Source organism: Cannabis sativa, chromosome 2, assembly GCF_029168945.1.
Source record: "Cannabis sativa cultivar Pink pepper isolate KNU-18-1 chromosome 2, ASM2916894v1, whole genome shotgun sequence".
Taxonomy (NCBI): Eukaryota; Viridiplantae; Streptophyta; class Magnoliopsida; order Rosales; family Cannabaceae; genus Cannabis; species Cannabis sativa.
In genome coordinates this window covers 61,839,519-61,983,697 of record NC_083602.1, presented here as the reverse complement: position 1 = coordinate 61,983,697, position 144,179 = coordinate 61,839,519, and the positions used below count along the sequence as shown (strand labels likewise).

Sequence of the window (144,179 nt, the reverse complement as noted above, 5' to 3'; positions counted from 1 at the left end):
GTATACGTTGTCCTCACCGGGAGAAAGTGAGCAGACTTCGTATATCGATCCACTATCACCCAAATAGAATCATAATACCCTACTGTTCTGGGCAATCCTACCACAAAATCCATGGTGATGTCTTCCCATTTCCATTCAGGAATCTTTAGAGGTTGAAGCAAACCTGCCGGCCTTTGATGTTCTGCTTTAATTTGTTGACAGGTTAAGCATTTTGACACATATTCAACAATATCCCTCTTCATACCCGGCCACCAGTATAAAGCTTTCACATCATGATACATCTTGGTTGTTCCCGGGTGTAAGGAGTACGGTGTAGTATGAGATTCATCAAGAATCTCTTGTCTGATTTCTTTATCAACCTAAGTATTACGTATCTCCCGTTTTTGTATCGCAACAACCCATCAGATAAGCACGAAAAGTCTCTTGCCAATCCAGCCTCTAACTTCTCCTTATGTCCCTGTAGCTCAAGGTCACCTTGTTGGGCTACTCTAATTCTTTCCAATAGATTAGATTGTATGGTGATATTAGCAAGTTTTCCAATTACAAATTCAATTCCCGCTCTCGTCATATCCTCAGCCAACTTTGCTGAGATTTCCTTTAGTTCACAAACTTGCCCTGGTCCTTTCCGACTTAGAGCATCCGCTACCACATTTGCTTTACCAGGGTGGTAGAGAATCTCGCAGTCATAATCTTTGACCGGCTTCTAACCATCGTCGTTGCCTCATATTTAAATCCTTCTGAGTGAAAAAGTACTTGAGGCTTTTGTGATCTGTATAAATTTCACACTTCTCACCGTATAGATAGTGACGCCAAACTTTTAGTGCAAAGACAACCGCTGCTAATTCAATATCATGGGTAGGATATCGTTGTTCATACTCCTTCAATTGCCTGGATGCATAAGCAATCACTTTCCCTGACTGCATAAGAACACAACCTAACCCTTGTTTGGATGCATCACAATAAATCACAAACTTTTCATCACCTTTTGGTAAAGTCATCACAGGGGCGGTAATCAACCTTTGCTTCAATTCCTAGAAACTTCCTTCACACTTGTCAGTCCAAACAAACTTACAATTCTTTCGGGTCAATTCAGTTAAAGGCGTAGAAATCTTTGCAAAGCCCTCAACAAATCTTCGGTAATACTCTGCTAACCCCAGGAAACTTCTAACTTCAGTTGCTGACTTAGGTCGAGGCCAGTCACGAACTGCTTCAATCTTTACTGGATCCACTAAAATACCATTTTTACTCACCACATGCCCCAAGAAACTCACCTGAGGTAACCAGAATTCACATTTCTTAAACTTGGCATACAACTTATGTTCCCTGAGACGTTGTAATACCATTCGAAGATGTCTTTCGTGAGTCTCTTCCGAGTCTGAATAAATTAGAATATCATCGATAAAGACAATAACAAAATCATCCAGAAAATCTTTGAACACTCGGTTCATCAAGTCCATAAATGCTGCCGGGGCATTTGTTAATCCGAAGGACATTACCAGGAATTCATAATGACCATACCGGGTCCGAAAAGCTGTCTTGGGAATATCCTCCTCTCGAATCCTCAGTTGGTGATAACCAGATCGAAGATCAATCTTAGAAAAGACAGTTTTACCCTGCAACTGATCAAATAAATCATCTATTCTTGGTAAAGGGTACTTGTTCTTCACTGTCAATTTGTTTAACTCCCGATAATCTATACACATTCTTAATGTTCAATCTTTCTTTTTCACAAACAAAACTGGTGCACCCCAAGGTGAAGTACTAGGTCTAGTAAATTTTAAATCCATCATCCCCTGTAATTGAACTTTTAACTCTTTCAGCTCTGCAGGTGCCATCCTGTAGGGAGCTTTCGATACAGGCTCAGCTCCTGGTATTAAATCAATCTCAAAATCAATTTCACGTTTTGGTGGCAACCCTGGTAACTCTTCTGGGAACACATCCAGAAATTCTCGAACCACTGGGACATGCTCCGGTCCCGCTAGTGGTTCCCTGGAAATATCCACAACATTTGCCAAGAAACCAATGCACCCCTCACACAACAAATCCCTTGCCTTAAGGGCTGAAATTAAGGGAATCCGAGATCCTTGCATCTTACCCACAAATACAAAGGGGTCCTCGCCCTCAGGCTGAAAAGTTACCATCTTTCTTTTACAATCAATGGTGGCGTTGTATTTAGCAAGCCAATCCATCCCCAAAATAACATCAAAATCCTCCAGATTTAATTCTATCGATCAACCGATAACTCTCTTCCTTCCACAAACACCGGAAGGGATCGAACCCACCCGCCGGAGATAACCAACTCCCCAAGAGGGCAACAAGGTTCCAAAACCTCTAGAAAGCACATCACTAGGTTTATTCAGCTGCTCAATTATTCTACTTGAAATATAAGAATGCGTCGCACCAGAATCAATTAACACAGTCAATAAAGTACCAGCAACAGAAAGCTGACCTGTCACAGTAGAAGGACCAGCATCAGCCTCAGCTTGAGTCAGGGCAAACACTCGGGCAGGAGCGGGTGTATCATCCTTCTTTTGCTCTAGCCGTAGCAATTGTGGACAATTTCTCTTCATATGACCCACCATTCCACAATGGAAACAGGCCCTAGCCTGACACTCGCCTGTGTGATGCCTTTTACACCTCGGACATTCAGGAAAAGTCCGCCAGTTTTCGTTTCCACTACGACGGAAACCTTGGTTACCCTGGAATCTTTTGTTTGGGCCTGCCGCTGATGATTCACTAGGTCTTTTCTTGCGGTCACCAAGATCAGTACCCCTACCCGAACCAGCACCTGCTGTTTGCTTCCATGAATCTCTTCTGGCAATATTTTTCTTTCGTATCTGAGCCTCTGCACCCTCAGAAACTAAGGCCAACTCAACTATTTGAGCATAAGTTCGGGCAACCCCCGGTTGTTTAGAAGCAACAATCACATCCCGGGCGATGTGTTCATCCAGCCCCCGTATAAACTTTGCTTTTCTAGCAGCTTCAGTAGCCACCTCATCTGAGGCAAACTTTGCCAGTCGATCAAACTTAGTAGCATACTCTGTCACAGTCATACTACCCTGAGTTAACCGTATAAACTCTTCTGCCTTTGCTGCCTTAATAGACTCATTATAATACTTCTCATAAAATAAGGCCCGAAAAGTTTCCCAGGTCATGTTATTCAGATCATGGCCCTGAGATACAATCTCCCACCAAATACGGGCATCATCTCGTAGCATATAGGTAGCACACCTGACCCGGTCATTATCTTCAACTCGCATAAAATCAAAAATGGATGTTATCATACTCATCCATTGCTCCGCCTTGAGTGGATCAGCACCACCCTCAAACACTGGCGGATTCTGCTTCCTGAACCGCTCATACAATGGTTCCAAACGATTCCCTGCATCCGGTGGCACTACTAGAGGTGCCGGAGGATCAGGATTAAGATTTAGAGCAGGCTGAGCTCGCTGCTCTCTTAATTCTCTGATTTGCTCACCCTGCTGCCGAATAGTTTCTTGCATAGCAGCATATAACTCTTCCCAATTAGGTGGTGGTAAAGGGTTCTCACCCTCACCGGTAGCCCCGAGCCCAGCTAGCTCGCGGGTACCCCTACCAGTCCGCCTTGGGTGCATAACTATACACCTGCGATCACATTCCAAGTAATAACAATACTGATAAGTATTTCCATATATTATAATTCTTCCCACAACATTCTGATATCAACATAATTCAAATAATCAGGTAATCAGAAAATTAACAAGCTATCTTTTAACTTAAAGCTTACTAAACCATGAGTCGATCAGGTCCTTGCAGCCAATGTACATATCAAACCAGTCTTCAGGATCTAAAAACCTTGGCGCTCTGATACCATGTTGTAACGCCCTGTCCAACAGGGACGCCACGTGTGTGCACTTTATTTAAAATACCAATAATTATATAAGATGTAATTATACTAAAAGTGTGGGTAATTAAATTTTTGATAGTTAAAACTCAACCTTTAAACTGTTTAACAAAAGATAAGTAACATGATTTATGGGGTCCCCCTGTTTTCAAAATATTTACAAACTGGTTTCAAAGTATTTTACAACATAAGCTTTATATTTTCCAAAATACAATCAAAATAGAGCATCCTGTAAACTGGGCTGCCTACGGCTGGTATGTACATTGCTGCTGCGACCATAAACTCATGGTTGCTCGACTTTAGCCTTTCCTTTACCTGCACCATAAAGCACCAGTGAGTCACAGAGACTCAGCAAGAAAGTGATCAAAACAATAATTGAAAGAAAATGATTATCAACTTATTCTCATGCCATTATGTTTACTCACTATTCGATAATAATAAGCATTCCTTTAAACATCACACATTCCTGGTACTTAATGAAGTACCACTTTTTACCACTCGTCACATACGAGCTAAATATGTCACTATCGTTGCCCGATAAAGCAAACGATAAGTAAGAAACCTAACCGCGGTTTCAAGAGTAATTACTCATAACGGTAATAACCGTTTCCAACCCTAGGTCATAACCTAGGCTTAATAAACTTTTAATCAGCATCATGATAATAATTAAGGCCACTCCCATTCATCCATTAATCTTTAACCACATACGGTGCTTACCACTTTTCTTACCTTAATTCAGAAGTCAAAAGTATGGCCGACCTGAGTGGAAGAACAAGCTAAGCAATCCCGGTCCTATGTCACGACAATTGAAACACAATAAATACCTTAACTCAAAGTTCCGGATTAAAACCCTAATTTAGAAATCAAACGTAACCTAACTCCCAGCAACCCCAATTTAGGTAAAGCATCCCATATTTAATTTAAAACAGATAGTACACAACTCCCCGGGTCAAAACTGAACATAAAGCAAACCCGAAAAAATTCTCCCCTGCAGGCAACCGGTCGACCAGGCTCGATACACCAGAACCCATCCGGTCGACCGGTTCTGGCAGACCAGGAACAAAAGTTCCTCTTCACCAAAATCGAACCAAAACCCCTCCAAACCTAACCAAACTTTCCAGAACAGTATATTAACATAAATATGGCATAACCTAAGCTGCAAAACACAGTGGTTCAATCTCTAGCTTAAAATCACACACTCAAGTGAAGAAATCAAATTTCTTTTAGCTTCCTCACTCACCAATCAATCCCAACAACCATGAATTCAATTCAAACATACATTAACAGACCTTATTCAACTTAGATAACAAACCTAAACCTTCACCAAACCTACAGCTTTGAAAACTTTCAAAAAAAGTAACAAACCTAGCTTAGAAACCTAAGAAAACATCAAAACAAAAGGATGAACTTACCTAGGGTGCAAGGTTGACTTGAAGGTGGAGTTTAGCTCTGAAAATTGGAGTTGGCTGAAGCAAAACAATCCCCCTAGTGGCTGGTTTCAGCTGCTCGAAGGAAGAGGAGGAAGAAGGTTGAGAAAAAAATGTTACTTGCCTTGGAAGAAAGCTTCCTCTTCCTTTATAAATGCTTTGTTTTTTTTTTAAAAAAAAATATAGGCAGCTACAAAATAAAACAAAAACCAACACCTAAATTACTAATCTACCCCTCTTAAATATTAAATTCTTAAAAAAAAAACCCTAGGGGCATTTTGGTAATTTTACTAATTCCCCAATCCGACATTCTAATAAAATTCTAACTTAATCCGGGATATTCTCAAAATAATTCTTTCATTTAATGTCGTGACATTGCTAACCACATAGCTAAAATTCCACAATTGCCGGGCCCGAAATAACGTATTTCATTAAATAATTTCTCAACAATTTACCTAAGTAAGATCATAATCCTACTTCATTTTCCAAGTAATTACATATTTAATAAAATATGTCCATTTAAATATTATTTATTTTCTGGGATATTACAGATGGCTCCCTTGGTCAAGATAATAATTTGTAACAGGTATAATTTACAATCTTCTTTCATCTGTGTATGACCTAGCAACATGATAGGACCCATCCAAAGTGTGCCTGTGTGAGCCTATGTGTTTAATTTTATTATAGATGCATATAGGTTAATGTTGCTAAAATAAATTGTCATAGTTATTGATAGAATTTATTTAGGCCCATTTAGTTTTTGGGCCTATTCAATTAATAACAGTTGTTCTTATTAAGGTTAAATTCCTCTCTTTTGGGCCTTGTGTGAGAGTTGGGAGCCATAGAAGTGGGTACGACATACTGAACCCAGCACCCCCTCACATGAACCACCCCAATTGTGAAGGCCCATTTGCCTGATTTGAACAACTGTACTAGGTTAATTAAACTAGTTTAACCTAATAAAATTTATTAGCAACATAATTAATTTCATTTATTTTGAAATTAATTTAAGAAAAATATAGTTTAAAGAATTTTTTATTCTAAGCTAAACTATATGTATTTTCTTGTATTTAATTAAATATAGAATTATAACCATCTAGATTCTTTCTGGAACTTAATTTAAATTTTTCATTAAATATTCCTATTTAAGTTGATATTTAGTTATCTTCAACTAACCAACTTAAATCTGAATATCTTTTGGATTTAAAATTTTAAAATTAAGTTGAGGAATTTTAGGCATTGGTTATTAAGATTCTTTAGATATTTTTTTAAGTTAATATCTTTCCGAATATTAACTTAAAATGGAATATTTTCAAATTAAGTGGTTACAACTTAATTTTTGATATTTAATTAAATTTAAATTTGAAAATATGTAAGTTCTAGATTTTTTCTAATACAACTTAAATTAGATATTTTTCAAATTTTTGTGGAAAAGATACTTAGTCAAATAAGATATTTTCTAGATAGTTATTTCTAGACTACTTATTATTTCTAATATTAAATAGGAAAATACTATAAATTGTGAAATTAATTATTTAAATAATTAATTTTGGTACAATTTATTTTAAGTATATTTTTCCTAGTATTAAACTAGAGATTAATAATTAAGCCTTCTCTACACTTAATTATTTATTTCTTGAATTTAATACATTTAATTAATTTGAAAAATTAAATATCTAAGTTGATTTTCATCATGATACTTAAATATTTCTTTTTCATGACACTTAATTAAATAGAATATTATTTTTTAGTTGAAATTTATTCAACTAAATTTAAATAATTTTCAAAATATATTTTTTCTTTATTTTATTAATCAAATTTCGAAATTGCATTTCTTAAATGCTAGAATTTCGAATTTTATCTTGAAAAATAGATTAAGTTGTGAACTAATTATTTATTTTAATTAATTCTTGGATCAACTTAAATCAATGATTTTTTCATTTATTGATTAATTTAAAATAAATTGAATTAAAGTATATTATTAGAAATTGAATTAATTAGTCAAAGGAAAATCTAGATAGATGATATTTTTGCTTGAAGTATTTTTCTAGTGTATTTAATTAAATAGAAAATTAATATTTAAGTTGATTTTCATCATCATACTTAAATATTTGAAATTTTTCTTATATATTTAATTAAATAGGAAAATTATATTTTTTGTTGTAAATTAATTTTATTAATTAATTTTGGGCCAACATTAAATTAGAATAATTTTTCCAGGATTTATTTTTTATTTTAATATGCATTTTTCGAAAATTGTATTCTTATATACTTTAATTTTTCGAAATGCAATATATATTTATAGAAAATTAAATTTGAGTTGTAAATTAATTTAAATTAATTTTGTAACAACTTAAATTGAATATTTTTCTAAATATTTATTGGAAATTATTACTAAGATGGAAATAATTCATGTTATTTTCATATCCATCTAAGTAAAATTTATAAATATTAAATTAAAATTTATATTTGGAATTTTTCATTCTAAATTGGAAATTTTAATTAAATAAATATATATTTAAAATAAATAGAATAAATAAAGAGAATCAAAGAAAATACAACTCACTTTAAATAATGAGCTTGATTATTATTAAGACATTCGATCTCCATTGTGGGTTTTACACCGCGTTTGTTTTAGTGAGTAATCCTCCATAATGGAGGAACGTTCATTAGCAATTTCGCACCGTTTAACCTCGCATGATAAGTAGTTTGTAAGTGTTTTGTATGGTATGGATCACCCTAATGGTGGCGACCATACTTGACTTGCAAATTATGAAACAATGGTGGAAGCTCATAAGATAGAATTGCCTTGACTCTCGCCTAAACGGGACAACGCTGAATTCCAATCTTGATCGAATAAAAGGTTGCTAGAATGGTTATCATTTTAGATGAGCTGACAACTCTATTCAATGGATGATGCTTTGACTCTCGCCTAAACGGGACACTGTATCAGTTTGTTGAAAAATCTTGGGAATTATTTAGGATTGTAAGTTTTAGTATTTTCACTTGTCATTCCTACTTGCTATATGTTTATAATTTCTGAATTGTGTATGAATTTATATTGAACCATGTTATTTTCTGTTATTAAGTTGTAGTTTAATTTCGAATCTTCATTGTTGGTCTAACATGTTTGTTTTTCTAATGAGATAAATCCCTAATGGATTTTCACCATTAGACATACATAATAGTGTAAGATCTCGAAAGATAAATATTGTATATGAAACATCTAGCTGTTCATCAATTGATGACACCTTAGCCTAGTATTTTTACAATATGAAACAAGAAGATTACATAAATAAGATTACTATGTCTTTCGCTAATCGAAGCATCGTTGGATTCTTATTTATAAACGAAATTATCCTAATTCCTCTTAGCTTATTCATTTCGAATTAGCTTCAAAACATATCATTGGATGAATGGTCTATAAATCATTTCATGTCATTATATTTTCTCTTAAGAAATTAAATGATGCCTATGATTATAATCCCGAAATTATATTCCCAATTGATATAAATCCTCAATCTTAGAAATCTCCTACTTGTATGGGCAAATCTGACTTAGAGTTTGTATTAGTAGTGCTGGTCCAAGATAGAATTACTCATAATATTTGGTATAAATTTAAGTCTTTGACTTTAATTTTAGATTCCAAATAGAAATTTTCTTATATTTCTAATTCCAGAATACAATACAGTTACACTTTCTCAAGTTTTTAATATCCATCTTCTATTAATGGATTAAAACTGTATGGAATATGAGTTAGGTATTCTGTGACCAGGATCCACTTGCAGTATTCTAAGAACTCTTTGATGTAACTAAACCTATGTCATCATAGACACTACCACATTTTTTTTAATCTATGGCATTTGTATCTTGTTCATAGTGGATTTGACAAGATCAATCTCTGCAAAGAGTTAATATGCCTATATCCACTGAAAGTAGTTCATCTCATTCGCAGATGGATGTACATTCAGGGGTGGATATGAGTTTTTCGTTGTATTCTTAAAACGATAACTCTAGATTATACCTTTTAGCAAAGAAATTTGAAATGTTTGAAAAATTTCATTAATTTCTAGCAATGGTTAAAACCATTAAGGTAAGTGGTTAAAGATCTTGCGAACTGATAGGGGTGGAGAAATAGTTAGTAGATATGCAGTTCAAAGATCATTAAATTGATTTTTGAATTATATCCAAACTTACCTCCCCAGAAATTTCGAGTTGCATATTGATGATTAGTTAGTAGTCGTTGCCTAATTCCTTCTATGGTAATACAATTTCAGAATGATGTAATGGTTGTATACTTAATGTAAATCATTACTAGATTCATGGATGACCTAATCAAAATCTTAAGAAAAGCTAGAACCATTAACCATGGTTTGTTAGCTATTCTAAGTGATTAGGGGTGGACCATCCCATTGTCAATAGATAAGAAAGTGTTTGTTCAAACAAATACTACTTTTCCAAGATAATGACTAAGTCTGAAAACAAGTAGAAAATAAAGGAGATATTTTTCTTGATTCCAAAAGTGTTCTATCATCTTATATAACATATGATGATCCCACTGCCTCTGTTGTCTTGTCACAACCGAAGAGATTAATACCATTTAGTTTTCTTAGACATAATTCACGGTACCTTGTCGTAGTGGGAGAGTTTCTAGAAACTCACCTTCTCATGACTTGGGAGACACTAGTGATTAAAATCCATTGTGAGTTTAAACAAGTAATGGATTGTCAAGATAAGAAAATAAGAAGAAAGCCAATGGAACTATGGTTTAATCCATTCACATGGAATAACCTAAAGCTTTCTATTACAAGGACATAAAAGGAAATTTCGTTTATAAGTCCATTCAATGGACTTAACAAACTTCCTGTTCCTAGTATTATAGGTTTGAGTTTATCTAAACCTATGGCTTATGGTATACCTGGTAATTACTTACTCTAATGCAAGCAACTTACTTTAGTAAGATGCTGAAGCATTTTCTTTCTAATGGAAATCTATAGAAGCTTCACAACTTCTAAGGCATAGATTTTATTTATCTAAGGAAAAGTCTCAACTATTCCAGAAAAGATAAAGCCATGAAAGAATTTCTTATTTCAACAGTGAGAGGTCTTAGATATGCTTTTGTATGCCTTAGACCAGACACCTGCTGTTGAGTGGGAGTAATGAGTAGGTATCAAATTAATCCAGGAGAAGAACATTGGAAGACAATCAAGTAAATCCTAAGATTAAGAAGAGGAACTATATGTTAGTCTATAAGGGAGTGTTTAAAACTCTTAGACTACACCATATCAGATTTCAAAAATTTGCCTTTGTGCTAGTAAATATTTCTGATAAGATGGTGGTTACTCTGGGGGTGGAATAGTGATTTTGGAGAAGTGTAAAAACCTATCTGAAGTCTCTAGGTCTACCAGAGAGGGACTGAATGTTAAGGTTGCAGGAAAGGTACTTATTCAGTCTAAGGAAAGTTCTATACATTTTGGCATCATTCCAAACTGCCTTAAACTACTAGTGTTAATTTCCTGATTAACCAAATGTAGTTGCCAAAGATATAGAATCCAGTATCCCAAGAGAGTAGACATATAGAGAGGAATTTCACATTATCAATGATTTTGTGATTAAAGGAAGAGTAATGGTGGAGAAAAGGTTGTGGTTAATTCAACCTTTCAGATCCTATTACGAGGAGTTTACTACTACTACACTTGATTTGTATATCAAGGTGTTGAGATTATTTGAAACGCACTTTTTGTTTTATATTAGTGCAAGTGGGAGTTTGTTGGGTTTTATGCCCTAAATAAAACTCATTTCAATATAATCAGATTTACTTATTAATATAGATTAGAAATAACATTTAATGTTGCATGGTTCACACACTACTACAAAAGGCCAAATTCGCGACGGTCCCAAAAACGCTTTTTTTGGGGATCCGTCGCTAAAAAAATTATCTGAGTGTTTAAAACCGTCGCCTATATTGTACTATAGGCGACAGTTTTGAACACTCGTAAACAATAGGCGACAGTTAATAAATGTAGAGAAAAAATTAAAAAAAAAAAATTGATGCACTATTCGCCACGGTTTAGAACCGTCGGGGAAAGTATTCGCCACAGTTTTAAAACGTGGCTCATTCTTTGCCCGACGGTTCAAAACCGTCGGGTATAAGGTTAAAGTAAAATTTTTCCCCCCATTTTGCCTTATTATTCCCTCCATTTATTTCCATCTCTCACCCACTCACTCACTCCATCTCACTCTCTCGATCTCACTCACTCTATCTCCCTCTCTTGATCTCACTCACTCTATCTCCCTCTCTCGATAATCTCCCTCTCTCGATCTCACTCATCTATCTCCCTCTCTCTCTCTCTCTAACGGTGACGGAAATCACACCACCGGCGACGCAGCTCCGCCACCCCTCCACTGCCGAGAGCCCCTCCTTCAACCTCAGATCCGATCATCGATTCTGCTTCAGCTCTTGATACTCTGGTATGCTCTCTCTCTCTCTCTCTCTCTCTCTCTCTCTCTCTCTCTCTCTCTCTCTCTCTCTCTCTCTCTCTCTTTCCTTTTTCAAATTTTTACAGAATTAGTTTTCTATTTTTTGGCTAAGTTGATATATGGCTATGACCTATGAATCTAGGCTTGAAATCTTCCAAACTCACCATTTAGTTCCATGTCTTTAGTGGTTTTTCTAAGAACACCATTGACAATCGTAGCTAATCTCGAGGTTTCAAAAATCACCTGCAATTAAAAAAATTAAAGCAAAAAGATGTTAATGCTTTAAATTCTTAAGTGTCTGAATAAACCCAGATAGAGCATCTTTAAAAAGGCATTGAAATCTCTTACCGCACGAGTAAACCTCATTGATTTGAGGTCATTTAAGTCAATGGGGTCCTCTGGTTTTTTCTTTTCTCTAATTGCCAAGTGTTCTTTCTGCAGATTGTAACAAAACAAATTAGAACAACAATGATGAGCAATAAAACATTAATGCTTTTTTTTTTTTCAAAATATATATATTATTATTAAACTTTACTCATGACTTAGTCCATTATTTAAACTTACTCTGAGTTCTTCAAGAACTTTAGGGTGATCATGGAGATACTTAACAGCCATCATGGAAGTGGTGGAGACAGTTTCATAACCAGAATATAAAATTGTGATTATTTGATCAATGATTTCATCATCAGAGAGTTTATATTCTGGTCGACGGAACTGTTCCCACAGGTGCTTTCAAAATGAATTTTATGTCCTGTAGTTGGTTTTTGTGTAGGGGATAAAAACAAATTCTTAATATTATGAGTTTATGTTTCATATAGGATCTGGGTTATCAAGCTCTGCAGCATTTGTTTGCTCTTCCACTATTGCTATTATGGCTGCTTTTGATGTGAACTTTCCAAAGGTATGGTCTTTCCACTAATTTTCACATTAATAGTGAGTGCACCAAATAGTGAGTGCACAAATATTCCAATATTTGGGTAAGTTTACATTTGGGTAAGTTTACATTTGATGTAATCTTTAAATTTCTTTCAGTTGTTCACTAGAATGGTGGTAGAAAATTGTTTGTTTAGTTTGTTTTATTCTCTGATTCTAAATGGGTTGCCCTTATAATTATAGAAAAGCTTATTTTGAAGGAGAAGGTTTTCGGCAATTAATTTCTTAAGCTTCAGAAATTATATATTATATGGTAGAATTTGTGGTGTAATTTATATATCTATTCTATATAAAGTGTGCCTATATAACTGAAATTCTTGGTTTATGAGAAATTTATGGGTAACTTTTTATTTTTATTTGATAAAATAATAAAATATTATTTATATATAATAAAATAAAAATAAAACAATCCTATTAATATTTGAATTGATATTTAGCATATTTTAACTCTATATATAATCACAACTATAACTCTAGAAATTAAAAATATATATATATAAAATAATCGTCCATTTTATTTATATTATTTAGAATACTTCATTGTGGTTCAAGATCACAATGAACAGAAAAAGTGGCAAAAACACAAATGTAGTTCAAAATCATAGTAAACTAAGAAATAATGAGAAGAGATTATTAATCATTAAATATTCTCAGTAAACACACTCAAAGAATCGCATTGAGAGAGGAAAAAAAAATACCAATTGTGATATATATAAATAAATAAAAGCGAAGAATATTATATAATTATTTATATTCTATATAAAGTGTGCCTATATAATAGGAGAAATTGATGGGTGACTTTTTATTTATATTAAAAATAAAATGATTTATTAATAAAAATAAAATAGTTTATTAATTTTGAAAATACAATTTTAAAAATTAAAAAGTAAAAACCAAACCAAACAGATTTTTTAAAATTACCAACCAATCAAAAAATTTCGTGTGGACTCATCTTTTAAATTTTCAGAAACATAAAACTTTTTTGAATTTTAAACTAATCAAGCCTTTGTGTACATTTTGATAATAGATATATATGGGGTGGATTTTTAAATAAATTTAATTTTGTAGGTGAAAAAAATGACAAAATTGGTTGTAAATCACAAAGAGATAATTGAGGTTGAAAGGATGAGTAGGGAACCGAATATAGTTTATGATCGTAGATGTATATTTATATTAAAAATAAAATGATTTATTAATAAAAATAAAATGGTTTATGAGAAATTCATGGTTTAAAATATTTAATTTGATATCTTAATTATTAATAAACAATACCATAAATATACATCTACGAACATATAAGAATTTTATTCTAAAACTATACGATCATAGATTAAGTGGTCAAGGTCCAAAGAAAAATAATAATTTCTTAAAATCTGAAATCAAGACACGAAAAACAGAAACTAATTGAATAGGACTCTATTCAATTGAGGTGTCGACCATGCATGGTAAGTAAAAAGCTATATATTAAATTTTATGCCATGATACAATTAAATATTAAATAAGAATTTACTACTATTTATATATTATATATATATTGCTAAAGATGCAAAAATATTACATTTATATATCCCACGATGTTTCAAAAATACTTATTTTGGCTTCTTTAACCAGCTGCCACACACAACTTACTTACTCTGAATTTATAACCATTTACAATTTTTTAACACTCAAAAAGTTACTGAGTTTGTTTTTAATAGCTCTACTTATTAAGGTAGAAAAATATTTTTAGATTGACTCCATTCTGTTTATTAAATGAATTATTTTCAAGTTGACACATTAACTTAAAAATGACACAATAATGACCTACTACAAAGTATACACTTATATTCATTCTATTTATTGAGAATCAAAACTTCAATCTTCTTCACTAGATTAGCCAGAGACACATAATATTTAGACATAAACACAGGACACAATATTATAACTCAAACTCAGAAACACTTAGTCGAAACTTGAATGAATAATGCCACTCTTTTAAGTTTTAAGACTGTATATGACTAGGCAATTATGGTTATTGTATTATTATTCTTGCTACATAGTTGATCATTTTTAAATTTTTGATGTAAAATTTCGTATTGTGAGCTTTTTAGAGTTTCTTATAGACTTCAATGAGTAATAGATTTATATAATTATACCTGGAATAAATTTTCATAATGTTGTTTGGTGGATTCCTATTTTGTTATTAGGTAACATAATATTATTATTCGTTAGGTCTGTCACAATTATTATTAAGTGAGAATGAATCAATTTAAAAATCTTTTACTATATTGAAATGTGAGATTGATTTTAATATGAGCTTAGTTATATTTAATTTTATTTTGTATATCTATTGTTTTATTTGAAAACAGGTGAATAAATGACTACACTATATACAACAATTAAGGACATCACTCCAACTACAGAAAGTTGGAAGAATAAAATGAGAGTGTTAAAAAAATTTGAAAAGCGGACAAATAAGAGTTCACCACTCAAATATCAAAAGCTTAATGTTAGCAGACAAAAAAGTATACAATCAGTTAATTTACTGTTGAAATTGTCAATACTCTACTAATAAATGCTATATTTTCTGAATTTTGCCTGTACTCGCGTTGCAACAAATTATTATTTCATAAATATTTTTTTTCCTTAAAAATGAACACAGGGTAATGATGTTGAACCTAATAACTAATAATATTTTTTTTAATTTTTAATTGTATCACTTTTTAATAACGTAGAAAAAAAACTAGCATAAAATTTAGTATACGTGCCTCGCACGTAACTTTTTACTAGTATATATATATATATATAAAAACTTATATAAGATTTTTATGAAAGAGAATGGAAGAAGATGAGATTGAGAAATCGACAATGAATTTTTTCTTCTTAACGTATGGACTTATTACATTCCATCATATAACATATATCTAGAGAGAGCTACACAATGCCATTATCTATACATACTTTTTTTTTTTTGAAGATTACATCTCATTTAGACTAAGTTATACCGCTATGTATGCCATTTGTATACTTTTCTTTTTAATAGTATATATATTGTGTATGATTCATGCTCTATTATTTTTCAAGTCTACATTAATAGTTGGTGTTATTTTGTCATAAGCATACATATATCAATTTTTACATTGGAATATTTGTGTTTACAGTTATTTTCACAGTATTTGAATATAATTTTTTTTTTAGATCCTTTCATAAGCATACATATATCAATTTTTCAGATAATAGTTCTTTTTTCTTTTTCTTTCTTTTTTCCTTTCCTTTTTTCAGCATTAGAAAATAGTATTTGAATTTCTGAACTTCTGATTTTTTTTACATCATTCATAATATTTACATTATGCTTTTTTTTTTTTAAAAAAAAAAAACCATTTACATTCTTATATAACACTTTTTTTCAACAAATAAAATTATCTATGAAATAAACCTAAAATTAAAAAAAAAATAAAAATTAAAAAAAAATATATTTTAAACCAAAATTTTATTGAATTATAAAAATTTATTGGTAGACTTCATACCTATCTCCGTAGCCAGAAAAAGATTTTTAATAAATTTTTAGAAAATTTTAAATAATTTATAATATCAAAAATAAAATTTATACAGAAAAAAATAATTGTACTCACAATAAAATATTGCGCAAACGTATTCTTGAAATTGATAATCCGGCTAAATGGATTATTGCCCCCTATAACAATTAGTAAGTAAATTTAAAATTTATAGTTTCATAATTTATAACTCTACATAATTTATGGTTAATCTAACATGTTTGTTTGTGTAGTAATATGTATCATTGGATGGTTGTACTTATCCAACCAAGTACACATACAGTAGCGTACTTGGATTCCAACAATGGATATGTACCAGAAGATTTAAAATACATTGTTAACACGTAAGTTCTATACATGCCTAAAATCTTAAGCAATCTGCTAACTTTATCCTTTTCTTTTGTTGTTGATTAGGACATAGTAACTGCATGTAGACATAGTAAATTTATCAACCAAGTGTTAAGAACCAATGCATATTTATTGTACTTAATATATGTGAAGATTGAATATGAAAAGTTTTGGAAAGAGAGAGTAAGAATGTTTGATTTCTTTTGTGGCTGTTTAATTATATATTGATTCCTCTAGTTATGAATGTGAGACTCATACAATACTCTATTTTTAAATTTGTAAGTAAAGACACATTAAATACCACCAAATTTGTTTTTTTTTTCTTTCTTTTCCTTATATACATATTAAATACAATTATAGGTGTTCTGAATAAGTGTGTGATATTTTATATGCTAATTTCACTTTTTGTGTAGGTCGCTCAACATAGTTAATAAAAGCTTAACTAACCGCAATGATCGTCCCATTGAGTGGATAACTCCGATATGTCCACAACAACCAGACGGGAAGCAATGTGGATATTATGTCATGAAATTTATTGAGAGTTTCATGAACGAAGAAGATCCAATACGCCGAGTGAGAGAAATGGTAAAATTTATCTTCTCGTAGTCATTATATATTACACAATAATACGTAAACATAGTAATTATAGTCTATTGTAAGCTTCTCTTTCACTAATTTCGTGGTAGTTAGCTAGGACTTAGTATAATGTATAAGGTCTTTTACTAATTAATATGTAATTTCTTTCATTTTTTTTTGCAGGGTAAGAGCGATCCGTACTCAAATGACGAGATGAATATTTTGCGTGATCAGTGGATTGAATATGTTCGAGCACAAGCAGTGCGACAAGGGCTTTTACAATGATCAATTTCTATTTTTGTTTATACTTTATCCTAACTAATTAGTGACAATATACAGTAAAAATTAATTAATGTAGGGAAAATTTTACTATGTAAAACAGGATCTGTTTAACTTTCACTAATGACAATATATATACTTTATCCTAATTATTTTTTTTTTTTTTTTACAATCCAATGACTGGCAAAACCCGTCGTTGAAAAATACGAAATTTATAATAGATTGAAAACATTATATGCCACGGTTTAAATCTGTGCTTAAAACATTATATGCCATGGTTAAAAACAGTGGCCTATAGTATAGGCTATGATTTAAAACTGTGGCTTATACTAAAGGCCACGGTTTTTACCTGTGCCTACAACATTATAGACCACGGTTTTAAACTGTGGCCTATACTATAGGCCACGGTTAAAAACCGTGGCCTATAGTATAGGCCACAGCTTAAAACCGTCGCCTATAGTGTTTACTATAGGCGACGGTTTTAAACCGTGGCCCATACTATTTTCCCGACAGTTTTCAACCGTCGTTAATTTTACTCAGTTTTCGCGACGCTCGTATAGGCGACGGTTTTATGAACTGTCGGGAATTCTTTGGCCGACAGTGTAAAACCGACGGGAATTTGGGATTTTTTAGTAGTGACATGATTTATTTCATGATTATAAGTACATAATGTATAAATTCATCTGAAACCCTTTTCACATACTTGATCTTGTTTATTGTGCTGTCAACACATTGGAAAGTAAACATGACTATGTGAATAAAGTTTCCTAGATTTATCAGACACAGGGTTTTACTGATATGATAATCTACAACAAGAGTTTACTTGCATTTGGAGAAGTGCTATGTTCTTTCCAGAGCATTGGTTAAAGTAAAGCTCAGGTTGGATGCATGGAGTATGCATCGGAAGGGACCGATATTGAACTTTGACTTAGATTTAATTAAACTTACCGTAAAATCTATTCAAGTCAATATCGCCTAGTTGATCCTAGAATCAAATGATCTTAATCCTGCTATGATTAGGCTCAATCTTGAAAGGCTATTCGTGTTCCTTGAATTGTTAGTTAAGCCTACCTTTTGGTCAGGGTGATACGTACTTTTTGGGAACACGGTAGCGCAATTGAGTGGGAGCGCTATCATAAACATGGAATCTATAGCTTCTATCTGGCGAATAGTAAGCAAAGGATGATCTCCTTCGAGCTTGACCAAACGAACATAAATGGTGGATACTCATTTCACATAAGCTGAAATATCATTTATAAGGGGTCAAGTGTTTTAAGGAATAAATACATTGTAGGGTGTAACGGTAATTTAATCCCTTTACAGTGTAGATCATTCATATAGAGGATCATTGATCACATTAGGATTATAACAATGGATAACTAATGATGTGTCTATATGGTGGAACATATAGAGCATTCTATATACTGAGAGTGCAATTCTAAGTTCTATGCGTGGATTCAACGAAGAATTAATAAGTTAGTGAATTTTAGTGCTAAATTCTTGATCTACTTATTGGAAGCTCGGTTATATAGACCCATGGTCCCCCCACTAGTTGAGATAATATTGCTTGTAAGACTCATGTAATTGGTTTTGATTAATCAATTATAATTCTCAAATTAGACTATGTCTATTTGTGAAATTTTCACTAAGTAAGGGCGAAATTGTAAAGAAAGAGTTTATAGGGGCATATTTGTTAATTATGATACTTTGCATGGTTCAATTAATAAATATGATAAATGACAATATTATTTAATAATTATTTATAGTTATTAAATAGTTAGAATTGGCATTTAAATGGTTGAATTAGAAAATTGGCGTTTTTGAGAAAATCAGATGCAGAAAAGGTAAAACTGCAAAATTGCAAAAAGTGAGGCCCAAATCCACTAGTATAGGGCCAGCCACTTTTGTAGGAAATTTAAACTGGTATTTTCATTATTTTAATGCCAAATAATTCAAACCTAACCCTAGTGGAATGCTATAAATAGATAGTGAAGGCTTCAGGAAAATTACACTTAAATTTTCTATTTTTCCTTCAGAGAAAAACCTGAGCCTTTCTCTCTCCCTATCTTTAGCTGCCACTTCTTCTTTCTCTTCCCTCTTGAATTTCAAAATCCTTAGTGTATGAGTAGTGCCCACACACAGCAAGTGATACCTCAATCATAGTGAGGAAGATCGTGAAGAAAGACATTCAACAAAAGGAGTTTCAGCATCAAAGATTCAGAGAAAGAGATCCAGGTTCAGATATTGATAATGCTCTGCTACAGAAAGGAATCAAGGGCTAGATATCTGAACGAAAGGAGTCATTTAATTCCGCTGCACCCAATGTAAGGTTTCTTAAACTTTATATGTGTTTATTTCATCGTTTTAGAAAGTTCATATTTAGGGTGTTAATAAACATACTTGTGAGTAGATCTAAGATCCTAGTAAAATAATTTCCAACAATAATATGCTCTATCTAAGTCTGAGAGTGCAATTCCAAGTTCTAAGAGTGGATTCAACAAGGAATTAATAAGTTAGGGATTTACTTGGTAAATCGGTTCAACTTATTGGAAGCTCAGCATATAGATCCATGGTCCCCATTCTAGTTGAGACTATACTGTTTGTAAGACTCTATAATTGATTTATGATTAATCAATTATAATTCTAAAAGTTAGACTATGTCTAATTTGTGAATTGTCAGAGTTTAAGGATGAAATTGTAAATAAAAGGGTTTCTAGGTTTAATTATTAATTAAGAGACTTTGCATGTCTAATTAATAATTATTTTAAATGACAATATTATTTAATAATCTATTTTAGTTATTAAATAATTAGTTTTGGCATTTAAATGATTAGAATTGGAAAAATGGTATTTTTGGAGAAATAGAAATAAAATTGAGGAAACTGCAAAATCCATGTGAGGCCCATAAACACACCATGGCCGGCCACATGTTTGCTTGTTTCCCAATTATTATTTTCAATTTTAACTGCCAGGTAATTGCTAATCAAAGCCTAGCAATAATAGGAAAGTGGTGGATGACACTAAATAAGGCAGTTAATCAATTACACAGTAAAAGAGGAAACTGATTATTTGGAAAGTTGTGATCTTCCCTTTTCCTATATAAAGCTGCCCCTCTCTTCTCTTGATGGATGTCTTTGTGTGCAATCATAACCCACGAAAATAAGAGAGAAAAGAAGAGAGAATTTCGAAAATCCTTGTGAGAGAGAAGTGCCCACACACATCACTCAGTACCTCAATCATAGTTTGGAAGACTGTGAAGGATCACATCCAACTGAAGGAGAATCGGGCTCAGATCTTGATTATACTCTGCTACAGACAGGAATCAAGGGTTAGAGATCTGAGTGGAAGGAGACACTTAATTCCGCTGCCATCACTGTAAGTTATTCTTAACTTTTATGTGTTTTGTTTATCGTTTTAGAAGTTCATATTTAGGTTGTTAAATCAACATACTTGTGAGTAGATCTAAGATCCTGGTAAAATTAATTCCAACAAGATCTTGGTGATACTCTACGACGGAAAGGATACAAGGGTTAGAGATCTGAGTGGAAGGAGACATCATATTCCGCTGCAACCACTGTAAGGTTTCTCATACTTTATATGTATTTATTCATAATCGTTTTAGAAGTTCATATTTAGGATGTTAAACAACATACTTGTTAATAAATCTAAGATCCTGGTAAAATAATTCCAACATCTAAGTCAATATCAATGGTTATGCTTAGGTCTATGGATCTTAATCCTAATATGGTTAGGTTCAACTTAGTTGTATTATTTATGTTCTTAGAGTGGTTCGTGGAAGCTAACTTTTGGTTTTGGCAGATACTTACATCTTGGGAACATGGTAGTTCAATTGAGTAGGAACGCTAATCATAAATATGAAATCTATATCTTCTATAGGTATTTAGAAGTGAAATGATGATTTCCTTTGAGCTTGGCTTGATAGAGATAAATGATTGAGATCTCATTTCAGTAATTATATTAGTTTATTGTAATATCATTTATAGGTAGCTAAGTGTTTTAAGGATTAAATACATTGAAGGGTAAAATGGTAAATTTGTCCCTATTCAGTGTAGATCATCTATAAAGGATCCTTGACTATTAGGATTGCATCAATGGATAATCATAACGTATCTATATCGTGGTAAATATAGAGTGTTCTATATAACTGCGAGTGCTATTCAATTCCAAATCTATAGTGGCGCAAGGCGGAATTAATAAGTTGAGAATTTACTTGGTGAATTCTAGTTCTACTTATTGAAAGCTCGGTTAAATAGGCACATGGTCCTCTCACTAGTTGAGATAATATGACTTGCACACTCAGTTAATTGATTTTAATTAATCAATTATAATTCTAAAATTAGACTACGTCTTGTTTATGAATTATCACTAAGCAAGGGCTTAATTGTGAAGCAAAAAAGTTTTGGAGTCAATTTGTTAATTAAGAGATTTTGTATGGTCTAATTAATAACTTACATAAATGAAAATTTAATTTACTAATTAATTATATTATTAAATAAATACTTTTGACATTTATAGGATTGAATTGGAAAATATGGTATTATTGAAAAGAAGAATAAGTGGTTGAAATAAAGTAGTAAAAATCTAACCAGAAATTGGTCCTTTAATATGTACGTCCTTAAGTTGATTTTTGCCCAATATTTTATTCTTTTTTAATTCATATAATTCAACCCTAAGCCCTAGTTGAAACACTATAAAAGGAGCATGATACTCTCACTCATCTAATTAATGTCAAACTTGACTATTCAACCAACCTAGATGAGAGAGTTCCTTCTATAGAGATTTTACCTCCTTCATTGTTCTCCATATTCAAAACCTTGAGTGAATGAGTAACGTCCCCACACATAGCAAGTCAAGTACTCAATCATAGTGAGTAAGACGGTGGTAACCAAACCCAAAGGAGAGAAAGAGTTCCAGGTTTAGATCTTGAAAATGCTCTGCTACAGAAAGGAATCAAGGGCTAGAGATCTTGAACGGAAGGAGTCATTATATTCCGCTGCAATCAATGTAAGGTTTTCTTAAACCCTTATGTGTTTATTTCATTGTTTTAGAGAATTCATATTTAGGATGTTAATTCAACATACTTGTTAGTAAATCTAGATCTTGGTAAAATATTTCCAACAATATGTTCATTTTTCCTATGTTAAATTCCACTATTGTTTTTAAATTTTTCTGTTTATTTTTTTTTTATTTTTGATGCCTTCTCCTGTATGTTCTCTTGTTGTGTCACAGCTCCCCACATTTGCTACTTTGTTATGTTTTTTTTTCTAGCTAGCTTCCATGCTCTTTTTTTTTGTTCTTCCAGATTTTACAATTTCAATGGGAGGTAAGATTATATTACTGTCCATGATTCTTTTATTTTGGTTACCTCAAATAAATATTCAGTGTTTGGTTTAACTTGTGTAATTTGAAACCAACATTTGTTAAACATACGAAACAATAGTTGAACAATCCAAAAACAACATTAGAAAAATCATAACATCCTAAGTATTAGTGGTTTTAATGTTTCTACTTCAAACTACAAGAAATGTCACTTTTACAAGCACAGTTTGCTAATGCGTTGGTAAAAGTAATTTTACCAGTTTACCAGCACATTTTGCAAACTGCGTTGGGAAAAGGTCAAAGTTTTATCAGCGCACATTTGCAGTGGCTAAAATCTAACTTTTACCAGCGTATTTACGCGTTGGGAAAAATCATTTTTGCCAGCGCTTTTCATTTTGTGCTGGCAAAAGTTCTAATACCAATGTTGATTTGTCAACCCCTTTTACTAACACATCAGAAGTAAATTTCATTCTACCAGCGCAATACCAAACTTTTGCTAACACAAAAATGTACTGGCAAAAGTGACATTTCTTGTAGTGTCATCTCGCCGAAATTAATAGTTGTTTTCCAGCTGTTCTGGTATTGCTGTGATGGTTCTGTTCGTGGGTGTGGAAGATGGAGACCTCGTTTTTTTATTATTATGTTTATAGTATAAAAAAAGAAAAAAAAAAAGCGAGAGCTATAAAAATGTAATTTTTGTCATGTGCAGTATAAATGTAAACCTTCACCCAAAATTTAATATTTTTGTAAAAACTCCAATCAAATCCTATAATAAAAGTAAAAAGTAATAAATTACCATAAAAATATACAAACTTAAAAATACCATATTTATCAAACAAAATTTTAAAATCCCATTTATATAATATAATTTTCACTATTATTATTTGGAGTGACTAAAAATTAAAATGTACTAGATACTAAACTAGCAAATGTAACAGAATAAAATTCTCTGCTTCTCTCTATATTATTATTATTTTTAAAAATGAGGTGGCAGGAAAATACTCTCAGTATCAACTATATATGTAAATAAATGAGGCTAATTTTAGAAGCTATCTGGTCTGATTAATTACCTTGAACACATATAACTAGATAATGTAGTCACTCTTCACGCAGTTAATTTAATTTTTTTTAGTAATATAAGAAATATTCTAATATATAGTAAAATTATAAATATATTATCTTATTTTATATTATTATTAATAATTTATTTATTGAAAACTAAATGCACAATTTTATTAATTATTATTTAGTAAGATGTTTAAAATTTATTATATCTAGTATTTTAAATTACTTTGTTAAAAGAAATTATTTTTATAAAAATAAGTAAATAAGGTGGTGTAGAAAAAAATTACGGTATTTTTCGTAATATATTATTTTCATATTTCGATCATTCAAAATTATTCTTACTATACTATCTCACTTGTTGTCTCATTGTATCTCACTTATTTTCATCACCGTATCTCACCCGTTGTCATCTATCACATCCCTTGTCATTACCGTAGTTCACTTGTAGTTATCACTATTGTATTTCCAAAATCTATATCTTAATCTTAGATTTCATCTCAAATTTTAAATAATTTTTTAATATTTTTAAGACATTAGAAAAAATTCATTAGTTTGTTCTATTATTATTAATTAATTTGGTTTTAAAAATTGATTATTATTTTTTAAATATCTTAATTAACAAAGAAAAAAAGTACGAAAAATGTGATATTTTAGTTCTGAGAAATGCTAAAAGGTGACCAATCGTACTCTACTCTATATAAATAGATATAGAATTATATATATTCATTGATATTTTATGTATGTATATAAATAAAATTTACGATTAATTATATTTGATTTAAGTTTTAATATTTTTTTGGAATTTATTTTTTATTTTCTAACTTTTTTTTAAAATATTTTATATTTTTTTATAGAAAATTGAAATAATAGCAAAATATCAATTTATACATTTATGCTTTTTTTATAGAAAAATTATTAAAATAATAATAAAATATCAATTAGTAGATTTATGCTTTAATAAATATTAAAATTGAAAGAATTAAGAAGAGAAGAGAAAAACAGTTTTAAAGTAATTTTAGAATCCCATGTTAACGCCTCATACTTCTATATCTTTATATATTAAAAGTGCTTATCTAACGGCATTTCTTGGTTTAACAGAATATACTTAAAAATAAAAGAATATTCTGTTAAATTTAACGATGTTAATAGGTTTATCTCCCATGAACAAATAAACCCAATAATTAAATCCAAAAAATTAAACAATCTTTAATAATCTCTTTTTAAATTAAAAAAATTATTTCTAACAAACCTATCTTGGGAGAATATCACTAAACATTGAAAAAACTGGAAACATTAAAACAAAAACGAATGACAGTGAAGTAGTAAGAACAGAACTTGAAGAAAAGGGAAAAGAAGAAAATGAAAGGAGAGCATTTCCAACTCTAACAAGTCCTGTGCAAGGGTCTTTCAAAAGCAGTAAAATTGTGAGTGGCAATAATTTGTCACTTCCCATCAATAATAAAGGTAATATATTGACCTCATGCTTTCTCGGCATAAAATCTTAAATGGATAGTTCTTTGTAACCGCGAACCTGCTTCACTAATAGGCTCCACACCTACAAATTTATTTGGGGGAAAGAATGGAGAGCATTTGAAGGATCGTAGTGTAAATCAAGGTTTCTCCTTCCATCTTTTTCTCTCTTTATTATTACTTTATTTTTTATGTTGTTGTTCCCACTTTATTTATCAAGAGAATCTACAAAAATCTTTTTTTCCAGGATCCTCGTCATAGCCGGAACAAGTATTATTAATTTCATATCATATGTTGTTAAATTATTGAAGCTTACGTGTTTGTTAATCTATATTTCTTCTTATTGTTAGGTGGATTTAATTAATTTCGATTTTTTTTGATGAATTACTCTTTTTAAAAGTAAATATGTTTATATAAATTTATATTTAAACTCTATATAAAATAATACTTTTTTTTCCTAGAAACATAAAGCTACAGACTAATTTCATTAACAATCATCAATATAAAATTTAAACTCTATATTAAAAAATACATTTTCTTTTTTTTCTACAAACATAAAGCTACAGACTAATTTCATTAACAATCATCAATATAAATATTCAAGTATGAATAAATCAAAACAATTCAAAATCAACAAATAAATATTCAAGTATTTTAATAAATTCATAAACAAGTAAATCAGAACAATTCAAAATCTCAAATCAAGAAAATTAAAAGTTTAGATTTATAATCTTTACAAATATGAAAAACTTAAATAGATCTATCTACCATTGTTGTTGTCGTTGCTTAGTTACTGAATTCTTAAACAAAAACCACTAGAACTTATATAAAACTAAAATTTACGTGGCTCGCAACGTAACTCTCATCTAGTATATCTTTATATATTAAAAGTGTCTATCTAACGGCAATTCTTGGTTTAACGATTCTTTTTGGGTTATCTGTTTATTTTAACAGAATATACCATTCTTTAACAGAATATCCATAATTAATTTTTTATTCCGTTAAAGTTAACTCACGTTAATGTATAGACAAAATAACAAATTGATTCTGTTAAAGTTAACTCACGTTAATCTATCAACAAAATAACCAATTAAATAAAAATATTTAATAAAATTAAAATAAACGATGACCCATTCCTTCAAAAAATAAATAAATAAATAAACGATGACCCCTAAAATCTTTCCTAAAAAAACTCTAACCACAATCCACCCCAAACTCTCTTTATCGAAACCAACTCCACCAATATTCATATATTCAAATTTTATTCCGATGTTTTCAACATCTTAACTTTATTCTTCCAATTTTCTTTCTTTTGTATACGTTTAGGGTTTTGAACACTATATATTTTGACACGATCATAGAAATTCAGGTTTGGATTTTCTCCGGCCAGCCTCAATTTTCGACTTTGCTGATATTATTTAGAATTACTTGGTTAGGCTTGAAGACTCTATCACAAGAAACCGAAAAGGTTGAACCTTGATTTTCTTTTTCTTTTCTCCGATATCGATTGAAAATTTAGGTTTTTCTTTTTCGGATAAGTTTTGGGTATTGATCAAAAGTCTTGCCCTAGAAAAATAAATATATGAATATATGAACATCGGAAATAGGTAGGCGAAGAAAAAGAAGATGATTTATTCGGGAGAAAGAAGTGGAAGACAAAAAGGATTATTAATATAATAGAAGACTTACGAGTTTAGGTGGAGCTAGGCTGAGACTGAAAAATGGGAGGAGTTGATAAAATGTGTTTCTATAGGTTATAGCGTGGGTGTGGCCTCCATCTCCACTGGATGGTACAAGAGCAGAGGGGTTAGTGGACTAGCGGTAGCAAGCCTCGTACCAGTAAGTATTTATTGTTTTTGATATTCTAAAATGAAACGATGGAGCTATTTTTCTTTCTTTTTTTTTATTACTGGGTTGATGTTACGTATTCTTATACCTTTATTTATAAAAATATTTTTAGTGGACAATATTTATAATTTTTATCTAATTTTAATTATTAAAATAAGAGCTATTTATACACATCTACTCATATATAATCTTTAATACATATAAAGTAGAGAGATAAATACTTAAAATATAGAATAAAATTTGTTGACGGAGAAAATTATCACCCATCACCTATCAAATTTTTTCCTCATAATTATAGTTCCAATCTGTGAACATCATAGTTCCTTACAGTTTGGGAGATATGCGTGTGCGAGATTGTATATATGATGATATCTATTTTTATTTGTCCTTTAGGTTCCTTGCGTTATGGCAATAGTGCTATGCTCAAGGCTGTTTTTTTTTCAAATGATAAGAGTCAATTAGATTTATTATTTTTTAAAAACTAATTTATATTCAAACTGTTTTTTTAAGTTGTTTTTGTTAAAAAAATAATTTATTTATTAAATAATTTCGTATCCATTATTTTGTTGAATTTAATCTGATATATCAAAAGATCTAATCTTTTATGCAGGTTTGTATGTACTTGCAAACTCTTTCTCATATTTCTGAAATTATCTACAGATAATTAATTTTTCGTTTGATATGCAACCATGCTAACTAAACAACATTTTTAATTACTTTATTGCTATTTGGTATTGTTTTTTTTTTTTATTTATTTTTTTTTTTTTAATGTAATGGATTTGTGGTCTGTATTGGGGTGAGCTGGGATTATGTATATAGGATCGGACACTTGTTTAAAAAAAAAAAAATAACCATTTAAATAGCCAAGTCGATGGAAGATTGGCTTTGTTTAATTTTTCATACAGTATTCTATTTTAAGACTTTATTTAATAATTTTTTACCCTATTTTAAGATGCCACTTTTTTAAAAAAAAAAAAAAAAAAATTTGCTACATAATGTTTCCTTTAAATTTTGCAAAACACATATATTATTCCTTTAAATTATAATAAATATTAAAGTCATATATTGTTATGACTTATCATAAATTATTTTTTTCACATTACAGATAATTATAATATTATTATTTAAATATTACGATTAACGTACTTTTATTATTAATAACAATTTACTTATCATAAATTTGCAGAAACAACTATATTTTACTAATCAAATACACTACACAAATTTAACTTTTATAAAAACAAATCATTCCTTTAATTACAGAAATCAAAATAAAACAAAAAAACCATAAAAACCAACCCTTAAATAAAACTAACATTTACGTGCCTCGGCACGTAACTTCTACCTAGTATATAAATATATAGATAGATTATTAAAATAATAGTAAAATTTTAATTTGTAGATTTATATTTTAATAAAATATTAAAATTGGGAGAATTAGGTAGAGAATAGAAAAATAGTATTGGAATAATTTTAGAATAGAAAAATAGTATTGGAAAAATAGAAAAATACTTCATACTTCGCCTATTATATGATTGGTTAGAAGGGCAGAGGCATTGGGGCATAACTTTTTAGAACTAGTCTTGCTTTAGTGGATATATGCCTTTCAGGTTAATTACCTTCTTTCTTTCTTTTTGGACTACCTGGTCATTATATATTTGACGCCCAAATAATAGGACACGAAAAAAACTAAAAAGCCACCAAATTTGGAGTCAAATATATTTTTCTTAATTAATTAATTATTTATTTTTAAACCCATCAAATAGTTCTTGACGGAGATCTCTCTATAAATACTACCTTCTCCATATACTTATCAACTCCATTTCCCATCCTCCAACATCATCACATCTTTATGTATTATTTATAATTATAATTTTTTTTTTTATAAACACATCGGTGGGGTAGGTTCATATATATAAAGAATAACTATTTGAGCCGTTTTTGCTGGCTTTACCTATTCTTTTTCTGACTCTCCTCTACTTTTTGCTTCGTGGGATGTTTTCTTTTTTATCAACTATCATAATTAGGGTTTTCTCTTCTAATTTTATTTTTATCTCTGCACACCAGCTTATTCGCATATACATCCATATATATATTTACATATATTGAATTAGAGAGAGATTTTAAATATATATAAATATGTGCATGGGGAAGATCTCATGTTCATCAGCATCTTCAAGATCAGGATGAGGGTCATCACTGTTATCAGTCAATATTTGCGGATGCGGCATCTTCAAGATTCACAAAATTTTATAAAGGGATTCATATATATATACATGGAGACTCGAAAGTTAAACCCCTTTTAAATGGATTTATGGGAATCTTGATGATGCTGCATCAGCAAATATATGGCTATTGATCAAATCTGAGTTCGATCGATGAAGACACAACCATATATTTACTTGATTAAGGTAACACTAGTTTGTGCAAGATATATAATTTTACCTGTGTATTATTTTTGTTTTTTTTTCTTGATTGATATTGTTACTCTTATATATGTATTGTATTTCCAAGAATCTCGATTGATGTTGTTACTCTTATATATATATATATATATATATATATATATATATGTGTGTGTGTGTTTCCAAGAATTAAACTTATACTATTAATTATTTATACATTGATATATCTTAACTAATATGTTTCTTGGGTAATTTAAAGCTCTTTAATTTTAGCTTATTTTCATCCAGTTCAGTTATAAAGTTATTTTAGTTCGTAGATTAATTCTTTTTATTATTAGTGCGCTGAAGAATATTATTGTATAGTTAATTAGTTTTGTAGAGATGTTAAAGTAGATATACATGGATCTATGGTCATCTACTGGTGTGTACTTTAAATTGCAAAAAGAGGAATATATAAACATGACGCAGTACGGATGAGGTCAGTCAAGACTGTTTTTTAAATATTTGTAGCTAGTGCTCTCATTAACCATTTTGATTACATATATTAGTATCATCATCACTTAATTCACTAAATCTAACCATTTTGATCTACTTTTTATTCGTACATATCATGTGCTTTGCCTACTTTTTAATTCTATATACATATAATTAAACAATATTTCATGGGCTAGTTAGCTTTTTGATAATATGTAAATATATATATGACCTCGATTTAAATTATTAAATATTTAAGAATACTATATATATATACAGTCAGTACTATGTTTAATAATTAAGTATCAAATATAATTTTGTAATTTTGGTATTTATTATAATATTTTGCAGGAATCTGAGAATTGTTGTTTGTTTCATATTTTAACTTTTTTGTATCTGAATATATGTATATATCTACTTAATAGCTCTGCACACTTTTGAAGATCGATGAGATCAATGTTTGCCACATATGATAATGTATTATGCATTACTACACTATTGTTATGTAAAATTCCATTAGATTCAAAATTTAAATTAAATACGCACACAAATATATATAGCTCTATTCCATGGTGGGAGATTTTGGTCCCGCTAGCATATTATGAGCTATATATACACATTAGTAGTTAATTAGGTTGTTTTGATATTAATCATGGTAGTATGAAATTAAAAGAGAAATCGTAAAGGGCTATTGGTGCCTACTATACTCTCTTACGTATCAATATCGCTATTGGTACAATTAAGTATTGAGTCCTATATAGTTTAATATAATAATTTTTATAGATCATCGCTAACTAATCGAAAGACAACACGTCTATATAGAAGGTGTTAGACACGATTAGTACCCAATAACAATGATCAAATTAAAAGTATATTATAGTAGAGAGAAGTTTTGAACATTAATTTGTTAGTATGGAGCTGAAATAATAAGATCATGGGAAGAAAACACAATAAAGGGATATGGTGAAAAATATTATGAAAGGGTTGTAATTTGAGTATTTTCCTGGGATATCGAGAGCAGTGGAAAGCTTATAATTAATAAACTAATAATTTGATATGGTGAGAGATGTCCTGGTTGTGATTATATAAATTATATACTTAATTGTGAACTACAACTTATATTCTCTGATAATATAACTTCACTTCCTCTTTGGTTTTTGGTATTGCTGATGATCGTCTTTGGTATATATCTTGGTGGGTTGTAATCCAATCCTTTGAGTCTTGTAACTTTAAGTTTATATTGCTAGGTCTTCTAATGGCCAAGCAGATGTCATTGCTAAGTGGGTCCGTAGGTCCAAAACTGTTGTTTTTAATTTTGGGGAGCTGCCCCGCGATGTGCTTGTATATACTATCTACATTAACAACATAGAGTAAGTCTACATAAGTTTTTGCAAAACAATTCTGTACATATATATAGGTTTTGAATGTAGATGTGTGGTTGTACCGTCCTATATTTTTGTTGTATTAGTCCAAAATGAAGTATTTGCTCAACCTAGTATAATATATATTACAAGTTTAGTTTTTACAAATAACAACTTATATACACTAATTTTATGTTTTACAATGTGAAAATGCAGTTTAGAAAGTAAAATTGCAGTGAAATTTGTTAAAGATTAGAGTCCATCAAAAAAAATTAATTATGTGTGGAGTCCGTAATTTTTAATTTTTATAATTAATTGAATTTTCACTTGCTTCTTTTAAGAATTAGCCCAGAAAAGAGAAAACAAAAGCTATATGGATTAGATGGCTGGCTTTTGGGGTTCTTATTATTGGGTTGGTATGGTGGTTTTTATCTTGGCGCTCGTCACCATGGCTACCTATTATCGTATTTAAATTTGGAAGATTCTCTTTTACATGGTTGTGATTCCTATTGGTCCCATGTTTTGTGGTTTGATATTTGAGGATAGTCCTTTATATGGTTAGTGTGTTCTTTCTTTTTACTCTTGTTTAAATAATAGGTTTGTTATTGCCCACTATTTTTTAGGAAATTTTTGGATTAATAGGTTTGAAATTTAGTATTCTTCACTCTTTTGACATGAAGCTTCAAAGTTGGTGGCTTAGTGATCCTTTCGTTGGAGATGCCGGTGGGTTTCTTTACTTATTATTGTAAATGGCTTGATTAGTCTATTATTGTTAGTCTATACCAACAATATTATCATGTAATGAATTTTGTCTAATTTACCGTTTTAATGAATATTTCCATTTTTCTTTTACGAAAAAAGAATTATGAACTCGTGTATGTGTAATATTTTTATGATTGTGAGTATTTAATTAATAATCTTGTCATAAAATATTCAATTTATCCATGAATACAAATTAAAAAGGGATTTCACATTTGCTCAATTACTATTTAATTATATTGAATATAATTTTATACATTTGACATATTCATATAATTTTTTAACAAGCAATTATGCTATTATTAAATATATATAAATCAATTAAATTAATTATATGCTTAAATGTATAATGTCTTATTAGTATTATGCAATTTCATAGTATTTTTTGTATTTTTGAAAGGGTGATACGTGATATTTCCAAAAGTATGATTGATTTGAAATGTCTTGGATTAAAGCCCATCCGTAAGGGAAGGCCAATCCATACGAAAGATTGGCTCGAGCCCATCTGAAGCCCAGAAGGCTCGTCTCCAAAGACAAGACTCATTCGGAAATGAAATCCTCCAGATGAATGTTGGAATACATCCAGAGACGATATTCTAAGAGGCGCCTCCGGAAGCTCTTTGTAGGACGACATGGCTGCCCTCTGATGCTTGGTCCTACAATGTCATATCTCATCCCCTATGTTAGAACATGATAGTGTGCGCACCATCGAAGGGAAAACATCCCCTTTGTCCAACAATGCCCATCTTACACCTCCACATACTGGAGCAATGCCTGCACGACACTTGTCTCAGACTACATGGTCCCTATTCGTACGGATACCTTCGCCCCACGAGTCAGGATCTTGCCAGTGGGCCTTGATTCATGTATTTCATGTATTTATACCAATATTGGACCTAATATTACACAAAACCCTAGCAGGTCACGGGTATGCCTGGATCCAGATCCTAGCCTATAAATACCCCTTACCTTTATGCAAGGGGGATAATGCACTTCACATCATTTATATTTTCTTCTTCTCTAAGCTAGAAAAACCTAAGTGAGAAAATATAGCAGGAAGCTAGGGTTCTTGAACTTGTAAGATTCCATTATAATACATCAATGTCATTCGGCCTAATACACCCGAACTACGTAAAATTTCTCATCTGCATTCTATATCTACTTATTAAATATTAAGCTCTTATTTATATTGGTTTTCAAAAATATCGGTAAATATTTTGGTACTTTCATTAAAAGTTGTAGAAAGATTTGAAGCTATTTTGCATCTGCAAAAATGGTGGCTACCAAGAAAACTATCATTGTTAAGCCTACTCCTCTAGGCTAGGCTGTTGTCATGGACGATGCTAACTACTCCCTCCAGGGGACGCCCAATTGAGCACTAAAAAGGATAGGGAAGCATCAGAAGTTGGTGACCAATCGACTAATAAAACCCATCAATGGGAATAACATGTTGAGGAAAACCTCCAAGACGATGGAGAAACTAAAGAGGACGATGGTGAAATTAAGGATGGATACTACAAAGATAGATATTATTATAAAAATGACCTTGAAGTGGTTTGGATGTCTAGCGAGCTCGCTAAAGCTCAATAGAAGCTGGCAGCGCAAGAGGCATTTTCACTCCAAATGTAGAAAATGTTGGCAATGCTACAAGCTAAGCTTAGAGATACAGAGGAGAATTTTGAAGAAAATGCTCCAAAAGGGCCTGTCCAGACATGAGCTTCAAGACAGTGACACAAAATGTCTAGAAGAATAGATAGTCGCTTTGACAAAATAGTGCAGAAGAACATTGGAGCAATCTATGAATTGAAAGTTGAAGATCCAAAACCATGTGTCAGGCAGGTAATTGTAGTTGCATTACCTATAAACTTCAAGATGCCACAGATGGAGTTGTATGAAGGCATGATGGACACTAGGGCCCATCTAACCAAGTAAAATTGTTTAATACAAGTGGCTAGAATAAGTGATGATGCCAAATACCTTTGTTTCTTACTAACGTTATCTAAATCTAGTGAGGATTGGTGTAAGAGACTGGCTCCTGGATCCATTCACAACTGGAAGAAGTTACAGTCTACCTTTTAAAAATAGTTTATTGCTGCTAGAGATTACGACATGCAGGTCGGATCCTTAACCAACCTCAAGAAAAACCAGGCAAAAGCCTGAAAAACTTCATCCAATGGATGATGGAAGCAGTCGCCAAAACTAAAGTAACTGATGACATGAAGCTTGTGGCCTTCTAGTTCGGACTAACCGTAGGCTCCTTCTTATGGAGAAAAATGCAAAGAAAGAGGGTCGAGACTTTGTCCGAGTCCATGTCTAGAGCCCAATAAATCCTCAATTTGGAAGATGCTTATGTACAAGCTTTTGGAGTCACTTAACACCAACCCCATCAGTTACAACACCAACCTATACTCTGTAAGTTGTAGTCCCAAAAGCCATACTTTTAGGAACACAGTACACAACACTAGTGTCTACGGACCCGCTACCTCTGGGCACGCACCTATGCAGACCAATTTCTCTAGGTTCAGATTAGCACAAATTGAATGTAGTATCGCTCCTAGACAATCGAAGCAACAAACAAAAAATTTGAAATCGAATGTGTCATTCCCGAAATAAGAAAGGTGGGAAGAGCCAAAACTAGAGCAAATCTCCAAAGAAAGGAAGAAACCAATATGAAGCCAAGTGTACTGACTACACTAGTTTGGTCAATACTCGAAAAAATGTTTACAAGGCTAAATGCATCATGGTCCATTACAGAATGCCCCTTGATGTTCTAGGGAGGAAATGGAAAAAAGGGACACGAGTAAGAAATGTTAGTACCATGTTGATATTGGCCATACCAACAACGAATGTGATTATTTAAAAGATGAGATCGAGTGCAAGTTAGAGCAAGATACCTTGGCCAGTGGGTACGGATCCCCATCATCTATCCCTGACAGGGTATTGCACATAAATAACTCGTCATTCCTAGATAGCAGGGAATTATAAATCCTCCCTTTGGGGTAGGTCTCCCTCAAGTTCCTGAAATATGACCTCTGGCTTTATCTGCTCCACCAACATAGGCTATGATAGTTGTTCTAGCACCAAGGCTAGGGAACCCATATTCGCTAGGAATGCCTTCGTCACCTATGGTTGATTACAAGGCAACTATCTTTGGTGAGGCAGATATCACCTTGACAGAGGAGGACGCGAAGCACGTGCACATTCCTCACAATGACCCATTTGTTATCGAAGTCTAGATCATAAACAAAAGAGTGTTTAGAGTTTTGGTGGACAATGATAGTTTCATCAACATACTGTTAATTAAGTTTGCTTTCAAGCGATTAGGTTAACTAAAGTGTTGTGATATTTTGCACACGCAAGTGTACGTATCGTTACAAGTAGTAAACTCACCAAGAGTGAGGTCGATCCCACAGGGATTGTAGTTAAGTGCGTTGAAATTAAACTTTTACTTCTATTTGGTTATATAAAAATTAAGAAAGAATTAAAAATAAGAAAACTAGTAAGAAGCAATTATTTAAGAAAATTGACAATTAATAAAAACTAGGGCTTCGATTTCAATTGTTTCTATTGATTATGGCCTAATATGATTATTTTCCTAATGTTAATTTCTATGCAATAGCAGGTTTACTAAGGTAATTTATAGTCTTCTCAGATATATAAATCTCAATTACATGCAAACTTTCTACTCTCGTGATAAATTTAACATGCAACAGGCATTAAACACAGAAACCCTATAAGCTATCTAAACCACATAGGTACTCTCGTCCTATATCGAAATTCAGTTCTATTTTACTATGGCATATTTGACACTCACTTCTCAGATCTCGCATTAAAATCATAGACAATTCATTTGTGATCAGGCAAGTTTCCCGTTTTTGGTCAGATCTGCTACGTCAACGTCCGAATCTGATGGAGCAGATCATGTTTTCTTAGGAAAGTTTTTGTACAGCTGCTAATTCGAACTTGTGGTTGCCTCTTTGGTTTCTATGTTCTATAAATAGAGCCTAGAGAGCAGCCATTCGAATTACCTCTTCCATTATTCATTTTTTGCATTTATCTTTTGAGAGAAGAGAGTGTTTCTTTGTTTTGTGAGAGCCTAGTTGTTCATTTAGGTTCTAGTTGTTCTATTTCTGTTCTTACTCTATCCTAGAGGCTGTGAAAAACTACTTAACTGAACAAGAGATTGGTCTTCGGGAGAAGACTTGATAAAGCCTTACTTCGGGAGGAAGTAAGCACTTGGTCTTCGGGAGAAGACTTGTTGAAGCCTTACTTCGGGAGGAAGTAAGCACTCACACTTCAAAGACGAAGGGAGTTCGGGCTTGAAGGTGTTTCAAGAAGTCAGATTCATAAAGTGGATTACAAAGGATTGCGGTAATACTTTAGAGGGAGTCTAAACTTGTTTAAGTCAATTGTCTGTGTAATTTTGATACTTTATTGATTGATTTCATTCTCTGGGTGTGGCCCCGTGGACTAGGAGTGTTCGTGAGAACACTGATACCACGTATAAATCTCTTGTGTCAAGTTATTTATTTTTCTGCAAATATTTTATATTCTGCCTGTTCTGTTTTGCTGTAGCAGAATTACTTTCTGCTGCTGCAAACGATTACAGTTTTTATATTTTCTTATATACAACTGACATTTGTAAAAACACGGTTTTTCAATTGGTATCAGAGCGGGACACTAAACTCTTAGTGTGGTCCTATAACGTTTTTGTGTTAAAATGTCATTTTTTGCAGAAGGAAGTTCAATTTCTAGACCACCGTTGCTTAATGACTCTAACTATCCTTATTGGAAAGTTAGAATGAGGGCCTTCATCAAATCTCAAGATGAGAAAGCTTGGAGAATGGTTCATTCAGGTTGGTCTCTTCCAGTTGAGACAGACTCTTCAGGTAATACTACTATAAAATCTGAACTGGAATGGTCTATTGAAGATGATGAACTTTCTGCCTACAATAGCAAAGCCTTGCATGCTATCTTTAACGGTGTAGGTGAGGGTTACATTAAACTTATATCATCTTGTGTTTCTGCTAAGGAAGCTTGGGAGAACCTTCAAACTCAGTTTGAGGGAACTTTTGATGTGAAAAGATCTAGATTTATCATGCTTCAAACTAAATTTGATGAGCTTAGAATGTCTGATAATGAAACCTTAACTGAATTCTATGAAAAATTATCTGATATTGCTAATGAATATTTTGCTCTTGGTGAAAAGCTTGATGATTCTGTTCTTGTGAGAAAAATTGTTAGAGTACTTCTAGAAAGGTTCAATACTAAACTTTTGGCAATGGAGGAAGCTAAAGATTTTAGCACAATGAAGGTAGAAGAATTGATGGGTTCCTTACGTACTTTTGAATTAAATCAACAGATTAAACAAAAGGACAAACCCAAATCTATTGCTGATAAAGGTAAAAGTATTGCTTTGAAAGTTGCTGATAATGAAAATTCTGATAGTGAATGTGATGATGAGATTGCTTTATTAACTAAGAATTTTCAGAAATATATGAAAAAGATAGGAAATAAAAAGAATAGTTCGAAAGGTTCAAAAGGTAATACTTTTATTAAACCATCTGTCTCTAACAAAAAGGGAATTCAGTGCAGGGAATGTGAAGGTTTTGGGCATATTCAAGCTGAGTGTGCAAACACTTTGAAAAAGAATAAGAAAAGTTTCAATGTCACTTGGAGTGATGATGAAACCGAAAGTGATGAAGATAATTCTGAAAATGTTGCCCTAACCTCTGTTATGACTAATGTGTTGTGTGATTCACAGGTGAAAGCTAAATTGGTATGTCTGAATAATACCACCGATCATGAGGAATCAGATTCAGATATGTCTGAAATTTGTGAAGAGTCTCTTGCTGAATCATACAAAGTCATGTATGAAAAATGGATTCAGGTTGCTTCTGAAAATAAAGAGTTGAATAAATTGAATAAAAAATTGTCTCATCAAATTGAATTGTGTGAATTGAAAATAAAAGAGTATGAGACAAGTGTTTGTGATAAAGATGAAAAAATCAATCTCTTAAAAAAGGAACTTGAAAACTTTAAGAAAAATGTTCAAATGCTTAACCCTGGATCTTCTATTTTTGAAAAAGCTCAGAATGCAGGTCAAAGAGGTTTCGCAGGTCTTGGTTCAAATGGAATGGAAAGTTCTGGAGTCACGAAGTTTGTAAAATCTAGTGTTCCAACGAACCACTCTGAGGCTACAAAGTCTGCTGTAACAGTTTCACAGCCTGTTGCAGCAAGAGCAGTTTCTGATGCTGCAAAATCTCCAGGATTTTCGAAAAGAGTAAGATCTCAGGTAAAAAGATTTGTTCCCACTTGTCATTTTTGTGGTAGAAAAGGACATATCAGACCTAAATGTTTCACGTTGAAAAATCTGTTTAAAACAAATTATTTTGATAATTTGGAAAAATCTCAAAAGAAACATAAAGGTTTGAAACAAATATGGGTGAAAAAGAATTGTCTAGCTGGTTTTTCGATAAAACTGCTGCATCTCAAATGTGGTATTTTGACAGTGGTTGTTCTAGACATATGACAGGTGACAAGGATTTTTTAACTAACATTCGGCCCATGCAATGTGGAGAAGTCACGTTTGGTAATGGCTTATCTGGAAAAGTTGTTGGTATGGGAACTCTAAATTTTGAAGGGTTACCTAGACTGAAAAATGTGATATTAGTTGAAGGACTGAGGGCTAATTTACTTAGCATCAGTCAAATTTGTGACCAAGGGTTTACTGTTTCATTTGATAGTGATCATTGCTATGTTCTGAATGATGATAATGAATGTATCTTGCAAGGATTTCGATCCAATGATAACTGTTACACTCTAACCCCTGTGTTTACTTGTCATTCAGCTATCAACAACACCACAGATCTGTGGCATGCCAAGCTTGGGCATATTAATTTTAAAAACCTGAAAAAATTGTCAAATGCAGGTATTGTTCGAGGACTTCCCAAGCTTGGTAAGGAAAGTGTTGGTAAGTGTGAACCGTGTCAACTTGGGAAGCAATTAAAAATCACTCACAAGCCTGTGTCTGATATCAATACCTCAAAAGTATTGGAATTGCTTCACATGGATCTTATGGGTCCAATCCAAGTTGAAAGTTTGAATGGTAAACGATATATCTTTGTTTGTGTTGATGATTTCTCTCGTTTTACTTGGGTAGATTTCTTAAGAGAAAAATCTGACACTTTTGATGCCTTTAAAACTCTTTGTTTGAGATTAAGAGTTGAGAAAGGTTGTAATATTGGGAAAATTGTTCGAATTCGAAGTGATCATGGTAAGGAGTTTGAAAATTCTGTGTATGATGATTTTTGCAAGTCTACAGGTATAACTCATGAATTTTCAGCTCCCAAAACTCCTCAACAAAATGGAGTTGTTGAGAGGAAGAATCGAACATTGCAGGAAATGGCAAGAGTGATGTTAAATAGCAAGAAGTTGACAAAGCGCTTATGGGCTGAAGCTATTAACACAGCTTGCTACATAATAAACAGAGTGTTTATTCGTCCAGGTACCTCAAAAACATCTTATGAAATCTGGAAAGGTAAGCGCCCCAATGTAAGTCATTTTCATGTTTTTGGATGTGTGTGTTATGTCTATAGAGATCGTGAGCATATTGGTAAATTTGATGCTAAAAGTGATGTTGGTGTGTTTATTGGATATTCCTTAAATAGTAGAGCTTATCGTGTTTATAACATGAGAACTCAAACTGTTTTGGAATCAGCTAATGTGGTTGTTGATGATTTTAAAGATTTTTCAGAGTTTTCCACAGAAGCCAAGATAGATAGTCTCATGGATGCTCCTCCAGAAGCAGCAAAAGCAGATCCTGATGCAGCAGAACCCATTTCTGATGCTGCAAATGACGAATCTGCTGCTGCAACTGAGACTGGAGAACCAGAACCGTCTATCTTGACTCATCCAAACATCATCACTGATTCTATTCAGAAAGAACCAAGCACCAGAGTCAAATTGAATCATCCAAAAGATCTCATTCTTGGAAATCCTGAAGAAAGCATGGTAACTCGCAGAAGGTATGTTAATTTAATCAGCTTTCTTTGTTTTGTTTCTCAATATGAACCGAAAAATGTGAAGGAAGCCATGACCTTTGAGGAATGGCTCAATGCAATGCAAGAGGAACTCAACCAATTTGTTCGCAACAAGGTATGGATTTTGGTCCGAAGACCAAAAGGTATAAATGTAATTGGAACAAAGTGGTTATTTAAAAATAAAAGTGATGAGTTCGGTACAATTGTGAGAAACAAGGCTCGTTTGGTGGCACAAGGATACACACAGGTAGAAGGTATTGATTTTGATGAAACTTTTGCTCCTGTTGCAAGATTAGAATCAATTCGTTTACTTTTGTGTATTGCTTGTATTTTGAATATTAAATTGTTTCAAATGGATGTGAAATCTGCCTTCCTAAATGGTATTTTGAATGAGGAAGTTTATGTTGAGCAACCAAAAGGATTTGAAGATCCTCAATTTCCAGACCATGTGTACAAACTTGAAAAAGCTTTGTATGGTCTAAAACAAGCTCCTCGAGCTTGGTATGAAAGGTTGACTCAATTTTTACTTTCTCATGACTATCAAAGAGGTAGTGTGGATAAAACTCTTTTCATCAAGCATATAAAATCTGATTTTATCATTGCTCAAATTTATGCTGATGATATAGTTTTTGGTTCTACATCTAACCATGAAGTGCAGGTATTTGTTGATCAAATGAAAAGTGAATTTGAAATGAGCATGGTTGGTGAGCTTACTTTCTTTTTGGGTCTTCAAGTGAAACAAATGGAAGGAGGTACATTTGTATCTCAAAGTAAGTATGCTAAGAACCTTGTCAAGAAATTTGGTCTTGAATCGGCTAAGCAGGTAAGTACTCCAATGAGCACCACATTGAAATTGACAAAAGATGAGAATGGAGTAAAGGTAGACACTACACTTTATCGTAGCATGATTGGAAGTCTTTTGTATTTAACTGCTAGTCGTCCTGATATTTGTTACAGTGTGGGAGTTTGTGCTAGATATCAAAGTAATCCTATGGAATCTCATGTATCAGCTGTAAAAAGGATTATTCGATATGTTAATAGCACTCTTGATTATGGAATTTGGTACTCGAAAGATACTAATTCTAATCTTGCTTGTTTTAGTGATGCAGATTGGGCAGGCAATGCTGATGATCGAAAGAGCACAAGTGGAGGGTGTTTCTTTCTTGGGAATAATCTTGTATCTTGGCATAGCAAGAAACAAAATTCCATTTCTTTGTCCACTGCCAAAGCTGAGTACATAGCTGCTGGTAGTTGTTGTACTCAACTCTTATGGTTGAAACAAATGTTGATTGATTATGGATTTGAATTGGGTGTTTTGACTATCTTTTGTGATAACACTAGTGCCATAAATATTTCCAAAAATCCTGTTCAACATTCTAGAACAAAGCACATTGATATAAGGCATCACTTTATCAGGGAACTTGTTGAAAATAAATCTTTGCAATTAGAATATGTTGATACTGAAAAACAATTAGCTGATATTTTCACAAAGGCCCTAGATGCAAGTCGCTTTGACTCCCTCAGAAAGTCTTTGGGAGTTTCCATTGTTTAATTTTCTCTTGTTCATAATTTTTGTACAATAGTGTTTTGTGATTCTTCTCTAGCTTTTAATCTTCTATCATTGTATTTTGACAAATCATGTTTATGCTTTTGGATTATAATTAGTTAGGATCTCATTCTTATCATACTTTGTGATGTTGTGTTAAAAGGTTCATGTTACTTTTTGTTTGTGACTAGGATTAAATAATGTACTTTTACAGAGTTGAGCAATTTTTGTTTCAGTCTTGTCAGACCCCTTGCTGGAATAGAGCTACCCATACTGAGGTGTGAAAGCCATCTTTTGAGTAAGCTGGAACATTGTAATTAGCAACTATGATGAGGATGCACTACCATAGAAAAGGGCTACCTTCAGTATGGTGTGATAGCATCCAGTTGCGGGATCAAATTGAAAAAGGCGAAAATGAAAAATCTTGCCAAGGACAATGATCCTATTTTCACTGCACACACTTATGTCTGACAAGTGTGTTCAAATTTGTAAGTCTCCTCTATTAAATTAAATTGATAATCCTGGTTAACAATTTTTAGTAACATGCATATCCTTTTCCTTAAAATCAATTAAGTATGATTTGTTCTTGAGATACTAACTAGTTATTTTCCTTAAAAGCATAATATGTATTTTATTTTGTCAATTTTCAATGATATTAGAGTATATTGCTTGTTTAGAATCTCATATATTTATTGTACACATTGTATTTTATTTTCTAAAAAAATAAAAAAAATAAGAAAAATAAAAAAAAATAAAGAAAAAGGAGGGAGGCGTGTGACTTGCTTCATGGGTTAAGGAAATCTTGTGCTTAAATGGTAAGTATCAACATTCATTCTTCTTTGATTTATTTTGATATTTTTCCAAGTAAAAATTAATCTTTATATAGTAATGTGCCTTTATTCTTGAAAGATTGATTTATTTTTGAAAATATTGTTGGCAATTCTAGTTTCCTTTTATTTTTATTTTTTTTTTAAAAAAAAAAGGGAAAGGAGTTGAGGAATGGACGGTTTCCTTTTATGGGTTCATGGGCTGGCGGTTACCTTTTAAAATTTTCAAAATTGGTTTCCCTTTCTTGTTTTGCTTCCAAGGTTATATAAACCAATTTTTGTCATTTAACTCACCACCTACCCGAACCTTCTTTCTTGTTTCTTGTGTGTTTCTGTTCATTTTCTTTTTCAGATCCAAAATGGTGAGAACCAAGAATCTAGGGCACTCTAAAAAATTGGAAGAAACCGTTGCAACTCCTTCCAATGCTCCCCCTGCTGCTTCAGTTCATCCTCCTGCTGTTGCAAAGCCTGGAGATTCATCGCTTCCCCAGCGTGAATCTCAAACCGAGAAGCCAAAACGTCCACCCAAGCAAGTTGCTCGCAAATCGGTAAGACCCATTCGCACCTGGACTTCCTCTTCTGAATCTTCAAAGGAATCTCCTCCTCCATTGGCAGTTCCACCTCCTGCTGCATCAATGCCTGGCTCCACTCCAGCAGGCCCTTCTACTCGAACTCGAGCCCAGCAAGCCTCTGCTGAGAAGGAACTTCGAGCCTCTCAATCTCGTGAGAAGACAGTCCCTCTAGCCAAGAAGAAACTCAAGACTAATCCACCCTCGGCCTCATCAAGTTCCAGTTCAGAAGAAGAGGATCCAATGGAAGTTTCTTCAGACAAATCAGTGTCTCTTCACTCTGAGAAGGACAGTGAGGACACAGAACTCGAGCCAGAGCTTCCTCGACCAAAATCTGCTTCTGCAGCAAAGGCCTCTGCTGCTGCCAAAGGCAAGCAGCCCATGGAAGATCCTTCTTCTGGTAATGTCCCTTCCTCTCTCTCTGGCTGTCCTCGATTTTATTATCGTGACAATGAACGTGACTGGAATTTATATGCAAACCGTAAGTTTGAGAGTGAGAGGAACTATGACTTGCATGCTCATCGTGTTTATGGTATTGTAAAGTTTATCCAATTTCATCAATGGGAAAATACTCTTACTGGTTTCATTGGATACATTGCAAACATTGTTAAGGATTTTTATGCTAATCTCACTGATGATTTCCTTGATGAGAATTCTAGACTTTATCGAAGAGTTTATGTTAGGGGTCATTGGTTCTCTTTTTCTGAGAAGGATATTGCTCAAGCTTTGCAATTGCCCGAGAATGTATCCAATGCAGTGATGTCCATGGATCGTGAGTTGATGCACTCTGAACTCACGGGTGCTCGTTCAGAGTTGAAACCAGGGGAGAGTCTTCGAATCACTCACCTCACTTTTGCTCATGCTTCTCTTATGCGGTTTGCCTTAAGCAATTGGGTTCCTAATTCAAACAAGACCGTAGTATCTCAAGATGTGGCTTCTCTCTTATACCGCATCACTTCTGGCACTTCAATTGATTTGGCCTCCCACATTCTGAACCAGATTGTCTCCTTCCGAAGAGGTAAAAAGCCAACCTTTAAACTTGTGTTTCCAAATCTAATTTATAAGGTTTTATCTTCTCAGAAGAATGTGGCCCAATCACATGAAACACTTGAGCCTCCCATCAGTGGACCTACATTCCAGCCCTCTGAATACTTTGATGGTGTGTTTCAAAAACGGCCAAAGGCTGGTCGTCGCTTCATTCGTCGAAGTTCAAGTTCTCCGCTGCAAAGAACTCCTGGAAGTCAAGTCCGAACTTCAGAATGTGCATAATCGCCTTGGAGCAATGGAAGAAGTCCAGCATGAGATGTCCAAGCAACTGTCTTCTTTGATTAAACTCTACCGAGACTAAGTTGTTTCTCCTTTGTTTTTTGATTGAACTTATATCTATTTTTCTTTCTTTGTTTACTTTGGCACTTCGATAAACAAAAAGGGGGAGAGATATTTATTTTTAATTTGTTTGTTGCCCAACTCTGGACCCTTTTTCCAGGGGGAGTTGTGGTTGGTTAGTACATGTGAACATATCTTTTAAAGTTAGCATGTTTTTGATTTCTTTGTGATATTCGTTTGTGTTACTCAGGGGGAGTAGTATCTTTTGCTCTTGCTAACTTTGCCTTGCAGGTACTTTATCTTAAAAATTATTTTGTTCATCTAAAGTGCCAAAGGGGGAGATTGTAAAGTCCTTTTCTGGCAAGTTAGGTGACAAAATAATTTTTCCATTTATGGTAAGATTGTTGGGCATTCATATTCGAATTCTTACCTTATAAATTCGGTTTTTAGTTGCTCTTTTTCTTGATTGGAAAGTTGCACTTTCAGCTGAACTTTCCTTTGTTGAAAACTTCTCAAAAGAGAAGGAATTCTCTTTTGGGAAAGTTGTCTTTTTTCGGGAAACTTTGATTATTGCCCTTTCCTTATTAATTTTGATTGTATCATAATACAATCAGAATATCTAATCTGTTTTTGGCAGGAATCAAGCATTGAAAGAGGATTGGACCTGATTTTAGCAAGTTTCCCGTTTTTGGTCAGATCTGCTACGTCAACGTCCGAATCTGATGGAGCAGATCATGTTTTCTTAGGAAAGTTTTTGTACAGCTGCTAATTCGAACTTGTGGTTGCCTCTTTGGTTTCTATGTTCTATAAATAGAGCCTAGAGAGCAGCCATTCGAATTACCTCTTCCATTATTCATTTTTTGCATTTATCTTTTGAGAGAAGAGAGTGTTTCTTTGTTTTGTGAGAGCCTAGTTGTTCATCTAGGTTCTAGTTGTTCTATTTCTGTTCTTACTCTATCCTAGAGGCTGTGAAGAACTACTTAACTGAACAAGAGATTGGTCTTCGGGAGAAGACTTGATAAAGCCTTACTTCGGGAGGAAGTAAGCACTTGGTCTTCGGGAGAAGACTTGTTGAAGCCTTACTTCGGGAGGAAGTAAGCACTCACACTTCAAAGACGAAGGGAGTTCGGGCTTGAAGGTGTTTCAAGAAGTCAGATTCATAAAGTGGATTACAAAGGATTGCGGCAATACTTTAAAGGGAGTCTAAACTTGTTTAAGTCAATTGTCTTTGTAATTTTGATACTTTATTAATTGATTTCATTCTCTGGGCGTGGCCCCATGGACTAGGAGTGTTCGTGAGAACACTGATACCCCGTATAAATCTCTTGTGTCAAGTTATTTATTTTTCTGCAAATATTTTATATTCTGCCTGTTCTGTTTTGCTGTAGCAGAATTACTTTCTGCTGCTGCAAACGATTACAGTTTTTATATTTTCTTATATACAACTGACATTTGCAAAAACACGGTTTTTCAAATACAATTGCAACACTTTAGTGGAGATTCCCTACTTCTGATGGGGAAAATCCAACTTCCAGTCACTCTAAATGGAGGTGTAGCCAGAAGTTCAAATGCCTCTGCATTCAAACATTGTACGTTCGTGGTAGTAGACTATGCGACTGCCTACAATGCTATCCTATTGCTCCCTATCCTAGTTGATTTCAAAGCAATTACTTCCATCAAGCACTTGTGCATGAAGATCTCGTGTGACAACAAGAGTATCAGAGTAGTTAAAGGTCATCAAAAAAGCCCCATAAAGTGTTACAATGTCTTTGCCCAATCAATATTCATGGTCAGAGAAGAAGTCAAAGATGCTCCCAGAACGACCATCGAGCCAGAAAAAGAGACAGTCTAGGAGAAGTTTCAGAAATCAACATCGTTGAGACAGACCCCACTAAAGTCATCAAAGTGGGAAGAAATTTATCTTCGATGGTGAAAGAGAAAATTGTGTCCACAGTAAAGAAAAACCAAGACATATTGGCGTGGAGACATGCAGATATGATAGGGATCCATCCGAACACCATTTGTATGCCCTAAACATTAACAAAAATGCATTGCCAATTCACCAAAAATGAAGGGCACTAGATCGAGTAAGGGAAAAAGTAGTGAAGGTGGATGTTGGAAAGTTAACTTCCATTGAATTTTACTGACAAGCATTATACTCTTTGTGGTTGGAAAATGTGCATAGACTTCACGAATCTCAACAAGGCTTGCTTGAAGGACTGTTTCCCACTTTTGCGAATGGATTAGATGGTGGAAGCCATGTCCGGATATGAATTGTTAAGATTTATGGATACGTACTCCAACTATAATCAAATCGAAATGCACGTGGCAGACCAAGAGCATACATGTTTCCAAATTGATGAAGGGTTTACTGCTAAGTAGTAATGCCATTTGGATTGAAAAATGTTAGTGCAACTTACCAAAAGCTGGTTAATAAGATGTTCATCTTAAATCAGATGAACCATTTGCACTTAACAACGAACTGTTTAAGATAGCTAAACCTAAAAACCACAAAAAGCAAAAGATCGATAATGAAGACGAAACATATCTATGGCACTTACGTCTTGATCATATAGGCTATGATAGACTTCACAGGTTAACCAAAGGTGGTCCATTGAAAAATATTACCTTAGGTGAATTACTAGTTTGTGAATTTTGCCTAGAAGGCAAAATGACAAAATGTTCTTTCTCTGCAAAAGGGAGAGCGTGCTAAAGAACAACTAGGTATAGTGCATTCAGATCTTTGTGGATCATAAAATATCAAAGCTAGAGGTGGTTATGAGTAATTTGTCACTTTCATAGACGATAACTCTAGATATTTACCTTATGCATAAGAAATCTGAAACTTTTAAGAAGTTTCAGGAATGTCTAGCATTGGCTCAAAACCAATCAGGTAAAACTTTAAAGATCTTACAAACTGAGAGTGGTGGAGAATAAATGGATATGTAGTTCAAAGATCATTTAATTGAACTTGGAATCGAATCCCAACTAACTGCCCCTAACACTCCACAGCAAAATGGAGTTGCAGAAAGAAGAAATCGCACGCTTTTGGAAATGGTTAGGTCCATGCTTAGCTATTCAACTCTACCTACGTCCTTCTGGAGGTATGCTATTAAGATGGCAACTGACATTTTAAATGTTGTTCCATATAAATCAATCCCTAAGACACCTTAAGAGTTACGGAATGGTCGTATACCCAGTATATGCCATTATAGAGTTTGGGGGAGCCCTGCTCATGTCTTAGGAAAGAAAGATGGAAAACTAGAAAAGTGAACTAAAGTTTGCATGTTTGTTGGAAATTCTAAGGAGACTAGGGGTGGACTATAATAGTCGCAAGGGTGATAAAGTGTTCATTTCTACAAGCACCACTTTCCTTGAAGATGACTATATTAAGAATTTCAAGCTGCAAAGCAAAGTAGTATTGGAGGAAATGCTTTCAGATATATCTCCAAACAATGTTCTATCTTCTTCTACTCACTTAGAGGATAATCCCACTCCCTTGGTTGAACAAATGCAAGTTGATACAACTGAGAAATCTACCACTAATGTTCTTATTCAGAAGGTCACGACTCCTCGTCGTAGTAGGAGGGTTTCCACAAAACCAACTTGTTATGGCTTGGATGGTGAAATCAATATGGTCGTTGGTGACAGTATTGATGGCTTACAAAGTTCTTCTCAGGAGCTTGTGTTGTTCTGGGAATGGAAAAACCACTGGTTTTACTTTGTGACAACATTGGTGCAATAACCAACAGTAAAGAGCCTCGAAGCCACAAGAGAAGCAAACACATAGAGAGGAAATACAACATCATTAGGGAATATGTGGCAAGAGGGGACGTACTTGTGGAGAAAGTGGATACTGAAGACAACTTAGCTGATCCATTCACCAAAGTTTTGATTGTAACTATATTTGAAAAATACAGACTGAATCTAGGATTAATTGAAATGTACTGATTGTTTTATGTAAGTGCAAGTGGGAGTTTGTTGGGCTTTGTGCCCTAAATAAAATTCTATTTCAATGTAATCTTTTCTATTCAATTATCAATAAAGCCATAGGTGATTATGAGTAATTTGTCACTTTCATTGACGATTACTCTAGATATTGTCATATTTACCTTCCACATAAGAAATCTAAAACTTTTAAGAAGTTTCAGGAATGTCTAGCATTGGCTCAAAACCAATCAGGTAAAACTTTAAAGATCTTAAGAACTGAGAGTTGTTGAGAATATATGAATATGTAGTTCAAAGATCATTTAATTGAACTAGGAATTGAATCACAACTAACTGCCCCTAGCACTCCATAGCATAATGGAGTTGCAGAAAGAAGAAATCGCACGCTTTTAGAAATGGTTAGGCCCATGCTTAGCTATTCAACTCTACCTACGTCCTTCTAAGGGATATGCTATTAAGATGGCAACTGACATTTTAAATGTCGTTCCATATAAATCAATCCCTAAGACACCTTTAGAGTTACTGAATGGTCGTATACCCAGTATACGCCATTATAGAGTCTGGGGGTGCCCTGCTCATGTCTTAGGAAAGAAAGATGGAAAACTAGAAAAGTGAACTAAAATTTGCATGTTTGTTGGAAATTTTAAGGAGACTAGGGGTGGACTATAATAGTCGCAAGGGTGATAAAGTATTCATTTCTACAAGTGCCATTTTCCTTGAAGATGACTATATTAAGAATTTCAAGCTTCAAAGCAAAGTAGTATTGGAGGAAATGCTTTCAGATATATCTCCAAACAATGTTCCATCTTCTTCTACTCAATTAGAGGATAATCCCACTCCCTTGGTTGAACAAATGCAAGTTGATACAACTGAGAAATCTACCACTAATGTTCTTATTCAGAAGGTCAAGACTCCTCGTCGTAGTGGGAGGGTTTCCACAAAACCAACTCGTTATGGCTTGGATGGTGAAATAAATATGGTCGTTGGTGACAGTATTGATGACAATCCATTAACCTATAAACATGCAATGACAAGTTCAGAACGGAAATAATGGTCAGCCGACATGGATTCAGAAATGGATTCCATGAAAAAGAACAAAGTCTAGGAATATGTAGATGCACTTGATGATTATCATCCAATTGGATGTAAGTGGGTCTACAAGCAGAAAAGAGGTGCTAGTGGAAAAGTCAAAACTTTTACTGCTAGACTGGTCGCTAAGGGTTATATCCAAAGAGAAATTGTGGACTGTGAGGATACTTATATTCCAGTCGCCATGCTCAAATCTATCAAAATTCTTCTCTCCATAGCTGCCACTTTCGACTATGAAATTTGGCAAATGGATGTCAAGACAGCTTTCCTTAACAGAAGTCTTGAAGAAGTCATCTATATGGAGCAACCAGCAGGTTATAAGCTTCCAGGGCAGGAAGAGAAAGTTTACAAACTTAATAGGTCCATTTATTGACTTAAGCAAGCTTCTCGCTCTTGGAATAAAATGTTTGATGAAATAAGAAAAACCTACATCTTTTACCAAAATGATGATGAACCTTGTGTTTACCAACTCAAGTATGATCACGTGGTAGTATTCCTGGTCATTTATGTTGATGACACTTTGATTATTGGAAACAATATCAAGAAATTGACTGACATTAAGGAATGGCTTGACACTCTATTCGAAATGAAATATTTGGGTGAAGCTGCTTATGTTCTTGGTATTAAGATCATTAGAAACTGGAAGAACAGATCCCTTGCTCTCTCTCAAATAGCTTACATTGATAAGGTGCTAGAGAGATTCTCAATGAAAAATACAAAAGGGGCAGTGATGCCTTCTAGACCTGGTATCCGTCTATTTAAGGAACAGTGTCCCATTGATCCTCAAGAGATAGAGAACATGAGAAGGGTTCCTTATGCTTCAACAGTTGGAAGTCTAATGTATGCAATGTTATGCACTAGACCTGACATATACTGTGCAGTTTGAATTGTGAGTATCAGACAAATCCAGGAGAGGAACATTGGACTGCAGTTAAGCATATTCTAAAATATTTGAAAAGTGCTAGGCATTATGTGTTAGTCTACCAGGGTGGTGCTTTAAATCCCGTAGGCTATACCGACTCAGATTTTTAGGCTTGTCTTGATGACAGGAAGTCTACATCTAGGATGGTGTTTACTCTTGGGGTGGAGCAGTTGTTTGGAGAAGTGCTAAGCAAACCGCAACATCAGAGTCTACCATGGAGGTTGAATACATAGTTGCCGTTGAGGCTACTAAGGAACTAATATGGCTTATAAAGTTCTTCTTAAGACCTTGTGTTGTTCTTGGAATGGAAAAACCACTGGTTTTACTTTGTGACAACACTGGTGCAATAACCAACAGTAAAGAGCCTCGAAGCCACTAGAGAAGCAAACACATAAAGAGGAAATACCACATCATTAGGGAATATGTGGCAAGAGGGGACGTACTTGTGGAGAAAGTGGATACTGAAGACAACTTAGCTGATCCATTCACCAAAGTTTTGATTGTAACTATATTTGAAAAATACAATCTAGGATTAATTGAAATGTACTGATTGTTTTATGTAAGTGCAAGTGGGAGTTTATTGGGCTTTGTGCCCTAAATATAACTCTATTTCAATGTAATCTTTTCTATTCAATTATCAATAGAGAAGCAGATTTATTTTATTACTTATTTAATGTGTTATTTGGTTCATGTGATCATTTATTTGTTTATTTGATTTATAAATTCATCCAAATCCTAATCACATTGGTATTCTTGTTTATTGTGTCGTCAACACAGTGGAAAGTAATCAAGATTGTATGATTAAATGTATTCTAACGATTTATCAGTACACATGGCTTAACTGATAGGATAATCTACAATGTAGTTTACTTGCACCTTGGATAAGTGTTATGTCCTTTCCAAGACATTGGTTAAAGTAAGCTTGGGTTGGATGTATGGAGTATGTATCGAAAGGGACGGATATTGAACTTGAATAAGATATAATAAACTTACTTTAATATCTATTCAATTCAACATCAGCTAGTTGATCTTAGCTCAAATGATCTCAATCCTGAGATAGTTAGGTTCTAGTTCAATTGTATTATTTGTGTTCTTCAATCTGTTCGTTAAAGTCGAACAATGGTTCTTCTCGTGACATATTGATTAAGGACATGGTAGTTTAATTGAGTGGGAGCGCTAATCATAGATACGAATATATAGCTTCTATCTGGATATAGAAGTGTAATGATGATTTCCTTCAAGCTTGGGTTAATAGAGATAAATAAAAGAGCACTCATTTTAAGTGATTATATTAGTTCACTGAAATATCATTTATAGGTAACTAAGTGTTTTAAGGATAAAATATATTGAAGGGCATAACGATAAATTTGTCTCTACTCAATGTAAATCATCTATAAAAGATCATTAATTATTAGGATTATAACAAATGGATAACTCATAGCGTATCTATATCGTGGAACATATAGAGCGTTCTATATAATTGAGCGTGCAATTCCAAATCTATAGTGGTGCAAGGAGGAATTAATAAGTTAGAAAATTGACTTAGTAAATTCTAGATCTGCTTATTGGAAGCTCGGTTATATAGGCTCATGGTCCCCATACTAGTTGAGACAAACTGCTTATAAGATTACTCAGTTAATTGATTTTAATTAATCAATTATAATTTTAAAATTAGACTATGTCTAGTTTATGAATTTTTACTAAGATATGGCTTGATTGTGAAGAAATAGAATTTTAGGGTTTATTTGTTAATTCAGAGACTCTGTGGAGTCTAATTAATAAATGATATAAATGAAAATTTTTATTGGATAATTAACTATAATTACTAAATAAATAGTTTTGGCATTTATAGAATCAAAATTAGAAAATAAAGCATTTGTGAAATAATAGATAAATGGTTAAGAAAAATGGCAAAATTGTAACTAATGATGGGCCCACTTCATGGTCGGCTGTGACAGTCAGTAGTCCCGTGATCCGTAAGGAGAAATACCGGGTAAGCTGTGCAATCCCACATCGCCTGGGCAGGGCCGGCCCTAAAACAAAGTGGGCCATAGGGGAAAAAAAATTTTGGGCCCTTATGTTAGAAAAAATGTGGTATTTTTCAAAATCGGTAAAAAAATGTATAATTTTAAAAGAGGAAAAAAAAATTTGGGCCCCTGGGCTGGGTGGGCCCTAGGCACAGGCCTAGCCCGCCTCTGCCCAGGGCCGGGCCTGCGCCTGGGGAAGGTCAAGTGTGATGATTCTTAAACTGTGTAGGTATGGGACTACACAGTTGAAGAGAGCTTAAATGGATTGATTGGTACTACCTATATCAACAAGGTGCATCTTGTTTTATGGTAGCCCATCTCGAAAGAACTCCACAGTTAAGCGTACTTGACCTGGGATAATTTCAGGATGGGTGACCTCCTGGGAAGTTTTCTCAGGAAGCGTGTGAGTGAGGACAAAGCACGCTGGAAACACTCGTGTTGGTTTTTAGGGCCATTCGTCAGTCCATGAAGCAGCCAGAGTGACGTATTCGTGTATAAGAGTCATTCATTTCGTGGGTGTAAGGACCCAATGGAGGCTTGAAGCGGGGATGTTACATCGGCCACTAAGTCTTATTTTGGCTATTATTTTATCATTTTTTATTCCATATAATTCAATCCTAACCCTAAGTGAATTAGTATAAAAAGAAAAGAATGGTCTCATAATCTAACTAATGACTCTAAACCTAATTTTCATCTTGTCAAACAACTAGAGAGTTTGAGACTTCTTCTTCTTTCTTCTTCTTAAATTTTTGAAATCATTAGTGTTCTTCATTAAATAATTTTAAGCCTTAGTGATTGAGTGCATGCCCACCCATAGCAATTAGTCCTCAATCATAGTGTGTAAGACTGTGAAGAATCCAAAAAACTGAAGGTGTTTCGGGCTCAGATCTTGATTATACTCTGCGATAGAAAAGAACAAGGGTTAGAGATCTGAACGGAATGAGTCATTTAATTCCGCTGCAACCAATGTAAGGTTTCTCATACTTTATATGTGTTTAATTTTTATCGTTTTAGAAGTTCATATTTAGGATGTTAAAAATATACTTGTTAGTAAATCTAAATTTTGGTAAAATATATTCCAACAATTATGTGTGGTGAAATAGAATATTATTATCCACCTAAACATATTTTATGCTTTCTTTTATAATATATGTAGATAGATATACATTGAATCTTATGACTAATTTAACAAACAGAAAAGCATTGTAATAAATAAATGAAATAAAATAAAATTGTTCATTTTTTAAGTATTGATTTAAACTTCTTAGTTTTATAACTTTTGTTTTTATAAATAAATTTATTCATTAAAAACTAACTATTATATTTAACTATTTTTATTCTGATACAATTTAATATAAGTCATTATATTTACATCTCAAAAATTTATATATGCACCTTAATAATAATAATAATAATAATAAAAGACTTTAGTTAATTTTTAAAAACTACTTTTAATACTTTTCTTTATATCTTTTTTTTCATTAAATTCAATAAATTATTCTTTTGTTTTTATTTTTTAATATATATATTTATTTTTTTTCTTCTAACATATTTATTTTTTATTTTTACTCTTAAGATTTTTTTCTCTTAATATTTAATATATATTTTACCTTTTTAGAATGTCAGAGAAAGTAAAATAAAATACTAGCAAGTATAAATCAAATATATATTATAATAATAAAAATAATAAAAAAAAATAGTAAATATATATACTAGGTTATTGTTACGTGCAATGCACATATACTTAGTTATATTTTTAGTTTCTATTTTGTTATGTGTATTTTAAAATTTTATAAATTAAAGAAAATCACTCATTTCTTTTTTCATTTTTTTTACAAAATAATATTTAAAGTTTTAAAAATTTAAGAAAAATAAATATAAAATTTAAGAATATTAAAATTGAACATACTCTCAATATTAAAAATAATAATATTATAAATAATATATTATATTTATATATATTTAAATTTATCTAAAATTAGTATAAGTTCAATTAAGCTAAAACAAATAATATTAATATTATATATATTTAAAGTAATCTAAAATAAATAATATTAACATTTATATATATTTATGAGACTAACTTTACTAACACTGTTAAATTTAACGAAATATTCTTATATTCTTAAAGTATTAAGTTAAACTAATAAAAATTGTTTGATAGTCAAATTTTATATATAAAAATATATTATTATATTGTTGCAAATAAAACACCACTTCGATATTGGCATTATTCACACACCTCTTCTCGTTGTATATAGTATCATGAATTAACTTGAATTAATATACAAATAATAGGGATAATTAGACAAGACACCATTTTTTTGTAAAAAAAAAATTATTTTTATGTTTAAAGAATTTTTTTTTTTTACATTTTTACGGTTTTCTATAGAAACAACATGAAAATAAAAAGAAAGCTACATAAAAGTAACATGAAAATAACATTTAAATAACATCAAATTAACAACAAAAAATAATATACAGATAACAAAAAATTAACAAGAGTACAACATAAAAAGACCGTATTTTCTGTCAATAAAATCAAAAAAATCATAAAAATATTTAAAATTCCATAAAATCGTATTTTTGTAATTTTTTTGTTGTTTGTGTATTTGTGAAATTATCCCTAAATAATATTGATTTGGAAGAAGAATTACACTCTATACCCTTTTTATATTGTCCTCTTTTATTCTTGCCCTCTTTTTGAAAGTCTATCATTTTTACCTCTTTTTTTAAACATTGTACCAATTTTGCCCCTATAACTTCAAGATATTCTCCATGTAACTCTCTTACGTTAGGGTATTTTGGGTACAATACATATAAAAAGAGGTATGTTTCAATTAAATATAAAATTAAAGGTAAATTTGATTAATTGATTAATAAAAGTGGTACTTTTCAACTATTGTACAACAATAGTACATGGACCAGGCCCAACTTATTGTACAGCCACTTTGCCAGAGCAAGAACTATACTTTGGGCCCAATGTCAACTTCAGATACATTTATATATGGACAGAACTGGGGCCCTTGCATGTCTAAATTCACATGCATCCTTTCGAAAAATAAACCAAAATCTTTTTTTAATAAAACAAAAGTTCTGATTTTAAACTATTTGCAAAAGTAGCATTCTGCCACCACCTTTAACAACTATAGTAGGAGTGTCATTTTTGTTCCTACTAAGTAGTACGTCTATATTTTCGGTATTTAGAGAAATTATGACAATTTATTTTTTGTATTACGGTTTACATTATAGTTTAGTAGACATTTCACAATTAGTTTTCTTTTTAATAATTTATGATGATTAAATACAAAGTTTAAAATAATCAATTGCGCACTTATTAATAAGCAAGTGAACATTTAAACGTTTTTTTTTCGAATTTTCTAAATTGTATATAATAGGTGAAACACTTACTATTATTACACACAATCATATAAAAGAATATGAAGTGTTCCTATTGATAAAAACAAGGCTCAAAAATAGTGTCTCAACCATAGAATTTTCATACATTTATATGTCTAATTATATTAAGTTATATTTGAAACTTCATTCAAGAAAAGAAAAGGAAGAAGTTATTTTAGAACATTTGGCATCAATTTATAATTTTCATATCTCAATTTCTATAAGTGGCCGTACAACGCTGCATTTTCTAACGTTGCATTTCTTTCTTTGTGGGTTAGGTGTATAATGCATATATTTTAGAAAACGAATAAATAATAATAATGAATGAGTATTCTATTTATTTATACAATAGAATTGAAAACAAAATCCAATAAATGACCAATGTGTAAAGAAACAATATTCAACCAAAGCAACGGAAAAATTACATGTAAGTTACAAAATTGAGATTTAATTCAAACTTCATTCTGACAGTTTTGTCTGAATTAAACCAATTAATATTATATATGGATTATGGACCAAACAATGTGAAACGTGAAGACTGAAAGACTCACTGTCCTTCTCTCGCTCTTTCCGAGCTACCCCAGTCTAAATTAATGGACCAAAAACTATACAAATAATTTATATTATTACAGGTTTGGTACTAGAAATCAAATGAAAACATAACAATCAAAATAGAAATGAAGTAGAGTGCAGTGGAATTAAATTTAAAGTGCATACAAAAATTAATTAAAAAATTATTAATTTTTGTTTCACTTTGTAAAATAATAATATAGAATAATCATTAATATAATTAAAAAACAATTTCATACTTTTAAAATGTAACAAAATAAAAAAATAGAATGAAAATTATTTTATTTCTATTCTATTTTATTTTATTATCTTCAACCCAACATCATTTTAGTAGCTACTAAGTATTGAATATTATCTCACATAAATTAAATATAAAAGTATTAAATTATATACAAGAAACTACATCTTTCTTGACATAGTATGAAAACAATATCCTTAGCGGGCTTGAGTCATATATAAAAGGCTAATTAGTAATTTTTCCCCCTGAACGTTGACATGTACTAAATCATGCCCCCTGAATTTTTTTGGCTATTAAAAATTTCCCATGAACTATTGAGATTGTTAAATTTAAGGACTTTTGTCTAATTTTAGTAAAAAAATTCTAACACGAATGAAAGTTCAAGGGGCATGATTTAGTACATATCAAAGTTTGAGGGGCATGATTTGGTAGATATCAAAGTTTGGAGAGCATGATTTAGTACATAAACAATCACTCAAACAGTAAAATTGAATGAAATTAGACAAAAGTCCTTAAATTAACAATCTCAATAGTTCGGGGAGAATTTTTAACAGCAAAAAAAGCTCAGGGGGCACGATTTACTACATGTCAAAGTTCAGAGAGAAAAATTACTAATTAGCCCACATAAAAATACGAACTATGATACTAGCCTTAACTGATGATAGAATTTTAATAATTAAATAAATTGGTTTGATTTTATGAAAATAAATAAATAAACTATAATATACATTTATATAATTCTAAAATATAGTCACAAATTTTTAAAGAGGAATTTAAGAAAATTGTGTAGTAATGTTTTTGTGGTCGAGTTTGAGTAGAGTACAAGGGTCCACAATTTTATAAAAGGGCCACCCCTAATGTCCTTCTTTAATTTTCACCTCACATGTTTGCATGTGGGGCTCCCCAATGTTTATATTCTCAATCCCCACATCAAACCAATGCAATCAATTTAATTATAAATCTTTCTGCTCAAACATAAAAATTATTATTATTATTATTAAATTATTAATATTATTATTATGGGCATAAAAAAAGAAAAGAAAAATATTAATTATATAAGAAAAAAAAAAGGTGCATGTATATCGTATGTACCGTCTTCAAACATACCATGTGATATTATTTTGACCCATCTCCTAAATCCCTTTGACCAATTAAAATTTGAGGGTTCTAGATCAAATACACAAATTTTGAACTTAGATCGATCCGGGTTATTTATTGAGATTATATATACATTATTCTCAATATCAAGATAGTCATATTTTAGATGAATTTATTTTTTATGTTCTTTTTTTTTTCAACCCCCACCCCTACCCCCACCCAAGAAAAGAAAAGAAAATAAAAGTGGGGTAAATTAAATTAGCAAAGTTATTACAGTTTTTTATGTAATGTTGGTCCAATTATTCTTCTAGGTCAAATATTCCTTCATAACAATAATTATTCAAATGTAATGACGTTGGGTCACACCGCAACTCATAATTATAATTATATATGTCGATAAAAAAAACAGTAGGCTATGAAAATTTGTTCACATATATGAACCACATTTTGATCTTACTATTAGTTATTTAAATTGTTTGCTTAAATTTGTGATTACACTAATACTAATTAATGGCGCATGGCATCTAAAAGTACTACAATATATTGGAAATTTTTGACCAGCTCAGCCAAATATCTTTTTGACAAAATTAGCACACCTAATAATCTAGTTGAAGATTCCTCGTGCTTCTTTAATTTCACTTTTCGTTTTCCTTTTCCCTTTCTTCAATCATTGAAAATTACAAATATTTATATAAATATATACATAATATATGATGATGGATCGAATAATAATAAATTGATTGATACCTGTTTTTAAGTCATGCTTTGGATAAACATTGTTGACTAACTTATGAAAAAAGATCAAACTTTACTTATTAGCTAATGAGTACCCTCAAACCTTTTAATTATGAATCACTATTTTATTTATGTGTATACAAATATATGCAAATCTCAATTTTATTTTATACATGTAATACTATTACAATTAATATTTTCTGTCTGTCCAAACACCCCTATATGAGGCATGATCATACGATTTAATTTGGTCACATGCAGGTTCAATTGCCTCTTAATAAAATTGTTTAAATGAAAGCTATATATATACCTTGATTTGAATAAATAATAGTAATTTAAAACAAAAAACAAAACCTTAATCTGTAACTAATTAGGCTAGCTAATAGCTAGCTGCTGATCCAAATGTTTGCATGTGCAAGAGTATCCAAACCTCTTACACACATTATTATTTAATTCCCTTGATCAAACTGGTTAATTAATGTGTTGTGACCATGGCATGCCAAGCCTTGGCAGTTACTTACTAGCCAGATTAATTGTTAATTAAGTAGTTGCAGCTAAAATGTCAATTAATATAAATATATATAAAGCTATATATATTTCTGTAAGTATATCGTAAATTAATCAAGCTATTTTCGTATCTATTTTTTTTTACTGAGATAGCTTCAAGTAGTAAATGCATGCTTAAATCCCATCACACTGTAGGACCCATTTGACTGAAATCAAATCAGTTGAATTTGTAATATGGAATAAGAAAAGGTAGATAGTATTTTGAATTGGATAAGGACTTAATTAGTGCTAAGAGATCTGAGAGAGAGAGAGAGAGAAAGAGATGAGCAATCATAATGTTTATAAAATTGATGGAATTTCCGAATAAAATAAACTCAATATGGGTTTTGGTTTTACATATAATATATATAGCTAGTTAAAGATTTTAAAAGTGGATCTTCTGAAATCTTAAGTATGAGTGATCCACCATAGCTAGTCCCACAAAAAAACATCATTTTGATTGTTATTATTATTATTACATTTAAATTTGAAGTATAACTCAAAATATCAGACAGAAGCAATATTTGCAGAATTATGGGGTACAACCATTCACATGAGAAGATGAGAACCAGCTAGCCCTTGTCTCTGGACCATGCCACATCCAACTCCCTTCCATCCCTTAATTTTTCTCTTATTTTTTCTTGTTTTGTTTTCTGTTTTTTAGTGGATTTTTTAATTTTATTATTCACCGTAACCGTACAAGGCAGAATTGTATAGTATTTCCCAATTGGAGAATTGTTTTTTTTTTTTTTTTGAAAAAATGTGATAATAAAATACGAATCTTTGAAGAATCACCACTTGATCATTATATTTGATCTGTAACCAATTACATAGTGCCACCTTGGCAGTGAATATCATTTTCCCTAAGTAGTTTCTTGACTTTTTACCTTTGCCCAATAGCAATACCTTATTCTATAATGTAAAGTATTTAAATATAGGGTAAATATTATTTTGGACCCTGTATTTTGCAAAAGTTATAGATTGGACCCTGTGTTTTGTTAAATGACAAAATGGACCCTGTATTTTCTAAAATAGTAAAAATAGGACCCTAAGCTTAATTTTTAACAACTTTTTTTTTTAATACAACCAACTTGAAGACAATGCTTAATACGAACAGATACAAAAAAATGTAAACAGTTTTGTCATAACACTTTTACATCGGATTATAATTAAATTTTATTTTGACAAAAAATCAATTTAGGGTCCTATTTGTACTATTTTAGAAAATACAGGGTCCATTTTGTCATTTAACAAAACACAGGGTCCAATTGGTAACTTTTGTAAAATGGTATTTACCCTTAAATATATTGCTTGTAACTTTTACATTACACTATTACCATAATTTCTTTTTACATCATTTAAATAATTTGAAATATTAAAAATTATAAAATAATAACTAATTTGTGCTATATTTGACTCACTATGATGTAAAAAAAATACAGAAAATTAGAGCATTGTTATTGAGCACCAATGGTGCCTAGCCCTCTAAACATTTCGCCTTGTGATTGGCTAGTGATACTCTCTAAAAATTATTATATTAAACTATATGGGACCTGATAATTAATTGAACTAATAGCATTTCTCGAAAAATTAATTATTATTGATCATTAGTTATTATATTGAAAATATAAAAAAAAAATTATTATTATAATAGTATGTAATACCCGGTAAAAATATACATATATTTTAAATTTTATTTGTTATACAATTTGTGTGAGAATAAATATTCATTTATTTCTACTAATAGTGAATAGAGACTATTGCTTAGAATAGTATTGATAGATTTCTAAACATAGTTGAAATTATAGTAAGTGTCAAGGTAAAATTATGGTGTTTTTACGAATTAGGATAATTACTCAATTAAAGCCCAATATGAAAGTCTATTAGAGTTTTACAGATTATTTAGTGGGTTTAATCTATTGTATGAAGTGCATTAAATAACATTATAATGGAATTAATGTCACAAAAATTCGTAGGTTTTGATAAATTCGCAGGATTAAAAACTGTTTTACTAAAATGATCATATCTAGAGTTTTAGAGCTCCGATTGAGGTGATTCCAGTGGCGTTGGAAAGATAATTCAAAGATCTATAAATTTTGTAGAAATAGTTATGTCATAATTCGGAAGTTTTCTGGGTGAAAACTGAGCCTAAAGTTACGAAATAAAGGGCTTACTTTTAAAATTTAAAAATTTAGATATTTGTTGATTTAATAATATTTTAGCATTTTATTATATATTATTATTTTTAGTTAACCTAAACCTATCAGAATACGATATCTCATAATCTTTTTATCAAACCCTAAACTATCATAGTTTTATTTTTCCTCTCCAAACCAATTAGTCAAAGCCTCATTCTTCTTCATGTTTGCTCCTCTCAAACCTTCCACAATTCTTCTTATTTTCTACCTTCATTCTTAAAGTTTTGGATTTATAATCAAGGCTTGCGGGGTTGAGACATCGAATAGAAATATGTGAAGAGGTATGAAATATTTTCTTGCTCAATAATGCTAAATGTTATCTAGGGTTCGGATCTATTATATTTTTTCGTTTTCAGAAAAACAAGTTTCACTAAAGTGATGATATCTCTCTTGATATTGATCCGTTTTTAGAGATTTTTATATCGTTGGAAAGCTTATTCGATTTCCCATACGTTTTATGAAGAAACTTTTTGTTAATTCGAAGTCATACTATGTCAAAAAGTTAGTTTTATTCAATATCATGTGATACGTTTCTTGAATCTTGTTCTTGCAAAACTGTTTTGGTAAAATTGTAATATCTCTTTGAATATAATTCCAATTTCAAAGATTTTGGTATCATTGGAAAGGGAATTTAATTTCCTAAAACTTTGATGAAGATGTTATCTTCTAGTTCTGAACCATTCAATGTCAAAAGTTTGTATTTTTGCTAAGTTGTGTAATTCGTTACTCCATATTCTTTCTCAGAAATAGTTTCAGTAAAACAATCATAACTCCCTCAGTTTTAATCCATTTTTAATGATCTTTATATCATTGGAAAGATAATGAAATTTTCTATAATTTTTATGAAGACAACTTTCACTGAATTAGTATATTTGTTGGTCAAAAATAGTGATCTTTCTGCTGTACTGTAAGAGTACGAATTTTAATGTTAGGGCCTTGAACCATGTGTTGTTATAGGTAGTAGTGACGAGATAACAAGTCTTAAGCAGTGGGATTTGAGGATCTTGTCCTCAACAAGAAAATTTATTGAGGTGCTTGGAGTAGCAAGAAGGTGTTCTTAACAACTGAGGTAAGAAGAGTGGACATCTGTGCACAGGGTGTATGTTGAAACATACAACTGTATTATGGGTTTGTATTTACATGTTTTATTCTATGGTAGATTGTTGTTTTATGCTAATGTTATTAGTGTGTGTGATAGTGATAAGGCTTTTGACTGTTTGTGTGAGGATAGCACTTATAGGATAGGTTTTCTGCTGCTGGTGTGAGCATAGCACTGCAGGATATATTTTTGGCTGCTTGTATGGGTTTACTTGTAGGTTATCCTATCATGGGTGAGTACAACTTGTGATAAGGGATTGCCCTATTGGATGCCGAGTGTGAGAACAGCACAAGGCAGGGCAAGTTACACTTCATGTCTGATCAACATGAGTGGGAGTAGATTATCGTATGTGAGGACAATGTGCGATAAGATACTATGTGTTATGTGTGTGAGTATAACATGCATTAAGATTACATTGTGATGTGATGTTATATTGTATTTGAGAATAGTATGTGATATGATATGTTGGTATATGTATGCAAGTATGGTATGAATTGATTTGATGTTGTGATATTGTTATACTTATGACTATGTTATCTGGTTGGGGGGGGTTATGTCCTACATAGCTCTTCTTACTGGGCGTTAGCTCACGGGTACTCTGTGTGCAGGTAAAGGCAAAACTATATAGTGAGGGTGGCGAGCTCGAGGCGTGGACTACATGTTAGGGGATTGTCACGATGTTTTGGTTTAAAAATATTTCATTTAAGATTATGATTCAAATAGTTTTTGTAAGGCTTTATATTTTAAAGCTATAAATAAATAAATGTTTTGTTTTAAAAATAATGAGATCTCATGCTTAGTTATTTTTCATTAAAGAAGTCTTTTATTGTCTTTATCTTAAATGGTTTTAAACGGACTAGCTAGTGTGACGTCTCGGGAAATCGGGGCGTTACATAGTATTGATATAATGATGGATTTTTTTTCAATTTTAACCCAAGAAAATAACAATATTACAAAAATACTTCCAGCTGACCAAATAAACAAATATATAACCCAAATAAAAAAAAAATACACAAATACCACTTACACACACCTTCAACCCAGGATCCATGCTTCCTGGGCAACTATCGCGCAACCATTGCGCAACTACACAACAACCTAACGCAACCAAAACAAAAATTTAATCAGAAAGAGAACCACCATTAATTCCGACGACTTCACTCAAGAAGACGACCAGAATCAATGAAAACAGGGGTTGTTTTGAATTCATAAAAAAAAAGTGTGGAAAAACTATTAATTTAACCGGAAATCCAGTTTAATTTGCATAAAACTAATGTCTTGACTTCAATTTTTAGATCCATGAAAGACAGATATCAAAAAGTTGAACTGGAGTTCCCAAACAATCCAACTCAAGTATAATCCGAAAAAAATTACATCGATACTATAGTAAAATATTTATCCTGGTGTACTTTTGTTGTTTCCCAAAGATCTAATGGTGAATTTGTTCATATTAAATCATAAAGAGACATGTAAATAAAGTTATGTACGTGGAAACATTGTTCTGATTTTTAATGTTTCACAACAGTTGCATTATAGTTGCATAAACATTTTGCTAACAGTTATTTCGTCTGAATGAAACCTTCATCTGGCATGTAACCTTCGGTCAACCACCCAGCAACCACTTAAAAACTTTCGTCTGATTGAAACCTTCATCTGATACAACCTTCGGCCAACCACCCTGCAACCATCGTCTGATTGAAACCTTTGTCTGATGCAACTACCGCGCAACTACGCAGCAACCACCCCGCAACTATCGTCTGATTGTGTAAGTGATGATAGTGTAAGTGGTATTTTGGTATTTAAAATCACATAAAATGTATAAATATTATCTTTACCTTATGGAGGTATTTTTGTAAATAAAATGTCAATTTATATTTTCTATGTAATAATTCGTAATGATAATATGGTAAATAAAGATTATATAAAAATCAATGAATCACATTAATTAGTGGCATTATAATAAATAAAAAATGTTATAATTTATTGTAGACTAAATTTAACACAATTTTATATATTGTGCCAAATCTGATACACATTTTACACACTATTAAAATAGGTTTTTTTTTTTAATGTACTAAAATATAGCAATACAAATGCTCTAAAAAGACATTTCTGAGAAGACTTCAACAATCGGTGTTGGGACCTCTTCAAACCATCATAATTCATTGTACAGCCTAAGGGCATATTTAGCCAAACTATGGGCCGCAGTGTTATCTTTGCGGGACACATGAGACAAAACTGCCCTTGGAAATTTAGACAATAAGGCTATGACATCCTCTAACAGCACACCCATCTCATTTGTGAACACCTTCCTGTTATTATAGCCATTACTACTGAGAGAGATTCAAATTTAACCGCTTCTAGGGAAATCCCACAGAGCCCAATTTAGTCCAGTCAGTATGGCAAAAGTTTTAGCTTGAAAAATAATAATACTACCTGAAAAGAACCAAACAACAAACAACAGAACAACATTAATACTAGCTGGAAAACATACTATTCACAAAATTAGAGAAAATAAGAAGAAACTAACAACCAAATCAAAACCCCTCCAACACCAAAACTGAAATTACAATTAAAACAATAAAAGAAAAAAAAAACAAATCAAAACAACCCATACTAACCAAAGTCCAACACTTTGGTTAGTAACTGACAAAATTATTATAATTCGTGTACAAACTCAGCAAGGAGACAAACATAACTCATACTACTCTACTTAAATTCCTTTGATTATACAAGTCCTTAGTGTGGAGTATTTAAATTTTTAAAAATCCTTAAAACTTTTAGATTATACTATTGTCCAATATATGAAAACAATAACCTTGAAAATTAATCTACAATACCAATCTCGTAATGTTTTTCTTAACGCAACCATTACTGTATGATTTGTTGACATAACAATGGCCCCTAAACATCTTAGATTCCTTTAAGACAGTTGCATCCATGAGCAAAGTGGATCTAATGATTGTGAAAGGATCCGTTTAAGAAGGAGAGTAGTTAGAAACTCCCTCCTCACTCATATCTAAACTTTTCTTTACTAGTTCCTTCGCTAAATTAACAGACTCACAGAAACGTGAGATCCAACCAATTATTTGCTTAGGGTGTTTTTGATGTTCACCGTGAGTCATCTTATTTATCTCTGTCCATATTGCCCATGAAATAATAATCAATCTTTCAAAGGAATTTTTCTCCACAATCTCGGATGCATAGATTATTACTTGCTTAAAAGATAAATCTTTCTTCGCCTTGTGAAGGAAAGGGTAATATAATAAAGTCCAAATTTCTTGAGCCTAATTGCATGTGAATTTGAATCACCCCCATAACCCCAAATAGGACAGTTATTATGAGGAACAACCTTACGTCGAAACAAGCCACCCTCGAGGGTAAAATCTCACGGAAACCTTGCCATGAAAAATGAAGAATTTTTAAACCCCAAAATTTCTTCCACCATATTGACAACACCTCACTAGAAGAAGAATGCAATCTCTCATCTCTGGTCATGGCCAGATTATAATCACTTTTTACTGAATAATTACCATGTTCCATGTAATGCCAACACTAGTTATCCTTGTGCTCCAAGGGACTTAATGGGATTGATAGGATGAGTTCGACATCCAGTGAATTAAAAGTGCTATTCACCTTACAATGTCCCAACCTCCTAGAGGATCAATAAGTTTTGAAACTGTGATTACATTAAAGGAGGCTTTTCTACTGGAAAGAAAAGATGGCGGTCGTGGTAACCAAAGATCATCAAATATCCTCGTAAAAGCACCATTACCAATATAGTGCCTTAATCCTTTCAGCAACAAATCTCTTCCCCACACAATCCCTCTCCATGTCATGGATGAATAATAACCCTCACTTGCCTCCAAAATAGAAGAGTCTCTAAAATATCTTGCTTTACACACTTGAACCAATAAAGATGATGGTTTAGTTAAAATTCTCCATGATTGTTTTGCAAGTAAGGCTTGATTATATGGACTGAACCTTCAAAAACCTAATCCACCATCACTCTTAGGTTGACACAATTGATGCCAAGCTCTCCAATAGATACTTAGTCCTGCATCCACTGAACCCCACCAATATCAGGCTATTAAACTTTCAATCTCTTCATTCAGCCCTTCTAGAATTTAAAAACATGACATCAAATATGTTTTAATCGCTTGGACTACTGCTTTTTCTAAAATCTCTTTACCCCCTTGCGAGAACAGTTTTGCTTGATAATCATGTAGTTGATTCCACATTTTATCTTTTATTGATCTAAAGATTTTATTATTATGCCTTCCTCCTTGCATTAGCAATCCTAAATATTTCTCAATGACATCTTTCTTTTGCATGTTTAATACTTGTTCAAACAAGCCACTAACCTCATTCGGCGTATTAGGTGAGAAGTACAAGATGGATTTAGCGAAGTTAATAACCTGCACATAAAGAAAAGCCTAATTACCCATTAAAGAACAAACCTGGCTCAAGTCATTATTATAAAGTCCAAATCAAAATATATATGTTATAATAAAGCTAATACTAAGAACATTTAGCTTAGAAAAATATTACTATTTACACTTTAAGTTAATTAACACCATACTAATATGGCGTTTCATTCTTAATTAACGGGTTGACATTAAAATTTATGAAAACTCAATATTTACTACAATATGCCAATAATAATAATAATAATAAGTTGCATAAAAGTGTTAATTAGAATTCTCTAAAAAATATGGTTAGGTGAAATAGAACAATATGTATACTTTGTGTATTTATTTTTTTTCTCTTTCATATGATTTTAAGTTAAATTTTATAATTTTAATTATCACAGCTTATTTGTTCTGATGGCTTTAACTAATAAATTATGTCCACAAAAGGCATGTTATATTATATTAGGGGGAGAGTAAAATATTCGCATAACTACGAAATTCATATTATCTACACTGTACCGTGTAGCGTGCTAATTAAGATAGCATGATACAAGTTAGGTGATGCTCACAAGGTGGTCAAGTTGTGGTGAAGTGACAGTGCATGTTGGTGACATTATAATGCCTTGTTTGTATAACCGTGGTATTTTTGTAAATATCTTAAATAATGTCGGGATTAAGACGAGACTTGGGATTTGCTATTTATTTGGGTCTAGGAATACAATGATACAATCAAATTCGAGAAACTCTGAGAATCGATATATGTTGATGATCATATGTCTATAGAGTAAAAATTATATATATTTTCGGTAGAAGGCTAAATACATATAATGCTTCTTAAGGGGGAGAACCTGGTGTGAGCTCTCTACCATCTCATGGCCCCTTGGTGCTAAGTGAGCTAATACTAGTCACTAGAACTAGTAGGGTAGACATATAAGGACCACAAGAGGACTCGTATATCTCCATGAGTTAAATGCCAACAAACACTATCAGGCTGACTTGGTAGTACGTCTAAAGATGTTGTTAGAGATTAGTCGGTATGTTTCCTTTGGCTTTCTAGTATGTCACTTAAATGGAACGTGGCCTAAACCTCTGAGAGATGTTATGGTTCACCTTGGCCACGAGTCTTAACACGAGATGACACAAGTAGTCATTTATGGGAAAATTTTCATGCGTGCATGGGATAGATGCACCGTGGTAGAAAAAGTCAGAGATCTAACATATGCTACTAGTTTAGTGGTTTGTCTCGAGGACCACCTGACATGCATGGAGTCATGTATCCTTGAGGATTGGACTGTGGACATATGAGACTCCTTGGTCCATGAGGGAGATTTTTGTTGGAAATTATTTTACCAGGATCTTAGATCTACTCACAAGTATGTTGATTAACACCCTAAATATGAACTTTCTAAAACGATGAAATAAACACATATAAAGTTTAGTAAACCTTACATTGGGTGCAGCGGAATAATATGACTCCTTCCGTTCAGATATCTAGCCCTTGATTCCTTTCTGTAGCAGAGCATTATCAATATCTGAACCTGGATCTCTTTCTCTGAATCTTTGATGCTGAAACTCCTTTTGGCTGAAAGTCTTTTTTCACGATCTTCCTCACTATGGTTGAGGTATCACTTGCTGTGTGTGGGCACTACTCTAACACTAAGTATTTCGAAATCTCAAGGAGGAAGAGAGAGAGGGAGTGGTCGGCCAAAGATAGGGAGAGAGAAAGGCTCGGTTTTTTCTGAATGAAAAGTCAGAAGAAAAGTGTAATTTTCATGAAGCCTTCACTATCTATTTATAGCATTCCACTAGGGTTAGGTTTGAATTATTTGGCATTAAAATAATGAAAATATCAGAGGGAAAACCCTACAAAAGTGGCCGGCCATGCAATGTGGATTTGGGCCTCACCTTTTGCAATTTTGCAGTTTTATCTTTTCTGCATCTGATTTTCTTTAAAACGCCAATTTTCAAATTCAACCATTTAAATGCCAATTCTAACTATTTAATAACTATAAATAATTATTAAATAATATTGTCATTTATCATATTTATTAATTGAACCATACGAAGTATCATAATTAACAAATATGCCCCTAAAACTCTTTCTTTACAATTTCGCCCTTACTTAGTGAAAAATTCACAAATAGACATAGTCTAATTTGAGAATTATAATTGATTAATCAAAACCAATTATATGAGTCTTACAAGCAATATTATCTCAACTAGTGCGGGGACCATGGATCTATATAACCGAGCTTCCAATAAGTAGATCAAGAATTTATTACTAAAATTCACTAACTTATTAATTCTTCGTTGAATCCACGCATAGAACTTAGAATTACACTCTCAGTATATAGAATGCTCTATATGTTCCACCATATAGACACATCATTAGTTATCCATTGTTATAATCCTAATTTGATCAATGATCCTCTATATGAATGATCTACACTGTAAAGGGATTAGATTACCGTTACACCCTACAATGTATTTAATCCTTAAAACACTTAACCCCGTATAAATGATATTTCAGCTTATGTGAAATGAGATCTCCACCATTTATTTTCGTTTGGTCAAGCTCGAAGGAGATCATCCTTTACTTACTATTTTCCAGATAGAAGCTATAGATTCCATGTTTATGTTAGCGCTCCCACTCAATTGCACTACCGTGTTCCCAAAATGTACGTATCACCCTGACCTAAAAGTAGGCTTAACTAACAAATCAAAGAACACGAATAGCCTCTTGAGATTTAGCCTAATCATAACATGATTAAGATCATTTGATCTAGGATCAACTAGGCAATATTGACTTGAATAGATATTACGGTAAGTTTAATAAATCTAAGTCAAAGTTCAATATCGGTCCCTTCAGATGCATACTCCATGCATCCAACCTGAGCTTTACTTTAACCAATGCTCTGGAAAGAACATAGCATTTCTCCAAATGCAAGTAAACTCTGTTGTAGATTATCATATCAGTAAAACCCTGTGTCTAATAAATCTAGGAAACTTTATTCACATAGTCATGTTTAATTTTCAATGTGTTGACGGCACAATAAATCATGCGAACCATGCAACATTAAATGTTATTTCTGATCTATATTAATAAGTAAATCTGATTATATTTAAATGAATTTTATTTAGGGCATAAAACCCAACAATTTTTTGAACAGTATCGAATGGGTCATGACTAGAGGCATTGGCACGTCAGCTTGGTATTTGCATCTGGCCACACATGCTACCTTGGTCATGAGTGACTAGGTGAGCGACGGTGTTAGGATTTCCTTTAACATAATGAGAACATATGGATAGTGCGAGTGTCTTAGCTAGAGAGCCTCAATGCATAGATGACTCAGTCGGAGTTTTTCAAGGAAAAAGAGTGTGCACACGGCACACAGTCACGCAAAAAATGATGCCATTATTACTCGGGTGGTTTGAAGGCTGACCTTGCCAAGAGACGTCAAGGTGTTGCGTGAATATTCTACTCCTAGTGATGTTGTAGGCATAAGGAAGGGTCGAGATGGTTTGAATATTGGACCAAGATGTCGTTCAACTAGTTATTTTCCTAGAGCGCGTGGGTAGGCTGAGTCGAAGTTGAGACTGGGTTGCTCTTCTTCGTGAGAATACTAGACATCCTAGAGAAGGGACAGTGATGGTTGCTTCGAATCAAGTTCAGAGATGCTACAAAGACAACTACCATGTGCAATCGTGGAGAGGCACTACAAAAAGATTAAAAATTGTTAGCATAGGACATCAATTAATTAAAGTATATTGTATTGAATGAAATTGGGGAGAGTTTTAAGCATGAGAGTATGATTGATGAAGATTGGGGGGACTTTCAAGCAAAAGGGTAAACACTATGCTCTTAAGTTTGGCTCTTGAATTAAAGTATATTGTATTGGATGAAATATGTCCATTTGAGTAATGGAAAAAGTTAGAAAAACTTTGTATATCAAAATTCCAAACAAATAGATTATATTTGAGGAAGTAATTATATGAGTTTAAAATTATTGAAGGAGATGATTGTAGGGATCATATAAATAGATTTAGTAAGTGCATAACTCAATTATTAAGTGTAGATATCAAAATTGATGAAGAGGATCAATCTAATCATATGATGAGATATTAGTGACTGCACTTTTAGTTGGAAACACTAGGTGTCAACGGTTCTTTTGGAGATAAATAGTATCAAGCAACCAAGTAGTATGTCTCATACTGATCAAGCTCTTGTGACAAGATCAGAATCAAGTCGTGGTAGGAGTACATCGAAAAGAAGATATGATGACAAAAAAGACAATCGCGCTCATTCACGTTCTTGGAGAGAAGTGAAATGCGACTACTGTCACAAAAAAAAATGACATGTTAATTGGGGGAAATTGTGAAGAGCTGACCAACTTGAACTAATGAGGAATCAAGAATGCAAAGACATGTCATATTCTACCACTATTGTTGGTGAAAGCTTTGATAACAACTCTAATATTCTGTCTGTCATAGTTGGTGAAAATTTTTTGACTCTTGGATTTTGGATTTTAGTTGTTCGTTCTACATGTATCCAAATATAGAGTGTTTTGATACTTACAAGGCATATGATGGTAGTATTGTTTTGATGGGAAATAATTGTAGCTCTAAATTTGTTAGAATATGTACTATTAAGGTGAAGATATTTAATGGTTTTGTGAGTATACTGATGTGAGACACATTACATCATTAAGGAGGAGCTTAATCTCTCTGGGAGCTTTGAATACTCGTTGTTATGACTATTCTACAAAAAATTGTGAAATAACTATCAAGAAAGATGACTTGGTAGTTGTGAAGGGTCAAAAAAAAGTATAATTTGTATAAATTAGTGGGGAAGACTATTTTAGGTGGAGTTGTGAAGGTAGAATTAAGTCACAGAAGGCATTTAGTTAGAATGAAGGAATACAATAAGTTGGAGAGGACTTCAATTTTAGTTAGAGGTTGTTCGAAGAAAGAAGAAATGAGTGAGAGATTGAGGAATATGTGAAAACAAATGCTCAAGTGAAATTCAATGAGCGTATGAGCGTATGAACTTGATATATATACTTTTATTGGTAGTTGGAGTTGTGAGTTTAGAGAATTTGAGTCAAAGTGGAGATTGTTAGAGTTTGACTCAAATAAAATTTGTTTTATATTTTATGAAGTTGTATTTTTTCATTTTAGTAATTATTAATTGTGTAAAAATGAGTCTTAGTGACCAAATTTAAAGTGTCTTGGAGCTTAAGCTTATTTTTTCTTTATAAATATGCGTAAGAGAGAGGTATGTGTGTGTTTGAGAAAGAGAGTTAGTTGTGAAGGAGAAAAGAGTCTCTGAAGGAGAAGTGAGTATGAGAAAGTGATAGAAAAAACAAAAAGTTTATTGAAATTTAAGTGGAGAGATTGAAATAGAGAATATAAGCAAATTGAAATTACAAGTAAAATACAGTATAATTTCCTTACTTTGTTTTTATTATTTTGATGCATTGGAATTTATCATTTTTTCCACACATCATTACCATCATAATTAATATCAAATATGATGATGTAAGCATATCATATCTCCCAATTCTCTTTTAAACTTAAAAGATTACTGCATTGTTCAAATCTCTTCACTCAAAGTTTAAAAAATAAAATAAATAGGAAAGAAAAAAAGTGAGGTAAAAAAAAAAGGTGTTATATATAGAAGATTTGGCCACACAGTACTCTCTCTAAATAGCAAGCACTATTATTCTACCAGGATTATATATTAATATATATAGCAATACCCCACCTCTTACTAATGTCCCATTCTCAATCATATCTTTCCTCTAGCACTATACCTCATTACTCCGTTCTATCTCTTTCACTCTTAAATTAAACACATTGGAGAGGCAGAAATTACACACAGAGGTCCAGAGAAGTAGTACTATCTATCTTAATTAGCCATTACTTCCTACAAAGGAGAAACAAATAATATATATTGAAGATCAAGATATATATAAAAAAATAATAAATGGATGAGAAATGGAAGCCATCTAAAAGAGAAGGGAGTTCTTCAATTGGGTTTGGTAGAAGTAGCTCCACAAGAAGCACTTCTTCAAAGTCACCTCTTCTTCGAAGTTTTTCACAAAAGAGCTCACTTTCTCGAAGTTATTCTCAGAAGCCAAACAGTAATAATAGTAGTAGTAGTAGCGGTAGTAGTTCTACCTCATCATCTTCATCTTCATCTTCAATAGGGCGCAAGTGTAGTAGCCTTGCAAAGGAGCAAAAGGCCAGATTTTACATAATGAGACGGTGTGTTGCTATGCTCGTTTGCTGGCACAAACATGGGAATGATTCTTGATATTATATATATCATCTTATCTTAGTCCTGGTGGGTTGATCTCATTTCGCTTTTTCTTTTCTTTTTTCTTTTTTTGGTGGTTTTAGTTTGTTTCTTTTTGTATTTTTTTGAATATATATGATCAGTATCATCAGAAAATATTAGTTAGTTGTAATTTGTAAGTAGGATTTTTCAAATGAGAACGAGAGAGCTTTTTTTTCTATATTTAAACTTTGTTACACAAACTCCATTATAAGCGAATTATCTTCGTATATTATTTTTTTTTACTTTTTTTTTTAATTTACAGTTTTTCTTCTGTTAGTTGCTCCGATCATTTTTATTTAAGTTGCTATTTTAATTATAATTTAAATTGTTTCATTAGTTATTTTGTAGATTTTTATTAAAAAAACTAATTTAAAGTGTAAAAATATAAAGACTAATTTAAATTGTATCAATGTGTTAAGATCACGATCATTCATGTTATCATGTATGTATTTTTCTTGATATTTGAATTAATTTTCTTCTATGGAATATAAATTTTTCGTTATAAATTTGATGGGTGCGTAGTATATAGTAGAAATAATTGGGTTTTTATTTTTTACTTTTATATACATATGTTTGGTTTAATTAATGAGAGAGTGAAAGAAGAGGAGGAGAGAGATTCGTGTAATTAAGCTGTTGGGGAAAGTGACAATATAATAAGACATTGGGGCAGAAATATGGATCTGCATTGGAAATGGAAGCCACCTTTTCCCATTTGAGAAAAAGAGCTGGACTTCAACGTTAACGTGGCTTCTCTGCCATGTTTTCTCTACCCATTTCCACAAAAACGCATCTTCTTCAAATAAAGCCAATTAAACCCCTGCCCTATTACCTTCTTTAAATTATTATTATCACATATATATAATATATAATATATAATACCACATTATAACATATTTATATTACATTTTATGTCATCAAACATCATCCATGAACTAGATTGTTCAGAGATCATGCATGATCCACTGACAGGTATACTTTTCTTCGACCAATTCTAGCTGGAGTAATTGGTACTGGTACGTAGTAACATGAATGGGGAGCCATATGTTGTAATTTATCTTGTTCTCTTATTTTTATAGGTTTAACTTTAATGTGTATATATATTTTTTACACTCAATTAAATTTGTATGATTATGTATACATATAATTTATGAAGTGAAAAAGAAAATATGAGATAGCTAGAGGAAGAGATAGAAATAAATCAGAAGCATTGCTTCATGAATGTGTTTATTATACTTATTTGAGCAATTACAACAAACAAACAACTAGCTCTGATATTCATGCCGGGTAGAACACAAGCTCTCCTCAATATTATTCTCTTTTATTATTTTATTCAATTTAATATTGGAGGACTCTGGAAAAGGATTTCGCAGTAGAAAATTTCACAAGCACTCTGTTACCAAAAAGAGAATATATAGGAAAACAAAATCATAGAAAAAAAAAGGTTTGTAAGTTAAAAAAAATAAAAAACGGAAGTGGGAAAAGGCTGCCGCGCTCTCATCATATATTAATAGGTCCTCCATTAGTCACCATCCAAATAAAGGTCAACATTTGGGTAGATCCGACGGTGGAGGAAGCAGCTTCTGATTAGGGAGCTTCCCATCTTGGACTATCCACGCTAATCTTAGACCCCAACTCAAATGGACTTCAAAGTGACAATGCATAAACCAAACCCCTGCAATTTATGTCAATTGTCACACAATATCAGATACCAAATAGATATACCCAATCAATAATAACACATGTTGGTTCTATATTTTACCTGGATTATCGGCTAGGAATCGAATGGCAAGTAAACACAGGGGTTAGAGTGTAACAGTTATCATTGGATCGAAATCCTTGCAAGATACATTCATTATCATCATTAAGAACATAGCAATGATCACTATCAAATGAAACAGTATACCCTTGGTCACAAATTTGACTAATGCTAAGTAAATTAGCCCTTAGTCCTTCAACTAACATCACATTTTTCAGTCTAGGTAACCCTTCAAAATTTAGAGTTCCCATACCAACAACTTTACCAGCTAAGCCATTACCAAACGTGACCTCACAATATTGCATTGGTTTGATATTCATTAAAAAATCCTTGTCACCTGTCATATGTCTAGAACAACCACTGTCAAAATACCACATTTGAGAAGCAGCACTTTTATCAGAAAAACCAACTAGACATTTTTCTTTTTCAACCCATTTTTGTTTCAAAGCACTATGTTTCTTTTGAAAAAAATTCAAATTACCAAAATAATTTGTTTTAAACAAATTTTTCAACGTGAAACATTTAGGTCTAATATGTCCTTTTCTACCACAAAAATGACAAGTAGGAACAAATATTTTTACCTGAGATCTTACTCTTTTCGAAAATTCTGGAGATTTTGCGACATCAGAAACAGCTCTTGCTACAACAGTCTGTGAAACTGTGGCAGCAAACTTTGTAGCCTCAGAATGATTCGTTGGAACACTAGATTTTACAAACTTTGTGACTCCAGAATTTTCCATTCCATTTGATCCAATGCCTGCGAAACCTCTTTGACCTGCATTTTGTGCTTTTTCAAAAATAGATGATCCAGGGTTAAGCATTTGAATATTTTTCTTAAAATTTTCAAGTTCCTTCTTTAAGAGAGTGATTTTTTCATCTTTATCACAAACATTTGTCTCATACTCTTTTATTTTCAGTTCACACATTTCAATTTGATGAGACAATTTTTTATTCAATTTATTCAACTCTCTATTTTCAGAAGCAACCTGAATCCATTTTTCATACATGACTTTGTATGATTCAGCAAGATACTCTTCACAGATTTCAGACTCATCTGAATCTGATTCCTCTTGTTCGGTGGTATTATTCAGACATACCAATCTAGCTTTCACCTGTGAATCACACAACACATTAGACATAACAGAGGTTAGGGCAACATTTTCAGAATTATCTTCATCACTTTCGGTTTCATCATCACTCCAAGTGACATTGAAACTTTTCTTATTCTTTTTCAAAGTGTTTGCACACTCAGCTTGAATATGCCCAAAACCTTCACATTCCCTGCACTGAATTCCCTTTTTGTTAGAAACAGATGGTTTAATAAAAGTATTACCTTTTGAACCTTTCGAAATATTCTTTTTATTTCCCATCTTTTTCATATATTTCTGAAAATTCTTAGTTAATACAGCAATCTCATCATCACATTCACTATCAGAATTTTCATTATCAGCAACTTTCAAAGCAATACTTTTACCTTTATCAGCAATGGATTTGGGTTTGTCCTTTTGTTTAATCTGTTGATTTAATTCAAAAGTACGTAAGGAACCCATCAATTCTTCCACCTTCATAGTGCTAAAATCTTTAGCTTCCTCCATTGCCAAAAGTTTAGTATCAAACCTTTCTGGAAGTACTCTAACAATTTTTCTCACAAGAACAGAATCATCAAGCTTTTCTCCAAGAGCAAAATATTCATTAGCAATGTCAGATAATTTTTCATAAAATTCAGTTAAAGTTTCATTATCAGACATTCTAAGCTCATCAAATTTAGTTTGAAGCATGATAAATCTAGATCTTTTCACATCAGAAGTTCCTTCAAACTGAGTTTGAAGGATCTCCCAAGCTTCCTTAGCAGAAACACAAGATGATATAAGTTTAATGTAACCCTCACCTACACCATTAAAGATAGCATGCAAGGCTTTGCTATTGTAGGCAGAAAGTTTATCATCTTCAATAGACCATTCCAGTTCAGATTTTATAGTAGTATTACCTGAAGAATCTGTCTCAACTGGAGGAGACCAACCTGATAGAACCATTCTCCACGCCTTCTCATCTTGAGATTTGATGAAGGCCCTCATTCTAACTTTCCAATAAGGATAGTTAGAGTCATTAAGCAACGGTGGTCTAGAAATAGAACTTCCTTCTGCAAAAAATGACATTCTAACAAAAACGTTATAGGACCACACTAAGAGTTTAGTGTCCCGCTCTGATACCAAATGAAAAACCGTGTTTTTGCAAATGTCAGTTGTATATACGAAAATATAAAAACTGTAAGCGTTTGCAGCAGCAGAAAGTAATTCTGCTACAGCAAAACTGAACAGGCAGAATATAAAATATTTGCAGAAAAATAAATAACTTGACACAAGAGATTTGTACGTGGTATCAGTGTTCTCCCGAACACTCCTAGTCCACGGGGCCACGCCCAGAGAATGAAATCAATTAATAAAGTATCAAAATTACAAAGACAATTGACTTAAACAAGTTTAGACTCCCTCTAAAGTATTGCCGCAATCCTTTGTAATCCACTTTATGAATCTGACTTCTTGAAACACCTTCAAGCCCGAACTCCCTTCGTCTTTGAAGTGTGAGTGCTTACTTCCTCCCGAAGTAAGGCTTCAACAAGTCTTCTCCCGAAGACCAAGTGCTTACTTCCTCCCGAAGTAAGGCTTCAACAAGTCTTCTCCCGAAGACCAAGTGCTTACTTCCTCCCGAAGTAAGGCTTTATCAAGTCTTCTCCCGAAGACCAATCTCTTGTTCAGTCAAGTAGTTCTTCACAACCTCTAGGATAGAGTAAGAACAGAAATAGAACAACTAGAACCTAGATGAACAACTAGGCTCTCACAAAACAAAGAAAGACTCTCTTCTCTCAAAAGATAAATGTAGAAAATGAATAATGGAAGAGGTAATTCGAATGGTTGCTCTCTAGGCTCTATTTATAGATCATAGAAACCAAAGAGGCAACCACAAGTTCGAATTAGCAATTGACAAAAACTTTCCAAAAGAAACACGATCTGCTACATCAGATTCGGATGTCGACGCAGCGAATACGCGAAACTAGAAACTTACTAAAATCGGTCCGATCTTCTTTTAATGTTTGATTCCCGCCAAAAGCAGATTAGATATTCTGATTGTATCAAGATACAATCGAAATCAATAAGGAAAAGGCAATAAACAAAGTTTTCCTAAAAAAGACAACTTTCCAAAAGAGAATTCCTTCTCTTTTGAGAAGTTTTTCAACAAAGGAAAGTTCAGCTGAAAGTGCAACTTTCCAAACAAGGAAAAGGGCAACTACAATCCGAATTTATAAGGTAAGAAATCGAATATGAATGCACACCAATCTTACCATAAATGGAAAAATTATTTTGTCAACTAACTTGCCAAAAAAAGACTTTACAATCTCCCCCTTTGGCACTTTAGATGAACAAAATAATTTTTAACACAAAGTACCTGGAAGTTAAAGTTAGCCATAACAAATAACTACTCCCCCTGAGTAACACAATTGAAAACCAACAATTCCTAAAGAAACATGCTAACTTTTAAACCCAATAAGTTCACAAGTACCAAACACAACTCCCCCTGGAAAAAGGGTCTAGAGTAGATAAAAACAAATTGAATGCTCAATAAAATGCACATTAATTAAGAAATATTTTGACAACTAAATTGCCAAAAAAGGACCTAACAATCTCCCCCTTTGGCACTTTAGATAATCAAAATATTATTAATTAACAACCACCTACAAAACAAAGTTAGCAAAATAAACATAAAAACTCCCCCTGAGAAGCACAACATTAAACCAAAATAAACAGCTAACTTTGACCAAAGATGAACACAAACACAAACCTCAACTCCCCCTAGACAGTTGAGTATACAATTACTCCCCCTTTTTGTTTATCTATAAGGGCCAAAGACAAAAAGCAATGAAAAAATAGAAATATGTCCAACAAAAACCAAAAGAAAGAAAACTTATGCCCCATAAAGCTTGATCAATGAGGACAACTGCTTGAACATCTCTTGCTGAACCTCCTCCATGGTAGCAAGACGATTGGAGCAACAAGAGGAGCATTTGAGGGGGCTTATTCAGATTTCACCATTTTCCTTGGATGCCATAGGTTCTTAGTTGTAGCCATGAATTTCTGAAAGTAAGAATGAGAAACAAAGAACAAGAACACAAACAAATAGGAATCGGGTAGCTAGGCTAGGAAAATAAAAGACAAAAGAGGTTGGTTTATACAATCATGAGAGAGAGGATCAAAAGAGGAAACCAACTTAAAAAGAGAAACTACCAGCCCAAGAACACAAATGGAAACCGCCCCACTATCTTGCAAAAATTTCTCCTTTCCTTTTTTTTTTTAAACTAGAATTACCAACAATATTTCCAAAAATAAGTCAATCTTTCAAGATTAAAGACACATTACCATATAAAAGCTCAATCTTTAAATGAAAACATATCAAAAATAAATCAAGGAAGAATAAATGTTGATACTTACCATTTAAGCACAAAATTTTCTTAGCCCATGAAACAAGTCACACGCCTCCCTCCCTTTTTCTTTTTTTTTTTTTATTATTTAAATTAAAACCGAAAATAAAATATAATGTGTACAATAAGTATATGTGATTCGAATCAAGCAGAGAAATCAAATATCATTGACAATTGACAAAGTAGAATACATGTTATGCTTTTAAGGAAAATAACTAATTAGTATCTCATGAAATAATCATACTTAATTGATGTTGAGGAAAAAGATATGCATGTTACTGAAAATTGTGAACCAGGATTATCAATTTAATTTTAATAGAGGAGACTTACAGATTTGAACACACTTGTCAGACATAAGTGTGTGCAGTGAAAATAGGATCATTGTCCTTGGCAAGATTTTTCATTTTCGCCTTTTTCAATTTGATCCCGCAACTGGATGCTTTCACACCATACTGAAGGTAGCCCTTTTCTATGGTAGTGCATCCTCATCATAGTTGCTAATTACAATGTTCCAGCTTACTCATCAGATGGCTTTCACACCTCAGTATGGGTAGCTCTATTCCAGCAAGGGGCCTGACAAGACTGAAACAAAAATTGCTCAACTCTGTATAAGAACATTATTTAATCCTAGACACACAAAAAGAGTAACATGAACCTTTTAGCACAACATCACAAAGTATGATCAGACTGAGATCCTAACTAATTATAAACCAAAAGCATAAACATGATTTGTCAAAATACAATGATAGAAGATTAAGAGCTAGAGATGAATCACATAACACTATTGTACAAGAATTATGAGCAGATAAAATTAAACAATGCAAACTCCCAACGACTTTCTGAGGGAGTCAAAGCGACTTGCATCTAGGGCCTTTGTGAAAATATCAGCTAATTGTTTTTCAGTATCAACATATTCTAATTGCAATGATTTATTTTCAACAAGTTCCCTGATAAAGTGGTGTCTTATATCAATGTGCTTTGTTCTAGAATGTTGAACAGAATTTTTGAAAATATTTATGGCACTAGTATTGTCACAAAAAATAGTCAAAACACCCAATTCAAGCCCATAATCAATCAACATTTGTTTCAACCACAATAGTTGAGTACAACAACTGCCAGCAGCGATGTACTCAGCTTCGGCAGTGGATAAGGAGATGGAATTCTGTTTCTTGCTATGCCAAGATACTAGATTATTCCCAAGAAAGAAACATCCTCCACTTGTGCTCTTTCGATCATCAGCATTTCCTGCCCAATCTGCATCACTAAAACAAGCAAGATTTGAATTGGTATCTTTCGAGTACCAAATTCCATAATCAGGAGTGCTATTAACATATCTAATAATCCTGTTTATAGCTGATACATGAGATTCCATAGGATTACTTTGATATCTAGCACACACTCCCACACTGTAACAGATATCAGGACGACTAGCAGTTAAATACAAAAGACTTCCACTCATGCTACGATAGAGTGTAGTGTCTACCTTTACTCCATTCTCATCTTTTGTTAATTTCAGTGTGGTGCTCATAGGAGTACTTACCTGCTTAGCCGATTCAAGGCCAAATTTCTTGACCAGGTTCTTAGCATACTTGCTTTGAGATACAAATGTACCTCCTTCAATTTGTCTCACTTGAAGACCCAAAAAGAAATTAAGCTCACCAACCATGCTCATTTCAAATTCACTTTTCATTTGATCAACAAATACCTGCACTTCATGGTTAGATGTAGAACCAAAAACTATATCATCAACAACCACATTAGCTGATTCCAAAACAGTTTGAGTTCTCATGTTATAAACACGATAAGCTCTACTGTTTAAGGAATATCCAATACACACACCAACATCACTTTTAGCATCAAGTTTACCAATATGCTCACGATCTCTATAGACATAACACACACATCCAAAAATATGAAAATGACTTACATTGGGCCGCTTACTTTTCCAGATTTCATAAGATGTTTTTGAGGTACCTGGACGAATAAACAATCTGTTTATTATGTAGCAAGCTGTGTTAATAGCTTCAGCCCATAAGCGCTTTGTCAACTTCTTGCTATTTAACATCACTCTTGCCATTTCCTGCAATGTTCGATTCTTCCTCTCAACAACTCCATTTTGTTGAGGAGTTTTGGGAGCTGAAAATTCATGAGTTATACCTGTAGACTTGCAAAAATCATCATACATAGAATTTTCAAACTCCTTACCATGATCACTTCGAATTCGAACAATTTTCCCAATATTACAACCTTTCTCAACTCTTAATCTCAGACAAAGAGTTTTAAAGGCATCAAAAGTGTCAGATTTTTCTCTTAAGAAATCTACCCAAGTAAAACGAGAGAAATCATCAACACACACAAAGATATATCGTTTACCATTCAAACTTTCAACTTGGATTGGACCCATAAGATCCATGTGAAGCAATTCCAATACTTTTGAGGTATTGATATCAGACACAGGCTTGTGAGTGAGTTTTAATTGCTTCCCAAGTTGACACGGCTCACACTTACCAACACTTTCTTTACCAAGCTTGGGGAGTCCTCGAACAATACCTGCATTTGACAATTTTTTCAGGTTTTTATAATTAATATGCCCAAGCTTGGCATGCCACAAATTTGTGGTGTTGTTGATAGCTGAATGACAAGTAAACACAGGGGTTAGAGTGTAACAGTTATCATTGGATCGAAATCCTTGCAAGATACATTCATTATCATCATTAAGAACATAGCAATGATCACTATCAAATGAAACAGTATACCCTTGGTCACAAATTTGACTAATGCTAAGTAAATTAGCCCTTAGTCCTTCAACTAACATCACATTTTTCAGTCTAGGTAACCCTTCAAAATTTAGAGTTCCCATACCAACAACTTTACCAGCTAAGCCATTACCAAACGTGACCTCACAATATTGCATTGGTTTGATATTCATTAAAAAATCCTTGTCACCTGTCATATGTCTAGAACAACCACTGTCAAAATACCACATTTGAGAAGCAGCACTTTTATCAGAAAAACCAACTAGACATTTTTCTTTTTCAACCCATTTTTGTTTCAAAGCACTATGTTTCTTTTGAAAAAAATTCAAATTACCAAAATAATTTGTTTTAAACAAATTTTTCAACGTGAAACATTTAGGTCTAATATGTCCTTTTCTACCACAAAAATGACAAGTAGGAACAAATATTTTTACCTGAGATCTTACTCTTTTCGAAAATTCTGGAGATTTTGCGACATCAGAAACAGCTCTTGCTACAACAGTCTGTGAAACTGTGGCAGCAAACTTTGTAGCCTCAGAATGATTCGTTGGAACACTAGATTTTACAAACTTTGTGACTCCAGAATTTTCCATTCCATTTGATCCAATGCCTGCGAAACCTCTTTGACCTGCATTTTGTGCTTTTTCAAAAATAGATGATCCAGGGTTAAGCATTTGAATATTTTTCTTAAAATTTTCAAGTTCCTTCTTTAAGAGAGTGATTTTTTCATCTTTATCACAAACATTTGTCTCATACTCTTTTATTTTCAGTTCACACATTTCAATTTGATGAGACAATTTTTTATTCAATTTATTCAACTCTCTATTTTCAGAAGCAACCTGAATCCATTTTTCATACATGACTTTGTATGATTCGGAAGATACTCTTCACAGATTTCAGACTCATCTGAATCTGATTCCTCTTGTTCGGTGGTATTATTCAGACATACCAATCTAGCTTTCACCTGTGAATCACACAACACATTAGACATAACAGAGGTTAGGGCAACATTTTCAGAATTATCTTCATCACTTTCGGTTTCATCATCACTCCAAGTGACATTGAAACTTTTCTTATTCTTTTTCAAAGTGTTTGCACACTCAGCTTGAATATGCCCAAAACCTTCACATTCCCTACACTGAATTCCCTTTTTGTTAGAGACAGATGGTTTAATAAAAGTATTACCTTTTGAACCTTTCGAAGTATTCTTTTTATTTCCCATCTTTTTCATATATTTCTGAAAATTCTTAGTTAATACAGCAATCTCATCATCACATTCACTATCAGAATTTTCATTATCAGCAACTTTCAAAGCAATACTTTTACCTTTATCAGCAATGGATTTGGGTTTGTCCTTTTGTTTAATCTGTTGATTTAATTCAAAAGTACGTAAGGAACCCATCAATTCTTCCACCTTCATAGTGCTAAAATCTTTAGCTTCCTCCATTGCCAAAAGTTTAGTATCAGGCAACCTTTACGGAAGTACTCTAACAATTTTTCTCACAAGAACGAATCATCAAGCTTTTCTCCAAGAGCAAAATATTCATTAGCAATGTCGAGATAATTTTTCATAAAATTCAGTTAAAGTTTCATTATCAGACATTCTAAGCTCATCAAATTTAGTTTGAAGCATGATAAATCTAGATCTTTTCACATCAGAAGTTCCTTCAAACTGAGTTTGAAGGATCTCCCAAGCTTCCTTAGCAGAAACACAAGATGATATAAGTTTAATGTAACCCTCACCTACACCATTAAAGATAGCATGCAAGGCTTTGCTATTGTAGGCAGAAAGTAAAGTTTATCATCTTCAATAGACCATTCCGGTTCGGATTTTATAGTAGTATTACCTGAAGAATCTGTCTCAACTGGAGGAGACCAACCTGATAGAACCATTCTCCACGCCTTCTCATCTTGAGATTTGATGAAGGCCCTCATTCTAACTTTCCAATAAGGATAGTTAGAGTCATTAAGCAACGGTGGTCTAGAAATAGAACTTCCTTCTGCAAAAAATGACATTCTAACAAAAACGTTATAGGACCACACTAAGAGTTTAGTGTCCCGCTCTGATACCAAATGAAAAACCGAGTTTTTGCAAATGTCAGTTGTATATACGAAAATATAAAAGCCGTAAGCGTTTGCGGCGGCGAGAAAGTAATTCTCGCTTACAAAGAAAACCGAACAGGCGAATATAAAATATTTGCGAAAAATAAATAACTTGACACAAGAGATTTGTACGTGGTATCAGTGTTCTCCCGAACACTCCTAGTCCACGGGGCCACGCCCAGAGAATGAAATCAATTAATAAAGTATCAAAATTACAAAGACAATTGACTTAAACAAGTTTAGACTCCCTCTAAAGTATTGCCGCAATCCTTTGTAATCCACTTTATGAATCTGACTTCTTGAAACACCTTCAAGCCCGAACTCCCTTCGTCTTTGAAGTGTGAGTGCTTACTTCCTCCCGAAGTAAGGCTTCAACAAGTCTTCTCCCGAAGACCAAGTGCTTACTTCCTCCCGAAGTAAGGCTTCAACAAGTCTTCTCCCGAAGACCAAGTGCTTACTTCCTCCCGAAGTAAGGCTTTATCAAGTCTTCTCCCGAAGACCAATCTCTTGTTCAGTCAAGTAGTTCTTCACAACCTCTAGGATAGAGTAAGAACAGAAATAGAACAACTAGAACCTAGATGAACAACTAGGCTCTCACAAAACAAAGAAAGACTCTCTTCTCTCAAAAGATAAATGTAGAAAATGAATAATGGAAGAGGTAATTCGAATGGTTGCTCTCTAGGCTCTATTTATAGATCATAGAAACCAAAGAGGCAACCACAAGTTCGAATTAGCAGCTGTACAAAAACTTTCCAAAAGAAACACGATCTGCTACATCAGATTCGGATGCTGACGCAGCGAATCTGCCCAGAAACGGGAAACTTACTAAAATCGGGTCCGATCTTCTTTTAATGTTTGATTCCTGCCAAAAACAGATTAGATATTCTGATTGTATCAAGATACAATCGAAATCAATAAGGAAAAGGCAATAAACAAAGTTTCCCTAAAAAAGACAACTTTCCAAAAGAGAATTCCTTCTCTTTTGAGAAGTTTTCAACAAAGGAAAGTTCAGCTGAAAGTGCAACTTTCCAAACAAGGAAAAGGGCAACTACAATCCGAATTTATAAGGTAAGAAATCGAATATGAATGCACACCAATCTTACCATAAATGGAAAAATTATTTTGTCAACTAACTTGCCAAAAAAAAGACTTTACAATCTCCCCCTTTGGCACTTTAGATGAACAAAATAATTTTTAACACAAAGTACCTGGAAGTTAAAGTTAGCCATAACAAATAACTACTCCCCCTGAGTAACACAATTGAAAACCAACAATTCCTAAAGAAACATGCTAACTTTTAAACCCAATAAGTTCACAAGTACCAAACACAACTCCCCCTGGAAAAAGGGTCTAGAGTAGATAAAAACAAATTGAATGCTCAATAAAATGCACATTAATTAAGAAATATTTTGACAACTAAATTGCCAAAAAAGGACCTAACAATCGGCTAGGAATCGAATGGCAACCCAACCACCGGAGGGTACACCGATAGTGTTTCTCTCGACAGGGTCAACGAGGTTGAAGTTGGCAGGGTCGGTTTTCGAATTGTAATTACCGAAACCTTGGCCAACGACATAGAAATTGAAGCCATGCAAATGAAGAGGATGGCTCTCGGCGCCAAGAAGACTAGTGTCCTGCATAACCAACTCAACACTAGCATTGTAAGGCAGCACAACCACCTTAGTCCCATTACTAACATTAGTAATATTAGTACTGTTGGAAGAAACTCCTGTAAAGTTGAAGAACTTGAGAGGGAAGCTTGGAAAATCCGTAGTGTAAACCCCATTTGATCTCCCAAAGAAATGGGCTTGGAGCAGAGCAGTAGAAGGCAGAGTAAATGACACGTTGTTCACCGAAGCAGCGAACTTTGTTTGGTTAGTTGGTCCCTGACACGTTTGGTTTTTCGGGCATGGATTGGTTCCAAGCCCGACCGTGAAGAAAAACCTCTTGTCTACCGTTTTAGGAACATTTGCAGGGTACTTAGAATTGGCCAAACTCCGGAGTTTGCTGCTGAAGTTTGCAGCAAACGACGTGTCGTTTATTTGTGGTAAAGTTGGTCTGAGAAGCAATAATGTTTGCTTTGTAGTATTTGAATTGTGACTATCTTGATGTTGATGGTGGTGGTGGTGGTGGTGGTGATTGTTGGAGGGGTTTTCGTATTCGAGGATTCCAGCAACGGTGGTGTTGTCGAAAGTTCCTAGGCCCGTGGAGTAAGGTCTGGCTAGCATGAGGAATTTAGTGTGGTTTGGTGGGGAATTTGGTTTTGTTTTGAGGAGAAGGTTTGTGGTTTGGCCAGGCGTGATTAGTATAATGTCAGTCTCAAATGGCTTGACGTATAGGGCATCGGCTTCAACTACGGTTACAGTGTGATTTGCTATGCTGAAAAAGAGTTCATCGTTGAGTGCAGCGTTGATCAAACGGAGGAGATAGGTTTTTCCTGGCTTCACCTTTAATCTAAAAGTGTCTGCAACATGCAAAATCACCATGTAATGTAAATTATTACCAACCAAAACCAGTAAATAAATTATTACCAACCAAAATCATATGTTTATATATAAAAAGAAGCATATATGGTCCACTAAAGGTTTTGGAAGTTCAAATTTGATGCATGTGTGGTTCATTTACCTTTCTGTGAACAATTGTACAATGGGCCAGGAAGCCCATTGATTGTGTAGGCATCAGAGACATTTGGGCCCGCTCCAGTCTGAAGAGCCTGGCTGATAACAGTCTCTGTATCCGCATTCCACCACTCACCTGCATAATATTGTTGTTATTATTAGCTAAGTAATCACTTACGTAATGTAATAATAAATAATTGGTATGAATATGATATGGTAAAAATGTAAAATTAATATTTACCAAAAATGATGGGAACTTCTTTGTGGGGTTTGGGAAAAGGGTAAGAATCATTGTGGGTAGGAAGGATAATAATGGGTCCATAGACAGTTGCTCTCAGCCATGAGATGTGAGCATGCCAAAACAGAGTTCCTCTCTGGCCAGTTATGGTGTAGTTGTACACATAACTTTGGCCACTTTGAATGGGGCATTGGGTTATATATGCTGGCCCATCTGCCCACCCGCTTCGAAGCTGTCTAATACCATGCCTGCATTATCAATTAAACCCCCAAAAAATGAAATTATTATATACAAGAATATACATTTTAATAACTAATAAATAAGTCACCTTTGAGGATACCACTCTATAAATATGATAAGCACAAATTGCATCAATAAAAATGAGTATTATTATTTGATTTATTTATTTAAATATTTATTCAAATTTAAGAGTATTGCTATTTACTATTAAGCACAACAACATCTTCATTTTTTAATACTTAATTACACTAATATTGACAATCATACATATTAATAACATTTGTCCGAAGTGTAATAATTTTGTGTCAATTCAAATATTTCTAGGTTTTAAAAAATGTGAGGCCTGCTTGATTTTTATCTTCATACTATTAGAATATTTCTAATTAAGGAAATAAAATAATATTTTTTATTCTGATAAATGAATATTTTATATTCATTGAATCTGAACAGAATCAATTACGTAATATTCTATATATGGTCAGATTTCTATATTCATTACCTGATTTGATTTCCTGAATTAATTGTCAAAATATTCTGACAATTAATGTGGCACAGATACTGATGGAGTATCTCACCTATAAATATAGGGTTTCGGTCCCCGAGCTCCTCACTCATTCTGTTCATAACAGCAAATTCCATCTAAAGAGAGTTGAGAGAGCGAGGAAGCCCGATTACCCACATCAACGAGTTTCCTTTGCAGATCAAAGTTTTTGGGTTTGAAGCTTAAAGATTCAATGGCTGGAGGTATTTCGATCCTTTATTCATAGTATATATATGTTTGTTTAATTCCGCATTTTATATACACATACATATATTTCAGTTTATACATATAAATTGTCTAACAGTTGGTATCAGAGCGGATTATATATCTCTGCCTTGATTTTAGTTTGAGTTTCATATATATATATATACTCGTATATACAGTGTTTATATATATATATTTAATTCAGTGTTGATATATATATTTATTTTCGTTTGTGTATATATTTATATATTCATATTCATTCAATCTCAATTATATATATGCATATATATTTTCATACATATATACTTGTTTATTCATTCAGTTCATATATATATATATATTCATATACATATATATATATTTTTTCTTCATTTCATTACGTATATATGTTGTATATATATATATATCTAAATGCTATATACAAATATATACATATATACATTTCATGTTTATATATATACATACAGTATTTTTATTTTTCTGTATATATATGTATATATATTTATATATATATATTGTATATGTATTAATACATTCATATATTAATATAGATTGTTCTAAGCATGAAAATCCACTTTGAAAAAACAAAGAAATCTCAAAATTATTTTTCAGAAAATTTTGGTGATTTTTAAAGTCTTTGTTTTATGTATTTTCGATGCATAAAATCTATATGAATGTCTTAATTTTTGCATTTAGATTCATTTGGAATTGATTTCATGATTTTTGGAAGTTTAAGGAAATTTTATCATGTCGTTTATGGCAGTGTATTTTTCAAAAAAAAAAAAAAAAGGGAAAAAATTTCGATTTTTTTTTTTATATATTTTTTATTTATTTGGAAATATAAATTATTCTCCTATTATTAATTTAGTCAATAAATTACATTCATTAATTTCCATTTTTAATTTAATACATATATTTAGAATTAATATGTTATTTAGTATAAACTGAAAATGGAAATTTGTTTTAATATGGTAATTAATTACATGATTTATTTAGGCATGTAATAATTGTGCAATTTGTATAATTGTGCATTTAATTATTTATTACCAAATTTATGTAATTTATTGTTTAAATTAATAAAATTTGAAAAAATACGCCATTAAGTATAGTCTTTAATTTTGCATTTAATTCATTCCATATAATTAATTGTACTAATTTGTATAATTACCTTATTTATACAAATTAATTATTAGTATAAATATTTAAGATATTATATGGTCATAAATGCATAATTAATTATATATTATGGAATTAAGCATTTAATTTATTATCATACAATAATTGTATTAATTTGTATTTATTTGGCAAATTTATGTTTAATGCAATTAATTTAGATTTGTATGATTTAAATGCTATACATAAATTCCTTTTATAGTGCTAGATATATTTAGAAATATTCAAACATTAAGATAGGTTGAATATTTTATATAGCACATTAAGTTTCATAAAACTTCATAAAATATTCATAAAACTTCCTAAAATGAATAAAATGTAAGTAATTTTGTGGTTTGACATAAGAAAACATGAATTTGGGACAAATGCTCATATCTAGAACGGTTTTTAATGATCTTCGGACGACCACACTAGGAGCATTAATCTCAGTGATTGTCTACTATGTTAATAACGAAATTACTTTTAGGTAGAGCCCAATACCTAATGTCAAAGTGAAAATATAATTTTATATAATTAGGGAGTAGCCACAGCATCCTTATTTGTATAAAATTATATATTAATTAAAATTCACCTTAATGGACATAACTTGTAATTAATTATATAGGTATAATAATTTTACCCCACAGGGATTTTATTATATTTGTATAATTAATTAGGATAATATGTTAAATTAAATTCTCTTAATTTACCCCACAGGGAGTTATGATGATTTAATTTAATAGTGTTATCACAAATTTAATAAAGATAGATAATAAACTTCATTTTCCTAAACTAATTGTTTAATTAAATCTATCATAAAGTTCATATAATTTTATTAAATTTAAAATTTAGCCCACAGGCAATTTTGGATTTAATAAAATTTTAATCTTCAGTTTATACTTTGGTGTCAAGTGAACCACATAATTTTAAATAATTAGGGAGTAGCCACAGCATCCTTAATTATATAAAATTATATACATTAAGTGGATTAAGATCACATAATGGACATGAATTATGTAAACATAATAATCTTACCCTACAGGGATTTTATTATATTTACATAATTAATATATTAAATTGAATTCTCTTAATTTATCCCACAGGAAATTATGTAGATTTAATTTAATAATTTTATCATAAAGTATAAAATTTTGAAACATTTATAAATAATTAAGTGTTTCATACCTTTCATTAAGATAGAAATATTAAACTTTAAGTTTTTCATAAATTGTGTAAATCTATCATAATCTACATCTAAATCTAATCTTATTAAATTAAAAATTTAGCCCACAGGCAATTTTTGTTTAATAAGATTTCATATTTAAGCATGTTTATTCATTGGTAAAAACATGATTCATTTAAACCTCAAAACTATATATGTAATTTTATTACATCACTATTCATAAATTTCTTCCATACTAGTAGAAAATTTCTTCCATAACAGTAGAAATTTTCAAAATTTATTCTGATAATTTCATCTAGCATATACAGTTTTTACTGTATAATTAAGAAAAATAAATCACACTTTATTATCACCAATAAATTTTAATTTATTGTGTATGAATTCATTCTAATATAGTTAATGTGATTATTAACACATAGTGGATTATTTTAGATTGTTATTCCACATTCATAATTTCTTGCAAGGTTTACAAATAAACCTAAGAAAGTCAGTAACTGTGAGCAAATCTTATCCACAGACAAGATAAGTTCTCACATTTAGAAGTTTAAGGAACAAGCAATATAGTAGTGGCTTTGTTTTAAAATTGGCAAAGATCTTTATGTTCCAAGATTCTATTGAAACTTGATTTAGACACATTTAGAGGTCTTTACTACAAATGATGTCACTCATAAAGATATGCAAGTTCAATCTGACAATAAGAAATGTGTTATTAATAAGAATTCTTCTACATTATAGCACCAAAAATTATGGAACATATCTCCATAAATAGAATAAATGTTAGTAAATGGTGGGGATCTTCATTACACTTGATTTTACTAACTTTATTTAGAACTTGTGTGAAATTCATTAAGAATATGTATTCCAACAAGTCAAAATCGGTGCATATTAGAATTCTATCATATTAGAAATCATACAAGTCAATTAATTTTGAAGACATGGACTCAAATTTCGCATCTCTTTTTTAATGATTACTCACATAAATTATATTTCTACGAAAGTATAGATTTATATGTTTCAAAGACATTTAAATCTTAAGTAGAGAAATAGTGCATTTTGCATATTAAGATAGTGAGATCAAATATAAAATGGAGAATACTACATTAAAATTCGTGAGTATGGATAAACTCCCAGTCTATTTGCAAAGTTTCTTTAAAAGCATGGGTTCATTGCCCGATACATATGCTTGGTACACCCAAATTATAGTGTGTAACAGATTTAAGAAACTAAGCATTTTTTGTACATAGGGTAGAGCCTACATAGCAAACTCCAATCTTTTCTAAATCTTTGTCTATTGATACTCAACAATGGGGTGTACATATCGAATCGTGTTCTAACCAAAGTTGTTTCTCAAACATATTTTGAGTTGTGATAAGGTTGAAAACCGACTTGATGACATGTACACATTTTATAAATACCCATATATAGTTAGAGTACAATTGTCAAAGAAAAGATCTGGGCCCTAAACCATAAATGAGCATATTTCATTTGAAAAGCTATAAGGTTTAAGGGTTACATATTTTATTATCCATCTCACAACACTAGAATTGTGGAATTAAGAATTGACTTGATCAGTGGGAGTGATCAATCTAGGAACCTAGTTTCCGAGAAAGATCATTCATATTTTCTCAAACTTCCACCTCAAGTGTTAGATTAATTATGATTCACAACATCCCTTAAGATTAATGGTTATTGAGAATTCATAACTAATCATTAATAATATACAAGTCATTGGTAAAATTCTAATAAGTTATGTTATTTAGTAATTGCTTACAATTTCTAAAATAACATGTTATTGAACCATTTGCTCTTTTAAGAGTTTGTTGGTCCATCCTTAAGATGACTTATTAGAACAGTAAGATCAATGTTTTCTAGTGATTACATTTTGTACAATAAGAGTTCAACTACAATATTAATTTGAGACACAAATTAAATTATAGAATGATAAAGAATTGAAGTTGTAGTACAACATGCCATGAATGAAGAAATGAATATCTTAAAGAGCAATAAAGTTTATCTTTAGTAAAGTTGCCTAATGGGGTGGAGAACATTAATTAAGCATAGGTTTTTTCACCAATAATATTCATTAGGCAACATTGAGAAACATAAAGATATAAAAGAATATTCATTGCTAAGAAGTTCATTTTGAACTAAGAATCAATAACAAAGGAGATTTACATTCTCAATTGTTTTTATAAAAGATTCTATTATAGACCTTGGCATTTGTTGCTTGTTTTAATTCATTAATCAATTCCAAATAGTGAACTAGAGGAGAAGGTATATAGACTGCCATAAAGATTTTCCTCTAATAGAGGTGATCATATGCAAGCTTAAAGTGTCTACCTATAGATTAAAACAAACATCTCACAAATTGGTATTATATCATCTTTTCCTTTAGGTTTGAAAAGAGAATTATGGAAATAATTATATACCAGAAAGTTAGTGGGAGTAATATTTGTTTTATACGTCGACAATATGTTACTTGCAAATGATGATAAAAGTTTTCTATATAAGTTGAAATCATTCATATCTTAAATTATTATTTTGAGATAAGGAATATAAATAATATATATAATTTTAATTAATTAGAGAGTAGCCACAGCATCTCTGATTAAATAAAATTATGTATTATTCATCAGATATAACTTTTATCTTTAAGTGTGATAAATTCAACTCGAACCAGTATCTGAAAAATGATCTGAAGTGAGAATAAATTAAGAACATTCATTTGCTTCTATTTTAGAAGCCTAATGTATGCCTAAGAGTCTGAATAAGACTTTGCATTACATTTATTTCAGGATCGTTAAGTAGTATCAGAATAACTAAAGTTAAGACCACTCTATTTTTCATACAAAGTGATGAGGTATCTTTAAGATACTAAAAATTATATTCATACATATTTTAAGATGAATTGACCATCTGGAAATATAGTTAACCAATTAGATTCTAACATACTTCACTGGTTGTATTTATTCACGTAAATCAATATTTTATTACGTCCTTAAGATTACCAGTAAGTTATATTGTAGAGAATCTTGATTGTTATTTCCACTATAGAAGTCAGATTCATTTATTGTTTTGAGGATACATCTCGTATGATGTATTATAGAGTTTCATAGTAGGCCTAGAGTTCAGAATTACAGTTTCATTAGGCCATTAAGAAAATTTTGCGATAAATTCAGCTACAATATTTATGGCTAATAACTCTAAGAGTACTGGTCCAAGCTAGCATATCGACATTAAGTATTTAGCCATAAAAAGCCGTGATAAGTGGTCATTAATCACGCAAACTGAATTGGGTGATCGCATAGATCCTTGACTAAAGGCATGCCGCAACACAAATTCAAGGATCATAAAGTAAATATGGGATTCAGTTAACCCATATGCAGTTTTTTTTTTATTTGTACAACAAAAAAATTATTTAATGAAACTCTAATTTCGATATTTTCTCATATTTATGTGCACCTTAATTTCATCTGAGAAAATTATCGTAAGAGGACCTGAATAAACATAAGAGTTAGGGTTTATTCACTTAAGTACATTGCCACATAAAGTACATTGTTATATAATAAATATATCGTAATACATGGAAGATAATACTCGACTTATAATGAGGACATGTCGCTATGATTCGTATGTTTATTATATAATGAGGAACGTTTGGGTTTGAATGTTTTAGTTTAAATGCTGACCAAGTGGGAGAATATTAGAATATTTCTAATTAAGGAAATAAAATAATATTTTTTATTCTGATAAATGAATATTTTATATTCATTGAATCTGAACAGAATCAATTACGTAATATTCTATATATGGTCAGATTTCTATATTCATTACCTGATTTGATTTCCTGAATTAATTGTCAAAATATTCTGACAATTAATGTGGCACAGATACTGATGGAGTATCTCACCTATAAATATAGGGTTTCGGTCCCCGAGCTCCTCACTCATTCTGTTCATAACAGCAAATTCCATCTAAAGAGAGTTGAGAGAGCGAGGAAGCCCGATTACCCACATCAACGAGTTTCCTTTGCAGATCAAAGTTTTTGGGTTTGAAGCTTAAAGATTCAATGGCTGGAGGTATTTCGATCCTTTATTCATAGTATATATATGTTTGTTTAATTCCGCATTTTATATACACATACATATATTTCAGTTTATACATATAAATTGTCTAACACATACTTGTACATTTGTGTTAAATATATGACTTGGGCCAGAATTTATTTGATAAATTAGTTGGATATGAGAAAAGGACGTAATCAATAATTATTATTAGAGACATGAGGTGGAGGGGAAAAGAGATTTAAGAGATCACTGGATAGTAGGTCAATTAGTTCTTCTTTTATAAAAATAAATAAGAGTATAGTTTATATATAATATGAAGAAAAAAATAAGTGCATTTGATTTAGGAAAATTTAACATTATATACTTAAAAAAAGCATAAATTGTTTTTATATGCTTCTTAAAAAAAATGTAAAAATAATACTCTCCAAACATCTTTAATCCCAACAATACCCTTCTCATTTCAAACCCCCACTCTCCCTCTAACTCTCTCGTTTCTCTCTCTTTCTCTAACTCTCCAAACCCATTCCCAACAAAACCCCACCGGACCATCCACGAGAAGCACCCGACAACCCACGACCACCGCACCACTTCCGGCGAAACCCATTCGCTTGTTTTCTGCATTTTTTTTTTCTGGTTTTTGACGATGTCGCGAAACATCGCTAAATGTCGCGAAATATCGCGAAATCATGAAACATCTCTAAATGTCTTTAATTCACAACATCGCTTGTTTTCTACATTTTTTTTTTTTTTGATTTTTGACGATGTTGCGAAACATCGCTAGATGTTGCGAAAACGTCTCGAAATCGTGAAAACATCTCCAATTCACTATATCGCAAATATCATCGCTAAACATCGCGAAACATCGCGAAATATCGCTAAATATCGCAAATCATCACTAAACTTCATCCCTGACCTCAGGTTTGTTCTATCATTGCAAATACATCGCTAAATATCGCAAAATATCGCAAAAACCTGGTAAACCAGAAGAAAAAAATGCAGAAAACGAGAGAGGCCGTGAGAGAAGATGACGGCGAGGCCTTGCGACTGAAGTTCTGGGTCTGTGTGTTCGACGGTAGGGGTTCTAGGTCGGGGTTAACGCCGGAGAAAGAGAGAGAGACATGGATGTTTGATTTTTATTTGTTTAAGGGTAAAATTGGATAGAAAAATAGTGTGAGTATATTTTGCATGATGCAAAATATGCTAGCATATTTTTAGTGGATAAATTAATTTTAAGCATATAATATCAAATTTCCCTTTGATTTATTAGGGCGATTCATTTGTTGAAATAATTTTTATTTTTTTCTAATAAATTATGTAAATTTATTAATAACAATAAGCTAAAATAATAATATGCAATCTATTTAGAATATTTTTTCCGTTGGAGACAAAAAAAAAAAAAAAAGATGAAAATGATTGCAGCATCATAGTTAAACTTAAGAACACCTGTATTTAGTTTTATCTACCGCTCAGAAGACACAACAGTAGAAACTGTTGCAGCATGTTCATTCAATCTCGTAGCTTGAGCACTCAACTATTGCGCAAGGTAAGTAACTGCACTACTAATAACTCCTTAAGTCGCAAAGAACTTACTATTCTCAACCACTAACAGCAATTTGATGGCGAGCCATCGAACAACAAAGAACAACCAATAACGAAACAAAACAAAACCATGTCACACAGACTAAACTAAAACACTCAATACCATGTCACAGAGACAAGATTAAAACTTTAAAACCATATCATAGAGATAAGACTAATCACAATAACAAAAACTTAATTGCTATAACAAAACACAACCTCGATCAAACCGCACTTATGCCCAAGTAAAGCTAGTGGGTTTGGCCGGAGAAAAAAAATAACCTTCTATAACTATTAATTTATGAACGACAAATTATAATTTTATTTTTAATGGGAACAAATTCATGATATATAGTTTTTAATATGTTCTAAAAATTGACAAGTGTCAAAGCTTATAATGAGCAATAAATTTTTAAATTTAGAGTTGCTTGTAGTTAGTTGTTATTTTTTTTTCGAAGCCTAATAATTTAATACTTAAACATATAATCTTTCAAAAAAATCTATATATAATTAGTATTGTAAAACATCTTATTATTATAGGTGTTAAAAAAAACATGGTATACTATAGTAATATAAATGAATATTATTTCTTAATTGTTAGAATTTGGGGATAGGATAAATGGAATTTCATCTCAAAACTAATTGGCAATGGGAGGAGTTGTCCATTCATGTTATATATCACAATTTATTTCCACACATGAGCAATGTGGGACTAACTCTTAATACACCATCCTCACGTTTGGGCATGAAGTGTAGGTATAGTAAACGGACCTTTAAGAGACCATAGGACCGAACGTGACATTTGAAAGAATCCCACAAGGCCAAATATTGGGAAATTTGTGGGTGTACAGGTCAGGATATTTGTAGATTTTTGAAACAGGTCAAAGACCACAACATTAGAAATTGGCACACATTAGCCGAAAGGTCACAAATGGAGGTTAAAAGGGGAGACAATGAAAGTATCTGTTTGGACTGGCTCACAACGGATCACAAGTGGCTCTGATACCATATTAAAATTTAGGGATAAGATGAACGAGATTCCATCTCAAAACTAATTGGCAATGGGAGGAGTAGCTCATTCATCTTATATATCACAATTTATTTCCACACATTAGCAATATGTGACTAACTCTTAATATTAATTAATGAATAATATATGGATTATTGTTTGCATTTCTTATATCTACATTAATTTGATAATATTATTTTATAAGGATTTTTTTTATTTTTATACTCACAAATTTACATAGCAACTAATAGAGTAATCTAAATTACAATTAAAATCTACATAGCAATCTAAATAGAAATCACCAAAGCAACTATCAGGCAACTTAACCGTAAATTTAAAAAAAAATAAAAAAATTATAAAATAATTTTCCTAGCGCAATAATAATTTTGAAGACCAGTTTCTTTTGTTTAAACAAACATATATATACACATAAATAAATATATTTATATGTCTTCTAAGAAAAAAAATAACAATTATGGTAAGGAACAGGTAAAGCACACTATCAATAATCAGATTTCTTATAAGTTATACTAGGGCTCGTTTTGTACAACATATTGTATTGTGTTAGATTGTATTGTATTGTATTAGTATTATTTAATACAATACTATATTTGGTATTGACTTGTATTAATAGATTGTGTAAAGTTATAATATATTTTTAATATACACTTGACCCTACACTAACTACGGGTCTGGGTCCCAGTCCCAGGTCCAGGTCTCGGTTCTGGTCTGGGTCCGGGACTGGATCCCGGTTCGAGTTCCACTCCGGCTCCGGGTCTGGGTCTCGGGTCTAGGTCTCTGGTCCGAGTCCGGGTCTAGGGTCCCAGGTTTGGGCCCAGGTGGGACCCAGGTCTCGGATTCGGGTTTAGGTCCAAGTCTAGATCCGAGTCCAGGTCCCAGGGTCTGGGGTCCGGTGTCCAGGTCTTGGTCCCAAGTTTGGATTCAGGTTCGGGTTCGGGTCCCGGATCCGTGTCCGGGTCGAAGATCGGTGTTGACCCTGAATCTTTTGTAAATATTATAATACAAGCTAATACGAACCATTTGTTATGTATTAAATAATACACCATATATTGTTTTAAAAAATTTGGTCGTAATAATTAATACAATATATTGTTTTATTCAAACATAATGTTATTTATTATTTAATATAATACAACTCTTGTACGAGGTACCAAACGGGCCCATAATATACAATGATAGTCTATACCAATGTTATAAATATTATTTAAAATATATTTGTATATATATGAACTAATATTATTATTGAGTGACTTGTAAACTAAAATATTACAGAAAGTAACGCTTCACATTTTTTTAAATAAGAATCTTATCTAAGTTAAACATTATTAAAACAAATTATTATTTTATTTTATATATATAATTACTCTTATTACATTTATTTTAGTTGTTAAATTATTATTAACGATTGTGATTAATTTAAAAAATAAATAAAATTGCATTAAAAATAATTAAATAAAATAATTAATAAAATATCTATAATTTAATATTAACCTTGATTTTATTTATTTTCTTATAAATAAAAATAAAAAATATTTATACATATACTTGTGAAGAATATCTTATATATCAAATATTTTAATTAAAAATTAATTTTTTTAAACGAAAAATTAAGTTATTTTAAGTATATAATTAATTATAATTATTTTGAGTATAAAAATAAAATTTTTACCAATTAATAACATGTTATAATAGGTCATAATAATTATCATATAAATATTTTTAATGTAGCCATGAATATTAATTTACTCATATATATAATTTATGAGAAATATTACTACAATGTTATATTTTTATTAATGCAATTAAACATTAAATCTTATATAATTTAATTTAATAATTTTTAAGAAATATCACTAATTAATGAATTAAAGGAGTCACCTATTGGCAATGTTAGGCACTAGTGTCCTAAAACAAACTCTATATATATGTAATATTTTGGTGCAATATGATTTATTTAATATTAATTATTAATTATTACATAGTACATACCAATGAATGGAGACGTTGTTTGGAACTTGGTTGACCACCTTAATCAAAAGCCTATCTCCCTCTCTAGCAATGATGGGAGGGCCTGGGAATTCACCATTCACTGTGATGATGCTCTTCGTGTGGCACAACCGTGTCACATTTTTCAGTGTTATCTGCATATACACAATGCAATGTATATAAATATATATGCTATATATAATTACCTTAATTACTATAGCTATACATTTTTATATGTGTGCATGTAAAAATGAAAAAAAAAATAAAATCAAATATATCATACATTAAAATTGTAATGCCTAGTGATGGCTGCAGCCATCGGAAAGGCCCAAATAGAGCTTATTATTATAACAAATGAAAAAACCACCATATGTGGTGAAGATTGAAGAGGAGAAGGAACACCCATTATTTCTTGACCACTATCAAAATTGGAAAGTAATAAAGAACTAGAATTTGGAAAAAAGGGTGTTTGAGTTATTATTTGCTTTTTGGGGAATTTAATAAGTATGTTTGTTTTGTGTAGTGAACGAGTGTGTGTTGTCATGTGCTTATATATAGGTATATGCTGAGGTTTATGTGGTTTAAGGTTATTGGTTATATATTGGGTAATTCCATGTTGGGGGAGCTTTAGAATGAAGTCAATCATCAATACCTACTTTCCTCGGTCCCATGTTTTACTGTAGAGTGTCATCAAAGAAATTAGTAAATTACTTTATATTATTTGTAACTATCTTTCTTTTCATTCTTTTCTATTTTTTTTTCTTTGCCTTTTCTCGTATGAAAATTTCAAAGTCTTTTCCTAGTCATTCACTAATCAATTTTCACTTTATATATACATTCTGAAATTGTAACCAGCGAATTATTTTCACTTTTATATATATATTTGACAATGTTTGAAAAAGAAAAAATCACAATGTTTGAAACTTTGTCACTAATTATAATGTCCGGGAAACGGTAGTTACTTATTAAAACCGCAAATTAAAGTTTGAAAAGTATGAAAAAGTGGAAACTAATAACATGATTCCTAACTTGTTGAATAATATATCTATAAATATTTTTTTTGTAGTCGTATCTTTTGATACGTAGTTGTCTCTCTATTTTGAGGGTTTGCTGTTCTTGAGTTTGTTTTGTTTGTGTCGATATGGCGTCTAGTAGCATGGGTGGGAATGATGTGTTGACAAGTGGGGACATGGTTCCACTAGAAGAGGAAGAGGGAGAGGTTCTTCGGGCCCCAGTGAACAAAGCAGAAGAAGTAGTAATCGATACTAGATGGTGTTTGGTGGGCAAACTGTTGACGGGTCGAGTCTCGGACTTCAATGTTTTTCAAAATATGATGGCATCTCTTTGGCAACCGGGCATGGGAATGTACGTCAAGGAACTCAATCCGAATCTATTTTTATTTCAATTCTACCACGAGGTGGATATTCAAAGGGTTATAGATGGTAGTCCGTGGACGTATGATCGTAAGCCTTTTATCTTCACAAGGTTGAAAGAAGGGGACAATCCAAGGCTGGTGAACATCAATCATGTCGATATGTGGATACAACTTCACAACCTACAAACTGGAAATATGACCCTTAGTGTGATCACGGCTCTTGGGAATTTCATAGGTACTTTTCTTGAATCGGATCCTAATAACTTCTTGGGCGTTTGGAGGGACTACCTACGCATCCGGGTAAGGATCAATGTAGACAAGCCGATCAAAAGGAGAATGAAGATTAGCATAGACGACTCCTCATGGTACTGGGTTAATTTCAAGTACGAAAGGTTGCCCACTTTCTGTTTCATCTGCGGCATCATTGGACACTCGGAAAGATTTTGTCCTAGACTCTTTTTAAAACCTCTGCATCTCCAGGAAAAGCCATACGGCCTTGAACTGAAAGCTTTACCACAACGACGGCAAACGACTTTCGGGGCACAATGGCTCCGTACAGGGGCGGTGGTTCGCGGGGGAGGTCACCATGATTACTCCGGCAACAATTCGATACAGCATGCTACTGCAATCCCAAGGATCACGGAGGGAATTGGGGGATCGAATGACAATAATCAAGGGGCTGATTTTTCTCCTAATTTGGCAATAAATGTGCACCAAAATAGCAACTTTGAAAATCTGGGAGATAATGGTGATGAGGTGGCATTAAATGTCCACAAAAATGGGGATTTTTTTGACTCTAATCTTAACTCTTTGGTTGATCCAAAAAGGAAAAGGCCTGATAATGGGCTGGGAGATATAGTGGGCCTAGAAGGCAAAGAACGTAATGATGGAATTGATGCCATGGATCATGACACGGTGGGGGTTTCAAAAAATGGCTTTTTGGCGGGCTCTGGTTTCCAGACCCGCCCAGAGTTATGAGTTGTATAAGCTGGAATTGCCGTGGGCTTGGGAACCCGCGGGCCAGACAATTCTTAGCGGACCTTGTGTTCCAAAAGAAGCCCATCTTGTTATTTTTGTGTGAAACAATTTGTAGTAAAGTTAGTATGGAGAAAATTAGAGCCCAATTGGGTTTTGATTGTTGTTTTGTCGTTGAAAATCGGGGTCACAGTGGAGGATTGGCTTTGTTGTGGAAGGTATCGCATGAAGTGGTGATTCAAGGCTTCTCTTTCAACCATATCGACGCCAATATCCATCTTCAAAACTCCTTGCCGTGGCGGTTTACGGGTATCTACGGCGAGCCAAAACGGGACTTGCGGTTCAAGACTTGGACTCTCCTTCGTTCTCTTAAAAATGATAGTACGCTTCCTTGGTGTATCATGGGGGATTTAAACAATTTGGGCTCTCAACTTGAGAAGAAAGGTGGAAGGGCGTATCCGGATAGTCTCATAACCGGTTTTGTGGGGGCGTTGAGTGATTGCAACTTGGTTGACCTTCCCATTGTTGGCTACCCGTTTACTTGGGAGAAGGGAAGAAATAGTGGAGAATGGATAGAGGAAAGGCTTGATAAAGCTTTGGTGAACCCCGAATGGTTGGCTTTGTTTGCTAGGCCGGTTCTATACAATCTTGAATTCTCTACGTCTGATCATTGTCCCATTCAGTTGGTGTTTAAAGGTGTGTTTCCAGCTACTTCCTTTCATTCTTTTCGGTTCGAAAATGCTTGGCTCCGTGAGCCTTTGTGCAAACAACTTGTGGAAGGGTGCTGGGTGGGTTCGGGACATACAAGTATTCAAAGAAAAATTCATGAGTGTGGGGAGGTTTTGGAGAGATGGGGTCGGGACATTACTGGGAGTTTCAAGAGCCGTATAGCTCAGTGTAAGAATCGGATCAAGAGCACTAAATGGGGCAGGGATTCGGCTTCTATTCAGGCTCATCAGGAAGCTAAGGCGCACTTGTCAGAAGTGCTAGCTCAACGTGAAATCTTTTGGAAACAACGCTCTAAGCAGTTTTGGCTAAACTCTGGTGACAAGAATAGTAAATATTTTCACTCCGTGGCAAGCTCTAGAAGAAGAAACAACACCATAAGTCAGCTCCAAGATAATAATGGCACTTGGGTAAACTGGGAATCGGGTTTGGAAAGCGTCATTACTGGCTATTTTCGCGAGTTGTTCCAATCCTCTAGCATCAACATAAGCACGGTGCTTGATGGTGTCCGTCCGTCTGTGTCTCGAGATCAAAACGATGAGCTCTTGTTGCCTATTTCGGAGGAAGAAGTGAGAAGTGCCTTATTTCAGATGCATCCTGACAAATCCCCGGGTCCTGACGGTATGACGCCGGCCTTTTATCAAAAGCATTGGAGTATTGTTGGATCGGACGTGGTTCAATTTGTTCGTGAATTCTTTGATTCCGGTAAGTTCCCGGACTTGATTAATGATACTCACATCGTCCTCATTCCTAAGAAGAAGAACCCAACTCAAATGGGTGACATGCGGCCCATCTCGCTTTGTAATGTTCTCTACAAAATTGCCTCAAAGGTCATAGCCAATCGTATGAAGAGCGTCCTTGATTATGCTATCTCTGAAACTCAAAGTGCGTTTGTTTCCGGGCGGTTGATCTCTGATAATGTTATGGTGGCCTTTGAAGTCATGCACTACTTGAAAAGGAAAACCAAGGGTAGGAAAGGCTATATGGCACTCAAGTTAGATATGAGTAAAGCCTACGACCGCGTGGAATGGAGTTTCTTGGAAGCAGTCCTTCGGGTTATGGGGTTCAGTGAACGATGGATTGGTTTAATGATGGGTTGTGTCAACTCAGTTTGCTACCATGTTGTACACGGGGGAGTGAAGCTGGGGCCAATCATTCCAACTCGAGGCATTCGACAAGGTTGTCCTTTATCTCCTTATCTTTTTATTGTGTGTGCCGAAGGTTTGTCCTCTTTGATTAAACATTATGAAGCCAGTCATCTCCTCACGGGGTGTAAAGTTGCTAGGAGTGCGCCCACTATCTCCCACTTGTTGTTTGCGGACGATAGTTACGTATATTGTCAAGCAACGGAGGAAGAAGCATCTCGTGTCCTCTCTTTATTACATGTCTTTGAAGTTGCCTCGGGTCAAAAGGTCAATCTGCACAAGTCTTCGGCCTTCTTTAGTTCTAACACCTTGATGATCACAAGAAGTAGAATCTGTGACTTGATGCGCATCCATGAAGCAGGGGTAGATAGTATGTACTTGGGGCTCCCAAGTATCGTTGGTCGTAACAAGAATGCAGTGTTGGGGTTCCTAAAGGAGAGAATGAAATCAAGAATTAATAGTTGGGAAGGTAAATTCCTCTCGCGAGCTGGGAAAGAAGTACTTATCAAGTCTGTGGTTCAGTCCCTCCCGTCGTATGCCATGAATGTGTTTCTTTTCCCAATTGGCACTTGTAAGGAACTAGAGAGATTGATGGCGAGCTTCTGGTGGAAATCTAATAACTCTAATGGTAATGGGAGCGGCATTAGTTGGATGAGTTGGGATAGAATGACCAAGCACAAAGCTGAAGGAGGTATGGGGTTCCGTAATCTTAGAGACTTTAATCTTGCTATGTTAGGCAAGCAAGGTTGGAGATTGCTTTTCCGACATGATTCCCTAGCTAGTAAAGTCTTCAAAGCTAGATACTATCCAAATGGTGATTATCTTTCTGCTGAGTTGGGCTCAAACCCGAGCTTTATCTGGAGTAGTATTTATGCGGCTAAGGACACTGTCAAGCTTGGCTTAAGGAAACGAATTGGGGCCGGCCTTACTGTTCAGATTACCTCCGATCCATGGCTCCCTACTTTGGATAAACGCTACCCTTCTCCGACTGTTCCTGGACTGGAAAACTTCACCGTCAACTGTTTATTTCAAGTAGGCCAGCGAAGGTGGGATTCTGAAGTTGTGTGTGATCTGTTTTCTCCCACAGAAGCTGCTATTATCCTGGGTATTCCCATCTCGCAGGCAGGTGGGGAAGATTCTTGGTATTGGCTCGCTGAAAACAATGGTTTCTATTCCGTCCGTAGTGCCTACAAGCTGCTCCAAGCCCAAAAACTTCAGACGGATACGCCCCAGCCCTCTCAATTCTGGAAAAGATTGTGGGAATTGAAAGTCCCTCCGAAGACCAAGGACCTGGTGTGGCGAGCTTCGTCAAACTGCCTCGCCACCAAGGCTAATCTTTGTATCAAAAAAGTCTTGGTCGATAACCTTTGTCCCATGTGTGGTGTCTTCGCGGAAACGGAAGTGCATCTCCTTGTTTCTTGTCCGTTTGCTTGGGCGTGTTGGGAGTTCTCGGGCTTCTCTACTGCTGACAGAGATTTTTCTTCATTGCTGTCATGGATGGAAGCTTCGGCTAACAGAGCAAATAAGGAGGAGCTGGGTAAAATTGTCGTTCTTTGCTGGGCAATTTGGTCCGCAAGGAATGATTTAATTTGGCACCAGCGTGTTCGTACCGTTCGGGATGTGGTTGTGTTCGCCAACTCGAGTCTTAATCAATTTCTCAAAGCTCAAGGTAGGGAGAATATCCCTTCGCTGTCTCCTCTTAAAGCAGGTGACGGGTCGGAGCGTTGGATTAAACCGATCTCAGGCATTAAGCTCAATGTCGACGCAGCTACTTTTGATCGAGATTCTAAGCACGGTTACGGGTGTGTGGTGAGGAACTCGCAGGGGGTCTTGATCTCTGTTTTCGCTGGCTGCTACAATGGCAAAGTTACAGCCGAGCTAGCTGAAATTATGGGGATAAAGGAGGCGTTAAGTTGGTTGAAGCACAACAGCAACACCCAGGCCATCATCGAGTCAGACAGCCTGGTCTGTGTAGAGGCAATTCGGAGTGCTGAAACAATTGCTTCTGGTTTCGGTTTTCTTGTTGATGAGTGCAAAAATATGTTAAGAAGTTTGTCTAATGTTGCTTTATTTTTTGTTAAGCGTTCTGCGAATTGTGCCGCGCATTATGTTGCCCGACACTCTATTTCTCTTGCTGAACGTATGTTCCCTATTAACAGTGTTCCAATGGACTTCACGTCTATTTTAACGAGCGATTGCTCGAGTTAATAAAGAACACTTCTATTCAAAAAAAAAAAAAAAAAAAAATAACATGATTCCTAGTTAAGCAAAAAAAAAATAATGATAATATACATGATTCCTCAAAATTAAATGAGAATTGAAGAGTTTATGAATGCAAATAATTTATAGAACTCTATAGCTTAATTAATTTACCTTTAATTAGCCATATATAGATATATTTTTGGAACAATTTACGCATGGCTTACAGTTATTTATATAATATATTAGCCAATTATTAAATATGTTTTTTTAAAAAATAATAACAGTTCAATACTAATTGATCATGTATTAATAATTTTGGCTGTAATATATAGTAACACAAATTATTAGGACATTGGTAAATGAAATGGTTAAAATCAACTAGTTTACATAGTTTTGTTTAACTTAGGTTTGTGCCTGTTATTAATTAAAGAGCTTTCAAAAGACCCTTCTATTAAGTCAAATTTAAGTTGGTGTAATTAAATATTCATTTAGAAATATTAGAAGGCAGCACTCATTTAGAAATGTTATATTATTATTGATATAATTAAGCATCGAGTTATAGATAATTTAATTTAATAATTATTATTGAGTATTGTTATTCATTTGTAATGTGCTACACCTCTAAGGGGTGCTAAACATTGCTAGTGTCTTATGAGACATTTGGTATGAAGTTTAGACTAGAATGTGAATGTAAAATTTAAATTAAATTTAAATAACAAGGGATTTATATTTCTAAGTAAGCTTCACTTTTTTAATTAGAATAGTGGTAATGTTAATCCCCTCAAACATATAGGTTTCATATTTTCTCCATGTTTATTCCCTCTAATTCAGACTTACATAACAAACAGTAGTGTTTGATTGGAAGGAATAAAAACATAACTAAAATAAAAATAATATTTAAATACTTTAAAATACAACCAAATAAAAAAAATTGATAAAAAAAATTCCTTCTTATTCTATACTATTTTATTCCCTCTAACCAAACACTCTAATATAGCAATCCTCATATTCATTATATCATTTTCATGAAAAGGATTTTGTGGTGATGAAATCCCTTCCGTTCCAACCAATAATACATTGTATAAAATTAATGTTTGTGTCATTGAAAACACCAAAGTTGTAGAAGAGAACGACATTTGACCCAATTACCACTATCTTTTAAGCAAGAAAACAAATTATGATGTTAACTACTACAAGAGATTATTATTATTAGGCTCTTTTTTGTTCGTCCAACGATTTTTTTTAACTATAATAGGCAACCCAAATATATATACTTCTGGTAAGGAAAATAAAGTGAAAATTCGGTTACTTATGTATAAGTAGGGCATTTTACAAAAATATTGGATTTGGGGTAATTGTTTTCAATTTTACTGCCACACGGCAGAATTAACATTTATACCGTCCTTCCTTTTTTTTTTTCTTTTATACTGTCAACAACAAAACAAAAGTATGAGGCCTCCATCTTTGACAATCACAGACATAACCACCACAACAACACCAGAACACCGGAAAATAACCATTAATTCCGACAAGAATAAACAAAAGCAGTAAAATCGACGTCAATAAATAATCATGGCAAAACAACGGTAAAACAACACTAAAACAATCAAACAAAACAAAAGAAAAAAATGATTAAAAAAAACAAACAATCTGCTGCACAACCTCAACACCAGTTGCAAAATCAACTATATTTGCAAGTCTATTCCTAGAAAATTATAAAAAAAAAAAACTACTAAAACAACACTGAAACAACACAAAAACAAATGAAGCAAATATAACTACTTAGAAAAATATAAAAGAAACACACACATCAAAACTCTCTTGTGAGTGAGCTCGTCAAATATATTTATAGGAGAACCAAAAGAAAAAAACCACAAAAATAGCCAAAGAGAACGAAGAAGAAATGTATTTATAGCCTCCATCTTCCACACTCACAGACATAACCATCACAACAACACGAGAACACCCAGAAAATACCTATTAATTCCAGCGAGATGGAGCAAGGGCAGTGAAATCGGCATCAAATAAATAAATCATGAAAAACAACAGTAAAACAATACTAAAACAAAAAAAACAATAAAAGAAAAAAATGATCAAAAATTAACTATGTTGTGCACATCCTCAATACTAAATGCACTATATTTGCAAGAAAAGTTCTAGAAAATTAGAACAAAAAAAACCACACTAACTCTTATATTTTCAAAAAAAAACATAACTAAGAACTTCAAAAAATTAAAAAAAAAAAAAAAAAAAAAAAAAAAAAAGAAGAAGAAAAGAGAAGAAGATGAAGAAGAAGAACTGAACATGAAAAAAAAATAAAAATCATGAAAAACAACAGTAGAACAATACTAAAACAACGGTAAAGATGAAGAAAAAAAAAACTTGAAGAAGAAGATGAATATTAGAACATGGGGGTGAGATTTATTTGAAAAGCTAGAAGATAAAGATGATGAAGAAGATGAATAGTGAGAAATGGGAGTGGGATTTTTAAATCTATTTAAATAAAAAAAAAGAGTGAGACATGGGGTGTGATTTTTAAATTTATTTAAATAAAAGAAAAAGTAAAACATGTCACTTTTATGACACATCCCATCAACCTTTTCAACAAAATAATAATTATTAAATTATCTCAAAAAATAATAATTATTAAATATTAAAAATAATAAATAATAACTTTTATATCCATTAAAATAAAAAATTAAATAAATAATTGAGCCCATGTCCCAATCAATCTAAAAAAAACAAAACAATAACATATAATTGTTGGCAGCCGAAAAAAAAAAAAAAAACAGTATAAAAGTTAATTTAGAAAAAAAAAAAAACAGTACAAAAGTTATTTTGGGAGTGTAACAATATAAAAGAAAGAAAATGGGAAAACACAGTAAACTGTGTAAATTTCCCTATAAGTATAAATTCATATATGAGTTCGTTCTTCGCACAATACATTTTCTTTTTTGGTGTTCCCATACCAAATTTAATTAGTGCAACACCAACTACAGACCTTGTTGGCTACTCTTATTGTAACCCTATAGCTACCTACATGTTTATCGTTTTAAATAAAATATATGCTGTAAAAGTAATCGATCTAATCTAATCCATAAATATTTATAAAAAATTAAAAATTTATATATACAAATAATATTTTAATACAAAGAAAAATAATAATAATTATATTTTAAAACTTAATAGATCAAATGTATATTCTATTTTTATATAATTTTTTTTCTACATACAATTTTAAAAATATTTCTTTATACATACAATTTTTTTTGCTTCTTTTGAATTTGTTATTTTATTTATTTTAATTTGTTGTTGGAGACACAAAATAATAATAATTTGTTTTATTTTGTTGCTAGTTATGCGAATTTTTTTTTCATAAATATTAAATAATTTAATATTAAAAAGTAATCAATCCAAAATAATCGATCCAATCCGCACTTTTGCGGATTGGATTGGATTGAATTTGAGCTATTGTGCGGTGTTGAGAATTATGGGGTTCCATCTCAAAACCAATTTGCAATGAGTGGAGTAGCCCATGTTCTTATATATGGCTCAATTCTCTACCATTTATTCTATGTGGGATAATGTCCACAACATTCTCTCGCAAGATGATGACTATTTTTTGCTCATCAATCTTGAACCGTATCAGAGTGGACATGGTCACTATCTGTATAGGTGCGGATCGGATAGGATTGCTTGCCCGCAAGGGATATGGCTCTGATACCATGTTGAGAATCATGGGGTTCCATCTCAAAATCAATTGGCAATGAGTGGAGTAGCCCATGTTCTTATATATGGCTTAATTCTCTACTATTTATTCTATGTGGGACAATGTCCACAACATGCAGATTGGATTGGATAAAAAAAATAAAATCCGCAGTTAGTGCGAATCGAATGCACTATGAGCAAAATAGTGCGGATTGAATTGAATGGTCATCCCTATTAATTATATATTATAATTCTACTGGTAGAAATTATGTTGTTTTTTATGTTTATGCCACATAAATAAACTCTAAATTTTTTAAATAGCATTATACATGATATCAAATCAAATACTAACAAAATACTAAAAAAAAAATATCATATAAATTGGTTAAACTTGAAACAAGTTAGGAAATTTACTTGGTAAATTTCAAATCTACTTATTAGGAGCTTAATTACATAGGATCATGGTCCCTACACTAAGATAATATTATTTTGTAGTCTTAATTAATTAGTTTTAATTAATTAATTAGAATTCTAAATAAGATTGTGTATTGTTTGTGAATTTCCACCAAGAAATGGCACAATTGAGAAAAAAAGAGAATTCAAGGTTTCTTTATTTATTAAGAGATCTTGGAAGGTTTAGCTAATAAATATATTTAAATAGTAATTTTATTTAATAATTATTTATAATTATTAAATAAATAAAATTAGTATTTAACTAAATAGAGCAGAAAAATAGCACTGCTGAAAAAAGACAAGTTTGTTTCATTAAGGAAACAAAATAATGGCAAAATTCTAACTCATGGGCTTTGTTGCCCCTAATTTTTCCCAATATACGTGGACCAATCAGACAGGGACACGTGGATCAAGCAATTCACAATATTCGCTAAGTCTTTGTGCCATAAGGTAACGTCCCGGACGTAGGTCCCGGAGAAGGCATATGGAAGTCAATATGCTCCCGGAAGCTCATATAACGCTAAGGCGTCTCCGCGAGGTGTCAGGTTTCTCCTGAGCAATCAAGTCGCATTAAATGCCGCATGGGAGGAAGCATGTTGGGACTGCTACACGCAATAAAGTCTGACGGCACAACCTCCAACCAGCAGCGCCACAGTAATGATCATTTAAGTCTAGCGACGGCTACACTGTGAAGAGTCACGTCAATCAAAAGGCAAAAATGACATTCCACATAAAAACCCTACAGCACCTAGGGATTTGACCATGCATTACCCATGGTATATTCATTGGGAATACCCAACTTTATGGATACTTACAGATACACTTGTAAGGACAATTCTAGGGATTACCCCACCAAAAACACTATAAATACCCCCTCAAAGTTCATTAAATGGGATCGAGAATCTTGGGCTGCATATGAGCAAGTAGAGTAAATACTCACCAAGAACATTCTCTGTATTTATAAGGGTGAAATTCTCCCAAGTATATTCTCTGTATTAAATACATCCATAAATAACAAAGACTCGTGGACTAAGGCTCATTAACGCCCTAACCACGTAAAAATCCTTCTCTCACTTTCTTACAGCTCGGTAATTTTATAATATTTTATTAGTTGCCGAAAATCTCGGTCAACATTTTGGTGCTTCCATTGAGAGCTGAAGAAAGTCATTGTAAACAATCACTTGACTTCACAAACATGGTGGAGACTAGAAGTACTCGTCAGCCTCGCCCTCTTGAAGACGCTCAAAACCCGAATGAGGAAGACGTAGCCTCAAGAGCAACAGAGGGGTCCGAGGAAGAGGAAATAATCCCCGATGATGACTACGAGGGAAACCTCGACGAGTATGCCTATGACGAAGGTAGTTACTCAGAACTGGTGCTTCTCAGAAAAAAAGCTATCGATCACGAAGCCGAGATCGAAGCTCAGAAAGCACAAAACCAGAAAATGCAAGAAGTGATGCTGGCCATGCAAAAAGCCATGGAGGCAGCTGGCATTCACGTGCACCCCAAGGCAATGACCGCTGGACTTGACAAGGAGCCAGCGATGTCTTCGCCTAGTTCCCAACAGCAGAAATCTAGGGAGCCTAGCCCTATAAGATACCCTGCTGAAGGGAACCAAACAAAAAACCCTACTTCTACCCAAGGGCGAAAGAAAAAGGCGCAGGATCCGCGAAAGGTCCGCTCAGATTTCCCTAAAGGAAAAGGTCCGCAGAGGGGCAAGCCCCAAAAAGGGAGCTTTGGCCCTCAGGATCGAGGGGACAGAAAAAGCGTTTACGTGCACCAGGAACCCGGGGGTAGAGGAAGAAGAGGACAGAGGTGTCCTCCCGTTGATCTGAGAAATCAAATCAACGGGAACCAAGGTGATCTCCGAGATCACCTTGACCAAAAAAGATACGGACCCGCGGTCTCCACGGGTACGTTAAATGAAGGGATTATGGCGGAACTTGCCATACTTCGAAAAGACATTGCCCGAGTCTCCCGGAGACAGAAAGGAGATGACTCCGACTCGGACAGCTAGGATCGAGAGCCCTGTGCTAAGCACATCTTAGAGGCGGAGCTCCCTAAGAACTTCAAGATGCCCGAAATGGCAGCTTATACCGGGAATTCCGATCCTAGCGATCACTTGTCACGGTTCAACCGTGTCATGACGGTCATGAGGGTCAGCAATGACGCCAAATGTCTGTGCTTCCCACTTACGCTAAGTGGGTCCGCGGAGGAATGGTTCAAAAAACTGGAACCAGGATCCGTAGGCTGTTGGAACAAGCTACAGACCAACTTTCGGAGACAGTTTGTCGCCGCAAGAAAGGTCAATCTGGAGTTCAGTGCCTTGACTAATATCAAGCAACTGCCCACCGAGACCTTGAAGAATTATATAAAGAGGTTCCGAGAGGAAGCCGCGAAAACCAAGAAGATTGACGACGGACAACAGCTTGCACTTCTCCAAGCAGGCATCCGTACTGGGACTCCTTTCTAGAATGAACTGCAGCAAGAAGGAGCTGCCAGCCTTCAGGACTTCCAGAAGAGAGTCCAAAAATATATCAACCTCGAAGAAGCCCAGATCGTGGCTTACGGAGGATACTATCCCACCGGGATAGCAGGATACATGCCCGGAGTATCGCCCTCGGGTACTGCCCCGACCGCCACTCCACAAGCAAGTGGCATACAATTCTCTGCTACCCCCGGGTATAGCCAGGGCCAAGCCTTGGCACCAGCATCATCCCATTTTGGCAACCCATCCGGAGTGAATGGGCAAGCTCCTTCACACTCTGCTCCGGCTGCTAGCCTGGCAGGCCCTTCCCAGGGTTCGAGGAGTAAAAGATCCTCCAAGGGCAGCACCCGGACGGGAGAGAAGCGCCAGAAAAGGGGGTACACCCCCCAGTATACTCAATACACGGAGTTGTCGGACTCCCAAGAGCGTGTGTACTTTGCTACTAGGCAAAATACACACTACCGGAGACCACAACCGTTGTACAGAGATAGCTCCCGGAGGGATCCGAGCAAAAGATGCGAGTACCACAACGACATTGGTCACAACACCAATGAATGTAAAAATCTCAAGGACGAGATTGAAAATCTAATCCGATTAGGCCACCTCTACAAGTGGATCAAAAATAGGTTGCCCCACCTCAATCCGGGCCAGGCGACTGCGGGTATGCCTCAGGGAACACCGGGGGGTACAGCAGGGGCATTGGCTCCAGCTGCTCCCACGGGCGACGCCCAGCATATCCCCGGTCTGCCGCCCCGGCCTAATGGGAGGGTAGCCATGATCTCCGGAGGTCCCCATATCGGAGGAACTACTCGCAAGGAGCTTAAGCGATACGCAGGGGCCGCGAAACACAATGAGGTGTGGGAAGTTACTCAACTCCCAGCTCAAAGGCCCCGGTTGATGGACCAACCCATCACATTCACGGAAGAAGACGCCAAGACGGTGCGCTTCCCTCATCATGACCCATTGGTCATAGAAAGCCCCATCGCGAATAAAGTGGTGGCTAGAGTCTTAATTGACAATGGGAGTTCTGTGAACCTACTCTTCAAAGAAGCCTTCACCGCGATAGGCTTGACGGACCGGGACCTCTCACCCAGTGGGTCTCAGCTCACAGGGTTTAATGGGACGACACTTATCCCAATGGGAAAAGTAAGGCTCCCAGTCACCTTGTGCCCGGACACCCCCCAGAGCACATTTAAATACTGCACTTTCGTAGTGGTGGACTGTCCAACAGCCTACAATGCGATCCTCGGCCGACCGGCCTTGGTAGACTTTGGCGCAGTCACATCGATTCAGCACTTGTGCCTGAAGTTCCTTACCCGGGAGGCCGGAATCGGAACTGTGAGGGGAAACTAGGGGGAAGCGAGACAATGTTACAATGTCGCAACCCACCTGCCCGTGCTAATGGTCCGGGAGTCAGCTGAGCCAGAAGTGGCTGAAGAGGATGAGTTGGACCCCCGTGTGGGGTCCGAAAGAATTGTGGAACCAATGGAGGACGTTGAGGAAGTATCAGTGTGCGACCTCTACTCTGTTGGGTTTTATGCCCTAAATAAAACTCTTTACAATCTGATTAGTTATCAATATAAGAAATTTGAAGTGATTGATGTTTGCATGAATTTTACATGCTAATGGTTTAATATGTTTATTACATTCATACACACAAAATCAGTTAAATCCAGATCATATGTTTATTCACAATTACAGTATCGTCAACACAGTGGAATGTGATTGTGATCATATGAATCAAAAGTTTTTGGTCTCTGTTTCATCAGTGTTATTGGATTTACACTAATGTGATAATCAGCGATGATGTGTACTTACACTTGGAGTAAGTGTTATGTTCTTTCCAGGACATTAGTAAAGTATACTAGTTTCGAATGTATGGAGTATACATTGGACTGGACCGATATTGCAACTAAGTTAAGATATTACAAACTTACTGTTATACATATCTTTCCAAGTCAATATCAGTAGTTGATCTTAAGATTAAAAGAATCTAAATCCTGATATGCTTAGGCTCAACTCAGGAGTGTTATTCATGTTCTTAGATTTATTAGTTAAGCCTACTTTCGGGTCAGGGTGATACGTATATTTTGGGAACATGATAGTATGATTGAGTGGGAGTGCTGAACATAAATATGGAATCTATAACTTCTACTGGTGTATAGAAGTCGAGTAATGATTCCCTTCGAGCTTAGCAAATAGAAGTAAATGGATGAGCTCTTGTTTAACTGACTAATTATTAGATCACTATACACCATTTACAGGTAGCTAAGTGTTTTAAGGGGCAAAATACATTGAGGGGTGAGAACGGTTAAGAAATCCCATCTCGATGTAGATCATCTATATAGAGGATCTTTAAATCACAATAAGATTATAACAATGGTTAAATGAGATAGTATATTGATATCGTGAAACATACAATATGCTCTATATAAGTCTGAGAGTGCAATTCTAAGTTCTAAGAGTGGATTCAACGAAGAATTAATAAGTAGGAATTTACTTGGTAAATTTGGTTCACTTATTGGAAGCTCAGCATATAGATCCATGGTCCCCATTCTAGTTGAGAACATTCTGCTTGTAAGACTCATTAATTGATTCGTGATTGATCAATTATAATTCTAAAGTTAGACTATGTCTAATTTTATGAATTTTCACTAAGCAGGGGTGAAATTGTAAAGAAAAGAGTTTTCTAGGTTTATTTATATATTAATGGACTTTATATGTCTAATTAATAATTAAATTAAATGACAATATTATTTAATAATCTATTTTAGTTATTAAATAATTAGTTTTGGCATTTAAAAGGTTAGAATTGGAAAATTGGCGTTTTTGAGAAAATAGAGATAAAATTTGATAAAACTGCAAAATCAAGTGAGGCCCAATACCTACACCTTGGCCGGCCACTATATGGAGTTTTTCAAATTAATATTTTCATTATTTTAATGCCAAATAAATCTTAACCTAAACCTAGTAGTTGCCTATAAATAGAAAGTGATGCTCAGTCAAAACACAAGTTTTCAACAAGCCTTTCTGACAGAAATTTCTCTCTTCAGAAAACTGAGCCTTCCCCACTTTCTATACCTTGGCCGAAACCCTCTCTCCTCTTTTCTCCTTCATCTTTTTCGACCCTAGTGAAAGAGTAAGTGCCCACACACAGCAAGCAGTAACTCAATCATAGATTGGAAGACTGTGAAGGATCAAACTTGAAGAAGAAGGACATTCGGGTTCAGATATTGATAATGCTCTGCTACAGAAAGGAATCAAGGACTAGATATCTGAACGGAAGGAGTCATTATATTCCGCTGCACCCAATGTAAGGTTTCCTAAACTTTATATGTGTTTATTTCATCGTTTTAGAAAGTTCATATTTAGGGTGTTAATAAACATACTTGTGAGTAGATCTAAGATCTTGGTAAAATAATTTCCAACAGACTCCACCAAAGTACTCCGGCTAGGGAAGAACCTAGATCCGGAGGAAAAAGAAAAAATAATAAAAACACTGAAGGACGCCATCGACATCTTTGCATGGCGCCAAGAAGACATGACTGGCATAAGCCCTCATGTCATCACCCACGTACTCAACGTCAATCCGGACATGCCCCCCGTCCAGCAAAAGCGGCGCCTGCTCGACTCGGTGAAAGCCGAAGCTCTGGAGAAAGAGGTAGACAAGCTTTTGACTAACGGTATGGTCCGCGACGTATACTATCCGGAGTGGCTGGCCAATCCGGTCCTGGTGCCCAAGCCGAACGGAACTTGGCGAGTTTGTATAGATTTCACCGATCTCAACAAAGCCTGTCCGAAGGACTGCTTCCCGCTACCCAGGATCGACCAGATGGTAGATGCCACTTCTGGATTCAAACTGCTATCCTTCATGGACGCCTATGCTGGGTACAATCAAATAAAAATGCATACGGCAGACCAGGAGTGCACTAGCTTCAGGACCGATAAGGGGGTATACTGTTACTTAGTCATGCCCTTCAGACTGAAAAACGCCGGAGCAACCTATCAAATAATGGTTAACCAGATGTTTAAAGGCCTCCTGGGGCGAAACATGGAGGTTTATGTAGACGACATGCTCGTCAAGTCCAAAGCATGCAACAGCCATGCAAGCGACTTAGAAGAATGCTTCGAAGTGGTTCGGAGATACGACATGAAGCTCAACCCAAAGAAATGCACCTTTGGGGTCAAATCAGGAAAGTTCCTGGGCTTCATCGTCAGTCAAAGGGGGATTGAGGCAAATCCGGAAAAAATCCAGGCTCTCCTGAGCATGCCATCCCCCAAAAATCATAAAGATGTGCAGAGCCTGACTGGAAAGGTAGCTGCTTTAAGCCGCTTCATCTCACGGTCCACGGACAAGTGCATACCCTTCTTCAACGTGCTAAAGAAGTGCCAAAAGTTCGAATGGTCGGACGAGTGCGAGGAGGCATTCAAAAAGCTAAAAGAGCACATGGCCAAGCCTCCTATCTTATCAAAGCCCGTCCTTGGAGAAGACCTATTTCTTTATTTGGCTGTCTCCGAACACGCGGTCAGCGCTGCCCTAGTCCGTGAAGAAGAGAAAACTCAGCATCCCGTATACTATGTCAGCAAGCGCATGATAGGGGCCGAAACAAGATACCCAGTCATTGAAAAACTGGTGTTTTGCCTCCTGATGGCATCAAGGAAGTTGAGGCCATACTTCCAAGCACATCCGATCAAAATTCTGACCAATCACCCGCTCCGGCAAGTCCTCCAAAAACCTGAAGCGTCCCGAAGGCTCCTCAAGTGGGCAATGGAGCTAAGTCAATTCGACTTGCACTACATGCCCCGAATTTCTATAAAAGGCCAAGCCTTAGCGGACTTCATTACTGAATGCAACGAAGCCGAGGCAACCGCGAATACGCTGGTACCGCCAATCCCCACATGGAAAGTATTTGTAGACGGAGCCTCCAATGAAAACGGTTCCGGAGCAGGAGTGGCTATGATATCACCAACCGGACTGCGACTCCAGGCGGCCCTACGGTTTGACTTCGCAGCTTCAAACAATGAGGCCGAATACGAAGCCCTAATAGCAGGGCTGAAATTAGCAAAAGCTGTAGGAGCCAAAAGAGTGGAAGTCTATAGTGATTCCCAACTGGTTGTAAACCAGGTATCCGGAGAATACCAAACACGCGGCGAGCGAATGGCCGCGTACGTAACAATAGTCCGGGAGCTGCTCCACGAGTTCACGGACTACAAAATAGAAAGAATCCCTCGGGAAAAGAACGCTCACGCGGACTGTCTGGCTAAGTTAGCCTCGGATAGCGAAATCGAAGAGCTGGGGGTAGTACCAGTGGAACGCTTGGCAGAGCCAAGCATCAAAATAAAAGAGACCACGCTAACGGTTGGGCAAGAACCCAGCTGGATGGTCCCCATCATAAAATACATAACACAAGGTGAGTTGCCCCAAGAAAGGGCACTGTCTCGGAAGATTCAGTATCAGGCTCATCGTTATGTAATGATGGATCAAATTCTCTACCAAAGAGGACTCAGCATGCCTTATTTAAGGTGTATATCGGACCCGGAAGCTAGAAAAATCATGCTAGAGGTCCACGAAGGGTTCTGTGGAGATCATACGGGAGGACCCAGTCTCTCAAAGAAAATATTGAGACAAGGGTACTTCTGGCCAACAATGAAAAAAGATTGCATAGACTATGTCCAAAAGTGTGATTCGTGCCAAAGGTACGCAAACATACCGAGAGCCCCTCCAAATGAAATCACCCTGATGACTAGTCCCTAGCCCTTCGCGGTATGGGGAATAGATCTTATTGGGTCCCTGCCAACAGGAAAAGGAGGAGTAAAGTATGCAATAGTAGCAGTAGACTACTTCACCAAATGGACGGAGGTTGAGCCCATGAAGACAATAACTGCTAAAAAAGCACTGGACTTTGTTATTAAAAACATAGTGTGTCGATATGGCTTGCCTCACAAAATAGTCTCTGACAATGGAAAGCAATTCGATTGTGAGGAATTTACTGACTTCTGCAACCAACACGGAGTAGTGAAAAGCTTCTCCGCGGTGGCCAGACCTCAAACAAACGGTCAAGCGGAAGCAGTCAATAAAATCCTAAAGGTCACCTTGAAGAAAAAGCTCCTGGCCTGCAAAAACAACTGGCCTGAAGAGTTGCCAAGAGTGTTATGGGCCTACCGGACGACCCCCAGAACCACGACCGGTCACTCGCCTTTTTCAATGGCGTACGGTTGTGAAGCGATGGTCCCAGTAGAAACGTTATTCCCATCCCACAGGAGGACGACTTACGATCCAGCCACGAATCAAGCTTTGCTTCAAGAGGCTTTGGATCAGGTCGAAGAACTCCGGGATGAGTCTCAAATACGGATGGCAGCTTATCAGAAGAAGGTGACCAAGTATTTTAACTCTAAGGTTGAAAACAGAAAATTTGCTATTGGGGATAAGGTCCTAAGAAGAGTCTTCCCAGCCACCCAGGAACCCGGAGTGAGGGTACTTGGGCCAAATTGGGAAGGACCATATGAAATCGAGGACGAAATCGGCTCCGGCACTTACAAGCTAAAAAGAATGGATGGAACCATTGTGCCAAGAGCCTGGAATGCTGATCACCTAAGAAAATATTACCAATAGCCAAAAACGTAACTTAGACTTTGTTTAAAGAGTTTGTACCGTCCAAATGTATACCTCCTCCACATGTTGAATAAAACTGTGTGCCTTAAAAACAAAGTTTCTATGCCACTCAGGGGGGTACAAGGGTATACCGCACGGACAGACAGGAAACAAACTAAGTAAAATATCCTGACCCAAAGGGCAGGTCAAAAAAAAAAGTATGCACAAAAATAAAAAGCATAAGTATAAAAATCCTGATCCAAAGGACAGGTCAAAAAAGAGAAATATGTGCGTCAAAAGAGATCGCATATAAACATCCTAGCCCAAAGGGCAGGTCAAAATATATACAAATGGCCCGGGGACAGGCCTTAGAAACTGTCTCCCCTTTAAATAAAAAACAGCTGCATAAATGTATTGTCTCAAAGTAGCTGTATGTAAATAAATATATATAAAAAGAAAAAATATATAAAAGAAGTGGGTGGAATCCTGGTTGTACTGGGTTAATCTCGAGCGGCTCAGTCAATGCGCGGAGGAAGGCGAGGTCCGATGCGCGCCTCTACCATGGCATCAAGCTTCTTCTTCTTCTCCCGAAATTTGGCAATCATTTCCTCAGGTTTGGGGTAGAAGGTAAGCTTGATATTTTGGTCGTTGGTAGACCAAGCCATGAAGACTCCATCATCGAAGCGCTTAGGGCACCGGCCGCAGGAAACGGGAGAAAGAAGCTCAGCTCTTTTTGCCTTATTGGAGGCTTGTTCCTTGAAGTCCTTCAGCTCCGCGGCTAGAGCGGCCCTGGACTCTAAGTCTGGTTGGTGAGTTTCCTCTAAGGATCTCACCTTGGCAACCATCTCGTCCAAGGCTTCCCTGGCCTCCCGGAGCTCCCGCTTGGCCTTTGCAGTGGCCTCACCTTCCGCCCTCAACTCCTCTTGATGCTTGGCCTCCAGCCTGTCTCTCCGCAGGGCCTCATCCCGGATCATGGCCTCCGCCTGGGCTTCCCTCCGCTTGGCCTCCTCCTTATTGGCCTTGGTAGCAGCCTCCCGGCGCTCAGCAGCCTCCTGGTAAAGCTGCCTCTCCGTAGTAAGATCCTGAAGGACCTTCCCGACTTTGTTCATGTCCCCAAAGTCAGACAGAACGAAGCCATGGTTGATTATGTTCTTGGAGAGGCGGCCAGCTTCAACAGCAAGCTAAACAACAACGCAAGTGTAAGAAAGAATCTCTAAAAAGAATAAGGGGAAAAGCAAAATCACGAAGCACTTACCACAGTGAGGGAGTGGCTGAGATCCTGGACCTGGAAGATGGAGTTCAGGGAGGCACAAGTAGCGAACCGCTTAGGCGCGCACCGGGTAAGCTGAGAAGCAAACTCGCCAGTCATCTCCGCAGCGAAGGGAGCCAAGGTGGGCCCAAGGAAGCGACGGAACCAGTCCGATAGGGGGTCCAAATTTAGGTCCCACGGATCATGGTACTCCGGGTTGTTGATGGTGTTTTGCACCTCAACCCGAAGAACACTCCTAAAGGCTTCCACCTCAGCAAACTCCCGGGAGTATTCATCCATGGCATAGTTATGCTTGGCTATCCAGAGCTCCTGCCTCACCTCGTCTCCAGGAACCGGAGTCAGCACAATGTTGGGAGGGGCAGTATGCTCTTCCATGGGAGAGACCCCACCATCAAGACCGTGGGTCGGAGTATCAGCTCTCCGAGGCCGCTTGGGCTCTTCCTGGGCAATCATTTTGCCCTTACGCTTGCGAATCAGAGCAATTTCTTGCTCTTCTTCACTTTTTTCAACTTCCTCAGGAAGAGCCCGGAGCCCTCCTGGACCTTCTTCAACTTCCTCAGAAAAGCCCCATTGCTTTTCTTGACCTTCTCCCGGCAGCACCTCCTCGTCATCCACTAAATCAATAGTGTCGGGGGGAGCGCTGGAAGAAATCTTTAGAGCAGGGGCCATCGGGGAAGAAGTAAAGGCAGGAGGAGCCCCAGGAGTGTGAACCCCAGCAAGCTGATCCAAGATGGCGTCCATGGAGATACCTGCTACAGCAAAAGAAAGCAAGTGTTAGAACATCCGTGTGAAACCACCAACACAAGATATGGCAAACAAGCTAGTCCTACCCTGACTCTCTAATTCGGCCCTAGCAAAGTTCTAAATTTTTATGCTGGCAGCATCATCTCCGAGATAGCTGTCCGAAGGCCGGAACCAGCTGGATGTAATGTAAGCCGAGGGACCTAAGGAAACGGGCTCGGGAGGACCAGAACCCATCCGAGATCGACCTAGGAAATCTCCTAAGTTTGAAAAATAAAATTCCTTCAAGTGATCCCCCCACCGGGTCGAGGGCATCCTAAACCTATGCAGACGCTCGTCGAACCCTACGGGCCTAAGACTGGCATACTCGCCAACAGAAGGAACATAATGAATTACCAAAGGAGACTTACCGCCGGCGCCGGAACTGCTGGCACCAAGAGCCCCAGTGTTCGACTCTGGAACCAAAGGCTGTGGCCTGGGAGCCCTTCTCTCCGTTGAATCCCCAATGTGAAGGGGCTTCCCGGCAATCGCCTGACTCCTTCTCTCCACCGGGCTCCCCACGCGGAGCGTCCTCCCGGAAGCCGCCTGGGCCTTAGAGTATGCCTTCTCCTGGGCCTTCCGGTAGAGATACTCCTGATATTTCTTCTCTGTCGTGGCGATGATCTCGTCCCGGAAGGTCTTCTCCGCGACCGGCGCCCTCACATTGGGGCAGATGACCCGAGAAAGGTTAGAGTCCTCCACGGATTGATGCGGAAGGATGAGTTTTGCCTTCCTACAGTTCTCCGTAGTGACCAGACCCCCGACGTCAAGATCGGCCCGGTCATAAGAGGCAAAGGCCTGGGCTCTCTGAAGAAAGGCCTGAGTAGGTGCAGTTCGCTCATAGGGAGGAATCCTCACCCACTCAGTAAGGAGCTCCGGGCGGTCCACTGCCCAGAACCCTGAGGAGAAGAAAAAGCGATGGCGGTACTCCTTGACGTGAGTCTGCCTGTTATACGGGACTGTTGCTAAATTTATAATCACTACGCAAGTATACGCAATCAAGTAGTAAACTCACACAGGTGAGGTCGAACCACAGGGAATTGGACTAATTACTACTAAATTATACTATTGATTCTATCTGGTAAAAGAATACTTTTTATGAATTAAATAAGACAATTCAGAAAATTAAAACTAACAAAAGGAAGATTAATCAAGATAAGAAAATAAGGAGACGAATCCTGTTGTTAAGTTACCAATGTTAATGTTTAAATGCTATCCTTCTCTTGAAGTGAATGATAGATTATGAATTAACCTAGCTCTTTTCAGATCTTCTAGGTTCTAAATCTCATGCTCTCTAATTAATCTCTTAATTAAACTAACATGAAATCAGCATTAAGCAATAATCTAAATGTCACAAAGGCCATGTAAATACTTTCGTTTCACATCAAAACCTAGACTATCCAATTTTAGCATTCTCAATTCTCACTTTTCAGATTTCGAATTGAGATCATAAAACATGTAAAAGGTGATCAATCTTGCACATGGAAATTAAACACAAATATGAATAGTGTTCACAATCAAGATGGAGGAATGGCAATTAATCATTAACTAGGAAAAACTTAAACAACATTCATCATTCTCCCTAAATAGGAGTTTAGTTCAAAACATCCATAATCAAATGCATAATTAACATTGAAATAGAAAAGAACATAGAAAAATTAAAGAGAAGAGAAAGAACTAGTTGAAGCAATTGATCTGGGTCGCCACAAGCCGCTCTTCTAGCCTCCTCCTTTGTTTCTAGGGTTCCAATTCTGAATAATCCCTAATTTTCACGAACTCTCACTATTTAAACCAAGTCTCAACTTAAAAATTCGTGAAATTACGAAACTGGCCAAAAATCCCGTCACTGGGGTCCCCGTCGCGACTGGCAAAGCTCCCGTCGCGACGGGATTAAACTTTGAAACTTCAAGATCCTCTCTGCCAGTACCCGTCGCGACTGGCATGTTCCCCGTCGCGACGGGAGTAAACTTTGACTCCTTGAAAATCTCTCTGCCAGTTCCCGTCGCGACTGGCAAATTCCCCGTCGCGACTGGAACAGGCAGCGACACCAATCTTGGATTTTCTTCTCGATTCTTTCACCACGCGTCCTCAATTCTTGTACATACTTTCTTTAAACACACAAGGACCTGAAACAAAAGAATCAAGCGTAAAATAGCCCTAAAACTAGAAACAAAGAGTGAAAACTAACCGAAAATATAACCCGAAACTTAGACTAATTTTGGCCTAACAGGGACCACCCCTTCGTTAGCAGGGTGGGCCCGGAACCCATAAAAACCGTCCTTAAGTTTGTCCCCCTTCTTGGGGACGGAAACAAGTTCATAAAAATACAAAATTTCCGCCGGGCGGGGAGATCCCCATCCTCGGGCGGCATAAAAATTAAATAAGCCTGAAAGCAGGCGGTATGCTTGGGGAATAAGTTGGTATGGCGCAAGGTCGACAAAAACTAGAAAATTAACAAAGTAATCCTGAAGAGGAAGCATGGCCCCAGCCATCAGGTGCGTTTGGCTCCAGGCCCCGAAGCCGCCGTAGTTGTGGTTGGGCGTCTCCGCGTCGCGAGGTGGCCGATGGTAGGTCCCTGAGGTGGAAGGCTTGATTCCGGCAACCTCCACAATATTCTCCAATTGGTGGGGACAGGTCAAGGTGGAATAAAGCTCAGCCGCTTCCCATCCGGTCGCCCTGGACTTATACCCCTCCTGGGCAACGGGTCCCAGGGAGACCTCCTCAAGGGTAGCCACGCGCTTACCACTTTTCTTTGATGACTTTGAGCCAGAAGCAGACATTTTTCTATTCTATAAAAAGAGTAAAATTCCAGCAGTTAGGCCCCATACCAAACCCTAAAATAAGAAAAAGGGAATGGGGGTCCCCTAACCGCTGGAAAGAGGCCCCCTCCGGATACGTGTCACACAGGAAACCCTGGAGGGATTCCCTGGACAAGTGTCGGGTGCAGTAAGTTCACAGAAGACGGCTTTACGCGATAAAGAAAACAGAAAGAAAAGAGTCTGTCCTATGCCCTAAGAAACCATTATACGAAGAACGTATGGCCTTCTACAAAGAAAATACACAATAACAACAGAGGCGTGACAACAACAATCCTATCACTAGAGCAGTAAACTCAAACAGACTATATGAAGGATTTAAACATTTGCATACCCAGAAATCTCGAATGCAAACCCAGAAAAGAACAAACAGATAAGTAATAGCATGCCATTCAATAATAAAGCAAAGAATGCAAAAAACTTACAATGAAGTGTTGAACTGGGGGTCCTGCTGCGAGTCGAGTAAAGACAAGAAGGACTGGAAGCAACAAGCGAAGAAGAACTGGGAAAATCGCAAAGTGTTTAAAGGCCTTGTTCTAGGTCCAAGAATTTTCTCTCTAGGAAATTTGAGCAAAGTTGGCAAGAAATGGAAAGTAACCGAAATGAAGAAAAGGTGGTGGCTTTTATAGGTAAAAATGCATGAGGTACAGGCGTCATCACCTACCAATCGAACGGTGAGGGAAGCGCACGATTCAAATGCTCGAAGATCAACGGACCAGATTGATTTACAATAAAGGCGGTGGAAACGCTTGAGTATCCGTCTGACACCATCAATGCGCCGTATCAATCAATGGGCATGAAACAAATCGACCCCTGCAAAAAGTGAATCGCTGCATTAAAAGCCATCATTAAATACACCCTCACGCGCTCAAAGCTCGTGCCAGGAAACCGAGGAGTCAACCGGAGGCACTTGAACAAGCCTTGTTTCATTTTTCAAATAAACAAGGCTTGGAGGGTAAATGTTTCCCTAATTTTTCCCAATATACGTGGACCAATCAGACAGGGACACGTGGATCAAGCAATTCACAATATTCGCTAAGTCTTTGTGCCATAAGGTAACGTCCCAGACGTAGATCCCGGAGAAGGCATATGGAAGTCAATATGCTCCCGGAAGCTCATATAACGCTAAGGCGTCTCCGCGAGGTGTCATGTTTCTCCTGAGCAATCAAGTCGCATTAAATGTCGCATGGGAGGAAGCGTGTTGGGACTGCTACACGCAATAAAGTCTGACGGCACAACCTCCAACCAACAGCGCCACAGTAATGATCATTTAAGTCTAGCGACGGCTACACTGTGAAGAGTCACGTCAATCAAAAGGCAAAAAGGACATTCCACATAAAAACCCTACAGCACCTAGGGATTTGACCATGCATTACCCATGGTATATTCATTGGGAATACCCAACTTTATGGATACTTACAGATACACTTGTAAGGACAATTCTAGGGATTACCCCACCAAAAACACTATAAATACCCCCTCAAAGCTCATTAAATGGGATCGAGAATCTTGGGCTGCATATGAGCAAGTAGAGTAAATACTCACCAAGAACATTTTCTGTATTTATAAGGGTGAAATTCTCCCAAGTATATTCTCTGTATTAAATACATCCATAAATAACAAAGACTCGTGGACTAAGGCTCATTAACGCCCCAACCACGTAAAAATCCTTCTCTCACTTTCTTACAGCTCGGTAATTTTATAATATTTTATTAGTTGCCGAAAATCTCAGTCAACAGGCTTCATAAAGGGATTTGGCCATGAGGTGCATTCTAAGTCATTGGATCTTTCTAATCAGTCCATTTAGCTCTAAATCTAAATCTAATTAATCCCTATAAATAGAACATTAAGAGTTTTGATTCATGTAGATGACTCTAGACTCTCTCTTATCTGACAAACTGAATCAAAAGCAAACCTATTATTTTCTATTATTATTTTCGAATTTCGCTTGAGATTTTTCATAGAATTTTGTGGTCCATGGTGAATTTAGAGTATGTCCACTCATGTCAAAACAATACCTAACATAGTGAGGATGACAGTGTCTAACCATATTGAAGGAGAGAAAATCTAGGTTTTAGATCTAGATAATGCTTCGCTGCAGACATAATTCAAGGGTTAGAGATCTAAATAGAATGAGTCATTATATTTCACTGCCATCAATGTAAGAATTTCTTAATCTTTTATGTGTTTATTTCATTATTTTTAGAAATTTATATTTAGAATGTTAGATTATAAAATTATAATCAACATACATGTTTGTGTTAGAGAGTCTCACATTGCTAATGTGTGGAAAGAAAATAGAATATATAAGAGGAATGGACTACTCCTCCCATTGCCAATTAGTTTTGAGATGGAACCTCATTCATCTTATCCCAAATTCTAACATGGTATCAGAGCAAGAAAAAAATTCTAGTAACTATATGACCCAAAAAAAAAAAAACTGATCGAAGTAGAGCTAAAAAAAAAGAGCAACTAAAAATCTAAAAAAACTTATCCAAGAACCAAAACAGTCAAAAAAAAAAAAAAGTCACTTGTGATTCAGGAATAGTAAGCCAAAAAATAAAAAGTGTCACAAAAAAAATACTGATCCAAAAAGTAGAGCAAAAGAGCCACTTATGATCAAGGATATTGAGCCAAAAAAAAAGCTGCTTATGATCGTGTTGTCCAAGATGGTAAGCATATAAATTAGCCATCATCTTGAGAGGATGTTAGAGAGTCACATTGCTAATGTGTAGAAAGATAATAGAATATATAAGAGAAATGGACTACTCCTCCTATTGCCAATTGGTTTCAGATGGAAGCTCATTCAGCTTATCCCAAATTCTAAAAATTTCTAAATTTAGATCTTGATAAAACAAGTTCGAGCCTCTTAAAATCGCTTGTGTTCATCTTTATGCTTTTATGTTCTAGTACTGTTTGATTAATTATTTTAGTTCAATCTGTGTAGTGTTGTGTTTTGTTTGTGTGTGTGAAGATTGGTTCGAGAATAAAGTTGACCACCATTGTCAATATGTCCGAGTGTGGCTAATGAGGGGAAAAAAATTATATGAAAATTTTCAAAACCATATATTCTTACACAAGAAGGCATGGAGCAAGAAATCTAACTTAAAAGCAAATAAGAAGAAGAAAATAAAAGTGGGAGATATACATAATTTTTTGATGAAGATGATCAATCAATATATCAATCCCATATCATAACAACAGCAATAACTCCAACCCCAGAAAGCACAGAGAGAAACTTGAAGAAAGGAGTGTCAAAATAATTAGGGGATTCTGGTCTAAAGCCTTTGGCAATAAGATGGTTTATGGCAACATAGACAAAAACTCCACAAGCCAACCCCATGGAGATGGCATATGTCCAATCTGCGGCAGCTCCTTCAGTTGTGGCATCAATGGCAATGCCTATGCCTACTCCGATGGGACTCGAAATGGCGAATGCAAAGGAGTAAGCCACCGTCAGCAGTAGTGGCCTCTTTGGTAGCATCTTCAGCAGTGCTATGCCCATGGCTACGGCTGCAAATATTTTGTGTAGTGATATTGTCCACAAATTCCTCCATGCATCTCCCTTAGTATCTGGCCCACACCAAATAATTTATATAAGATCATGAAGGAGGCAAATCTTACATTAAGGACTAAGTAAAGTCAATCTCATCAACTTAAATGATAATAATGCAAGAGTAGTAGTTGTCGTATGAAAAAGAAAAGGACCAATTTGTATGAATAAACAAAACTTTATTATTTATTTATAATTTTTGACAGCCAACCAAGAAGTAGGGACAAACTAATGAATGACAATCAGGCCATTTGGGGTGATGTAACACATTACATATAGTATTATTGACACTTGGAAAGAGATAAGCTCAAATCAATTATATTGGTTGAGAAACGATCCTATAGAGTAGTTACTTAGAAGGTTATTAATCTATTTGAAAAATCTACAAATATATATATTTAGTTGATCGGGATTTAAGTTATTTTACAATTATCACTTGACTAGTCCATACATAAAAGAACAAAACTAATCAGCAATCTTGGTTTTCACTTTTCAATTAAATAGACATATATCAAATGACTATATAATTAAGAATAAATAATTAAATATGATTACTTAATTACCTGCAATTCCAACGGCAATACCCTCGAAAACAGAGTGAAAACAGAGAGCAAGGATGAGAAGTATGGTGTCTCCTAACGACGTCGTTTTCAGGAAAGCAGTGTTGACTTCTTCCAAGTCAACATGATCATGATCATCCTTATTAACAGCAGCTTGCTCCGGAGTCCTCCTTCGTCCTTCTTCAATTTCTACTTTAGCTTCTCTCTGATTAGACTTTGTAACAAAATGAATGATACTATCTCCAAACATGGTCAAAAGATAACCAGCCGAAGCCAACATGAACGCAAAAGGGTACGTTTTCGGGGTGAGGTCTCCAAACGTTTCATTTGAATCGCTCAAGAAATGCATTAGGGATGTCCCTAGGAAAACCCCACCTGCAAATTGTGTTCCCAACAAAAGAAAGCTCTCATTCCACCGGAAAAAGTAAGGCGATACACCACCTGCAAAGGTGGTCACCAGAAGAATTATCAAGCACCATATTTTCACCAAGACCAACCCCTTGGAGTGCAAGTTATGAGCGTGATCACCAGCAGCGTCATCATCATCGTCTCCACCACCACCATGACCGTTGACTATGAATACTTGAAGCAACAGAATCAGTGAAATGAATAGAGATGTTGACTTGAGAGTGCTCATGGTGGAAGGAGTGGGAACCATTGATGATGATTAATGTGTTATGAGGTCTTCTTGTGATTATTGATAGTTTATTTATGTGGTTTAAATTAGTTAAGTCTGTTAGTTGATTGAGGGTACAATCTTCCATTTCCTCTCTTTGCAGTACAAGTTTGACTTTTCACAAGTTTAGTATGTGTACTGCACAAACCAGTTTAGAGAAGAAAAAGCTTATTAATCAGCTTACGTTGCTTTCAATACAAAATATATTTGTTTAGCAGATAAACATCCGTGTGTGCATATATTATATAATCAATTGAAAAGGACTATTAGCCAATACAGAGAAATGTTTGCATAAATTAGTGTTATAAATAAATTAAAATTAATGATAAATAGAATATCCTGTGTTCTAAAATGCCTGAAGCAATCTGGCTGGCAAGCGGCAAACCAAACTCTCCAATCAATCAACACATTGAATTACACGATCAGAAAGATTCTCATTTTTTCAATCCACAATTATTAAAACAAATATAGTAACAATTACGAGAAGACCATATTAACTTGAGGCTATACACATTTACACACAGGACACGTATAACTTGATTCACTGGTTATACAAATGACAATTGGATAGGTAATAAAAATGATCATTAAACCATATCTAACCCATCAGACTCGCTCTCCCTGCTGCTTTCGTCCCATCCTGACCCCACTCTGTATTTACACACAGGGCACGTGCCTTGTTGACGTAACCAAGGGTCAATGCAACTGGTATGGAACTGCACAAGATAAAGATTACTACTATTTAAAACAAACCCAACTCAAAATTAATCAAGGTTTTTAATATAAGGACAAGTAAGATTATTGCTATAAACGCAGGTAAAAATCTGCCGTTCATTTTTTAATTGATTTTTTTGACGCAGTCGCATAAGATATAATTGCAGTAAAATAGTCTATTTAACTAGCTGAAACTAGTAAACTCGAAATTATTGTTTCTAATATAATGAATGCAGATAGTAGATACTTATCTCCATAATTTGTCATTAAACTACTATGTGTACAACTGTGCATATCTCTGGAGTCATATTGTCCCACATTAGTGTTAAATCAAACAATATGCAACAAAAGAAAATGATTCGAGAAGAAATTTTGCCACACAAAAACTTTTCAAGAATTATAGTTCTGGGAGGAAAAATAAAGCTATTTTTCGTCCTTATTTAATATGAAAAACAATGTAGATAAATGTGGGATGAACCTGATGCAAACATGGCAAGCTGCGAATGAGCTCCCCTCTGCTGACTTGCTCCAAGCAAATGCTACATGTCAATTCATTTTCTGAAGCCTTCAATTTCCCATCTTCCTTTCGGGTGTCCTGCTATGTCAGTTTACAAGAGCAGTGTATGAAGTAGTAAAAGAAAAAAGGGGAAAGACACAGTAATGAGTATGTGTGATAGTTTCGCTACACCATCTACTTCAAAAAAAGAGGCCAAAGGTTCAAAATATTAAAGAGCGCTGAATCAAGGTTTCAACTAAATGTCTTATGTAGACTGTATTTTATGTTGTGTCTGCAAAAGGACAAGTAGGAGGGTGCACAAGTTGAATCAATCAATTGGTAGGAGATTAGGACAAGTTTAGGTTAGTTTATTAAGTCATGCAACAGCCTACAATTAGTATGCCAAGCCACATTTGACAATAAGTATCATGTGTTTTGTACGAGCTAGAGCTACTGCTGGGGTACATGTATGTGGACTCTTCATTTTCGTTTTCTTTTTCTTTTTGTCTTTTTTTTTTTTTTTTTGTTTTTTTTGTTTTTTTTTTTTTTTGGGCAACATTATGCAGACCTCTAAATCTAAATCCTTTGAACAATGCATAAGAAATGATCTAATACCAAAATTATGAAAAAGACTCTGGATTAATTGATAGGCAATCAAAACAAAGCATTCACGTATGAGCTTACATCAGCAAAGCCTTTGACCTTCATACACTTATCTGGCAAACCATTTAAAACTAGCAAATTTTTTAAGGCACTTCCTATTCATTGTATAACATGTTCGTATACCTACCACAACAACTTGGATTAGTGAACTTATTGGCCCCTATAACTATGATGAAAGTGTCTATTGGTCCTTAAACTTTACATTCTATAATTTTAGTCCAAAAACTATTAAAAACAATTATGTTAATATTCTGTTCGATCCTCAATAATTTTCTTCACATTTTAGAACAAAATATCACATTTTGGAAATGTTGTAAGATACGTTCATTTAGTCTTGTCTAATCTAGCATCTTTTTCAGTCTAGCAATTATCTGGATAATTAATTCTCAATTTTTCATCTGCTCTATTTCATACTCAAGTCTATTGACCATGCTTCCTATGCAAGTGGGTCTGAAATAAATAAGTCCAAAGAAGACTTTCCGTTTCCTATGTAGCTTTTTGTAAAGAGTCAGGAATATCTAGAAAAAGGAGAAAACTTTACTTTAATATGGACCGAAAGGAATTTCCTAAAGAGTTTAGGGGCCAACATTTCACCTTTAACATCCAAAGGCAAAAATAATGAACTGCATATCCATCAGTCTTGATGTCCAAAGTCAACCTTATATATAATTTTTATATGCAGCGCTAATTTTTTATGTTTTCATTTTCTTCCTGGCCAGATAACACAGCTCAAACAATATAATAATCAACCAAGATGCAACTCAAACATTAGCTTGCTTTGTCTAATTGTCTTATTATTATTAGATATACTATCAAAATTTAGATGACCAATTACCTCAGGAGCGGCTGAAGAAGTTGATGCCTGCTGCAATGATGAGACATCCCTGTTTAAAGGAAAGAAACCCTCTTTTGTTAAAATATATATATAAATATAATACATATACATATATACAAATATATATAATTGTCAAGCACAGCTAAGAAAAAAAATGTAATAACGAGACAAACATATTAGTCATTACAAGATGACATAAACATAACTTTCCATTCTAATACTCTTATCTTTAACATCTTTCCAACACTACTAGACTGTTTTCCTAATAAATTATGCAAACAAGTGAGACAAATAGAAGGGTCTTTCCATGTCAAGAATAAATACTCACATTTTTTATATTTCAATAGTCTCAAAAATAGTTGGTTTATTATTGGTCTATCACCCACCAAAACTTTACTTGATACATTGAGTGAAGAGTGAAAGGGAGTTTTTTTCATCTGAACCCTCGGTGACTTTCTTCATGAGTATGAGGGATTACACAAGTTTCTAAATGAAACTCATGTTCAGTACCTTTATATATTTTGTTTTCCCCTATATTAAAACTAATATATATATGCAGCCAAATAAGACCCTTAACAATCTACCGTTTGTACCCCTACGCCTGGTCCCATCCCCCTCCCCACTCTCTTCATATATAGTCTGACAAATAAAAAATTCATATTTAGATGCTATTCTCAAATTGTTTTCAAACTAATATGGTGTAGCTTTCAAATTAAATTCTTAATATTAGACCACCTGACATTCAAGGTATATTCACAGAAATACTAAAGCTTACTTCTCTTGGCCAACAACTTTGTACTTGTGAACAGGCAAAGCATTTATCTCTTCCTCAGTCATTGATTGAGTTGTAGATGTATTTTCAGTGTCCAGTGCTCTCAAAGTATCATAATCTGTTTGAATAGAATGAGAACAAAGAACCTGTTATCTTCCCAACATATATATATATATATATATATATATATAAATTCAAGCTGCATGGACGTCAGCTGAATTGTGAATGCACAATCTCTTTCTATTAGTTGATCATTCAACTATAAGTCTATAATACTTATCCAGAGCTTTACCTAGATCATCAAGTTCACGATCAAGAAGCGCAAGTTGGAGCCTTAGTCCTTGTAACCTCCCTCGTGTTGCAAAAGAAATTGATGGCGGCATGTGCAGCCGCAATTCTGTATGACCAAGCAAGCCACTGGCAGTTGCAGCATGTGCACGAGCCTGTGCTTGTAGTCGCTGACAAGTTGCATACATCCTCAGGCTTGTTGCCATCAAAAATACACCTACGACTAGCCAGAGCTGCATGTACAATGCCGGAATCACCTTCATGACTGTGTTTCAGACTTAAGACTAACAATAAATGTGAAAGAAGACATACCAGAAAGTTTGGTGACATCTGATGAGAATTCAATATCATGAATAGCAAGAGAACTGTTGAACGAAAAGGTTACAATAAGGATCAACAATATCATGCACTAAAATTCCACATGTTGCAACGAAAATACTAGAACCAAAAACAATACCAGTGACTAAAAAGGCCAGTGAGTTAGTATTTACTGGTCGGGCCGTATGAATCCGCTAACAGAAAAAACAAATGAAGTCAGCATTATGTGGCATTAAATTTAATGTTGCACAATCTAGTGGGCTTATATAAATGTGAATATAGTGCTATACATACAGAAGACCTACCACAGAAGGTTGTTCAGGCACAAATCCTGAAAATCCACTTTCAATATCTGCCCTAGTCCCTCGGAAAACAAAACTCATTTCTGCAAAAGTTTAAACTTCTTTCTGTAGCAATACAATAGATAGTGTCATAATACACTCAACTAAGTCAAGAATAGCAACCCTTCCCTCAAAATTTAAAAACCTGTCAATGCATCCAACCAGTCACAAATAAGGACTTGCAAATTAACCTTCCAGTGCGGTAGTAATCAACCACATGAAAGTAAAATTTAATGAACAAAAGGTTTTACAAGTTCTGTTTTACGCATTAGAAAAATCAATGATTAAGCACAATTCACAAACCAACACTCAATGAGTATTAGAAATAGAATTAGCATGGTCCAGGCTCGTAATGTAATAATCACTGATGAAGAAGCAAGTCAACAGCTTACTCATCTTAAGTGCATGAGAAAAGGGTGTTATTAAGTTGCTCATCAGCCTTTATTGCAGATATGCAAAACTAACCGAGAAATGTATGCCAAAGCAGTAAAATATTTGTTTCCAGCCAGTTACTAAGTGTGATGCAACCATGCATTTTTTAAAATACATATAGATACATATGTGTATATATATATATAAAGAGAAAGACCTTAGATTTGAAGCATTGTTAAAATCAAAATATATTAAAGCTCTTCTTCCAAGCCTTAAAAGTCAAACTCAAATTCAACAAATACAAGAAAAAACATTCTTGATAAAAGCCAACATCTAGGGACCCAATAATTAATTATGAAAGCAAAAGCAAATATTACAAAAGATCAAGCTTGATCACACCAACCCATGTTCATGGAAGATAAAAAAATGTGGTCAAAATGCAATGATATTCCAAAAATCTAGACTGGAAAGAAATTATCGGCTACAATCTAGACTGCCCATGTCATGCCTTAAAAAGCTCTTTAAAGATTCCTTCGCCACATTTAAAAACATCTTCCCAGCATTGGAATCAACACAATGGTGATCTATACCATGAGAAAGAGTTCTTAGAACGAAGCAATGTAACATTAAGCTGATTCACAAATGGAAGATAATTTAACTAATTTGGCAAAGTAATATAAAAAATTCTTATATGAAATTTGTAAAGTTGCTCTGTCACAGCTTCAAAAGAATAAAATAAGCACATATAATTATAGTGCCGAACAAAAGAAGAAATAAAAGCATAATTTTGAGATTACATTATTGTGAAGTAGTCATTGAATTATAAGCATATTCTCTATATAGAATCTAATAGTGCCATCTGAGTCCCACCCCCACACCCGTCTATGAAATATTTAGTCAATGACATCATATAAACATAAAATTTCAAACACGTATTTATGCATATAAAATCGTAGAGTGCTCAACCCAGTTACCACAAAAATAACCCTTTGTTTAAGGAAAGCCTCCCAGGCACAAAATCATTAAAAATAAAAAATAAAAAAATCCATTTCCCAAATAAAATATTTCCTTGACCATTGAGCATGTGATTTTTGTCAGCATAAACAAAGATCTTAAACCTCACAATGTGAAAGGGAAAAAATATATATAGAGGCGCCTCATTCAACCCTAAAGAAAATTAAAATTAAAATTTAAAACACATGCGAATAAAATAAAAAGATAAAGAAAATCTCTGATCCTAATTGGCATGATAACAATAAACAAATTGAATAAATAACAAAATAAAAGCACATAAAATCAGCACTTTTTAGCAAGCAAAATAAGTCATCATCTCATTTTTATAAACATATAAATTTATATATATATTAAAAGATCGAAAGTGTATAGGCGTTTACATAAGACAGAGTTTCTACGGAGCCAAACAGAAATGATTGGTGACAAAAAAACTTACAAGTTAGTAAAATCGGTGGAGAGAGTTGAGAATGTAGGAGTAACAAAGCGGTGAAGGAAGGAGAAGAGATCCAGTCGAGGGTGAAGCTCAGCTAACTCTGGTCTGGTCTGGTCTGGTCTGGTGTCTTTACCCACCAACACAACAACACCATTAATTTCTTATTATTTTTTTTTTAATTTTTTCCAAAAAACTAGCTTGAATATTCGAGACGACTCCAATGACTGCCACGTCATATTGCTTTGTAAAAATCTTGCCACCATTTTAAAGAGCATGTGCTTTATTTTTCTTTCTTCTTGCTCGGCAAGTTGTCTAATTTTAATTACTTTGTTACGGCGCCGTAATTATATAGTAACTGTGTAATTAGAGGTAATTGGGAGGCCTCAATTACTCTCTCTAATTCTCATACCCTCATCAGAATTGGGTGTAATTACACTGTGTAATTATATGCCAAAAATAAATTCAAATTATTTTAATTAATTAATATGATATTTTAATTAATTGATATGATATTTTAATTATTTTTAATGTATGGACTTTTCCTTTTTCTATCAATCATCAAAAAACATGGTTGGATTGTATTAGCATGTTGTGTACTTCACAACTTTATTCGCAAGTGGAATTGGAATGATGAATTTTTCGAAGAGGACATGGAAAATGAAATAGCTAGGAAATTGTGAAAGTTTGAACAATATTGATTTTGATTCAGATTCAGATGAAGAACTTGGTGACAGGCCAACAGATGATGACAAGCAATATATGTTTAATTTTAGAGATATAATAGCTCAAAATATATGGAACGCAAGACCAATTAGATAGTCTTAAAAAAAATTATTTTAAATATTTGCTACTAAATTGTTATAGTTTTGACTTTATTTTATGAAGAGGTTATTATTTATTTATATATTATTAATCGATGAAATTTATTTTTAAATATTATAATATTAATTTAATGTGTAATTACTAACTATCATGCCAAACATGATATTAGGAATTCACATGTAATTACCACTTGACATCCAAACACACCTTGTATTTTAAAATACAATGTAATTACTATACAGTGTAATTACTACCCTAATAATTACACTACATAGTAATTACACAGTTATTTCCAAACAGACCCTTAATAATATTAAGATTTGGATAATACTTTTTGACTCGTAAATTTCACATATTAAAAATAAAAACATAATCTCCAGTCAATTTTATACCTATTTTATGAATAAATCAAACAAATTTATTTACAGCAATCAGCTAAATTAATAGTGTGCAATTTAATCAAGTTATTACTTTTATTAGAAACACTACTAGGATTATAATTAAAAAATTGAGACAAATAATTATTCGTCTAATTTTCAAATCATTTGACACAAAAATTAAAAAAAAAAAATAGATAAAAAAGATTGCACCATCACAGTTAACCTTCAAAAATACTTATATTCAATTTCTTATGAATAAAGAGCTGAACAATTTAATATATACATGTAGGGGTGTTCATCCAATTCAATTCGTACTATTTTGCTCATAGTAGATCCGATCTGCACTAAGTTGGAATTTTATTTTTTTGAATCCAATCCAATCCGCACAATAACTCAAATCCAATCCAATTCAATTCGCAAAAGTGCAGATTAGATTAGTTGTTTTGGATTTGTTACTTTTTGATATTAAATTATTTAATATTTATGAAAAGAAAATATTTTTTTTCAAATAACTAGTAACAAAATAAAATAAATTATTGTTATCTTATGTTTCCATCAACAAATTAAAATAAATAAAATAACAAATAACAAATTCAAAGGAATAAAAAAAAATTGTATGTATAAATAAATGTTTAATTTTATTTTTAAATTGTATGTAAAAAAATTATATATAAGAATAGAATATACATTTGATCTATTAAGTTTTGAATATTTTTTTTAATTACTATTATATGTATTAGACTTTTTAATTACTATTTTTTTTACATTAAAATGTTATTTGTATATATAATTTTTAAATATTTTTTAGAAATATGTGTAGATTGGATTTGATCGGTTACTTTTATATGTCAATTAACATCCAATCCGCACAAGTGTAGATTTTGAATTTTCTAATCCAAACTAATCCACACAAGTGTGGATATCTGCAAGTTGTGGATTGGATTGGATGATGTGGATTGGATTGGATCAGCTATTTTATGAACATCCCTATATGCATGAAGATTAAATTATTAATATTTATTATTAAATAATTTATATATAAATATCAGAAAAATTCTTATTTGTATATGAGGTTGTGGCTTGTATTTGTACAAAGAACTAAGACCACTTAGCTATGAATAAAACAGTGGTAACATATCAAAATTATAGAATCTTTAATCAATGGTTGCTAGTACGATTTACTGATGCCCGTTCTTTGGTGCAAGTAATCTCAGTTCTGATTATGGATGTAGTATGACATCAAAATGAAGGTGCTATATATAATAGATAATACATATGACAAGGACCGATATGAATAAAGTTATTTTTATTAACATGTCGTTTATCATAAAGAGCTAATTCATATCATCACGATGATCAATAGTAGATCGACCTAAATCCTGAGTAATCATGAACTCTTGTTCATGTTATTAGTTTCTTTGATTCACCCGTTAAAGTTTCTTAGAGAAGATGATTCTTACAACTTCTATTTTGGGAAGCTAATAATGTGAATGGTTAGGAACATGATTTATAATTATGGAATCCTGACTTTCCTAACGGATCTAATGCTGATTATTTAAGTGTTAATTCATAAACTAGAATATTGTGCCCAAATTTAGATGGGATCTAAATTATACTTCTACTAGTGAACTAATGGTACTAAAGGATAAAGAAGTAATTAGAAGGGTAAAATGGTAATTTGACCAAAACTAATTACGAACCAACACATGGAAGGCTAATCACTGAAATTGATTATTGTTGGAAATATTTTACCAGGATCTAGATTTACTAACAAGTATGTTTCATTAACATCCTAATATGAATTTCTAAAATAATGAAATAAACACATAAGGGTTTAAGGAAACCTTACATTGGGTCCAGCGGAATATAATGACTCCTTCCGTTCGGATCTCAAGCCCTTGATTACTTTCTGTAGGAGAGCATTATCAAGATCTGAACCTGGATATCTTTCTCTCCTTCCTTGAGTCTGATTCTCCTTCTTGTTGATTGTATTCTTCACAGTCTTACACACTATGATTGAGATACCACTTGATGTGTGTGGGCACTCACTCTATCACTCAAGGTATGAAAATTTGAAGAAGAAAAGGAAGAGAAGATGGTTTCGGCCTAAAGAGAAAGAAGGCTCAGGAAAATTTTTAAAAGTTAAATTTCATCAAACTTTAAGTGTGAGTCATATCTATTTATAGGTAACCACCTAGGTTTAGGTTAGATTTAATTAGCATTAAAATAATAGAAAAATAAATGGTAAAATCCACACTAAGTGGCTGGCCATGTATTGGATTGGGCACCACTTTGCAATTTTGCCATTTTGTCATTTTCCCATCTTATTTTCTCAAAAACGCCAATTTTCTAATTTAACCACTTAAATGCCAATTTCAATTATTTAATAACTAAAAATTAATTATTAAATAATATTGTCATTTAATATATTTATTAATTAGACTAATAAAGTCTCTTAATTAATAAATAAAACTTAGAATCTCTTTTCTTCACAATTTTGCCCTTGCTTAGTGAAAAATTCATAAACTAGACATAGTCTAATTTTAGAATTATAATTGATTAACTAAAATCAATTAACTGAGTCTTACAAGCAGTATAATCTCAACTAGTATGGGGACCATGGGCTTATATAACCGAGCTTCCAATAAGCAGACCCAGAACTTACAAGGTAAATTCATTTTCTTATTAATTTCTTGTTGCATCCACACATAGAACTTGGAATTGCACTCTCAGTCATATAGAGCGCTCTATATGTTCCACGATATAGATACGCTATTAATTATCCATTGTTATAATCCCAATAATCAATGATCCTCTATAGATGATCCACATTGCATAGGGATAAAATTACCGTTACACTCTTTCAATGTATTTTATCCTTAAAACACTTGGCCACCTATAAATGATATTATAGTGAACTTATATAGTCACTAAAATGAGCGCTCTATCATTTATCTCTATTTAGCAAGCTCAAAGGAAATCATCGTTTCACTTCTAAATACCTATAGAAGCTATAGATTCCGTATTTAGCGCTCCCACTCAATTGCACTACCATGTTCCCAAAATGTACATATCACCTTGACCAAAAAGTAGGCTTAACTAACAAATCAAAGAACATGTATAATACTCTTGAGATCAAACCTAACCATATCAGGATTAAGATCATTTGATCTAGGATCAACTAGGTGATATTGAATTGAATAGATATTACGGTAAATTTATCATATCTAATCAAAGTTCAATATCGGCCCCTTCCAATGTATACTCCATACATCCGATACTGGTAAACTTTGCCAATGCCCTGGAAAGGACATAACACTTATCCAAGGTGTAAGTATACCTATCGCTGATTATCATGCCAGTCTAAATCCAGTGAACTGACAAATCAGGGAATTAAACTTTCGAACATATAAACGTGATTATATTCCACTGTGCTGACAACACTATAATCATGAACAAATACATATGTTCTGGACTTAATAGAATTTATAATCATGAAATAAATCATGTGAACCATGCAACATAAAATGTTATTTCTGATCTTTATTAATTAGTTAATCTGATTATATTGAAATGTGGATTTTATTTAGGGTACAAAACCCAACAAACTCCCACTTGCACTAATATAAAACAAAAAAGTTCATTTCAAATAATCTCAACATCTTGATATACAAATCAAGTGTAGTATGTAGTATACTCTCCGTAACAGGATCTAACAGGTTGTATTTAATACAATCTTTTCTCCACCATTACATTTCCTTAATCACAAAATCCTTGATATTGTGAAATTCCTCTCTATATGTCTACTCCTCTAGGGATACTGAATTCTTTACTTTTTGGCAACTACTTTTGCGTTAGTCGGGAAGTAACACTAGTAGTTAATAAATGTTGGAACAATGCCAAAAATGTATAGAACTTTCCTTAGACTGAATAAGTATCTTTCCTGCAACTTTAACATTCAGTCTCTCTCTAGTAGACTTAGAGACTTCAGATAGGTTTTTACACTTCTCCAAAATCACTAGTCCACCCCCAGAGTAATCACCATCTCATCAACAGACTTTCTTGCACTAAGGCAAGTCTAGAAATTTGATTTGGTGTAGTCTAAGAGTATTAAATACACCCTTATCGACTAACATATAGTTCCTCTTCTTGATCTTAAGATTTACTTGATTGTCTTCCAATGTTCCTTTCCTGGATTAATCTGATACCTACTTATTACTCCCACTCAACAGCAGGTGTCTAGTTTAAGGCATACTAAAGCATATCTGAGACCTCTCACTGTTGATTCAAGAAATTCCTTCATGGCTTTATCTTTTTTGGAATAGTTGAAAAATTTTCCTTAGATAAATAAAATCTATGTCTAGAAGTCGAGAAGCTTCTATAGATTGCCATTAGAAAATACTTCAGCATCTTACTAAAGTAAGTTGCTTGCACTAGAGTAAGTAAATTACCAGGCATACCACAAGCCATAGGTTTAGATAATCTCAAACCAATAATACTAGGAATAGGAAGTTTTGTTAAGTCCATTGAATAGACTTACAAACGAAAATTTCCTTTCTTGTCTTTGTAATAGAAAACTTTTGGTTGTTCCATATGAATGGTTATAACCATAGTTCTCTTGGCTTTGCTTCTTAGTTTCTTATCCTGACAATCCATTACTTGTTTAAACTAACAATGGATTTTAGTCACTGGTGTCTTCCAAGTCATAATAGGGTGAGTTCCTTGAAACTCTCCTACTACGACAAGGTGGTATTATCCTCTTCGGTTGTGTTAAAACAACAGAGTCAGTGGGATCATCTTGTATCGAATAAGATGATAGAACACTTTTGGAATCAAGAAAAAATATCTCCTTTATTTGCTACTTTATTTTCAGACTTAGTCATTTTTCTTAGAAAAGTAGTATTTGTTGAAACAAACACTTTCTTATCTAATGACTATGGGATGGTCCACCCCTAATCACTTAGAATAGCTAACAAACATGCAAAACTTGGTTAACAGTTCTACCTTTTCTTAAGATTACGATTAGGTCATCCATGAATCTAGTAATGTTTTATACTAAGTACCATTCCATCATTCTGAAATTTTCCTTTCACAAGGGTATTTCCTTAAAAGGACTTAGGCAACGACTAATAACTAATCATCAATATGCAAATCGAATTTCTGGAGAGGTAAGTTTGGATATAATTTAAAAAATTAACTTAATGATCTTTGAACTGTTGGGTTTTGTGCCCTAAATAAAACCCATTACAATCTGATTAGTTATCAATCTAAGAAATTTGAAGTGATTTATGTTTGCATGAATTTTACATGCTTATGGTTTAATATGTTTAATATATATATGCACAAAATCTGTTAAGTCCAGAACATATATTTATTCACAATTACAGTATTGTCAACACAGTGGAATGTGATTGTGATTATATGATTCAAAAGAATAAGTCCCTGTTTCATCAGTGTTTTGGATTTACACTGATGTGATAATCAGCGATGATGTGTACTTACACTTGGAGTAAGTGTTATGTTCTTTCCAGGATATTGGTAAAGTATACTGGTTTCGAATGTATGGAGTATACATTGGACTGGACCGATATTGAACTTAGTTAAGATATTATAAACTTACTGTTGTATCTTTCCAATTCAATATCAGTAGTTGATCTTAGATTAAAAGAATCTAAATCCTGATATCCTTAGGCTCAACTCATGAGTGCTATTCATGTTCTTTGATTTATTAGTTAAGCCTACTTTTGGGTCAGGGTGATACGTATATTTTGGGAACACGATAGTATGATTGAGTGGGAGCGCTGAACATAAATATGGAATCTATAGCTTCTGCTGATGTATAGAAGTCAAGTGATGATTCCCTTTGAGCTTAGCTAAATAGAAGTAAATGGATGAGCTCTTGTTTCAGTGACTAATTCTTAGATCACTAAAACGTCATTTACAGGTAGCTAAGTGTTTTAAGGGGCCAAATACATTGAGGGGTGAAAACGGTAAATTTATCCCATCTCGATGTAAATCATCTATATAGAGGATATTTGATCACATTAAGATTATAACAATGGTTAAATGAGATAGCATATCTATATCGTGAAACATATAGAATGATCTATATGAGTCTGAGAGTGCAATTCCAAGTTCTAAGAGTGGATTCAACAAGGAATTAATAAGTAGGGAATTTACTTAGTAAATTCGGTTCGCTTATTGGAAGCTCAGCATATAGATCCATAGTCCCCATTCTAGTTGAGATCATACTGCTTGTAAGACTCAATAACTGATTTATAATTAATCAATTATAATTCTAAAGTTAAACTATGTCTAATTTGTGAATTTTCACTAAGCAGGGGTGAAATTGTAAAGAAAAGAGATTCTAGGTTTATTTATTAATTAAGAGACTCTATATGTCTAATTAATAATTATATTAAATGACAATATTATTTAATAATCTATTTTAGTTATTAAATAATTAGTTTTGGCATTTAAATGGTTAGAATTGGAAAATTGGCGTTTTTGAGAAAATAGAAATAAAAATTGTGAAAACTACAAAATCCAAGTGAGGCCCATTAACACCTATGGCCGGCCACTTGATAGGCTTTTTCCAATTAATATTTTCATTATTTTAATGCCAAATAATTACTAACCTAAACCTAGTAGTTGCCTATAAATAGAAAGTGATGGCTCAGTCAAATAACAAGTTTTTCAAGCTTTTTGTCAGAAATCAAAGATTGCCTTTTTTTAAGAAAAACTGAGCCTACCACTTTCTCTCTCTATAGCCGACCCTACCTCTCTCTCTTTTCCTCTTCACAATTTCGAAACCTTAGTGATAGAGTAGTGCCCACACACAGCAAGTGGTACCTCAATCATAGATTGGAAGACTGAAGGATCACACACAAAGAGAAGGACATTCGGGCTCAGATCCTGATAACACTCTGCGACAGAAAGGATACAAGGGTTAGAGATCTGAGTGGAAGGAGACATTATTCCGCTACCATCAATGTAAGGTTTTCTTAACTTTATATGTGTTTAATTATCGTTTTAGAAAGTTCATATTTAGGGTGTTAAACAACATACTTGTGAGTAGATCTAAGATCCTGGTAAAATAAATTCCAACACAGCCACCTCAAGGAGGCTGGCCGACCACCCATAGCCGATCCTATGGCCGGCCAGAATTGGACCTGGCAAGACTTTGGTGCACAGCCTTACACGTGGACTGCAAGCTAGACTTGGAATTTGGCCTTAACAGCCCACGAAAGTATATACAAATTACCTATTTTAAAAGGGCATTTTAGTCTTTTGTATTTTACTAATTTAATTTGTAAATATCTCTTATTTTATCTGCTAGTAAAGGTTAAAGCTCTCCTATATAAAGAGCCTTAACTCAACCTTAAAGCCCTAAGTCTCACTTAAGCCATAAAGCTCTAAGTTTGATAACTCACTTCTTCTCTCTCTCTCTCTCTCTCTCTCTCTCTCTCTCTCTCTCTCTCTCTCTCTCTCTCTCTCTCTCTCTCACGTCCACTATAGCTTCTCTCTACACTTGAGATTTGCCATCTTTGATTCCTACTTTGTAACCTTAAGAGAGTTATATCAGATCCCACCTATAGTGATCTGAAAAGTGTTATCTCTCAGTATCAATATAACTAAAAGAGGAGTAGGTCATTACCCGCTAACTAAAGGGATCAAACCTCAATAAAAATCCTTGTGTTCTTTTACTTTCTAGTTCTAATTGTGTAACACGTGGGAAGCATCAGTGTTAATACGACTCCGCTATCGGTTGGCCAAATATGAGGTCAACAGTTTAGTGCTTTCATTGAGAGCGAGTTGATATCATACCTGGTCAAACACCATGGTTAACACAAGGAGAACTCCAGTTGCACCATCTACATCATCGGGTCTTCCTCAAGACCCTTTGACTACAGATCCTGATGTCCATGTTCCAACCACGATTGGAATTCCCATGAACACTATAGATGTGGCAATTTTGTCACCTCGGTAGGCACCTCGAATTTGGCCACGACAGCCAGCCACAGTGTAAAGCCCGCTTAGTTAATTTGGAAATTAGCAGTTGTTTATGTTTAATTATGAAATTATTTATAGCTATTTAAATAATTTATTACTGTTATTTATGGAATTCAGAAATGCATGATTATGTTATCAGTAGTTTTTCATATTTTGCATTTCCGGTGCCCGGTATTTTGGAACTCGGCGTTTGGCTCAGTAGAAATCACAACTTACTATGTTAGTAGTTTGGGGACGGGTTTTAGACATTGGGAATGTCGGGAATGGCCGGGAATTTAGAATGTCCCAAAAATACCCCTTTAGTGATTTTTATGTGATTTTAGAATGGAGGGGCAAAATGGTCTTTTTGCCCCAATGACTT

The 144,179-nt window shown here is 33.9% G+C and overlaps 7 protein-coding genes, 1 long non-coding RNA gene and 1 other non-coding gene across 15 annotated transcripts; 4 read left to right on the top strand and 5 right to left on the bottom strand.

The window, feature by feature from the left end:
* Positions 1-11,905: 11,905 nt before the first annotated feature.
* LOC115710201 (cytochrome P450 85A-like) lies at positions 11,906-12,509 on the bottom strand. Its single transcript, XM_061110733.1, has 3 exons — positions 12,355-12,509; positions 12,139-12,225; positions 11,906-12,033 (listed from the first exon to the last, which is right to left on the bottom strand). The coding sequence occupies exons 1-3, from the start codon at positions 12,406-12,408 to the stop codon at positions 11,929-11,931; spliced, it is 246 nt and encodes an 81-aa protein (XP_060966716.1). The 5' UTR covers positions 12,409-12,509; the 3' UTR covers positions 11,906-11,928.
* A 3,842-nt stretch (positions 12,510-16,351) lies between these two features.
* On the top strand, positions 16,352-17,608 carry LOC133035061 (uncharacterized). Its single transcript, XM_061110732.1, has 4 exons — positions 16,352-16,408; positions 16,490-16,600; positions 17,018-17,189; positions 17,364-17,608. The coding sequence occupies exons 2-4, from the start codon at positions 16,494-16,496 to the stop codon at positions 17,463-17,465; spliced, it is 381 nt and encodes a 126-aa protein (XP_060966715.1). The 5' UTR covers positions 16,352-16,408; positions 16,490-16,493; the 3' UTR covers positions 17,466-17,608.
* A 218-nt stretch (positions 17,609-17,826) lies between these two features.
* Positions 17,827-17,962, top strand: LOC133035313 (small nucleolar RNA ACA64). Its single transcript, XR_009686584.1, has one exon. It is a non-coding gene; the product is annotated as a small nucleolar RNA ACA64 (small nucleolar RNA).
* A 54,148-nt stretch (positions 17,963-72,110) lies between these two features.
* LOC115720644 (small polypeptide DEVIL 13) lies at positions 72,111-73,371 on the top strand. Its single transcript, XM_030649809.2, has one exon. It carries the CDS (start codon positions 72,759-72,761, stop codon positions 73,086-73,088), a length of 330 nt encoding a protein of 109 aa, XP_030505669.1. The 5' UTR covers positions 72,111-72,758; the 3' UTR covers positions 73,089-73,371.
* Positions 73,372-74,302: 931 nt separating this feature from the next.
* On the bottom strand, positions 74,303-99,793 carry LOC115720113 (laccase-17). Of its 2 annotated transcripts, XM_061110729.1 has the most exons (7): positions 99,322-99,793; positions 99,042-99,193; positions 87,061-87,305; positions 86,827-86,955; positions 85,667-86,665; positions 74,872-74,901; positions 74,303-74,784 (listed from the first exon to the last, which is right to left on the bottom strand). In XM_061110729.1, the coding sequence occupies exons 1-7, from the start codon at positions 99,682-99,684 to the stop codon at positions 74,654-74,656; spliced, it is 2,049 nt and encodes a 682-aa protein (XP_060966712.1). In that variant the 5' UTR covers positions 99,685-99,793; the 3' UTR covers positions 74,303-74,653. The 2 variants fall into 2 exon arrangements, with proteins under 2 accessions (XP_060966712.1, XP_060966713.1); XM_061110730.1 differs by lacking the exons at positions 74,303-74,784; positions 74,872-74,901 and having other exon boundaries at positions 85,623-86,665; positions 99,322-99,789.
* Positions 99,794-101,516: 1,723 nt separating this feature from the next.
* LOC115725200 (uncharacterized) lies at positions 101,517-105,467 on the top strand. The gene has a single exon (XM_030654637.2). The coding sequence runs from the start codon at positions 101,517-101,519 to the stop codon at positions 105,465-105,467; it is 3,951 nt and encodes a 1,316-aa protein (XP_030510497.2).
* A 21,122-nt stretch (positions 105,468-126,589) lies between these two features.
* Positions 126,590-128,624, bottom strand: LOC115719275 (zinc transporter 1). The gene is made up of 2 exons (XM_030648248.2): positions 127,685-128,624; positions 126,590-127,141 (listed from the first exon to the last, which is right to left on the bottom strand). The coding sequence occupies exons 1-2, from the start codon at positions 128,337-128,339 to the stop codon at positions 126,750-126,752; spliced, it is 1,047 nt and encodes a 348-aa protein (XP_030504108.2). The 5' UTR covers positions 128,340-128,624; the 3' UTR covers positions 126,590-126,749.
* Positions 128,625-128,699: 75 nt separating this feature from the next.
* LOC115719276 (E3 ubiquitin-protein ligase SDIR1) lies at positions 128,700-134,837 on the bottom strand. Of its 6 annotated transcripts, none has more exons than XM_030648251.2 (9): positions 134,607-134,837; positions 132,749-132,850; positions 132,583-132,637; positions 132,438-132,490; positions 132,130-132,358; positions 131,841-131,955; positions 131,066-131,114; positions 129,550-129,666; positions 128,700-129,073 (listed from the first exon to the last, which is right to left on the bottom strand). In XM_030648251.2, exons 2-9 carry the CDS (start codon positions 132,824-132,826, stop codon positions 128,945-128,947), a joined length of 825 nt encoding a protein of 274 aa, XP_030504111.2. In that variant the 5' UTR covers positions 132,827-132,850; positions 134,607-134,837; the 3' UTR covers positions 128,700-128,944. The 6 variants fall into 6 exon arrangements, with proteins under 6 accessions (XP_030504111.2, XP_030504110.2, XP_060966709.1 ...); XM_030648250.2 differs by having other exon boundaries at positions 129,550-129,669; positions 132,749-132,828; positions 134,607-134,810; XM_061110726.1 differs by having other exon boundaries at positions 129,550-129,669; positions 132,749-132,929; positions 134,607-134,809.
* Positions 130,057-131,058, bottom strand: LOC133035060 (uncharacterized). Its single transcript, XR_009686346.1, has 2 exons — positions 130,825-131,058; positions 130,057-130,748 (listed from the first exon to the last, which is right to left on the bottom strand). It is a non-coding gene; the product is annotated as an uncharacterized LOC133035060 (long non-coding RNA).
* Positions 134,838-144,179: the final 9,342 nt, after the last annotated feature.

What these genes read in the sequence shown, in the direction of transcription:
- LOC133035061 (XM_061110732.1), top strand. Translation starts at nt 16,494, where the DNA reads ATGTATCATTGGATGGTTGTACTTATCCAACCAAGTACACATACAGTA. An exon ending in TTAAAATACATTGTTAACAC is followed by an intron (nt 16,601 to 17,017) that starts GTAAGTTCTATA and finishes CTTTTTGTGTAG; the next exon opens with GTCGCTCAACATAGTTAATA. An exon ending in TACGCCGAGTGAGAGAAATG is followed by an intron (nt 17,190 to 17,363) that starts GTAAAATTTATC and finishes TTTTTTTTGCAG; the next exon opens with GGTAAGAGCGATCCGTACTC.
- LOC115719276 (XM_030648250.2), bottom strand. Translation starts at nt 132,826, where the DNA reads ATGAGTTTTGTTTTCCGAGGGACTAGGGCAGATATTGAAAGTGGATTT. An exon ending in AGATGTCACCAAACTTTCTG is followed by an intron (nt 132,359 to 132,437) that starts GTATGTCTTCTT and finishes TTGTACATGCAG; the next exon opens with CTCTGGCTAGTCGTAGGTGT. An exon ending in GCTTGCCATGTTTGCATCAG is followed by an intron (nt 129,074 to 129,549) that starts GTTCATCCCACA and finishes TATCTTGTGCAG; the next exon opens with TTCCATACCAGTTGCATTGA.
- LOC115719275 (XM_030648248.2), bottom strand. Translation starts at nt 128,339, where the DNA reads ATGGTTCCCACTCCTTCCACCATGAGCACTCTCAAGTCAACATCTCTA. An exon ending in TATTGCCGTTGGAATTGCAG is followed by an intron (nt 127,142 to 127,684) that starts GTAATTAAGTAA and finishes GGTGTGGGCCAG; the next exon opens with ATACTAAGGGAGATGCATGG.
- LOC115725200 (XM_030654637.2), top strand. Translation starts at nt 101,517, where the DNA reads ATGGAGAAAATTAGAGCCCAATTGGGTTTTGATTGTTGTTTTGTCGTT.
- LOC115710201 (XM_061110733.1), bottom strand. Translation starts at nt 12,408, where the DNA reads ATGATGGCTGTTAAGTATCTCCATGATCACCCTAAAGTTCTTGAAGAA. An exon ending in AAGTTCTTGAAGAACTCAGA is followed by an intron (nt 12,226 to 12,354) that starts GTAAGTTTAAAT and finishes TACAATCTGCAG; the next exon opens with AAAGAACACTTGGCAATTAG. An exon ending in CAATGAGGTTTACTCGTGCG is followed by an intron (nt 12,034 to 12,138) that starts GTAAGAGATTTC and finishes TTTTAATTGCAG; the next exon opens with GTGATTTTTGAAACCTCGAG.
- LOC115720113 (XM_061110729.1), bottom strand. Translation starts at nt 99,684, where the DNA reads ATGATTGACTTCATTCTAAAGCTCCCCCAACATGGAATTACCCAATAT. An exon ending in CTAGGCATTACAATTTTAAT is followed by an intron (nt 99,194 to 99,321) that starts GTATGATATATT and finishes GTGTATATGCAG; the next exon opens with ATAACACTGAAAAATGTGAC. An exon ending in AACAACGTCTCCATTCATTG is followed by an intron (nt 87,306 to 99,041) that starts GTATGTACTATG and finishes TTGATAATGCAG; the next exon opens with GCATGGTATTAGACAGCTTC.
- LOC115720644 (XM_030649809.2), top strand. Translation starts at nt 72,759, where the DNA reads ATGGATGAGAAATGGAAGCCATCTAAAAGAGAAGGGAGTTCTTCAATT.